The following is a 140,894-nucleotide window of genomic DNA, read 5'->3' on the forward strand; positions in this document are numbered from 1 at the left end:
TTTTTTGTTTCAGTAATCTGGACAGCACTTTTTTATTGGTGGATGAATTTATCCATCAATCAGCAAGGACAACCCAGGTTGTTCACCAAAAATGGGCCGGCATCTAAACTTACATTCTTGCATTTCAAATAAAGATACCAAGATAATGAAGAAAATTTGATAATAGGAGTAAATTCGAAATTTGCTTAAAATTTCATGCTCAATCTGAATCACAAAATTAAATTTTTGGGTACAGTGTCCCTTTAAGGTAACAATATATGAGCAAGCACGCACAGTTTTTCCATTATTTTTTTCAAATGTCTGCCCCTTTAAAAGTATCACTTCTTGCGATTAACCTGTCATTCCTTATTTGAGTCACTTTTATCTATACTGGCGGTTAGACTCTATGCATTAATAAGTATACCATTGTGGCTATTTATGACAGATGTATGTATATTGTAACCTCAAACACTCATTGTCAGCCCTGACATGCTCCTCTGACACGATACCTACGCAGATGTTCCCATACTGCTGAGCGGCACTGGAGAAAATCTAGGAGTTCAACTGATTTTCAACATTACAAATTTATCTTGAACTGCTACTACTCTGCCCTTAATTTCCATAATCAACACTACTTCTCTACTCTTATCTCTAATCTTTCTTCAAACCCAAAACGTTTGTTCTCCACTTTCAATACTCTTCTCCGCCCTCCCCCACCTCCTGATACAACTTCTCTGTCAGCTCAAGACTTTGCCAACCACTTCAATGACAAAATCGACTCCATCAGAAATGAAATCAGCTCTCAACATAATTCCATTCTCTCACCCCCTCAAATGCTCTCAATCAACCACAACCCACATAACCTTAAATTTAGCTCAATCTCCCCTGTTACTGAGGAAGAAGTTTTGGCACTTAGACTGCGCTCTCACCTCACAACCTGTCCCCTTGACCCTATCCCCTCACAGCTACTCCCCTCCCTCTCTGCCACCCTTACCCCTATTCTCACATACACTTTCAACATCTCCCTCAGCACCGGTATATTTCCCTCATCGCTGAAACATGCACTGGTCACACCTATCCTCAAAAAACCTTCCCTTGATCCTACCTCCCCATTAAACTACCGCCCTATTTCCCTCCTCCCTCTTGCATCAAAGCTTCTTGAAAAACTAGCTTATGCACGCCTATCCCATTTCCTTACAATAAACTCCCTCCTTGACCCATTGCAATCTGGATTTCGTCCCCATCACTCCACAGAGACAGAAATTGTTAAGGTTACCAACGACCTACTTACAGCAAAATCAAAAGGCCACTTCTCTCTGCTTATCCTTCTTGATCTGTCCGCAGCCTTTGACACTGTTGACCACCCTCTTTTGCTCCAAACCCTCCAATCCTTCGGCATCTGTGACACAGCCCTCTCGTGGCTCTCTTCCTACCTGTCAAACCGTACATTTAGTGTAGCCTTCTCTAGGGCCTCCTCTGCCCCATCACCACTTTCTGTTGGAGTAACGCAAGGCTCTGTCCTCGGTCCCTTTCTCGTCTCAATCTACACGTCATCACTAGGTTCCCTAATAAAGTCCCACGGTTTACAATATTATTTGTATGCCGACGACACCCAAATCTACTTCTCTGCATCGGACCTATCTCCTTCCTTGCTAACCCTTGTCACTAACTGTCTTTCTCACATCTCTAACTGGATGTCCTCTTACTACCTCAAGCTAAATCTCTCCAAAACTGAGCTCTTTATTTTCCCCCCTTCTTCTAAACTCTCCACCCCCAATCTCTCTATAACTGTCGACAACTACATCATTACCCCTACCCCGCATGCCCGATGTCTCGGGGTCACATTTGACTCAGATCTTTCTTTCACTCCTCACATTCAGTCATTGGCTAAAGCCTGCCGCTTCCACCTTAAAAACATCTCTAAAATTAGACACTTCCTTACACAAGATAAAACTAAGATTTTAATCCACTCTCTCATTCTTTCCCACCTCGATTACTGCAAATATGTCCTCTCTGGTCTCCCCACCTGCTGCCTAGCTCCTTTACAATCCATAATGAATGCCTCTGCCAGGCTCATCTTCCTTACACGTCGCTCTTCATCTGCTGCACCTCTCTGCCAATCCCTTCACTGGCTTCCTCTTGCCTCTAGGATCAAACACAAAATTCTCATTCTGACATACAAAGCCCTCAACTGCACTGCTCCCCCCTATATCTCAGACCTTGTCTCCAGATACTCTCCTTCCCATCCCCTTCGCTCTGCTCACGACCTCCTACTCTCCTCCTCTCTTGTCAACTCATCACACTCCCATTTACAGGACTTCTCCAGACTGGCTCCCATCTTGTGGAACTCTTTCCTCGCTCCACAAGACTCTTCTAGTTTTAAAAGCTTCAAGTGCTCCCTAAAGACTCTACTGTTCAGGGATGCATACAACCTACGCTAACCTTTCTTTATACCAGTTCCTCTCCTCCATTGCTATCCCCTGAACCTCCTTAGCATGTAAGCCTAAGAGTCCAGCTGTTTGTAGATCACCTTCTTAAGAGCTGACTACAACAGTGCAACTCTTGGCAGGGCCCTCTACCCATTTGATCCCTATAATTGTTTTGTTGTACTCCGCCTTTGTTTATAGCGCTGCGGAATCTGTTGGCGCTCTACAAATAACCGATAATAATAATAATAATAATAATAATAATAATAATAACCTGCATAGCTTTTTACAGTACTGATGTTTGAGCAGGAATGCACAGTTTCTGCATGAATTTTTATTCACGTCTGTCCATTTTAAAATCGCTACTTGCGATCAACCTGTCAAAGTGGATGCTTATGTTATGTACAGTTTCTTGCATACAACATTGTAACTAAAGATTTTGCTATTTTGCGGTCATGCTATTTGAATAGTTGATAACCAGATACACGGCAGGTGATGGAATACCTGACAGGTAACTATAAGAGGCGCCAAAATAAAACAATTATGAAATAAATAATAATATGCAGGTAATATAAAATAATGTAAAATCTATAAAAGAAAATGAATAATGATATGTTTGTAACAGGTGTGGTATAAATAAATAACAAAAATTAGGTATCAAAACCAGGAACACATATAATAACAATTATAATAAATGTCAAAATATAATAAGAAAAAGTAAAGTCCTGGTAAGGAAATGTGCTAAGGAAAAGAAAGTCCAAATAAATCTTCAGGCAGCTCCACTGGTGTATCACGCCACAACATGGGATCAAAACATCTATAATCCAAAAGGTAGAGAGACATGAATAAGGACATGGGTCCGAAACGTTGTCTGTTTTAAAGTGGCTAAATAAAAACATGATGTTTTAATACAATTGTTGGTGCAGCTATACTATTATTTTTGGACTGTTTTCTTGGGACCTTGGTGCAGGTCCAATAGTTGGCACACCTGCAAACAAGTTTTGCTACACCCTTGGTGCTTGGGCAATTTCTGACTTTTCTATAATACAAAAGGTAGAGGGCGCCACATAGTGCAGATCAGACGAGCAAGGAGTGGAACAAAAGAGTAAGCAAAACCTACTCACGTGATAGAATGCACCAATGTGCAGTGCAGGCAGGCCGAGACCAAAGAGTCGCCCGGCAGACTCCTAGGCAGCTGGAACTAGTGAGGTCCGTGACCCACCGTAGGATGACCAGGGATGCTGGGTGGTTCCCACAGAGTGTATCACACACCGGTCAGAGGAAGATGCCAAATAGCTCCTGGGCACAATGGCATTTGTGTAGAAACCCACTGAGTTGGCAACAGTCTTGTAAATCCGGTGAGTGAAAAAAGTGCAGCAGCAAAGTCACAAATGTTTAAAAATTTAATAAAAAGTTAAAAACATCAGCAATGTGTTTCTCCGTGTCACAGCACAGTTTCATCAGGCTTATACACACATTCACAAAGCTGCTGCACTTATAACTAATGGTATCCAACCAGCATATGGGAGTACTCCACACCCACAAGTTACACAGCTGTTCAAAGTGTAATTCATCACAAAAACCCGGTTTATCTTAGTATGCAAGGAGAGTCCCAATTATTCAGGGGTTAAAAAATCTTGCAGGATAACAGAAAAATATCACTCATAGTTATGTAGCACATATAGTAACAAAATTAATAGCATTAGTAATAAGAGCACTATTGTTTAAAAATTAAAGGGGTGGTGATGATAAACGTCATAGCTTAGAATGTCCAATCATATGCCGTAAATGTAGACAGAATAGTAGGGTACAATCTGTTGTAAATGAATAAAAACTGTTCCTATCCATTGAATGGAACTTTAAGCTAGTGTTTTGGCTGTTACGTGTATTAAATTATAAAATAAACTTGGCAAACCATATAAGCACAACACTAGAGATCATGCGTACCAAGATAAAATACCCGAGCAATAATAATAATAAAACCTTAAGTTTAACCTAAAGTGCATCACGTGAAGGTATGATAATAACTAAATGAGAGGGTTGTTTACGATCGTATGTGTTAGGATGTGGGTGTAGCATAACAGATGGTGTGAGTGGACAGTGAAAAGTAGGAGTGACAGAGGGCGTGTTCATAGAGGTAAACTAGCATGCTCACTGTTGTAATAGAAAAACAGGGGCAGTCTAATAAGTGTCAAGTATCTACAGCGTCTCTATACCTATGACACCTAAATCAAAATTACGTTATAACTAGATGACAGGGTTGTATACGATCATATGTGTTAGAATGTGAGTAAAGCATGACAGATTACCTAAATGAACGTTAAGAAGTAGGTGTGGCAGAGGGCATGTTCATAGGAGTGGACTAGCATGCTAACTGATGAAATAGATAGAAGGGGCAGTCTAATAAGTGTCAAGTATCCGAAATGTCTCTATATATATAACACCTAAATCAGGATTAAGTACAAAAAGGATAATCATCCAGTATAATATATAATATAAAATATAAATTATACAAAATGTAAACTAAGTGTCACAATAATAGTAGACCAAGTGATAAGAAGTATAGAAGAGGCAAAAAGGCTTGGAAAAATACACCGTCCAATCAGAGAATGATAAGGGGTCGTGGATAGCAGTTAATAAATAATACACATGATCTTGTGGCCATGTTAAAATAACATTGCAGCCATAATAATAAATAGAGATTGAAAAGTCAATGCCAATTGCAAATATAAATGACAGATATAAAAGAAGCCGACAAGTGATGGTGAACGTATATATATATACAGGGGATAATACATAATGCTTAAACGGATAAAAAAGAGTAATATAAGTGACAATCTAAATATAATGAGGGGTGTGAAAAAATAAAATGAGATGAAAAATATTAAGGTATTCATTAACTCTTCCACCAGTCCCATATCGATACACTGTTAGGTATTCACTAACTCCATTCCACCATCACTACTCTGTATCCCACTCATGAATATTAAGGTAGAATAACACTAGTCAAACATGATATTTTTGTCACTGATACTCCTATATATTATTATTAATCTATTTGTGTTCTATTAACATTTTTTCATCTCAGTTTATTTATTCACACCCCTCATTATATTTAGATTGTCACTTATATTACTCTCTTTTATCCGTTTAAGCATTATGTATTATCCCCTGTATATATATACGTTCACCATCACGTGTCGGCTTCTTTTATATCTGTCATTTATATTTCCAATTGGCATTGACTTTTCAAACTCTATTTATTATTATGGCTGCAATGTTATTTTAACATGGCCACAAGATCATGTTGTAAAGGTGTATTATTTATTAACTGCTATCCACGCCCCCTTGTCATTCTCTCATTGGACGATGTATTTTTCCAAGCCTTTTTGCCTCTTCTATACTTCTTATCACTTGGTCTACTATTATTGTGACACTTAGTTTACATTTTGTATAATTTATATTTTATATTATATATTATACTGGATGATTATCCTTTTGTACTTAATCCTGATTTAGGTGTTATATATATAGAGACATTTTGGATACTTGACACTTATTAGACTGCCCCTTCTATCTATTTCATCAGTTAGCATGCTAGTCCACTCCTATGAACACGCCCTCTGCCACACCTACTTCTAAACTTTCATTTAGGTCATCTGTTATGCTTTACTCACATTCTAACACATATGATCGTATACAACCCTGTCATCTAGTTATAACGTAATTTTGATTTAGGTGTTATAGGTATAGAGACGCTGTAGATACTTGACACTTATTAGACTGCCCCTGTTTTCCTATTGCAACAGTGAGCATGCTAGTTTACCTCTATGAACACGCCCTCTGTCACTCCTACTTTTCACTGTCCACTCACGCCATCTGTTATGCTACACTCACATCCTAACACATATGATCATAAACAACCCTCTCATTTAGTTATTATCATACCTTCACGTGATGCACTTTAGGTTAAACTTAAGGTTTTATTATTATTATTGTTGTGCATATATGGTTCGCCATGTTTATTTTATAATTTAATACACGTAACAGCCAAAACATTAACTTATAGTTCCATTCAATGACTAGGAACAGTTCATCCTCTCATTTACAAGAGATTGTACCCTACAATTTACCCCCATTAACCCCCCGGGCCGACCAATTGTTTCCGGCATGGAATCAATTTCCAGTAATCTATCTACTTATATAGATCATTACATGCAACCAATGGTTAGAAATATCAAATCTTATATTAAAGATACACCAGATGTAATAATAACACTAGAAGGGTTAAAATGGGAGGAAGACTATAGGTGGATCACATGCGATGTAACCGCATTATACACCAATATACCGCATGAGAAGGGGCTGGAAGCATTTACAAACATAGGGGCAAAGAGCGGAATGTCAGACAAACATTTAAAATTCCTAAAAGATAGTGCAAAATATATACTGTGTAACAACTACTTTAGCTTCAATGGGAAATTTTATAAGCAAATCCAGGGGACAGCCATGGGTACCCCAATGGCACCATCATATGCAAATATTTATATGTCCCATTTTGAAGACCTTATGATTTGGGAGAATAACCCCTTCCTAGAGAGGGTAATTAAATATTTAAGGTATATTGACGATATAATAATCATCTGGCAAGGGGACGACATAACAGCACATGACTTCATTAGACACATGAACAATAATCAATATAATTTGAAATTCACAAGCAAAATGTCCCAAGAAAAGATTGAGTTTCTGGACGTAGAATTTTTTGTTGATCAGGTGTCTAAATTAGTGAAGGTGAGAAATTACAGGAAACCCATGGACAGTAATGGTTTCCTAAACGCAAAAAGTGGCCATAAGAGCATGTGGATAAAAAATATACCACAGGGCCAATTCCGTAGAATTCGCAGGAATTGTACGAATTTAGAGGATTACAATCTTGAAGCAGAAGTGTTAGAAAACAAATTTATTGAGAAGGACTATGATAGAGAGATCATTAGGGTAGCTAGAGATAAGAATGCCACATGCATGAGGGAGGAATTGTTACAAACGAAAGCCAATCTATCGCAGGAGCAAAATATAACAGATAAAAAGGTAAGATTTATCATGACATATAATGAAGGGGCAGGGTTTCTTCAAAAAGTACTGCATAAACATTGGGGGATATTAAGAGCTGACCCCATCCTAAAAGAGGTAATAGAAGACAAACCAAATATAGTCTTTAAAAAAAATAAGAATTTAAAGAATATCTTAGCCCCGTCCAAATTAAGAAGCCCAGAAATAGGGATAAGTAGTAAGCCAGGAACCTTGCAACAGTGGGTCTCTAGAAAACCGGGGACATTCAGATGTGGCAGGAAAAATTGCTGCATGTGTCCCATTATCAGTAACAGAGAATCTATAGATAATTGGAATCACACCAAGTCAATACCAATAAACTCAAGGGGTACCTGTCAATCCACATTTGTAATTTATGGGCTCACGTGTAAATGTGGGCGGATCTATGTGGGAAGGACAAAACGCAAAATCAAGAGGAGATGTTATGAACATATTCATAATATTGAAATAGGGTTGAAAACACACAGTGTGTCTGAACACTTTAAATACCACCATAAGCAAGATCCCTCCAGCCTACGAATCAGTATTTTAGAAGTTGTACCATCAGGGTCTAATCCACATCAGAGACTCATAACTTTGAGAAAGAAGGAAACAAAATGGATACAACAATTAGAAAGTTTAGCACCCAAAGGGTTAAATATTGACCTCGATCTCCAGGCGTTCATGCTCTGAATTATAATGTGTAAATAAACACTGAGAGTGATAGTATAATCTCAATTACAAATAGAGCCGGGACAAGCATTTATAAGTATAACAATAGGAAGAGTAGACAACATGATCCCTAGGCATTCAGACGGGGAATGGTTACACATTAACAACTACGTATAGAGTAGGGAGAGATATCTGTGAATAGAAATATATGAGGATTAGGTAATATGGAGGACAGCCAGTCTCTAAAAATAAGAAGAATCAACTTTGATTTGGTAGCATCCTAAAAATAAGTAACACAATAGAATTTTTAACATTATGTATATACATCAATAAATAGAGTTATGATAGTATAACATTTTTAACGTACGAAATATAAGTATAGGAACATATACAGGAGTACACGGTACTGCAAGTATTTTAATGATGTGTTTTGATTATGAGACTTTTTATAAATTTTGAGTAGAAAGAATATATGGATGTTAGTTAATATAATGTAATGAAATGTATATTGAATGTATCAAACAGCTTTAACTTTGCAATTTTGTATTCTTATTACGGCATACCAATCTGTATTTGGTCAGAGGGGTGTGTGAGAAATCTGGACATGTGATTGGCCTACAAGATAGCAATAGGGTGGAGCTACCACTTTTAAACTACGGACCCCCGCGAAAAACTTCATACCTTGTTTGCAAGTCTTGAGAAAGTTCGCAGAGGTCGGACGAAACGCGTAGAAGAAAAAGGCACAAGGCAGCAGTCACTAAAAGAACAAAGTCCGTCTGCTGGATGATCAATAACTTACGGTGTATACCGGAGACAGCTCAATTATAAAGAAGACGTAAAAATCACAGCTGAACCGGGACTGAATAATCCTATATGATCTGCCACATTGAGGCGCCTGTTTTTATCTAAGCTCTTGTAAGTGCAATATGTATGTATGCGCAATTTGGAGGCATTAAAACTTTTACCTTGAGTCGTGGCTGCGCTCGTTTTTCTTTTTGTCTCTATAGTGATTCCGTAGTCTGACACACTCCTTAGTGGTCAGTGAATTGTGCAGCAGCGCCACGCTCAGAACATAACGGAGTACATCGGCATCGAAGAAAGAATCACAGGAATTCAAAGACAACGTTTTATCATACTCCGGGAGGCATAAAGGTACAGGTAAATCGGTATTGTCACATAGAGTATGTACTATTTTTAAGATCAGAAACGATTGGTTAATCAGTGTGACAGTCTCATCTCAGGTATATACAAATTTTAATCAGTGTTTTTCTTTTATAAACAAAGTTATTTGGGCATTAATACTATATAATTTACACTGAAGTAAATAGAGATACAAAGGTTTAAGTAAGCGCTGTATTTTTATGAATTAGTGTTTGGTTTTGAAGTTAAGGTAATAAACAGCAGCATGACCGAAGATCTTAATGAGATATATACTGATGTACCAGAAATGCCTACCACAATCACGGGCCCTAGACGCAATAGAGCAATTAATTTGTTAGAATCTGTGACTGTGAATGAAGGGGAAGGGGACCCACACGAGTTGTTTAAAACATTGGAAAAATTATTAAATATGGATGCGAAAGACTGGCATGACCTCATATTACTCGACAATTATGTAATGCACAATGTGATCCCAAGAGGACTGCGGATAAAGAAATTTCCCGCATTCCAATTAGATGAGGTAGAGTTTGCTACAGAGTGGGAGACAGCATTACATAATTGTTCGATTACACTAATCAAAATATTGATCAAATACAGGGAGAGTAAACTCACCAAATTAGAAAAAGAAATAAGTGAAGTTAATAAAAAATTAACAACATATGATACCATAGAGAAATGGGTCAAAATCAGAAATGACATTAATCAAAGAATTACTAAAACGGAACAGGAGTTAGTTGTATCTAAAACTTCCAAACTCAAACGTGATTTGGAAGATTATAAGAATGATAGAGTGTACAATTATAGCAAACCTAGATTTAATAATAGGAATCATAATAAAGTAGGTAGTTATGTTAATGTGAACCATTCCCAACAAAGGAATGAAAATAGGATGCAGGAAAATGTTAATGTTAACATTAGGGGGAATACACACGAATATCGGGAAAATAGATATGAAGAGGAATCTATTACACATGGCAATAAAGGTACCAATCAGATGGTACCCCACAATCAGAGCCATAATAGAGATAATAAAGGAGCAAGACCCAAAGAGCAGCAATATGGGCATAACAATAATTTACAACATAATAATTACAAGTTAAAAAATTCGAACCCTTCACAAAGAACAGACAAAGTTAGACCACATTATCAGGAAGAGAGACAAAGAGAAATTTATGGGCAACATAATAGATTCATTCATCACAATCAGCAGAATACAAATAGGACAAATAATAGTCCCAGAATACAGTATGAGTCTAGATCCAATGAGAGAAATGAAAGTCATTTTTTAGATCAAGGGGCAGGACCCCAGCCCCCTTGGAAATCGATGGGGGGATGGGAGGAACCAGCATTAGTAAACAGGGAGAACAGAAAGAGACAGAGGGAAGGGAAAGACTGGGAACAAAACGAGGAAAGAGAGGTGGCCAACGAGCCAAAGAAACAGAGAGAAAGAAGCAATTGGTAGAGAAGGCTAAGGGAAATATAATTAATCTCTCAGATGTTGAATTGACAGATTCGGATATTCTATTATTGAATAAGGGATTAAAGTTTGCCCCAAAAAAGTTACCTAATAAATTTGAGATGTACATTGATTTGCAAAAATTCGTACGGAAACTTAATTTAAAAAGATACTATGCGAAAAATGCAAATCACTATAAAATAGTAGAAATGAAAGATGTAGAGTCCAACAAATGGAATAAAGAGGATGTAGACGCCCTGAAAACTCTAAAACAGCTAGATACAGAAAGAATAGAATTAAGTAATTCAAGTGCAAGAATAGAAGATCTCATGGATCTGAGTTTACATGAAGAGGAGGAGGAAATTGTACACAGTAAATTCAAACGTCCCTCTTCCTTTAACCCCACCCATGCCCAAGGGGAGCATATTCCAGTATTTAATACACTATTAACAGAAGAGATAAATAGTTATTTCGACTCAGGAAATCACAAGAAAAAATTTAAATTTAAAGACAATTTAAGGAAAGATGAAAGAGAATCCCTTAATAAACTGAAAAATAACCATCAAGTGATCATAAAGCAGGCGGATAAGGGAGGAGGGATCATAGTACAAAAGAGAGAGGATTACTTGAGTGAAGCTAATCGACTTTTGCAAGATGACAGTACATATATGGAACTTAGAAAGGATCCAACGATAGAATATAATAAAAACTTGTTTAATATGTTGGTAGAGGCCAAGAAAGAGGGGATATTAAACAATGACGAGTTCAGTTATATCTATAATCCGCACCCTAAAATACCAATCTTCTATCATATCCCTAAGATCCACAAAGACCCCATTAACCCCCCGGGCCGACCAATTGTTTCCGGCATGGAATCAATTTCCAGTAATCTATCTACTTATATAGATCATTACATGCAACCAATGGTTAGAAATATCAAATCTTATATTAAAGATACACCAGATGTAATAATAACACTAGAAGGGTTAAAATGGGAGGAAGACTATAGGTGGATCACATGCGATGTAACCGCATTATACACCAATATACCGCATGAGAAGGGGCTGGAAGCATTTACAAACATAGGGGCAAAGAGCGGAATGTCAGACAAACATTTAAAATTCCTAAAAGATAGTGCAAAATATATACTGTGTAACAACTACTTTAGCTTCAATGGGAAATTTTATAAGCAAATCCAGGGGACAGCCATGGGTACCCCAATGGCACCATCATATGCAAATATTTATATGTCCCATTTTGAAGACCTTATGATTTGGGAGAATAACCCCTTCCTAGAGAGGGTAATTAAATATTTAAGGTATATTGACGATATAATAATCATCTGGCAAGGGGACGACATAACAGCACATGACTTCATTAGACACATGAACAATAATCAATATAATTTGAAATTCACAAGCAAAATGTCCCAAGAAAAGATTGAGTTTCTGGACGTAGAATTTTTTGTTGATCAGGTGTCTAAATTAGTGAAGGTGAGAAATTACAGGAAACCCATGGACAGTAATGGTTTCCTAAACGCAAAAAGTGGCCATAAGAGCATGTGGATAAAAAATATACCACAGGGCCAATTCCGTAGAATTCGCAGGAATTGTACGAATTTAGAGGATTACAATCTTGAAGCAGAAGTGTTAGAAAACAAATTTATTGAGAAGGACTATGATAGAGAGATCATTAGGGTAGCTAGAGATAAGAATGCCACATGCATGAGGGAGGAATTGTTACAAACGAAAGCCAATCTATCGCAGGAGCAAAATATAACAGATAAAAAGGTAAGATTTATCACGACATATAATGAAGGGGCAGGGTTTCTTCAAAAAGTACTGCATAAACATTGGGGGATATTAAGAGCTGACCCCATCCTAAAAGAGGTAATAGAAGACAAACCAAATATAGTCTTTAAAAAAAAATAAGAATTTAAAGAATATCTTAGCCCCGTCCAAATTAAGAAGCCCAGAAATAGGGATAAGTAGTAAGCCAGGAACCTTGCAACAGTGGGTCTCTAGAAAACCGGGGACATTCAGATGTGGCAGGAAAAATTGCTGCATGTGTCCCATTATCAGTAACAGAGAATCTATAGATAATTGGAATCACACCAAGTCAATACCAATAAACTCAAGGGGTACCTGTCAATCCACATTTGTAATTTATGGGCTCACGTGTAAATGTGGGCGGATCTATGTGGGAAGGACAAAACGCAAAATCAAGAGGAGATGTTATGAACATATTCATAATATTGAAATAGGGTTGAAAACACACAGTGTGTCTGAACACTTTAAATACCACCATAAGCAAGATCCCTCCAGCCTACGAATCAGTATTTTAGAAGTTGTACCATCAGGGTCTAATCCACATCAGAGACTCATAACTTTGAGAAAGAAGGAAACAAAATGGATACAACAATTAGAAAGTTTAGCACCCAAAGGGTTAAATATTGACCTCGATCTCCAGGCGTTCATGCTCTGAATTATAATGTGTAAATAAACACTGAGAGTGATAGTATAATCTCAATTACAAATAGAGCCGGGACAAGCATTTATAAGTATAACAATAGGAAGAGTAGACAACATGATCCCTAGGCATTCAGACGGGGAATGGTTACACATTAACAACTACGTATAGAGTAGGGAGAGATATCTGTGAATAGAAATATATGAGGATTAGGTAATATGGAGGACAGCCAGTCTCTAAAAATAAGAAGAATCAACTTTGATTTGGTAGCATCCTAAAAATAAGTAACACAATAGAATTTTTAACATTATGTATATACATCAATAAATAGAGTTATGATAGTATAACATTTTTAACGTACGAAATATAAGTATAGGAACATATACAGGAGTACACGGTACTGCAAGTATTTTAATGATGTGTTTTGATTATGAGACTTTTTATAAATTTTGAGTAGAAAGAATATATGGATGTTAGTTAATATAATGTAATGAAATGTATATTGAATGTATCAAACAGCTTTAACTTTGCAATTTTGTATTCTTATTACGGCATACCAATCTGTATTTGGTCAGAGGGGTGTGTGAGAAATCTGGACATGTGATTGGCCTACAAGATAGCAATAGGGTGGAGCTACCACTTTTAAACTACGGACCCCCGCGAAAAACTTCATACCTTGTTTGCAAGTCTTGAGAAAGTTCGCAGAGGTCGGACGAAACGCGTAGAAGAAAAAGGCACAAGGCAGCAGTCACTAAAAGAACAAAGTCCGTCTGCTGGATGATCAATAACTTACGGTGTATACCGGAGACAGCTCAATTATAAAGAAGACGTAAAAATCACAGCTGAACCGGGACTGAATAATCCTATATGATCTGCCACATTGAGGCGCCTGTTTTTATCTAAGCTCTTGTAAGTGCAATATGTATGTATGCGCAATTTGGAGGCATTAAAACTTTTACCTTGAGTCGTGGCTGCGCTCGTTTTTCTTTTTGTCTCTATAGTTTGTCTACATTTACTGCATATGATTGGACATTCTATGATATGACATTTATCGTCACCACCCCTTTAATTTTTAAACAATAGTGCTCATTACTATTGCTATTAATTTTGATACTATATGGGCTACATAACTATGAGTGATATTATTCTGTTATCCTGCAGGATTTTTTAACCCCTGAATAATTGGAACACTCCTTGCATACTAAGATAAACTGTTTTTTTTTTTTATGAATTACACTTTGAACAGCTGTGTAACTTGTGGGTGTGGAGTACTACCATATGCTGATTGGATACCATTAGTTATAAGTGCAGCAGCTTTGTGAATGTGTGTATAAGCCTGATGAAACCGTGCTGTGACACGGACGGAGAAACGCGTTGCTGATGTTTTTAACTTTTTATTAAATTTTTAAACATTTGTGACTTTGCTGCTGCACTTTTTTCACTTGCTGGATTTACAAGACTGTTGGCAACTCTGTGGGTTTCTACACATCCACCATTGTGCCCAGTAGCTATTTGGCATCTTCCTCTGATGCTGTGGGAACCATCCAGCATCCCTGGTCATTCTTTGGTGGGTCACGGACCCCACTAGTTCCAGCTGCCTAGGAGTCTGCCGGGCGACTCTTTGGTCTCGGCCTGCCTGCACTGCACATTGGTGCATTCTATCACGTGAGTAGGTTTTGCTTACTCTTTTGTTCCACTCCTTGCTCGTCTGATCTGCACTATTTGGTGCCCTCTACCTTTTGTATTAAAGACTATTTGAATAGTATTGCTCTTGTCTTATATCTTTGTAATATGTGTATATACATTTTCACTATTCTGGATTAGACAAATATTTTTTTAGCCGGGTTACTATAACTATGGCACTCATGGAGTGTATCACGTGATACACTCAGCCATAATTGTTTCTTGCCACAGCGTGGGTAGATGGCGTCAGTTTATTCTGATATTTTCAACGTTTTTTCCACTGTTTTCACTAATATAAATCTAATGAGTGTGACCTACCACACAGTGCCTTACAAATTTGGTACTTTTGGAAATATTGATATTTAGCTCGTCACCCTGATAACTGTAACTGGTAGTAAGAGTGCCCCTTCTGCTGTAAAGATAAATATATATATATGGTCTGCAATAAACTGTAACACATTACATTTGATATACAAAGACTGAACCATAAGCACATTACCAAAAGCATTTAGAGTTCATATCAGAGCTTATGGAAACATATAAAACTTGTTTTCACTGTAATTTCAATTCTATTTATACCTGTTGATTACAAATTTCCACAAAGACATAACAATTGTTTTACCACCTGTTGTGAGAGTTGTATATGTTTCAGTTGGCTTATATTTTCCAGTCATAAAGGAAAATCAATCCATACAAATCATTTCACAATATTAAACTTGTGTAGGAAATATGCAATAGATTAATCTTTTACTACTGATGTGGAAAGAAGTTATTAACAAACAAAAAATAAATAATACCAAAAACACCATTTACACTCTTCATTGATGTCTAAGGGGGAATGCGTTAACCTGGTCGCAATTTTCTACAAGTTCCACTTTTTGTGCACGTTGAGTTTTCACTTGTTACTTTCAATTCATAATACAAGCGCAAACCTGACATGAGTAACAAGCCAACTTCTAGCAATGTGTGAGTGGGACACTAAAAAAAGGGAGCCACTCGGAATCCAGCTCTTTACTGTAATGGGACAATACACACAAGCCAGCCAAAAAATAAAAGCAAATATAAGCCTTTGCCTTGCCACTCCAGGACACCGTGCACTTCCCATAACTTGCAGAATAACTTTCACTTTTATACAACATGCGCACATTGTAGTACTTTGTGTGTTGTAAAAGCGTGTGCACACTTTATTTATTTTTGAGCATGTTGAGAATTAAGCAAACATTCTCACCTGTAAATAAATCATCTGCAATATTTCTCTAATAGTGCAAACATTTTCTTAAAGGGACAGTCTAGTCCAAAATAAACTTTCATGATTCAGATAGGGCATGCAATTTTAAACAACTTACCAATTTATTTTTATCACCAATTTGGCTTTGTTCTGTTGGTATTCATAGTTGAAAGCTAAACCTAGGTAGGCTCATATGCTAATTTGTAAGCCCTTGAAGGCCACCACTTATCTGAATGCATTTTGACAGTTTTTCAGCACTAGAGGGCATTAGTTCATGTGTGTCATATGATAACATTGTGCTCGTGGAGTTACCTAGGAGTCAGCACTGATTGGCTAAAATGTAAGTCTGTCAAAAGAACTGAAATAAGGGGGCAGTTTGCAAAGGCTTTGATACAAGGTAATCACAGAGGTAAAAAGTATAATAATATATCTGTGTTGGTTATGCAAAACTAGGGAATTGGAAATAAAGGGATTATCTATCTTTTAAAGCAATAAAAATTCTGTTGTAGACTGTCCCTTTATTCAATTAAGAAATTGTGGACGCGTTTTGCTAAATTTTATGCACAATTCACTTAAGGACTTCGTAAATATTGCTTAATATTGCATTTTAATATCCATAGTGTAACATTATGTTACTATTAGTGTAAAATTACTTCCCATGTATTCAATTAAAAAAACTATAATTTAATATAAATACATAACAGGGTTTTTTTCTGATAAATTGCCAAAGAAATATGTGGTGATTTTTTTATAAAAGTCAGTTAAACGTGAAACTAAACAACAATGCAGAATTAGTAAGATTCTATTTAATAGAGTTCCGTCATTTCAGCTTGCAATTAATGATTTTTTTTCATTATCTAGGCAACAGTATCAAATTGGTGCCTGTCTGTGAGATTATGTTGGGCGTGCAATAGGTAAATGCTATTAAGTATTTCACTTCAAAAAGACCATTTATCTATTTTCGTTGTATTAATTGCTGAAAGCTATGACATGTTTATATTATCTAACAGTGAGAGGAATTATGCTGATCTTTATTTGGAAAATACTTAGTTTATCTGACATTATTCAAAGTTAAATATAAATAATGTGCTTGCATTGAATCAAGGCCCAGATTACAAGTGGCACGCTATTTGATTTTTATTTATTTATTTGCGCTTGAGCACTAACTGTGATTAAGTTAAAAATGAGTGTGGCCAGACTGGTGCTGGTATCACAAGTTAAAAGTAAAAAGTTAGCACAAGAGCAAAAGACTAAATTCAGGACTTAGGATATTGCAACCTCTCGAACTGCCTCTCCAAGAGGACTTCTATGAGGAGAGCAAAAGAAAGCCTTTTCCATTTATCACTGTGCTAGATAAACTGCGCTAAAGTCGAAGGTGCATTAGGAATACTTCAAATTCTTAAATTCCTCCCTTAAAAGAAAATGTTCTTTTTATTTTAAAATATATAAAATATATATATATGTGAATATTTTTTTGGTAAAATATATATCTATACCTATATATCTGTATGTATGTATGTATATATATATATATATATATATATATATATATATATATATATATATATGTATATATAGTTCCAAAGAAGATGGCAGAGACAGCATCTTTTAAAATCTTCAATGTTTATTCCAAACTTAATTAAAAATCCATGGGGTACATCATAAAGCAAGTAAAACACAGAGACATAGCATGTGCACAGCATGTGCACCAAAAGGAGCTGTACTATATGGAAGCATCACAGCCGGAATCAGACATCCTATTGAACAAGCGGCACACATGACTGGATTCACACAGCGCTTTTGAGAGCCAGAGGTATTCAAGAGGGCAGTTTGTTTGTCAGCCTGCGTTCAGCCAGCAGATATCAGGACTTATCAAGTTATGATTCCGGTGGGCACCAGGACCAGTAAGTGTGTTTGGCCGCATAGCAGTGCATGAATAGGCACGGATAGCTTGTTAACACTTGCCAGTAGTGCTCTTGAATATTTGATACTTGTTTTTGACAGGACTAGCCCAAAGGGGTTTATGTGACTCTAACTTGCTTGACTGAATATCCCTTGTACAGCGGTCTACTTTATTATATAATAATACTGTGGCTGTGAGGTTTATGGGCTAAAGCTTGGGGCTACCTTAGACTATATAGTCTGGACTAATTGTCCCAACAGTATACACTATTGTATTAATGCAATGTTTTGTGGTCCCAGGATATACTTGAAAATTAGAGAAATCTCAATGTATCCTTCCTGGTAAAATATTTTATAAATAAATAATAAATAAATAAATAAATAAATACAGTTTCTTTACTCTTTTGGTTATATATATATATATATATATATATTTTTTTTTTATTATTATTTTCTTTTACTATATATATTTATATTTAAAAGAAGTACTGACTGACTGACTGACTCATCAACGCCCAGCTCAAACCGTTTAACCTAGGAACGTGAAATTTGGAAGGTATGTTGTTTTTATGACGTAGGCACCCACTAATGAAGGATTTTTTGAAATTATGTCCCTAAGGGGGTGAAAAAGGGGGGGTGAATTTTATTATGAGGAAACCTATATCTCAAAAACCAAAGATGTTACAGGAGTGAAAAATTGTATTTAGATTCTCTTTTAAAAATAAAGAAACAGGTGTTTAACCATTTTCCGAAAATCCACTTAATGGGGGCGAAAAGGGGAGGAGTTATTTATGAGGATCCCTATATCTAAAAAACTAAAATGGGGGGCGGAGCCTGACCACGCTGGAAGATGGTCGCACACTAGTAGGGCTCCAGCAACCATCACTGACATAATCACTTTTATTTAGCACCAAATCCTTTATAAAGATTGCAAAGACCGGAATAAGTGACTGGGAGACATACACCCTAAACACAGACCGCATCTATCAAGGGTTCACTGCAGAGAGGAGGTGACGCTACTGTGAGCTTGCTTTGGAGAGGCCGACACTCCACTAGCTATCCGGACCTGGTAATCATTTGGGCAAATACAGCTCTCAAAGGGAGCGACTGGGCTTAACTTAAACTAATAGCCTGTCGAAGTGAACTGAGCCTACATTTGCCCACCTCAACATTAGTGACCTGACAACAGCAAGAGGCGTCTTGATCTAGCAACAGGTTGCGGCGGGTGAGGTGCTGGGCTTTACACCGCTACTCCACATGGGCTACTAACTCCGGAGCTCAGAAGGGAACCTGGCCTGAGAAGGAGGGTTAGCGGTTCTCTACCGTTGACACCTCAGAGACAAAGGTACGATCAACGAAGCAGTGGTATAATCTGTGAACATTTACAGCTGGTAAGATAATAAGGGCTCTTAAATTTTTTTATAGGAAGCGGTGAGCTGGCATAGTACTTCAGTTATCTGCCAATCACACTGCAAGGGCATTATCCTAATAAAGCTGCTCTATTTGTCTCACTCACCACACATAATAAGTGGAGTCTTACTGCACTCATAGCGCCATATGAAGTAAGCCCTTACACGTGAACCTAAATTGTATAATAAATAGAAGCTCATTTAACTGCTGTGTAGGAGGTGTAATAGATTGAAAAGCCACGTAGAAAGACATCTCATTTGTAGCCTGGTCTCTACTTCTTATCTCATAAGGAACGTTGACATCTGATATAGCACAGTTTATTTTAGAGACCGCTTTCCCTAAGCCCACATAAGCTCACTCCGGCTATACTGTCACAGGGTCAGCATACAAGCTTACACAGCTGCGAGCTGTACTCACTGCACATGCTGGCTCCCCTTTTTTAACTTTTGTACCATTATAAATATAGGGGTATGCCTAACAAAAAAGTGAATAAGGCAGAGAAGTCTAGTAACACTAAGCCTATGAATCAATATTTAAAACCTTTAGAATCTACCAAGGAAACTATCGGTGGTGAAATGGCGGGAGCACATAGCAATCACAAGCCTGTCACTAAGGAGGACATTCTTCATTTGTCCTCTAAAGAGGATATTAAAGGTGTCTTGAATGAAATGAGAAGTCGGTTCGGCGATCTTAGAAAAGATATTTCAGCACTTGAGACGAGAATTCTAACAGTGGTAAAGTCCTCCAAAGCTAATACATCTTCAGTTCGCCAGCACACTGCAGACATACAAAACCACGCAGACAATCTGCAATACTTAAATGATAGACTGGAAGATATTGACAACAGAGGTCGCAGAAACAATCTGCGCTTCCATGGAGTCTCAGAAGCGGTTGCTCCGCAGAACATTGAGGGCTATCTCCAAGCTCTATTTAGAATCATTAAAGAGTCTCCCTCATCACTTGATATACCTTTGGAAAGGGCACACAGGGCTCTTAGGCCCAAACCACCAAACAAGGCACCTCCAAGAGACATCATTGTTAGGTTCCTCAGTTTTAAGGATAAGGAGGAAATACTCCAAGGAGCCCGAAGAAAACATCCTCTTACACATGCAGGGGAAGAGATACAGATTTTCGCCGATTTATCTCCAACAACTCTCCAAAAGAGAAGAGACCTGGGCCACATCACATCCATCTTACGGAACTACAAAATTCAGTACAGGTGGGGTTTTCCGGTTTCTATCATAACCAACCATAATAACAAAACTACCATCTTCAGACCCGGAATGGATGAAAAAGCCTTTTTTGAACAGTTATCCATCCAGACCCCTGCCCCTAATGACATGAGGCAGGATGTTCCAGCCCCCTCTTCACGCCCTTCAGAAGATCATCCACCTGGGGAGATTAATGGGTAACGTACTATAATGCTTAGTTTCTGTGTGATATGTTACAACATAGACTGAGTTTTATGCCACAGACTTTTCTTTGTTAAGTTCTACCATGCTGAAACCTGGCTGGGTTAACATATAAGATGTTGACGAGACTGGGAGCCACTGCATTTATATCACAATATGTTGGTTTTATACTTGCTTAGACAGAATGCTAATTACTTGGCCTAAAGGGTCGGATAGTGATCAATACCCCTAACAATGTGGGAGCCTTAGAATATAATGATCATAAAGTACAGGCATTTAAATGCTGTATATTGGGATCAGGATAATATATGTAGCTCTCATGCCTTAATAACCGTAGAAGCTATTTATTAAGAAGTCTCTAATTGATAAATTGGGTTTAATATTAAGTCTTAGATTTCACAATTGTCTCTTCTACTGTAAGACACTATAAATGTCTTTGTAGATGCAATGATTAATATCGCCTGTAGCTCCAAGGATAATAACATAATTTGCCAACCTCTCTCTCATGAGATTCGTGAGATCAAAGAAAATCTTTTTAATATCTTCAAAACAGAGGTGGGTGGGTTTGCGAGGAGAATAAGGTACACAGATATGAGAGACAAATTTCACATTACTATCTCTCCTGGGCTATACGAATGTTGTTGCTTTATGTAGATGAGTATTCATATAGGGCATGAAAGCTACTTTTGACGACCCCTCCCTTCCAATGGGTCTTTAAATTTTTCAGCCCTGGTCCATTTCAGGTCGCTCTACTAATTTTAATGTGCTATATGTATATAATGGTTTATATAACTTACGTCAGTTGTGGGGCTTTTCCCCTATTTTTTGTACCTATTTCTTTGTTTGTTAAATACTGTTATCAATAAGAGATATTAAGTTTCTTGCACTGCTCTTGATTGTCCTTTAACTGTCTAACTTCTTAATTAGGTCTCTATTGGGATCTTCTTCTTCACCCCATTCTCTCTTTCTTTTCCCCTTCCATTTCTAGACACCCTTCCTTACCCTTACCTCTACTTACTAGCCTCCCCTCCCCCCCCCTTTTTTTTGTGTCTTTGAGATGGCTACCCAAACTAAACCTAGTAAATTTAAAGATCATTCTATTAACCTCACCACCATTAATGCTAAGGGCCTGAATAATCCGGGCAAACGTTCTATTACCTTCAAAGAACTAAACAAATTACACAGCCATATAATTCTTGTTCAAGAAACACACTATAAAAGAGGGAGGGAACCTAAATGGCACAATTCCAGATTTCCTCTGACATACTTTGCGTCAGGGCAGAGTAAGAGGGGGGGTGTTGGTGTATTATTCCACAGAACACTTCCATTCCAACTTTCACACATTGAGAAGGATTCAGGGGGACTTTACATAATACTAGTGGGAACACTATTCGGCAACCACATCACATTAGCTTCAATATACTCCCCTAGCCAGGGCCAAGAGACCTTTATGAAAAAAATATTGGACCTTTTACTAGAACACTCTAGGGGAATAACATACCTAGCGGGCGACTTCAACTTAGTCTCTGACCCAGCATTAGATTCCTCACTGGGAGTCTCTTGCTCACCTATTTCTACGATTAGACAGGTTAATAATACTCTCAAGGACACAGCCCTACATGACGTCTGGCAATCGCTTTACCCTAACTCAAGAGACTACTCCTTCTACTCCATCCCACACAATAGTTATTCCAGGATTGACTATATTTACACTGACTCATGCGGCCTTACAATCACACACCAATGCACTATAGGTCATATTACCTGGTCTGACCATGCCCCGGTCACATGTTCGATTTTGTGGCCGGATATTCCGATTACAATACAAAACTGGAAACTAGATGACACCATTTTGGACAACCCTTTAATTTCGGATGACATACAAAAGACCCTACAAGAATACTTTGAGATAAACACATACCCCTCGTTGTCTAAAGCTATCATTTAGGAGGCACATAAAAGTGTGATCCGCGGAGCATTAATCAAACACAAGTAAACACTAGTTAACAAGCAATACAGGGAAAAATATAGCAGCTTACTGACTAGAATTGGATCCCTAGAAATTAAACATAAGTTAGATCCCGCTTGTAATGATACTAAGACCCAACTTAGAGAGGTTAGACTGGAACTCCGTAAGCACCTCGCTGAATCACACCAAAGAAAAGCCCTCCTCCTGAAACAATACTACTACCAAGGGGGAAACAAACCAAGTAAAATCTTGGCTAGATCACTCAAAAAAAGACAAATTTGATCCCACATACATTCAATTAAATCTAAAGCAGGGCACACTTTACATAGTAGTGCTCAAATAGCCTCGAAATTCCATAAATTTTATCACTCTTTATATAATATCCACAACAACACAGATGCATCCTCCCAGAGGGGCACAATGGCCCAGCTAGAGTTAATGGTTGACTCTTACTTACAGGTTACTAAGCTTCCATCACTACCACAGGAAGCCTCTGACTTATTAGACTCCCCGATAACAACTGAAGAACTGCATAACGCAATTAAAAAATGCCCGAGTGGCAAAAGTCCGGGCCCGGACAGGTTCACCCCAGCTTACTATAAAAAATTTCAAGATACTATAATGGGGCCATTATTGGCTCTATTTAACGATCTTAGAGATAACCCCAATTTATCAGACATTCTTTTAGAAGCTCATATCACGGTAATCACCAAACCGGGAAAGGTTGCAGATACTCCTGGTCATAACAGGCCCATTTCCTTAATTAACGCAGATATGAAGATATTAGCGAAAATCCTAGTGACTAGACTAAACAAGTATCTGCCAGATCTGATTAGCAACGATCAGGTGGGTTTCGTTCCCTAACGAGAAGCCAGGGATAATACCAACAAAATAATCCACTTAATTGATCATGCCAGGGCCTCGGGTACTCCCCTAGTGCTCTTCTCCACTGACACAGAGAAGGCCTTTGACAGAGTGGGCTGGCTTTTCCTGCATCGGGTCATGGAGAGAATGGGGTTTGGGAAGGTTTTCCTGAACTCAGTCTTCGCTCTGTATTCAAAGCCCAACGCTAGAATTAGAATCAATGGGACATTGTCAGAGACATTTTGCATTAGCAATGGTACAAGACAGGGCTGCCCCCTGTCTCCATTGCTCTTTGCTATATCCATAGAGGTCCTGGCCCATAAGGTCAGAACAAACCTCAACATAACAGGCCTGCTTGTGGATAATACAGAATACAAACAGGCACTATACGCTGACAATGTTTTATACACCTTAACTAATGTGGATATATCTATCCCAGAGTTACTTAGGGAACTTCAGGCGTACGGTAAGGCTTCAAACTTCCACCTCAATTTATCTAAGTCTGAGCTACTGAATATCAATACTTTTCAAAAAATAATACAATCCCTACAAGAACAACTTAATATCACAATTGCAAAAAACAAATTAAAATACCTTGGTATTTATTTGACTCCTGATCCCTCTGACCTCTTTAAACATAATTATGCCCCCCTAAAAAGAGACATCGCCGCAGATCTTTCATCATGGAAAAACAAATATATATCTTGGCTAGGGAAAAGAGGCATTATTAAAATGAACATCATGCCCCGAATTTTGTACGTTCTCCAGACTTTACCTATTGCTCTCCCTAGAGGATATATCACTCAACTACAGAAATTGATTGAGCAATTTGTTTGGGCCGGTATCAAACCCAGGTTACCAAAATGCACTATGTATCTCCCGAGAAATAGAGAAGGGCTGGGCCTACCTGACATCACCTCGTACAAGAGAGCAATAGGGTTGCAAAGGATTGTTGAATGGGCACAAAATTCAGAGCATAAAGCGTGGATCCTTTTAGACAGACAGATTCTTAAAGTCAGCAACACAGGTTCACTAGCGTGGATACACCCTTCCACTCGCCCTAAGGAAGTTTCTAAATACCACATACTAGAGGAAACATTACGTAATTGGGACGCAACTATGGCTACCTCTACACATATCTCTACAAAACACTCTCCTTTAACACCAATTCTGGAGAACCCAGATCTCCCCTACTATAAGCTGGGCAGTCGTAAGATCAAACATTATAATCTAAAAGAAGGCTCCATCATCGGAGTGATAGAGAACGGGAGGGTTATCTCACAGGACAGGCTGGCGAATCTCCATCCTGTGATTTTTGCCTCATGGTTGCATTACAACCAACTAATAAATTACATATCTAGATACAAACATAAACCAGATTTAGGAAGGGACCTCACCCCATTTGAGAAAATATGTGTAGTCGAGACAGTCCCAAGACATTTGACCTCTATACTATACAATCTGAAAAATGCACAGAGCACAGACTTGCTACCGACCTACAAAACCCACTGGCTGGAGGAGTTGGGTTACGAGATAGAATTTGAGTCTTGGCTGAGGGCTTTCAGTTTGATAAAGAAATCCTCAGTATCTTCTAGAATCCAGGAGGCACATATAAAATTTATGGGTAGATTGTATTTAACACCAACTAGACTACACAAGATCTACCCAGCCCTTAGCCCCACATGTTGGAGGGGATGCGGTGAACATAGCAATCTTTTACATATTTGGTGGTTCTGCCCTAAATTATCAAACTATTGGGAGGAAGTACTAAAGAAAATTTCCGAGACCCTAAACCTTACACTTCCGAACTCACCCGAATGTTTGCTTTTCACCTCACTTCCGAAAACGCAGAGCAAGGCACATCTAGCCCTTCTGTTAATATTGATCACGAGTGCAAAGAAGCTAATTCCCAAAAATTGGAAGTCACAGCACCCCCCTCCCTGGAGGACTGGCACAATCAGGTTGATGAGGTCCTTCTACTGGAGAGATATCACTACCTGAAAACCCACAAAATGGCTATATACGAATTGATACTGGCATTATGGCACAACACTATTTGACTACCACAGGTTCTTGGACCCAACCTCACACAATCCTTTTTTTTGTTTTTTTTTGTTACCACCCCACCCTATCGTGTGCATCCCATTCTTCTTTCTCTCCCCTCGATCCTTCTATCCCCTTTCCCCCACCTATATCAAGAAACAGATCACCACTTTGAAATATATGTTTGTTCTAAAATGGAAAAACTTCTATCTTCTGAGTCTCATTCAAGACTTAGGTCATGAAAAATGTGACAATATTGCTTCGATGTGAATGTTAACTATCCTAACACCGTTGTTAAAGGAAATTTTGTTTGAAATTGTTTACAGCACCCTAACGGGTTTATGTATCTTGTTTTTACATCAATAAAGCTTTTTGAAAAAAAAACAACAAAAACAAAACTAAAATGTTACAGACGAGAAAATTGGTATTTAGCTTCTCCTTTAAAAATAAAGAAACAGGTGTTTTACCATTTTCCAAAAATGCACTTAAGGGGGGTGAAAAGGGAAAGGGTTATTTATAAGGATACCTATGTCTCAAAATCCAAAGATGTTACAGACATGAACATTTGTATTTATATATTCCTTTAAAAAGAAAGAAACACGTGTTTTACCATTTCCCAAAAATCCACTTAATGGGGGTGAAAAAAACTAACTAGCGAAACGCGTCAGTAGGGAGAGAGGGACAGTTGGGACCCTTGTTTTAATCAAAGTTCACCTATTATAGTTAATAATAATGGTGACAAATGCTGCAACTATAATATAGCCTTAAACACATAATGGCGGATTAGCCAGAGTGGGGACAGTTTTAAACTGGCTGCATACTTTAAACTACCAGAAGATTCACAGGGTCAATTGCATAAAGCTGATTAGTTTGAAGCTGGGTATCTTGTTATATGTTGTGTCTATACAACAGTCTATGATAAGCAAACAATAATCAATACATACTACTACACTTTAATGGACAATCTAATTCTACGGTGCAAGTATTTTAAATCTATAAGGCTGTTCCGATTTACATATGAACAATCAGACTTTAGGCAAATAGAAATGGATGGCGCTGGTCTTGATATGATGTTAAATTTTCTAATGATAGATAGAAATGGACTTGATGTGCAAGTTTAAATCCAACAAAATAATGTGCAGTATACTCACTCCTTCAATAATGTGAGTTCAGCTTCTAAGTTGTGCCTTTCTCCAGAGAATAGGAAATAAATCCCAAAGAGGATGTCAGCTGGGCTGGAAATGGATTGAAAACCCCATCAGCAGTAAAATAGTAACTTTAATTACAAATCAAGTAGTAACTTACTTATCAAATATAATAAGTCCGTCTCGTCACAGGAAAGAATGATTCCAAGTGTATGAAAAATAAAAAATGTTTATTTAGCTCTACGCGTTTCAACGCTCAAGCGTCTTTTTCAAGAGCAGTAAAAACAAATACAAAGTTTTTTAGCACATTGTGTTGAGCATATTTGTTTGTTAACATCTGACTTGTTTGCTATACACACATTATCTGTACGAACAATCAGACTTGAGATTAAAATATACTAAGACTGTTAATAAGTATAAAGTGTTAACAGTACAAGAGGCTGAGCTCCAAAATAACTGACAAGCTCTCACATGATTGCTGCAAACTTAATCCAATGTTTTCCCACACATAACTAATTAAAGTTGATGCCCAATTACAGACACCATACCTCATCAAATTGTATATGATTATATTCTTATATATTGATTTCTACACTATAAGTTGAATAGAATGTTTCAATACGACATAGCCACATTTTAGCAATGTAGTAGTACAATAATGTATAAATACCGCTATGTATTGGCACACTAAAAGCTAATATGGCAGTCAGCCACATAATAGAATAAGATACAGCTACATTTTAGTAACACAGTTACATAAATATAATAATAGTTCACTGTATATTACCATATTGGAGGATAGAGGGCCAATATAGTAACCATTCAAATGGCTGTGTATTGAGGTATGGAAATAAAGCGCCTGTAATAAATTAATGCGGTATAACTTGCACTAAAAACTGTAGTCACCATTGTAGAACATGTACTATAAATATATATCTATATATATATATATATATATATATATATATATATATAAATACAGGACAAGCGCACTCCAAGGGACTTTTCAAAAATCACTTTAATCACTGATTAAAGTGATTTTTGAAAAGTCCCTTGGAGTGCGCTTGTCCTGTATTTCTATCTATTTTGTTTGCTGCACCCAGGGCATAAGGACTTTGGTCATTGGGAGTGCAATTTCCTGCTTGTCTATATATATATATATACATATATATATATATATATATATATATATATATATATATATATATATATAAAGGATTTCTCCTTAAAGTGAACGTACATTTTATGCTAAAGTGCCCCTGTTTTTAAAAGAAGGGGCACTTTAATTCAACAAAATTTACATTTCACTCCTGTTGTGAAAAAAACCTTACCTTTTAAACTTGACAGCAGCTCTAGCTTCCTCCACTCATCGCAAAGCCTTTTCCTGGGTCTAAAAAGAGAAATCCGGCTACCTCCAATCACAGCGTTAGAAATGGTTTGCGACGACCGGAGGAAGCTGGAGCTGCTGTCAAGTTTAAAAGGTAAGTATTTTTTCACAACACTAGTGAAATGTAAATTTTTATAAATTAAAGTGCCCCTGTTTTTAATTGAATTTTTAAAAACCGGGCACTTTAGCATCAAAATTTACATTCACTTTAAACAAATATATTTCAATTACTCTAATACGTATAACCCTTTCTCATTTTAAACCCATTTTTAATTTTAATAATTATCTTGGAATAAAGTTAAATTTTAAAACACTCCCTGAACTTGGGATAACCGACCCTTACCTCAGGTTTTTTCAATACAAAATCTGCATATTAGACTTTAACTTAATTAGGGAGAGTGCTAGAATGTGTATACTGGTGTCAGTGTCTATACTTACAATTTTGTAGAAATAATACTAATATACACAGCATCAGTCTAAGTTTAACCCCATAATAACTAGTGTGTGCTAGTCTATACACACACATAACCAACAAATGTGCATGTATACAAACATGGAAATATGGGTATATGTGTGTATATACAGACCATAAACACACACCAATAGTTTGAAGAGGAAAACTAAGAGATACCCTAACATAATAAAGTGCAACTTTGGTTTTTCCTATAGTTATTTATGAGGATACCAAAGATGTTACAGACCTGAAAATTGGTATTTAGATTTAAAAGTAAAGAAACACGTGTTTTACCATTTCTTGAAAATCCACTTAAGGGGGGTGAAAAGGGGAAGGGTTATTTTTGAGGATCCATATATCTCAAAAATCAAAGATGTTAGAAAAGTAACAATTATAATTTAAAATCGTCATTATAAAGTAAGTTTACATGCCAAATTTCTTGCTCCTATTGTCAGGAATTCTCAAGATATGGATAGCACTAAAAAAATGAATACTCTTTTTTTCACATCTGACAGTTGAGTCATAATATTTAATTAAAATGTAATATTAAGGTAATTGTAAACAGAATAATAACAACATATTTTTGATAAGCCGGACAGACACCCCACCCAAAACTTAGCTGATTGGTGCTCATGTACGAGAAACACTGAGAATTAATGAAAACTCACACAGTTCATGTCAGAGTGTGCAACCCGAACGTGAACAAACACGTGAGGGAACACGTCATTGCAGGTGGTAGCGTTTTTCGCTATTTTTTACATATCACAAAATCCACGTGAGTAAAGTCACGAGCAACAGCTCGGTGGAAGTTTATTCCATGAACTGTACTCAGTGCATTTATAAACTATAACCTCTTCACCCACTTTTCTTTGTATTTATGATACCCAGAGCACTTTATAAGCTGTTTTGATATATTTTCCAAATAAATGTTTATTATAAAATTGAATAGTCGTTTGACCTCATACTCATCATAGATCGTTCACAGTTAAAGGGATATGAAACCCAATTTTTTTAAATTTTATGATTCAGATAGAGCATGCTAGTTTAAGCAACTTTAATATCTCTTTAATATTTTTTACATAGTGTCTCTGTGATGGAAATTTTTTTGCCATCAGGAAATCACTACAGAATCTTCCCTTAAAGAAACAGAAAAAACAACATAGAGGAATGTTTTTTTTTTCTTGTACGTTGGGTGTTCTTTTATAATCTTACTTATGACTGATGTAGTGTTATATTGGTTTAAAGATTTTTATCAAAAATAAAAGTAAATAAGTCTGTGGGTCCAGATAATATTCATCCAAGGGTTTTAAGAGAATGTTGATCCGTGATAGCTACTCCAATTATTTAATCAATCACTTCTAACAGGAGTTGTTCCAAAAGACTGGAAAATTGCCAATGTAGTCCCTCTTCATAAAAAGGGTAGTAGGGAAGATTCTGCTAACTATAGGCCAGTCAGTTTGACCCCAATTGCAGGGAACTTAATGGAAACTCTTTTAAAGAAAAGACTTTTATCTTTCCTTCCAGGGCCGGACTGGCCATAGGGCAAGCCGGGCAAATGCTGGGTAGGCCGACCAGGTATCAAGCCCCGCCCACAAGCACAAAGTTGTGCAGCAAAATTCCTTGCACTTCTTACAAGGGAGAGAAATTGGGTCAGTAAGGACAGTTAGTGGGCACAAGTGTTTGGGTTTTCAACATAATTACGTAGCAATGCAGTGCACAGCCGCAGCCTTACAGATCCTGGGCTGGGAGTGGCAGCACAGTGCTTCTTATACAAGTGATGTGCTGGCCGGGGCTGGACTACACAGACTGAGATCTCCTCTGTGGCGGCAAGTAACATGTGGATCATGCAGGTCCATGCCATGGGTGAGTGACTGCAGCAGGAGCAGAATGGTACAGCTCAAGCCTCGTATTTATCCCACTTAATACATAACTGTAAGTTTTTGTTTTTCCATTTGTCTGCAACTTATTTAAGTTCTGTGATCTGCGGGGCCCCAGCTGACACTTCCCCTGCAACGGACTTAAAAAAAAAAAAACACATTGTAACAGGCAGATCACAGTTTAACTCATTAGCTACCAGAAAGGGCTGTAGTTTATTCCCAAGAAGTGCATTGCAGCCCTTTTTGGTAGCCATGGGGTTAAATTGTACTCTGAAAGCTATCCTGTTGTTTTATGTACAGGGCAGGAGGTTATTTTAGAGGGGCTGATCAGTGTTTAGTTTTGCCTGTGAGAAGCTGCCAATTAAGATTTACAACTCTCAGCATGGCACTTCAACAATCTGATAAGTTAATCTTTGAGTATATGTCACTAAAATTCTCTAGAAAATACTAAATAAAATGTGTAGTGTGTGCCTGTGTATGTATATATACTGTATATATATATATATATATATATATATATATATATATATATATATTATTTATTTTTGCAGTCTTTTTTCTCTATCTTCTCTGTTGTAAAAAATAAATACATTATATATATATATATATATATATATATGTATATATATATATATATATGTATATATATATATATATATATATACTGTATAATGTATATGTATATATAATGTGTGTGTCTGTGTGTGTATATATACTGTAGACGTACAAAATTATATAATGGTGAAATTGTATTAGTGGTATTTGTTTTAATGCTCTTGCTGGGGACATGTACATTGCTGCTTTGCTGTGTATTTTCTGGGTCCCATAGTGTTACTCTGCCAGAGCACTTGCTAGTGTGCTACATTGCTTGCCATTTTCCACAGCTGACCAGTGAAACATTTCTGTTTACCACCCTATAATATGAGTCTGTATAACTAACCTCTTGAATGCTATTAATAAGCACATTATAAGCTCACAGAACTTCTATTTACAGATTTATGTAGATGAGATAGATAGATAATGTGTGTGTGTGTGTATATATATATATTATAATAATGGTAGATTAATAATAATAATGTGCTCTCATGTTCTGTAATAATTTCCTGCATATATAATATAAAGGTAAATATTCTCTAAAAATGGGGTACTGTGTAGAAGGGTGTTCCAAACATTGTTTTTGTCAATCATTCATATTAGTATATTATACTTGTCATTTTTTGGTTAATGATCAAATATTACAATTGCGGGGGAGGCTTGGGGTGATAGGGGGGCTATGGCTGCTCTGCCTTAAAATGCCGGGGCCTAATTTTGGTCCCAATCTGGCCCTGTTTCCTTCAGACAAACAACTTATAAGACAAAGGACAGCATGGTTTCATGTCAGACTAATCTAATTGATTTCTTTGACAATGTAACTAAATGAATAGACCAGGGAGGAGCCGTAGATGTTGCATATCTAGACTTTAGCAAAGCATTTGACACCGTTCCACACAACAAACTCATTCACAAAATGTATTGCTTTGGAGTAAATGCTAAGATTAATAAGTGGGTAGAATGCTGGCTTAAAGATAGATGACAGAGGGTTTCAATTAATTGAACACATTCAAATGAGGCGTCAGCTACTAGTGGTGTTCCTCAAGGGTCAGTTCTTAGGCCTGTTTTGTTTAACATGTTCATAAGTGATGGAAGTGGATTAAAGGGGAAGGTTTGCTTGTATGCTGATGATACAAAAATTGGTAACAGAGTTGATGTTCCAGAAGGGGTTGATCAAATGAACAGTGATTTTAAAAAAACTAGAGGACTGGTCAACTAAATGGGATCTGAAATGTAATATAACCAAGAACAAAATAATGCATATAGGATCTAAAAACCCAAAGGCCAATTATAGTCTCAATGGTACATTACTGACTGAAACTAAAGAAGAAAGGGACTTGGGAATTATTATTTCAGATGATTTAAAATTTGGTACACAATGCAGTAGTGCAGCCAGTAAGGACAGTTGAATACTTGGTTGCATTGGGAGAGGTATTAGTAGCAGAAATAGCAAGGTTCTTATGCCATTTAACAGATAATTAGTTAGGCCAAATATGGCATACTGTGTACAGTTCTAGAGACCATGAGGCCTATTTATCAAGCCGGCAACCACAAATACGCTGGAATTCCGTAGCGTAATTGTGGTGAGCTTTATTCAACCTAGTTATCAAAGCCTACAGAGTGGCATAAGTTGAAATTTGTGACATAACATACGATCCGCCGGTCTCAATCCGACACAGATCGATGCTTACGTCATTACAGATGTTCTGAATACAAATTCGGCACTATCTGACACCTTTTGCAAGTTATAAAATTTCTAACAGGTACGCGCGCCATTATTCCGGCCCAGCATACCTGGTTTTCAATCCGCCATCCTGGAGGCCGCGAATGCCATAGGAATTAATGAGAGTCTGAAAGCAGCGAAAGCTCATGTTCGATGCTGCCAGATATCCCATTTATTTATATGGAAGAAAACCAGTAACTTTTACACCTAACACCCTAACATATATCCGGAGTCTAAACACCCCTAATCTGCCGCCCCGACACCGCCGCCACTAAATAAATGTATTGACCCCTATTCCACCGTTCCCGGACCCCGCCGCAACTGTAATAAAATTATTAACCCCTAAACCACTGGCCTCCCACATCACTACCATTAACTAATCCTATTAACCCCTAAATCGCCAGCCCCCCCACATCGCCATAAACTAAATTAAGCTATTAAACCCTAAACCTAACTTTACATTAAAATTACCTCATCCCTATCTTATAATAAATTAAAACTTACCTGTAGAATTAAATTAAACTATATTAACCAATTAATTAACCTACCCTAACTATTAGACTAAAATTACATTAAACTATATTAAACTATTAATTAACCTACCCTAACTATTATACTAAAAATACATTAAATTATATCAAACTATTAATTAACATACCCTAACTATTATACTAAAATTACATTAAACTATATTAAACTATTAATTAACCTACCCTAACTATTATACTAAAATTACATTAAACTACCAATTAAATTAACTATATTACATATTTAAAAACCTAACCCTACTCAAATTATTTAAATCTACAATTAAAAAACACTAAGTTACAAAAAATAAAAAACACTAAGCTACAAAAAATTAAAAAAAACCACAGTATCAAAAAAAAAGAATTACACCTAATATAAAAGCCCTATCAAAATAAAAAAGCCCCCCCAAAATAAAAAGCCCTAGCCTACAATAAACTACCAATGGCCCTTAAAAGGGCCTTTTGCTGGGCATTGCCCCAAAGAAATCAGCTCTTTAACCTGTAAAAAAAAATACAAATACCCCCGCAACAGTAAAAGCAACCACCCAACCAACCCCCCCAAATAAAAAGCCTATCTAAAAAAAGTTCCCCATTGCCCAGAAAGGGTATGGGCATTGCCCTTAAAAGGTTATTTTTTAAATTTGTATGGGCATTGCCCTTAAAAGGGTATTTAGCTCTTTTACTGCCCAGACCCTACTCTAAAAATTAACCCACCCAATAAGCCCTTAAAAAAACCTAACACTTTCCCCCGACGATCCACTTACAGTTTTCGAAGACCAGACATCCATCCTCATCCAAGCGTCAGAAGTCCTCATCGAAGCCAGAAGAAGTCTTCATCCAAGCGTTCCAAAGTCCTCATAGAAGCCGGCAGAAGTCTTCATTTACACAGCATCTTCTATCTTCATCCATCCGGCGCGGAGCGGGACCATCTTCAAGACATCCGGCGCAGAAGCTCCTCTTCTTACGATGGTCGCTGTAGAATGAAGTTTCCATTTAAGGTACGTCATCCAAGATGGCGTCCATTACATTCTGTTTGGCTGATAGAATTCTATCAGCCAATAGGAATTAAAGGGGAAAAAATCATATTGGGTGTTGCAATCAGTCAATAGGATTGAGCTTGCATTCTATTGGCTATTCCAATCAGCCAATAGAATGCAAGCTCAATCCTATTGGCTGATTGGATCAGCCAATAGGATGAAAGCTCAATCCTACTGGCTGATTGCAACAACCAATAGGATTTTTTCCCCTTTAATTCCTATTGGCTGATTAGCCAATCGGAATGTAAAGGACGCCATCTTGGATGACGTACCTTAAAGGGAAACTTCATTCTACTTTGACCATCGTAAGAAGAGGAGCTCCGCGCCAGATGTCTTGAAGATGGACCCACTCCACACCGGATGGATGAAGATAGAAGATGCCGTCTGGATGAAGATTTCTGCCCGCTTGGATGAGGACTTCTGCCCGCTTGGATGAAGACTTCTGCCGCTTGAATGAGGATGGATGTCCGGTCTTCGAAAACTGTAAGTGGATCGTCAGAGGTTAGTGTTAGGTTTTTTTAAGGGTTTATTGGGTGGGTTTTATTTTTAGAGTATGGTCTGGGCAGTAAAAGCGCTAAATGCCCTTTTACAGGTTAAAGAGATGATTTCTTTTGGACAATGCCCTGCAAAAGGCCCTTTTAAGGGCCATTGGTAGTTTATTGTAGGCTAGGGTTTTTTTTATTTAGGGGGGTCTTTTCTATTTTGATAGGGCTATTAGATTAGGTGTAATTCTTTTTTATTTTTGATACTGTGTTTTTTTTATTTTTTGTAACTTAGTGTTTTTTATTTTTTGTAACTTAGTGTTTTTTATTTTTTGTAATTTAGTGTTTATTTTTTTGTAACTTAGTGTTTATTTTTTTGTAATTTAGAAATGTTTAATTGTAGATTTTAATAATTTGAGTAGGGTTAGGTTTTTAAATATGTAATATAGTTAATTTAATTGGTAGTTTAATGTATTTTTAGTATAATAGTTAGGGTAGGTTAATTAATAGTTTAATATAGTTTAATGTAATTTTAGTATAATAGTTAGGGTAGGTTAATTAATAGTTTAATATAGTTTAATTTAATTCTACAGGTAAGTTTTAATTTATTATAAGATAGGGATAGCGGGATGTTAGGTTTAGGGTTTAATAGCTTAATTTAGTTTATGGAGATGTGGGGGGCTGGCAGTTTAGGGGTTAATAGGTTTAATAAGTGGTAGTGATGTGGGAGGCCAGGGGTTTAGGGGTTAATACATTTATTTAGTGGCGGTGGGGTCCGGGAGCGGCGGGATAGGGGTTAATACATTTATTTAGTTGTGGTGGGGTCCGGGAGTGGCGGGATAGGGGTTAATACATTTATTTAGTTGCAGCGGGGTCCAGGAGCGGCGGGATAGGGGTTAATAACTTTATTTAGGTTGTGGTGGGGTCTGGGAGCAGTGGGATAGGTGTTAACTTTATACAAGGCAAAAAAGAGAGCGAGGAGCACCGAGCCGGTAGGATTAAAATATATTAACTTTATTGTATTGGTAAAAACATAAGGGTTACATATACCCTAGGTAAAACCTTTAATGTAGGATACAGAAAATGAAAACATAGGCTGACATGTTTCGGCTCCTAGCCGTACTCGTAGCCCCTGTGTAAAAACTTTTCACACCCTAAGTTTTATAAACACTTCCTGTTTATTGATTGGATAAGAGGTACACACCTTCTGACATTGTATCCAATCCAAACATCCCTATAAGTTCTGTTCCCTCCTATTTCCCTGCTACACTGTGTATGGGCGTAAATGTATAGACACGCCCCCTCTAAGCTTGCTAACAGTAGTGATGGAATATTCTATTAAATGCCACTAGTTCATTAAGCTCTGTTAAGCTGGGGGTGTATTTAAGATGATATTTAAAACACGCCTGATTAACCCTACATTCCTAAACACTACTATATTGAGTGCGCCGTAACTTTCCAAAACTTGTGTGTCCTTACGCTTGGAAACTTGCTCGACCTTTACTTTCACTATCCTGTTACTACCTTCTTTTGCCTATAAAGTAGTGAAGGACTTCTAACATAGTTAATTAAAAACTGAAACCCCGAACTCCATACGATCTACCTACATAGTGGCCAAATACTATAACACTAATTAAATCTTATGGGTGATCGAGAGGCCCCAAATATAGATAAAGTTCAGACTTATGAGTCATAATGTGTGATCTCATCCTGTGCCCTTCCTACCCCTTTGGGTTGTGAGATATCTATTGGATAACATAAAGTTAGTCCATATAGAATATATTGGCACCTAAATCCTGGATGCAATTGGAACTAAATACTGTTGTTCACCCTAAAAATCTAGGGGGGAGGATTATGTGTATGTAGGGGAGGGGGTGGAGGGGGGGTTATTGGTTTATTTTATTTTATTTTAAGAGGGAGGGAGAGATTATTACCAAATGTTGATAAGGTCAAATTCAGAGTTGAGGCCCTCTGGAACCATGGTTCTCAGCCTGAATATCCAGAAGGCCTCCCTTTATACCAATTTCCTTGACCTATTGACCCCTGATTTAACTTTAAGGACCCTCTCAATAAGGTTCCACTTGAAGTTCGTCACATCTTTGTCATGAAACCTAGCAAAATGATTAATAAGTGGTGTAGTAAGGGTGCCTGCTCTGATATCCGCCAGGTGCTCCTTTATTCTGACCCGTGCCTCTCTGGTAGAGAGACCCACATATTGAAGTCCACATTGTATACAGAACTGAAGCTGTTGCCAGTTGATACCTTGGCACATGATACGCAAGTAATATGGTATCGTTAGGAAACATTTTCCTCTAATTGCAGCGGATGATGACCTCCAAAAAACAGTGGAAAGAGGAGTTAGATTTGCTTATAGGAGGGGGATGACCGTTGGTAATATTGTGGCACCCACTAGGTTAAAAACCACAGTTGAGGACAACTCCTCCTGGCTCAGAATCAATGGGATGCATTGCTGTAACCATATGACTTGCATAGCATGTGCCAAGGTATCAGCTTCAGTTCTCTGGTTACTGGGTAGACATTCCAAATAAAAACTTGCCTTAACTATCGTTCTATGTATATAGTATATGTGATCTCCTGTATACAATGTGGACTTCAATATGTGGGTCTCTCTACCAGAGAAGCACGGGTCAGAATAAAGGAGCACCCGGTGGATATCAGAGCAGGCACCCTTACTACACCACTTATTAATCATTTTGCTAGGTTCCATGACAAAGATGTGACGAACTTCAAGTGGAACCTTATTGAGAGGGTCCTTAAAGTTAAATCAGGGGTCAATAGGTCAAGGAAATTGGTAGAAAGGGAGGCCTTCTGGATATTCAAGCTGAGAACCAGGGTTCCAGAGGGCCTTAATTTCGAATTTGACCTTATCAATGCTTGGTAATAATCTCTCCCTCCCTATTAAAATAAAATAAAATAAACCAATAACCTGTCCCTTCCCCTACATACGCATAATCCCCCACCCCTAGATATTTAGGGTGAACAGTATTTAGTTCCAATTGCATCCAGGATTTAGGTGCCAATATATTCTATATGGACTAACTTTATGTTATCCAATAGATATCTCACAACCCCGAAGGGGTAGCAAGGGCACAGGATGAGATCACATATTATAACTCATAAGTCTGAGCTTTATCTATATTTGGGGCCTCTTGATCACCCATAAGATTTAATTAGTGTTATAGTATTTGGCCAATATTTAGGAAGATCGTATGGAGTTCGGGGTTTCAGTTTTTAGCTAACTATGTTAGAAGTCCATCACTACTTTATAGGCAAAAGAAGGTAGTAACAGGATAGTGAAAGTAAAGGTCGAGCAAGTTTTCAAGCGTAAGGACACACAAATTAGTTTTGGCAAGTTGCGGCGCACTCAATATAGTAGTCTTTAGGAATGTAGGGTTAATCAGGCATGTTTTGAATATCAGCTTAATTACACCCCCCCCCATCTTAACAGAGCTTAATGAACTAGTTACATTTAATAGAATATTCCATCACTGCTGTTAGCAATCTTAGAGGGGGCATGTCTATACATTTACGCCCATACACAGTGTCGCAGGGAGATAGGAGGGAACAGAACTTATAGGGATGTTTGGATTGGATACAATGTCAGAAGGTGTGTACCTCTTATCCAATCAGTGAACAGGAAGTGTTTTAAAGGTTAGGGTGTGAAAAGTTTTTACACAGGGGCTACGGGTACGGCTAGGAGCCTAAACATGTTAGCCTATATTTTCATTTTCTGTATCCTGCATTAAAGGTTTTACCTAGGGTATATGTAACCCTTATGTTTTTACCAATTCAATAAAGATAATATATTTTAACCCTACCGGCTTGATGCTCCTCGCTCTCTTTTTTGCCTTGTATACATTTTTGTGGCCATACAGTGAGCATGGGCTAGGTTAAAGGGTCCTACAGGGGAACGTTCAATAAAGCCTGTCTGACGGACCGAAGGTTCTGTGTGGACACGGCAGTCTGGGGAAATCATTGGAGGTCAGCTGATTGTGATTGCAAGTTACGGAGCATTACAATCCCATCACAGCATACAAAGCTACACTGGCTTGGGGATATGTTTGCTAGAGGAAGCTGAATCGAACCCTGTGTGCATCCCAGCCGCAGCATACCGGACCCAGGAACTGTGAATAAATAATCAATAACATTACAGCTGTAGTTTTCTGTTGACAGCTTTCAACATAACAAGACAGCAATTTGTTTAACTTATCCGATTACCAAACATAAAGACCAAAGAATCTATCACAAGGGAAGGTGTACTAGATTTGCTTGTTTGGTTCCGTACGGACAGGCCACCTAAGTGGAGCATGATTTGTTGCATTCTTTATATCCAAAACCCCAAGTGCATAATTATTAGCGCAATATTGCTGAATATAATTGATTACAAGAACATTGAAGGTTCATTGGAGTGACTTTGCATACTGTTATATGCTCAATATAAGAGGCGTACTATGTTTCTATTTTTCTTTTCTCTTTGAACGATATAAGTGTGTGCTCTTATTCCCACATCATTTTTCACGGTTAATAACTTTACTTAGGTTGCGGCTTGGTCCGGGAGTGGTGGGATAGGGGTTAAACATTTTAGTATAGTGGTGGTGTTTAGTGACAGGGTATAAATAAAGTTGGTAAAAAGCCGAATAACAGCGAGATTGATGACTGTTAGTTAACAACAGTCCACTGCTCATCGCTCTGTACTTGGTGCGTGGCTTTTTGCCGGCTTTTTTAATAAATATGGAGATCGTATTCAGGTCTGCGGCCGTGATGTTAGGTGAGCGTATTGGTGCCGACGAATGCAAGAAAGTTGAAGACTTGATAGATAGGCCTCCATATCCTTAGAAAGATATTAATAAACTAGAAGCTGTCCAAAAGAGGTCTACTAAAATGGTACATGGTCTAAAAATATAAAACGTACAAAGAAAGACTCTATGATCTAAACATGTATAGTTTAGAGGATAGAAGGGAAAGAGGTGACATGATAGGGACCTTCATATATATGAAGGGACTTAATAGAGTAGAAGATTAAATAATTTTTCACAAAAAAATAAATGCCAAAACAAGGGGGTCACAATCTAAAGTTAGAGGGTAGCAGATTCAGGAGAATTTTGAGGAAGCATTTTTTTACAGAAAGGGTGATAGATTCATGGAATAAACTTCCGTCTGAGGTGGTAAACACAAAGACTGTAAATAAATTAAAAAAAATGCCTGGGACATGCATAAGGCTAACCTAAGAAAAAATAACATGTAATATGGGTAGACTTGATGGGCCTTTTTGGTTCTTATCTACTGTCAAATTCTATGTTTCTATGTTTAATTCCTTCTATTAATGAATATAAAAATACAGTTTCAAATTTAGTAACACTTAATAGTTGTTAATATGGCCATATTGTCTTGTGTGTTTGCCCATCTTTCTTTTTTCTACCACTAGAAACTGAGTTCATTCTTAAAGGCACAGTCTACACCAGAATTTGTATTGTTTAAAAAGATAGATGATCCCTTTATTACCCATTCCCTAGTTTTGCACAACCAACACAGTTATATAAATACATTTTTTACCTCTGTGATTACCTTGTATCTAAGCCTCTGCAAACTGCCCCATTTTTTCAGTTCTTTTGACAGACATCCATTTTAGCCAATCAGAGCTGGCTCACCTGAACTCCACGTGCGTGAGCACAGTGCTGTCTATATGACACACATGAACTAACACCCTCTAGTTGTGAAAAACTGTCAAAATGCCCTGAGAGAAGAGTCAGCCTTCAAGGGCTTAGAAATTATCAGAGGAACCTCCTAGGTTTAGCTTTCAACTAAGAATAGCAAGAGAATAAAGCAAAATTGGTTATAAAAGTAAATTGGAAAATTGTTTAAAATGACTTTCTCTATCTGAATCATGAAAGTATATTTTGGACTAGACTGTCCCTTTAAGTTACTCAGAGTTTTAACATTTTCCACTGAACAAATCTACACAAAAAAGGTTAATTAGGTTGCTTCTATTTTACTTTCTGTAATATATATTTGATTACATAAGTTATATTTATATATTCTGTAATTCCCTTTGTGTGTACAAATCAGCCAATTATCTTAGATTCTATGTAAACAGATTATATATCAGTCAGTTGATGGAAATATTACCTGGAATCTGATGTGAAAAATCCAAGTGGACATCTTTAAGATTTCATAAGCTATTTGCACTGTAAAATGTAAATTATAGTGCAAACATTATATGCTGTCATTCATTAGAGCATGTCATTTTAGTACTAGTGAGATTCTGCCTTTGCAGGGGTTAAACACATAGCTAAAGTACTACTTGTGAGCTGCTGAGAACTGCTGGTCCCAAGCACAAACTGCCATTGACCTAATCAACTGCAGCAAGCGCACTGCTGGGTCATGTGAATACCGCAGCAGTTTTCGTTTAAGGACCAGCAGTTTCTTTACGGCTCCCAAGCAGTACTTTGATTTTATATTTAACCCCTTTTTCTAGGTCACTAGTGCTAAAATGGCACTCTTAAAAATTAGCGCATGTCGTTTTTGCACTATAATGACATTTTAAGCATTTCTGACTTTAATTTCACCAGGAAAAATAATAGTAAGTTCGTAATGTTAAAGGTATTGTTAAGAAGTCCATGTTTATAGTGCTCATTGGCTCATAATACATTTTTATTTCTTTTTTTCTTTTTTTTTTTTACTTTTGATGCAATAATTTGTTAAAATAAAGCACATTGCATATTCATTTTACCTTTGGTAAACTCTTAAGTTTATTGGCAAGTTTAGAGGCAACTATTTGAAACATGCCATTTTCATACAAACATGAGTTAATACTTGTAACCTGGTGAACGCTCTCTTATAATTCTTCCTAAAAACAAAAGAGAACGTTTGAACTTTTGTACTTACAGCAGTCAGCTCCAAATCTTACAATGACATGCCAGAAATATAATTTCAGTTCTCTCTAAAAAGAAATCAATAGTCCTAGAATAACCTTTTAAAAAGTTTAAGAGCTAGAAAACACTGTTGGGTTTTTTTTGCTTTGTTTTTTTTTGTCAAATATAAATTTCCTTTGCACAACCTGCTCATGGAATACGGTTTTGTTTACCCAGCTCACATTCTGTGTATTTAGCATTCACACTTAAAGTAAGGCTATTATACCCCAGTGGTAAATTCAAATACAACATTCCAGAAAATTAACAAATCTTTCCATTCCCTTATTTAAACACAATATATTGTGACATCAATGGCAAGTTAATTATTACATACACATTTAAGTTCAAACGCACAAAAAACACTTTTGTAGGAACAAAATTTCAGCAATTATTTGAGTCATATTCAGAAAGCAATCCTAATGTATTTTTTATATACTATACATATATTAAAGGGACAGTCTAGGCCAAAATAAACTTTCATGATTCAGATAGAGCATGCAATTTTAAACAATTTTGCAATTTACTTTTATCACCAATTTTGCTTTGTTCTTTTGGTATTCTTAGTTGAAAGCTTAACCTGGGAGGTTCATATGCTAATTGCTTAGACCTTGAAGGCCACCTCTTTTCAGAATGCATTTTAACAGTTTTTCACCACTAAAGGGTGCTAGTTCATGTATTTCATATAGATAACACTGTCTGTGCTCATGCACGTGAAGTTATCTGGGAGCAGGCACTGATTGGCTAAACTGCAAGTCTGTCAAAAGAACTGAAATAAAGGGGCAGTTTGCAGAGGCTTAGATACAAGATAATCACAGAGGTTAAAAGTATATTATTATAACTGTGTTGGTTATGCAAAACTGGGGAATGAGTAATAAAGGGATTATCTATCTTTTAAAACAATAAAAATTCTGGTGTAGACTGTCCCTTTAAAGGGCTAGCCTGAAAAAAAAGGCAGTGCTATGAATTGCTGCACTTCTTTTCATTCAATTTGTTTTTTAGTTGTGTTTTTTTTTTTAATTGGACATTATTTACAACTTTACCTTCCAAGAATATTTTCAAACACTATTAACATGTTGAATATTTATTTTTGTATTTATTTATTTGGTCTGAGCAAAGCTGAGGCAATAACTATATGACTTGTATTTATTATCTGCTAGTTTTTAACAGATTTCACTCACAAAGGATACATTTTTAATGTATTTTTTTTTTTTTGAAGCTTGATCAAACAGCTGTGGATTGATTAAGGCCTAGCGACACATTTTTTACTATTGTATACACATTGTTTCTATTGTATTTTAATAAGATATATTTGGATTTGGAAGATAACTTGTAAGTTTATATAAGAAGATGTTGTTTACAGGGAGAGAATTACCAGAGGAGCTCAGAAGACTCAATCTGCATATTTGTTTAGTGTTATGCCTGTACTTAACGTGAGTACAATACCATTTGGGCTCATGTGGGAATTTCATTATACAGAGTACACTATGTGGCCCTCAACTTGTGTTTTTCAGTGAAAATATATCTTCATTTTGTGCCATGGCCAGGGTGGAAGTAGAGAGACGACCAGCATTTTGGAATTCTGAAGCCCATCAATTATACAGTTCAAAGGGCTTTTCTTTTATTCTTGCTACCCCTACCTGATTCCTGGCTGCAAGTCAGCGCAAGGTGGAGAGACACTCAGGTAATGAATTAACACTAACAGGCTAGTAAAATAGTAGTACCAAATACCCAGGAACAGGGCAAAATTTTATCCAAAGGAGTAGTCAGACAGTACAAGGTCAAAATCTAGAGCTGGCAGAATAAATGCAGAATTAGTAGGCACTAGGCAAACACGGGTCATAAGCAAGGGTCCAAATCCAGATCTGGCAGACCAAATACAAAAGCAGCAGGCAAGCAGATAATTAGGAAAACATGCAATAAGGTCATACACCGGAGCATAAAAAAAATAAGCTCACCAAGAAACTAGTTCAATAAACGAGCAAAGGTAATAGGAAAGGGCTGGGTTTAGATATGCTGATGACAATTACAAATGACCCACAGCTGCAGGTTGGTGGAGCTAAAGAGAACAAAAACCATGAAACTGATAAGAAAAAACTAGGTAGTAGCCAATGTCCACAAGTGGCACAACAGCAAGGAAACAATCCAGCACGCTGAAGACCCCAGTTCAACTCCAGGCAAGACATTTTATTTGGGTGACTCTTTCCCTTCTACCATATTCTAAGACTGCTTATACAGATATTTGTCTTATCTCTAAAGTTTTTACTTATAAGGCTTTTTATAATGAGTTACATCTATGCTCAGTATAATGATATGTACCCAGAATTTTATTATAGTGTCCACTGTCACTCATGCTATCAACAGCATCTCTGCTGCATTTACCACTCACCGCAATCCACTCCAGCTAATTAACCCCCACATCTGGATTTCCCCAGTGCAGTACACCCTATATAATTGCCCTATTAGCCTCACAATCCTACACCAGAAAACTCAACCAATTAACAGCTGTTTCCCACTGTAAATAATTTTTGATTTTTCAATAGCCCTGAAGCACCCATCAACCAATTCTCAGCACCCATGAGTACATGAAAGACATTGTACTATTAAATGTTCTTCCTTCTAATGACCAATTTTACCTGCTGGAGTGTATTACATTTTTACAAATTGCTCAATCACTTTGAAATAGCTGATTTTGCCTAATGAAAAGTACACCTACACTGAAAATATGAATACTGTAGTATTATCTATAGTAAAGCTATTTTAACATCCAGTGGGGGGTTGAGAAAGAGATCCCACCCTATAAAATCTATACAAAAAATATTTTATATGCCTCTATGCATTACAAATATGGCCCTAGAAGAAGAAACACTGTGCATTTTCTATTATATGTGTTCCAGACAGCTATGGGGTTGTTAAATAATTACTGTGTGCGTGTGCTCCTGGAAGTCAAGGGGGTCAAATCACTACTTCGTATGTGTCTCACTGGCAACCAAGGAGATAAAATGACTACTCAGTTGTAAAAAATATACAGGTTCATGGTATTAAGGATGGGGTTTTGGGAAGACATTATGTGACCCCACCTACAAGCAATGCTCAGTCACCTATAGCTTGCTATGTATTTTTATGGAGCATGTGCAGTATTAACAGTTTTATTACAATTTTTATTACAAATCTGTATTAAACAGATTTGTTCCTGTTAAATTTCAAAACAAATTTTAATTTTTCCATAAAATGTTTGTAGTACTATTTTGCTACAAATTTAAATGTGATTAATCTCTACTGTTTTTTTACTGCATCTTTTTTTTTCACTTTACTTATTCCTTTCAAACTAATTTATGCATCTCCTTCATACTTAAAGGGACACTAAACTCAACATTTTTCTTTCATGATTCAGGTAGAGAATACAATTTTAAATAACATCCCATTTTACTTCTATTATCTAATTTGCTTCATTCTTTAAATATCATTTGTTGAAGAAATAGTACTGCACATTGGTGAGCCAATCATACAAGGCATCAATGTGCAGCCACCAATCAGCAGCTGCTGAGCATATCTAGATATGCTTTTCAGCAAAGAATATCAAGAGAATGAAGCAAGTTAGATAATAGAAGTAAATTGTTTAAAATTGCATGCTCTTTCTCATTCATGAAAGAAAAAATGTGGGTTTCATGTCCCTTTAAATTTAGGGGACATTTGCAATAGAGATTGGCAAAAGTTTAAATCATGCACTTAAATGGTTATGAAAGTCAAAATTAAACTTTAATGATTCAAATAGAGCATGCAATTAAAAAATAATAATAATAATTTTCTTCTATTATCAAATTTACTTTGTTCTCATGCTAATCTTTGTTGAAAAGCATATCTGGCTATGATTGCATATAATTACTTGATATCAGTCAAAAGCAAAAACTCCAATGCTACATTATCAAATATAAGACTGGTAAAAATGATTTGGCCATTTAAATCCTGTAATTACAGCAATTTAAGTGTTTTTTTTTTTTTGTTTTGGTTTTATTTTGACAGTTAAAAACATAAAAACTGTAGTGTACACATGTATGCATAGTTGCCAGCTATCCCATTTTTGCGATGTCCTATTGGAAAGAGCTACCTTGTCGAAATTTGCTACCTCAACCTGCGCATGCTCAAAATTATATAATTGCACGCCACATATGTTTGAAAGAAATGTGTGAACTGCGATTATGTTATTGTGAGCATGCGCAGATTACAGGTAGCAAATTTCAAGGACCGCTTCTTCTGTCAAAAAGAGCTACCTTGTCTGCAACTGCTTAGTGTATTAAGTCACACTAAACCCGGTCTATGTATTGCTAATCAGACACATATACATGCTTCACTATAATGTCACTATCTTCACTATTTTTTTGTCTCTGTCTGGGGGGTTCCTTTCAAACATATGTGGAGTAGTTGTGAGCTTGTGCATGTAGAGGTAGCAAATCTCAACAAGGTAGCTCTTTTCGACAGAACACCGGAGAAGTGCCATTTTTTGGCTTCCTGTCTTTTAAGCTTGTTCCTTGTTTAATGCAGTCTGTAGTTTAGTAATATTGTGTGCAGTGAAGTACTCCCACCACAGAGGGCGCTGTGGCATTAGTCTCATTGCTTACAGCAGGGCTATAAAGCTGATTGTATCCGGGGGCCACTGACCAGGTGTTCTTCTCTAATTGAGGCCACTTGAACAGAGTAAGTGCTCTGGAACTGGATATACTAGAAACTGGAAGTTACTCAAGTAGTAGTGCACGGTAGGCACTACAGTCCACAATAGACATACACAGTGTATATTTATCTTGTGAGTGCCAAGTGAAGTGATCATTCTGGAACTGAATAAAAAGTGACATTTATCCAAGCAGTGCATAATGGGAGTCTACACCGGACAATGCATGTTTATATTTATCTTGTGAAGGCCTATATAGAACATTAACTTGGTACACCTCATAGAACCCTAAAAAATGTATGGGCCAAATTAATAATTTACCTAATAAATAAAGGAGGAACATATTAAACTATCTTGAAGGCCGCATATGGCCCCAGGGACGGTACTTTGAGACCACTTGCTTACAGTATATATCTGATTCTATTTTGAGCAGTGTGAGGTCAGACGTGGAAATTTGCAAAAGTACCTTTCTTTGTCTCTAAACTTTCTATCCCAGCTTCTCTTCTATCTTCCACTCTCTTCCTTTCTCTTATATATAATGTAGTATATACGTTGCCAGCAAAAAAGGCTTGGTAACCTGATCTAACCACACAATTTAAAAAGAATTCTATTTGAAAGATAATAAATTTAACTTTGTGTAAACTACTGTGAACAAAATTAGAAATATTTTTTAGTGTTTTGTAATTGTTTGCCTTATTAAAGGGACAGTACATTGTAAAATAGTTTTTATATTAATGTATTTTCAATGACTTGTTATACCAGCAGCAGAGTATAAAATGTATGAGAAATTGCATTTTCAGGTTTATTTGTGTATATGAAGTAGCTGGTTTTGTGCTTTTAAACCACAGCCTATTACAATGGGTTGAGCTTCCGGTAATATAATATCTCATTAGGTTATCACTTTGCGTACACACACTTGCTTCCTTATCTTATATTTGTGTGGAAAACTAAAGCTCAATAAATAGAGAGAACAATGGAAAATTATCATGTTATTACTTAACTATCTTGTACCCCACTGGGAGTGTCATTTCTTCTGTTGTCTGTGTTTACTTAGGCTATTCAATAGCTGAGACTCCAGTATCAAAACTTTCAGTATAGGTTGGGATATCACAGGCTAAATCAGCTATTTCAAAGGCCAAAATAGGGGTAAAGGAGCTACTTGTAAACAATTTAATACACTCAAGCAGGTAAAATTGATAATCGGGAACAATTTAAATGGGAGAACATTTTTGAGTAAACTGTCCCTTTAAATACATGAACATAACAATAATGGGCATTATAGTGCAACATGTTTTTGTCTTTATCATTATACAGTAACAATCTCTTATGAACACCTTATACAGATATTTGGCATTTGGACACGGTAATTAATAAGATAAGAGCAAAATGAATCAGCTCTAATGAGCTTTCTTTTTCTAATATACAACTGCTATACTGTATCACCTAGATTACACGTTTTGCATTCGTGTTTTAACGCTGAAAAAATAGTCATTTCAGCGTTAAAACAGCACTTCAGAGATTACAAGTCTCGTCGGTATAGCTGTACCGCAAGCCTGTTAGCCTGTAACACAAAGTCAGTCCCGCACACGTAAAAAATAATTTTTTTATGGGACTTCCATAGCGCCGGTATTACAAGTTTTGCAGTAAAGCTAAAAAGCTTGCGTTGCAGCCTATACCGACAAGATCTGTTTCGCAATCTGAGAGCAGTAGTTATGAGTTTTACGCTACAAAACTGTTACATAAAACTCATAACTAAACTGTCACAAAGTACACTAAACACCCATAAACTACCTATTAACCCCTAAACCAAGGCCCTCCTGCATCGCAAATACTATATTAAAATTATTAACCCCTAATCTGCCATTTCAGACATCGCCACCACTAATAAAATTTATTAACCCCTATACTGCCGCTCCCCGACATTGTTGCCACTATAATAAAGTTATTAACCCCTAAACCGCCGCCCTCCCACATCACAGATACTATTTAAATATAATTAACCACTAATCTGCCGCTTGCCCACATCGCCCCCACTATATTAAAGTTATTAACTCCTAATTTCGCCGCCACTATAATAAACCTATTAACCCCTAAACCACAAGCCCCCCAACAAAATATTCTAAATAAACCTACTAATCTAAATAAACCTACTAACCCCTAAACCAAAAGCCCACACTACTATACAAATTACAAAAATTACAAACTATCTAATTACAAAAAATAACAAACGAAATTATCAAAAATAAAAAAGAATTACCCCTAATCTAATAGCCCTATAAAAATAAAAAAGCCCACCCAAACTTAAACCCTAGCCTACAATAAACTACCAATAGCCCTTAAAAGGGCCTTTTGTAGGGCATTGCCCTAAGTTAAACTGCTCTTTTACCTGTAAAAAATATACAAAGACCCCCCAACAGTAAAACCCACCACCCAACCAACCCCCCAAAATAAAAAAATCTAACTCTAACAAAAACCTAAGCTACCTATTGCACTGAAAAAGGCATTTGTATGGGCATTGATCTTCAAAGTACATTTAGCTCTTTTGCATTGCCCTGAAAAGGGCATTTAGCTTTTTAACGAAAAGCTCAAACCCTAAACTAAAAAAAAAAAAACACCCAAAAAACCTTAAAAATTCCTGACACTAACCCCCAATATCCACTTACAGTTGTTGAAGACCCGCTTGAAGGATCTTCATCCTTAACAAAAGATATAAGGAGGGTGGTGCATATAGAACATACACCACACTCCTAGGGGGCGCTAACAATAAGCAGCAAACAGGAAAGTAAATATATACAGATAATTAAGAGAATATACAATAAACCTAGCACACTTATATCAGATTATTAGAGATGATATGCTCACAGATGATATTGGTGTAATCAAATAATAAAATGTCCGCACAAAGAATAGTCCAAAAGAAAGAAGGCGGCTGAGAGGTCCCAGTACTGCTGATATTGCACCTGGTGGTGCTTTGTTTCCTGTAAGTACAACCTTGAATCCTTTTTTATCTGGTGTACAAACGTTACTGGGCTATGTGTGTGCCTTTTTTGCCCTTATAGGCATCATAGGATAGGCCCTCGCCAAGGATCATCTCTATCTGGCTGGAGACACCAGTGAGCTGGACCACTGTTTGATGTTCCAGGCTGCCACAATAGCACCATTTGGGTGCGCTACGCTTGTGAGTATATTTCCTATCCTGCTGATGTTTTGTATCCGACTGCCGTGACATTACTAGGCCATGTTGGCGCCTCTGTGCTTCTTTTTCTTATGGATCTTCATCCTTGCAGTTCCATCTTCATCCAGGCGGCTCAAATTTCATCCAGGCGGCAGGCGGCTCCATCTTCATCCAGGCGGCAGGCAGTTCCATTTTTATCCAGGCGGTATCTTCTATCTTCATCCCGGCGGCGTCTTCTATCTTCATCCCGGCGGCGCGGAGCGGGTCCACCCTAAAGACATCCGGGATGGAGCATCCTCTTCATACGGTCGCCGCCGTACACTGAATCTTCAATCAGCCAAAATAATATCAGCAGCTCTCATCCTATTGACTGATTTGAACAGCCACTAGGATTTAAGTAGCTCTCATCCTATTGGCTGATTTGAATTTCCAAAATCAAATCAGCCAATAGGAATGCAAGGGACGTTATTTTGAATTGCGTACCTTTCATTGAAGATTCAGTGTACGGCGGCGACCGTATGAAGAGGATGCTCCACGCCAAATGTCTTCAGGATGGGCCCGCTCTGTGCCGCCGGGATGAAGATAGAAGACGCCACCAGGATGAAGATAGAAGATGCAGTTTGGATGAAGATGGAGCCACCTGCCGCCTGGATGAAGATGTAGCCGCCTGCCGAAGGATGAAGATGGAGCTACCAGGATGAAGTTCCTTCAAGCGGGACTTCAACAACTGTGAATCTTCAGGGGTTAGTGTTAGGATTTTTTTAAGGTTTTTTTTAGTTTAGGGTTTGGGCTATTCGTAAAAGAGCTTAATGCCCTTTTCAGGGTAATGCAAAAGAGCTAAATGCCCTTTTAAGGGCAATGCCTATACAAATGCTCTTTTCAGGGCAATGGTTAGCTTAGGTTTTTTAAGATTTTTTTTTATTTTGTGGGTTTGGGGGGTGGGGGTTTGTAATGTTAGTGGGACTTTGTATTTATTTATTTTCTTCAGGTAAAAGAGCTGTTTAACTTAGGGCAATGCCCTACAAAAAGCCCTTTTAAGGGCTATTGGTAGATTATTTTTGGGTGTGTTTTTTTTTTTTTAAATGGGTATTAGAATAGGAATATTTTTTATTATTTTTGATAATAGTTTGTTATTTTGTATAAAGTTTTTTTTTTTCGATTTGGGGTGGGTTTTTATTTTTAGATTTGGAGGTTGGGCGTTTCATAAAAGAGCTGAATGCCCTTTTAAAGGCAGGAAAAAGTGCTGAATGCCCTTTTATGGGCAAGGCCCATACAAATGTACTTTTCAGGGCAATGGGTAGATTAGGTTTTTATTTTGGGGGTGGGGGTTTGTATACTGTTATGTTGTGTTTTGTAGCAAAAGAGCTGTTAACTTTAGGGCAATGCCCTACAAAAGGCCCTTTTAAGGGCACACAAAAAGCGCCATTGGTAGTTTATTATAGATTAGGCTTTTTTATTTTTTTAAAAGAGTATTAGAATAGAAATATTTTTTAATTATTTTGGATACTTTCGTTTGTTATTTTTTGTCATTTTAGTGTTTTTTATTTTTTGTAATGGTAGTTTTAATTTTTGTAATGTTAGGTTTTAATGTAAGGCAGCTTATGTTTTATTTCACAGGTAAGTATGTATTTATTTTAACTAGTTAGTTATTAAATAGTAAATAACTATTTACTAACTAGTCTACCTAGTTAAAATAAATACAAACTTACCTGTGAAATAAAAATAAAACCTAAGCTAGATACAATGTTACTATTAGTTATATTGTAGCTAGCTTAGGTTTTATTTCACAGGTAAGTATGTATTTAGTTTTAAATAGGTAGTTAGTTAATAATTGTAACTTTAATGTAGCTCTATTTTAATTATGTTAAAGTTAGGGTATGTTAGGGCAGTGCTTTCCAAACTGTGTGTCGTGACACATTAGTGTGTCGGCAGCAGTGTGTAGGTGTGTCCCTGCTTCAGCACAATTTTTTTTTTTTTAATTTACATTTTTTTTTGGTTTTTCCCACTTTCCGTCTGCCTGCTACGCATATCACATGGTTGACACATAATTGATACCTGGTGGGTCACAGATCATCTTAACCTAATGGCGCAGCTCAGCGGGAACTGAAACAATTCCCATTGGCGGCTTTGATGGCACATTGGTTCCTGACTGCACGTGTAGTCTCCTTAATCGGCTCATGACTACATGTGTAGTCAGTGAGTGGGACAGTTGCTTGATGATTAAATGCGAGTAAATTAGAAACTGTGTTCATTCCACCAACCTCATACATCCCATTAAACTAGTAATAGCAATTGGTGTTATTAAACTTTTTTTAATTCTTGCACATACATACTGTTACTTATAAATACATTTTGTTATTATATAATTTATGTATGTGTCCATATCTCTTAAAACAACTTAGTTTAACCTCCTGTTTGCTAGTACAACTTAATTACTGTGTCACAAAATTATGTAGGTCTAAAAAGTGTGTCACCAACATGAAAAGTTTGGAAAGCTCGGCGTTAGGGTAAGGTTTAGGGTTAGGGGATTATAGTTTAATTTAGGTTGTTGCGATGTGGGGGGCTGGCGGTTTAGGGGTTAATAGATTTATTTAGTGGTAATGATGTGGGAGGCCAGAGGTTTAGGGGTTAATAGCTTTATTTAGTTGCGCAATGTCGGAGCATCAGAATAGGGGTTAATAGATTTATTGAAGTGTGGACGATGTTGGGGTGCAGGGGAATAGAGGTTAATAACTTGAGTATAGTGGTGGCGATATTGGGAGCGGCAGATTAGGGGTTAGATTTATTTCGGTGGCGGTGATATCGGGAGCGGCAGATTAGGCGTTAATAACATTAAGTAGGTGTCGCCGATGTCGGGGGCGGCAGATTAGGGGTGTTTAGGCGTGGGCTTTATGCTAGGGTTTTAGGTTTAAACGTATCCTTTTTTCCCCATAAACATCAATGGGGCTGCGTTACAGAGCTTTTCATTCCGCGCTTCAGGTGTTTTTTTCTGACACCTTCTCCCCATTGATGTCTATGGGGAAAGCGTGCACAAGCACGTCAAAACAGTGCTTGAATTGTGTGCGGTATGGAGCTCAACGCAACCATATTGCACGCACAAGGCGGCTGTTTGAAAACTTGTAATGGCTGCTCTATAGGGGGTGAAATAACGCAACTTTTGTTGTGTTCGTTAAATTCCCTATAGCCAGCATAACTTGTAATCTAGCTGTATGTGTTTAACCCTTTGAGTGCTAATGACGGCTCTGAGCCGTCACAGAGTTTCCCACTCTGGTGCTAATGATGGCTCAGAGCCGTCACTAGCACTCTCCCACCCGCTCCTACCCCGGCAATCGTGCTTGTAGAGTGACAGGCATCGTCGGGGTTTTCCGTTTTGCATAGTGACGTCACGCGCAATAACGAGATGATGTCACAGCGCAACTTTATTTATACTTAACAATGTTAAGTATAGGAGCATGGGGGCATGCTGCTTAGAAGCCTGTATCTAAGCAGCTACAGACCCCCAAGACCCACCATTGGAAAGGTAATCGCCTAACCTTTCCACCAACAGTGTAAGTCTTGGGGGTCTGAAAAAAAAGGTAAAAACATTGTTCAAAAAGTAAAAAAAAAATTAAAGAATCTTAGCACCCAGATGGGAAAGTGCTTAGCACTCAAAGGGTTAAATCACAGAAAATAAGTTAAAGGGACATACAATTGAAAACAGAAAATAATTGAATGTATTAGAGGATTTTAACATTGCACTGTTTATTGCATCTATTTAACCCTTGCAGATGGGGTTAAAAAAAAACTCAAAAGTAATCTCCAGAGCAGCAATGCACACCTGGAAGCTAGCTGGTAATTGGTAGCTACATACATATGCCTCTTTTATTGACTCACCAGATGTGTTCAGCTTGATCTCAATTGTGCATTGCTGATTTGAAGCTGACTTTAACTATGTGCTTAACATCAGAAAGGGGGTTATATGCAATAATAAAATGCTCAAACACTCTAGAACATTTTCAGTTTGGACTGCTATGTGCTTTTAAAATATACACAAATTTCAATATCCACTCCAAATAAGGTCATTTATTTTAGTTATGTAATCATGATTCATCTAAAAGGACTAATAGGAATTGAAGCCCTAATCAGAGATATGTGAGTAGTTTTAGCATTTTTACCATAATTCAGTCTCACGCTATAATTTCTTCCAGTATTATGTTTCATCTGAATACCTACAACATTCATAGCAATGACTTATATGCAACATCTGGTTGTGAGCTCTTTCCACCAATCTGATTCTGAAATTTATGTTTTGAAACAATCTGAGCAGCCTCTATTGGTAATTGAACAGCAATAAAATAATTATGTAAAGGAACACATCAATGAATCTAATATTTTATATAGCATTATACATTGACTAAATTACAAAAGTATATGTAAAACTGAGTTAGAGACATAAAAATGTATTAATATATATATATTGCCCTTTATATTCAATCAACATGTATATTTGATGAGTTATTTAACAAACTCAAAGTAATGATATCACATCACATGTACCTTTTATGTAAATATAGTTGTTAGTTTAGAAAATAAATTATACATGAAACTCAATTTACATGGTGCTGGCAATCTAGGTAGCAATAGCAGACTCTTAACAATGTTTATTTATTCTAAAAGACACGCAACAGGAAGCCAGCATAGCATTCTCTGTAAGCAAGGGTTGTCATGAGACTGCAGAATTCCCTTCTATTCCTGAATTTACGGTAGGAGGGATGTCTCAGATCAGGTCGTTTTGCCACTAGGGTTTAAGGTTTCAGCAGATCTGAAAAGGAACGTCTGTAAAATAAGCCAGCCCTGCTATTATCAGACCTGAATTGCCTTTACCATTCCATATTAGCAGTTGTGTGGGCTCCTTCTACCTGCTCTGATCAAGGCAGGTTTTAAGAAACTAAATTAAAGAAAAAGCGCTGGAGGGGATGTACATGGGTGTATAAAATAATAACTAAGGAGTTTTGCAACTTAATTGTACAGGAAGAGTGCACACCCAAATGAAGAAGTTGCAACTTGTCATTCAGGAATCAAAGAGCTATTTGTCTCTTGTATTTTTTTCATCCCCTGTGAAAGTTTAAGCCCCAGCATTAAAATCATATCGGCTCATGCTGGCATTTGGCTCATTGTGTCACTGTCAGCTAAACATACGTTTGCTGTTCTATGAAAACACTGGCTTAGACGTCAGATCCTATTCAACGCTTCTGTACTGAAGTATTATAGACAGACCGGTTAGCAGTGCTCTGTGTAGGATGGCTGCTGAGTCTTCCCTCATAGATCTACGGGACATAGAAATTAAGCTGGGGCGCAAAGTACCTGAGAGTTTAGCAAAATCCCTGAAAGAGGAGCATTGTGACTGGATGAAGGATGCCAGAGATGGCCACGCTAAATACAGAGAAACACCAGACAGCCTTTCCCAGTCCAACTCACTGGAAAGACTGGAACGCAAGCTTCAGCTTCTAAAGCAGGATATGGTGAGTATAGCCAGTGACAGGTATGGGTCCCAGCAGGTAACAATGACAGGTCTGTCCAGGAAAAAAATAATAAATTTAAGGTGCCTGACATGCCTTTTTCGGTCTGTTTTATTCTTAAAGGGACATTAAACCCACATTTTTTCTTTAATGATTCAGATAGAGAATACCATTTTTAACAACTTTCTAATTTACCTCTATTATCTAATTTGCTTCATTCTCTTGATAATCTGTCCTGAAAAGCATATCTAGATAGGTTCAGTAGCTTCTGAGTGGTGGCTGCACATATTTGCCTTATGTGATTGGCTCATTCATGTTCATTGCTATTTCTTTAACAAAGGATATCTAAAGAATGAAGCAAATTAGATAATAGAAGTAAATTTGAATGTTGTTTAAAACTGTATTCTCTGTCTGAATCATGAAAGAAAATGTTTGGGTTTAATGTCCCTTTAAGTTAAATACTTTTTTTTTTTACTGGAAAGTTAAGTCTCTACTTTACTTGAGTTGCACCTTGCTTTAATTCCAATTCTTTATTGATAGCTAACTCACTAAATTTAAAGGGACACTGAACCCAAATTTTTTTCTTTCGTGATTCATATAGAGCATGCATTTTTAAGCAACTTTCTAATTTACTCCTATTATCAAATTCTCTTAATTCTCTTGGTATCTTTATTTAAAAAGCAAGAATGTAAGTTTAGATGCTGGCCCATTTTTGGTGAACAACCTGGGTTGTCCTTGCTGATTGGACAGCACCAATAAACAAGTGCTGTCCATGGTGCTGAACCAAAAATTGGCTGGCTCCTTAGTTCAGATTCCTTCTTTTTCAAATAAAGATAGCAAGAGAACGAAGACAAATTGATACTAGGAGTAAATTAGAAAGTTGCTTAAAATTGCATGCTCTATCTGAATCACAAAAGAAAAAATTGGGTTCAGTGTCCCTTTAACTAAACAGCTCCATATAATACGAGCTGTTGAGATGTTTTTGTACTGCATTGACTATTGTCACTAAACTGCATAAAATGCACTTTGGATACTTTTTTGCTTTTCAGATTGTAAAACAATAACAATTGTTTGCTTTAAATGCAAATAACTATTAGAATGGATTCTAATGCAGCAAAATATAGTTATCATTTTTTCAGCAGAAATGTTTAGGTGATAATTTTAGAACAAATTTCAAGGACAAAAAATACATTTTTGATATTTATTCACAGTAATTCTTTGCTTTTATTTAAATGATATTTCAACTACTGCAAGAATGAAAAAAACACACATCAGGAACATATTATTCAACGTTAAATTAAAGATTGAATGCCTCATAGTAAAATGACAGTAATACTATGTAAATGCAATTTGTATATTATTGAGTTACTGGCAAACAAAGAAGCAAAATACTTCTAAACTTTTGCTTTCAGAACTTTCTTTGATATTAAGTAGAAAGCTTGCTTCTTAGTTTTTCCTCACATCATTTGTTCTCTTTTGCAATATGCTTGGGGCTATGATGTAGAGCAGGAATGTCCAACCTTCTTACATCAGGGGACACTCCAAACTTTTTATTTATTTTATTTATTTATTTATTAACAGGTTATTCCCAAAAAGCAAAATGTTTCTGCTTAAAGTGGGGCCAATATATGTTTGGCAATATGGTTCAGTGATGCACCTGTATTATTTTGCAGATACTGAATACTGTACATACAGAATTTTTATTGCACTGCATCTCCACTAACATACACTGGTTCTTTGACAAACATCATACATTGTATAGCATAAAGGTTCTGAACATCCCTCCTCTCTAGTTAAGACAAAAATGTTTTATTGTGTCACTTGTATCTAGAGGATATTGCATGCAGAGTGGTCCTAAAATGACAAATATCTTAGAGTTTATGGCATATGCAGTAAATGTAAACACCTGTTGTGTAAGTGATATTTTTCTTTAAACTCATCACACAATTAAGCCCCTGAGTACAGTAAGAGGGCTAGTCTAATCAGTAGTGAAACTTAATGCTGTAAGAATCAGTTTGCTAACTAATAAAAGTCTCACATATGTTATTGTTATAGCACAGAGTTCAGTAGAATAGACCTGCTTTTTCATCTCTTTAATTGAGCCACATCAGTAACTTCTATAGTAGGTTAACATCCCATAAAAAAATATCTCATTGCTTTCTCTGTACTTCGATCACTTAATATGTTTTGTTTTACTGTCCCATCCTTATTTTCAAATTATAGCTGCAGAGCCAGTGTAGACATGTGTCAATAGTACAGTGCACCTGTCCAGTCAATTTACTAGCCCTATGTCTAGGTTTATGATCCCAGCTGTTACTGACATCTGTAATTTCTGGCACAGCTGACAGACTCAACAATGGTAGCATGGTCAGTTGTGTTATATATACTGAATTCTATAGCAAGGAAAATCTCCGGGGACTGTGTTGCTGTGTCTAACAGAGAGGGAAACTATAACAGGACGCATGAATTTGTGAGCAATGGGAAGACATAGATGGGGCAGGGTGGTGGGAGATATTGGAAACAAAAGTGTATCACTTGCAAAAGACACAGTTTCCACTATTTGTTACAAATAATCTTAGGTAAGTCACATCTAAATATTTTATACTACCAGGTAGCATATCATGAACATTGCAGCAGAGTTGTATTTATTTAAATGCTATAATAATGTAGGTTAAAGCTGCCTCGCATGCATCACAAAGGTTAATACAGAGTTTAACAGGTTAATTAGACAGGAAGCCAGATAAGGATCATTCACACAGATCCCCTACAATATGGCACAGTTGTCAGTTAAAGAAATGGGAAACAAAGAACCAGTAATGTCAGCTTCATTTCCTTATCAAGCTGGACAGAACAGGGATCCAAAAAGTATAAAAACTAACAAAAGAGAGTAGGTGACAGACATAAAAAAAGTACTTCTAGGAGGCTGGCATGGGATAAGTGATCTGTGACTGTGCTATGCTTTATTTGTAAATCGTTACCTTTAGTGACTATATACTGAAATCTGTGTCTGCTGTATATATATATATATATATATATATATATATATATATATATATATATATATATATATATATATACACATATACTTCTTACATGCAAACATTATATAGCCCTATCAATCTATTTGTCATTCCGTCTGTCAATAAATATGTCTGCCTGTCTATCTGAATAATGGTATGATCATTTCAAATAGAAAGAATGAAAAACAAGGTCATCTTTTCTTTATGTACAGTGTGGGTTTGAGGTGTGCTGTCTTAGACAATAAGAGGGTGTGTGATAATATAGTGGGTGTGTGATCTTGTAAGTATCGGGGACACTTTTGTAAATAGCAGATGTTAATATTTGTTCAATAGAAGGTAGAAGTATTTTAATGGCAGAATAGATTTAAAATTAGCATTAATTCTGCTCTTTGTGTGTAATGACGAATTATCTCAACTCTGTCTTGTCCGTTTTCCTGTGATTAAAGGAACACTAGAGTGAAAATTCAACTTTTATGATTCAGATAGAGCAAGTTTCCAATTCACTTCCATTATCATGTCCACAATCATTTTTATGCCCACTTCCTGAGGCACCAGCTCCTAGTGAGCATTCAGAAGAATTCACAGTATGTATGTAAAGAATATGCTTTTTGTGATTGGCTGACTGCTGTCTCATGATGCAGGGTTTGTGGAAAATGGAACTAACTTTAAAATTATTCAGACAAAAATCTGCTATTCATTTTGAAAATCAGACTAAGTGCTTTTGCATTGTCTTTTTATTATGCATTTATTGGTTATTCTATTTTACTGTGTTTAATGGTCCTTAAACATAAACTATAGTGTTATTTTATGACCTGTATGTAAAAAAAAACCGCAATACAACATTTGTATAATAGGAATCCAGTTGCAAGAGTTGTACAGTAGGAATAAAAGTCTAGAAGTTCTGTCCTGATTATTTCTAGCATTTCTCTCTATGTGGTTGAGTTTTTGGCATTATAGCTATGGTTTATAGCAATAGTATGTTTATATTAGCAGGCTGTCTTCACATGTAGCATAACTTCACACTGTGCACAGATAGTAGAAATGCTTTTATGTGCATTTTATTTCCTTCTTTTTATAGCTCAGTTTATAATATTGTTGTTCTATTTTTTTTCTTTGAGGTTTTTCTTGCAACTACTTACTAACCATGAAAGAGAAAGAAAGGTTTGTTTATATTAAATATGTCTGGTGAGAAAACTGATATTTTGTTTTGTTTTTAATGGATATTGTAGTGCAGAAATGACATACTCTAATGTGTTCTTTTTTGGACTGCTCTCCGTGACATGCCATGTGTTACTTTAACCCTTTGCAAAGGGATTAACCAAATACATAAAGTCTGGCTTGGAAGCCACAGAGAGATACCGGTTCAGAACAGAAAACTGCCAGTGATTCACGATACCGCAAAAGTCACATGACCCTACCAATCACTTGCTGTGTTTAGATCACTTGCTACAGGGAATGCAGATCTTAAAAGAGGCTTTACTTATGCGTTTAACCACTTGTGCATAGAGTTCCACAACAAATAGTGCAAAAATAACATGCTGTAATTAATTAGTGGCATTTTAAAGTGTTTAACCTATTTGCTGCGGGAAAACACATAGACAAAGCAGGGCTGCTAGTGATAAATTTACACACTTTAACCATTTAGAACATGTAATATTTTCACTTTAATGGCATTTTAATGTAATAAAAAGTAAATCAATCACTCCCCAAGTGATACTGCCAAGACAAGTATATTGTTATATTGGCCAACAACAACTACCGAGGGGAAAAGAGGCACATATTTGGTTATAACCTCATATGAACAAACTAAAACTAAAAAGTACAAATTAGGGAAAAGTAAATGTTGCCAGTCAGATTTGACATTCAGAGACCCAAATTGTTTAGCCAATCAGAAATAGACCAGTGTATGTCAAAGGTCCATTTGTCAAGGCAGCAACCAACCAAAGGAGAGGAAAGAATAGGCTAGTGATGCAAAAGAATATAAATAGTACAGTCATACCTCAGAGACATTGCGGGTTCGGTTCCAGACCACAGCAATAAAGTGAATATTGCAATAAAGTGAGTCACACAAATCTTTTGGTTTACCAGTGCATATAAAAGTTTTGTTTTCACTATACTCAAGTCTATTAAGTATGCTATAGCATTATGCATATAAAAAAATCTACATACCTTAATTAAAAAATTCTGTTTTGCTAAAATGCTAACAGTTATCTGAGCCGTCAGCGAGTCATTTTGTTTGCTGGTGGTGTGTGTGTGTGTGAATATATCTATATATCTATCTCTATCTATCTATCTATCTATCTAGAGAGAGAGAGAGTAAATCAAGAAGGGTTACCAGCGCTCAATTGAAAATCTACTATCAATAATAAGTAGAAGTTTGGACAGTCTGTATGGAACTGTGTGCCTTAGTATGTGTTTGTGTCAGAACTGTTTGTAGGTCAGAACTGTTTGAGATTCTTATTGTACAAAAGGTCAGAACTGTTTATGGTTCTTCGTGTATGAAGTACAAGTATTGTGCAGCATGAACAAATGATTCAGTGTACCCCTAACACTGACGGAATGATTGTATAAAAGAGAGTCTTGATCAAATGTAATTCAGCGCTATCAATACAAAGTGAAGGTGGATATATCAAATTCTCCTTTAGGCAATTAAACAAACATACATATAGAACAATTTGCACTTTGTTTAAAAGTTCATATGTTAAGTTCGTATGGTGGTCACATCAAGTAACAAAGATTTCCAAAGTAAAGAATGGGTGTCTCCTTATCGGAGATTACCGTAATGTATGGACGTCTACCAGATATCTGTTTGGCCCTTGATTTGGACCTGTCCTGAGGAAGGGCATGACCTTTTCCTCCAGTAATATCAGCAATAATCTCCTTCAAACCAGGCCCGAATAGGGTCTGCCCCTTGAAGGGAAAGTTAAGCAGCTTAGATTTTGAAGTCACGTCAGCTGACCATGATTTTTAATATTGTTTAAGCAATCATTTATTTTAAACAACACAGTGATAAGTAATACACTCACATGTATGAATCTCAATCAATGTATGAGGTAAGATAAAAACGTATGCATATATTTATACACCTTGGGAAGGTGTGCAGATAAGGTTGCTGTGAAGTCGTATATGATGACAAATTGCTGAAAGTTATGTGTTTATTTCCAGCTTGTCTTATAACTGTATATACCTCTGGGTTGCAGCCAAACAATTAATCACGTATAAACACTAATCAAGTGTTAGCAACTGCACCCTTAGAAGCTGTACATAAGTGTCACTTGTATGGGAGAAGTTAAAAAACCGTTGGCCAATCACAGTATAATAAAATACTTCTAGTAGGAGGCTAATGTAACATGTAACGAAAGTAAAGTCAATTAAAACATGTTACAATAAAAATATTATTTGCTGAGTGCAACTCCGTTTGAGAAATCACATATTTAAAGGTGAAAAAGCAAATTCCTAATAAAATGCTGCTGTGGTATCTAACATAAGGTAATGGGTGCTTTACAGGATTGCTAGATGCGACTCTGTGTGAGAACAGGTTGCAGTTATAAACGTACTTGGCTGTTAGTACAACAATACAAGTCCCAAATGGTCAGCCTAACCTGTAGACAAATAGATTAAAGAAGGCCCCCAAAGGACGCCAATCACACTCGTGAGCGATTGCTAAACAGCACTGCCACAATTGTATATCCTTACGCGTTTCGAAGTGTGAATATACTTCTTCGTCAGAGGAAGACCGCATCCTCTGACGAAGAAGAATATTCACACTTCGAAACGCGTAAGGATATACAATTGTGGCAGTGCTGTTTAGCAATCGCTCACGAGTGTGATTGGCGTCCTTTGGGGGCCTTCTTTAATCTATTTGTCTACAGGTTAGGCTGACCATTTGGGACTTATGTGCATACATGTGTATGTATGTATGTATTATGGTGCTGATAGACTTGCTCAACACAGGGTTGCCACAAAAATCTTCAATTTGTAAAAAACGCAATATTTGCAAAGTGCAATAAAATGAGGTACATCTGTACTAGAACATTAAAGTAATTGTAAACTTAAGAGATCTGGAAAGCAGCATGTAAAAAGGCATTTAAAATAAACAGGACTTTCATTCATGGTTTTTTTTCTTCTTCCTAATTCTAACGTTATTACCACTGTTCCGTGTAAATCTTTGTCACTGTTAATTTCCCTGGTCCGTATCAGCATTTTTTTTCATTACTAAATTTTTGCTCCAAACCTATTCAAATACAGGCTGTTAGGCACCCAGGAGTGGAGCTAATATCCCCCCTCGATCAGTAGCGCATTGTAGCATGCTCTACGTCACAGAAAGTCGAAACTCAGAACTAGAAGGGGGGGGGAGGAAGAAATTCTGATAAATAGTGAGATATAAAATATAACTTTTGAATTTGGGGATAAATTTAAAAAAAAAAAATCATCGACTTTAAAATACATACCATATAAACCAAAGTGAGCTTTGATGTTTCCCAAGAGCAACCTTTCATGGATCAAGTCCCTTATTATATTTGCCATAAAGAGCATAGTGGAAGTAGCAAACTTTGACTTCACACTATGAAAATTATCAGCACTGACATAGTTTCCATGAAGTTGAAGGATGATGTTTAAAACATTTTTGCTTCTTGATAAAGTCTTTGTTTAGATGGCAGAAATATTTAGCAATGTTATCTGCTTCTTGCATCACATATTGACAGCTTAGTAATTATAGTAAATTCAGTGAGTAGTTTATATTGTGATACACACCTCACAGTGAGTATCAGCTCCTAATTAACTTCCAGAGTTTGTCCATGTTCATCTTCACTGTAGCCATAATTTTAATTGACCATTGATCCCACGGGGAGGGACTTAACAGGTATTTTGCAACTATAGCAATTAATGAGGAGAAGTAATCTAATGTACTTTAAGAGGCATGGAACCCAATATTTTTCTTTCAGGATTCAGATTCAGAGAATTGTAAACAACATTCCAATTTACTTCTATTATCTAATTTGCTTCTTTTTTTAGATATCTTTTGTTGAAGAAAGCAATGCGCATGGGTGAGCAAATCACATCATGTATCTATGTGCAGCCACCAGTTAGAAGCTACTGAGCCTTTTTAGATATGCTTTTCAACAAAGGATATCAAGAGAATGAAGCAAATTAGACAATAGAAGTAGATTAGAAAGCTGTTTAAAATTGTTTGCTCTTTTTAAATCATGAAAGAAAAATTTGGATTTTGTGATGAGTTTCGTGTTTCTAAAGAAGAGCAAATCAGAGACAGAATAGTCATAGGAATTGCAGATGCTGAGGTCTCACTGAAGCTACAGTTGGAGGCTGAATTAACGTTAGATGGGGCTATTAGGATGGCCCGCCAGAGTGAACTGGTGAAAAAGCAAAGTGCTGATCTGAGGTCTGAGAGTATTGTGGATGGAGTGCAGCAGTTCAGGAGAGCTGTAAGTGAAAGGCACAGTGTAAGCGGTAGAACAAGGGTAACAGATAGGCCCAGAAGCGGATGGGTACAGCAGGCTCGCTGCACATGGTGTAACCATACCCATGATCAAAATCTCATATGCCCCTCTAAAGATAAAAGATGTAGAAAGTATAAGTGATTGGGCCATTTTAAGTGGCATGTAAAACTGAATACATTAAGGAGATGCAGGTGATAGTGACGAGGAGGGTCAAGAAGTGTCCTTTTTAGGGTCTGTTGTTGAACGGTCTGGTTCAGACAAAGATTAGCGGGTCACCCTTACTGTAATGGGAGCCAAGGTTGCCTTCAAAATTGACACGGGAGCAGACATCACTGTAATGTTACTTGCAGCATTTATAAAACTGCCTTGATAGCTTCAGCTGGCAAAAGTTACAACAAAAGTTCATAGTCCTGGGGCCACATCGATTGTGTGGGGAAATTTCTTGTCAGCTGCGAGTACAAGCAGAGGAAATTCAGCATGTGGGTACATGTAATTAGAGGTCAGTGTGTTAACAACTTATTGAGTAGGAAAGCAGCCTGTGGTTTGGGCCTTGTCGCCAAAGTGATTGAGATTTCGGAAGACATGTTTGGTGAATTGGGCCTACTGAATTGCAACCCAGTCCAAATATCACTTAAAAGTGATGCAGTCCCATACAGCATTACCACTCCTTGTAGAATTCCGTTCCCGCTCATGCCTCAAGTGGAGAAGGACCTTCTGCATATGAAGAATATGGGAGTTATTGAAGAGGTTGTTGAAGCAACCAACTGGTGTGCCCCTATTGTGCCTGTTGCGGAGTAAAATGAAGGTACGCATCTGCATAGATTTGAAAAGGATGAATGAGGCAGTAAAGAGAGAGCGATATGTGCTGCCGACGCTTGAAGACATAGCTCTGAAACTGGTTGGGGCGAAGTTCTTCTCTACACTGGATTTTTTCAGCGGGTTCTGGCAGATACCTCTAGATCCATAGTGCCGCAAACTGACTACCTTCATTACACCAGTAGGTCGGGTTTGCTTCTGCAGACTCCCCTTTGGGATATCCTCTGCTTCTGAAATCTTTCAAAGATAGATTAGTTCCCTCCTAAGGGGCCACAAGGGCACGACAGTCGTGATGGATGACATTTTAGTGTATGGGTCTACATTGGAAGAACGTGATCATCAATTGAGCTGTGTGCTGCAGACCATTAGAGAGTCAGGGCTGAAATTGAATAAAGAGAAATGCCATTTTAGAAAATCTGAGTTATGTTACTTTGGGCATATCATCAATGGAGATGGCATCAAGCTGGACCCTGATAAAATCCTTGCTATTGAACAGATGAAAAGTCCTTCTAATGTACACAAGGTGAGACAAATATTGGGCCTTGTGAATTATGTGGGCAGGTTCCTTCCAGATTTATCCACAGTACTACACCCTATCACAGAGTTGTTAAAGAAAGATGTTGCCTGGGTCTGGGTTCCTCCCCAGGAAGAAGCTTTTGTACAGGTCAAGTCCTTGCTGAGGTCTGCCCCAGTGTTAGGGTTCTACGACCCTTCTAAAAAACTGTGGTTAGTGCTGATGCAAGCAGTTATAGACTAGGGGCCACCCTCCTGCAGCTGAATGAGAACAAACTACAGCCCAGCGCCTACTGTTCCCGTACACTGACTGCTGAGTCGAAATACGCCCAAATTTAGAAAGAGTGCCTGGCTGCAGTTTGGGCCTGTGAGCGCTTCCAGCGTTACCAAGTGGGTTTAGAGAAATTTAGTATGGATACTGACCATAAACCGCTAGTCCCTAATCAACTCCTATGATATTGACAAAACACCCCTAAGATGCCAGAGACTTCTGATGACGCTGCTCAGGTTCAACGTTCAAGCAGTGCATGTGCCGGGGAAACAACTGGTAATGGCAGATACCCTTTCCAGGCTCCCAATAACTGCTGCTAAAGAATCTTCAATGGAATCAGATGTGAAGGTGTATGTGGATTTAGTTCTGGCATCCAAATCCATTTAGTCAGGAAAGCTAGAGCAAATAAGAAAGGAGACACGTTTAGATACAGACCTTCAAGAAGTTATTAAGTACATAAAAGAAGGTTGGCCTAAGAGCCGGGCAGCCTGGATGTCTTTAAGTTCTTACCAGTCAGAGAGGTCCCAGCTCACGGAGCTAGATGGGTTAGTGCTGTTCCAAGACTGCATTGTCATTCCTGTTAGCATGCGGCAGGAGATGTTAAGCAGGATTCATGATGGCCACTTGGGCATTACAAAGTGCAGAGTAAGGGCAGCTAGGGTAGAATGGTAACCTCGGATCAGTTCTGACTTTGCTAGCCACGTGTCAAAATGTGCCTTTTGCCGGAAATGCCGGCCTACTCAGAGAAGGGAGCCCATGGCAGAAAATAGTTGAAGATTTGTACGAACTGCTTGGGAAAAGTACCTAGTCGTGATTGACTACTATTCCAGGTATTTGGAGATTGCACCCTTGAATGAGATCACCAGTCAAGCTGTTATTACTCGTCTCAAGAGCTTGTTCACCCGGTGGGGCATAACAATGGGGTTAGTGAGTGATAATGCAGTTTACTTCCATGTAGTTCAGTCCTTTCAGCAGTAAATATGATTTTGTCCATTCTCAAGTTAATTTTGTAGCAATCCTAGCATTACCTAGCTCTCTTGGCCTATAGGGCGACTCCCATCAAAGCCACAGGCTTTAGCCTGGCACAGTTGATGCTAGGACGACAGATCCGCACTACACTATCTTCTGTGGGTGTTTTCCAGCCAGCCCGCTCTGTTCCTCGGGACGAGGTCCTTAGGAGGGATGAAGAGGCAAAAAGGAGCTACCAATTCTTCTATGATAGAAAACACTCTGTGAGGCCCTTGCAGGAACTGAATGTGGGCCAAAATGTCAGAGTTAACCTGGATGATAAGAAATTGAAAACACCTGCTACGGTAATAGGATGCTTTCCAGAACCAAGGTCTAATGTAGTCCTTACTGAAGGAGGGACAATCACACGTCGAAATGGAAGCAATCTTCACCCAGTACCTGAGAGTTTGGGACTGGATGCCTAAGAGCCACAGCCGGTGGGATCCCCTGTTTTAAAACAGTGGGGATACTTCTTTACTTCCAGCAGACTCTCAATCACCTTCTTCTGTATCGAAGGACAGTTCATGTAAAATTTTGTCAAATGGAAGAGTTGTGAAACTTCCAGCCCACTACCGGGATTAGCACTGTAGTTTGAGCAGTGACCAAAAGAATGGGCAGAATAATCCCGTGGTCACTTTGGACTAGGGTAGTCTACTCCGATGTTCAAGTCAGGATTGTATTTCTTGTTGTATATGTATATATATATGTGTATATATATATATATATATATATGTATATGTGTGTGTGTGTATATATATATATATATATATATATATATATATATATATATATATATATATATATTCTCTTTAACTTGTTATTTGTTGTACACTAAACAAAACTATTTTTGTATGCTTCTTGTATACCTTGTTATTTGTTGTACTCTAAACAAAAAATGTATGCTTTGTCCCTTGAAAAAGGGGAAGATGTGACGAGAGTGGGAGGTGATGTCACCGGATGGTCTATGTCGCATTTACTAAGTTAGATGTGTTGTACAAGCTGTTTACTTCTATGTTCTGCAATAAAATAGGGTTGTTTCTACTATGCTGTGTCCTGCATCTCATGACAGATTTCATGTTACTTTAAGTTCTGAATTAAATATTTCTTAACATGGAAGACATTAAAGTAATTTAAATGGACATAAAACTTTTTTTTTTTTTTTTTTTCTTTCATTATTCCGACAGAGTATACCATTTTAACCCCTTAATGACCGCGACGTACCCTGTGCATTGCTGGTCATTAAGGGTTTTTCAGGTCATAGTAGTGTGGGTCTCGCCGTGAGCGAGAATAAAGCAATTTTAATATAGAAATAAATTGGAAACTTAATAATTTGTATGCTCTGTCTGAATCATGACAGAAAAACTTTGGATTTTATTCCCCTTTAAAAGCTCTGCATACAATAGATATGTTTTAAAGGGATGTAAAACTGATATTTATAATAGCGTTGCGTAACTTTAAAGAGAAACAATGGTTCATGAGTATTGTATATCTATAAATAAGGTAACAGTGTCCCATATAGTCATAAGATCGCCTTTCTCTGGGTATCCTTTCATATGGACATATTCTTCCTGTGCTTTTTTTATTGCCATGCAAGGATATTGAATTGTTCTAATAAATGATGTCAAGAAAGTGAACTGAATACTGCTGATTTAGGCCACCAGAGAATCTCCATAATGCCCCATGAAGTGATGTAATAGGATATGAGGGTCATACTGAAAACTGTCCTTCCTTATTTGCTTTTCTCTTGCTATCTTTGATTCAGATATTGAATTGTCATTATACATGGAACGTATTTATACCATCTTTTAATGATTATTATCACTAAATGGAAAATTCACTGTATAGAATAATTTATGTTTATTGTCCCCTGTGCTTTTGAATGATAAAACTATACTACCTTTTGTTAGCATTGTTGCTTGTATTGTGCTGTATTATCAGCATACATAGCACCTGCTTTTAAAAACAAAAATGATGGAAAAGTAATATGATACGATCATGGCAGGAATTAACTGAAACGTTTAACACAGGAATAGAAAACAGGAAATTGATCATACCTCTCCCTCCTGTACTAATTATCCTAGTTTTGTTCCTATAACATTAATACAACCATGGGAAATTAGTTTACTAGTTAAGCTTCGTATAATTACTGACAGCAAATTATGAATCAATAAAAAAGAAATGTACTCATCAGATCTCTCAATAGCACTAATTAATAATTTTAAGAAAATGCTTATTGGTAAACATAAATTAAACCCATCAAAAATGAAACTGCTCATATGTGTGTGAATTATTTATCAAATTCCCTTGATTAATATAATATCAGTAGTAAGATATGCTCAAGGCAGAAATACTAAACGGATATTAAACTAAAAAATGAATTCCCCATAAAGGCTTAAACTACAAGTGGAGCGCTACTGATAGCGCAGGGTGTGTTGTCAATATCACAGGACCGCACTAAGATTAGCGCTAAATCTGGTATAACAAGTCCATGGTAAAATAGAGTAACCAGAAAATGTCTAGTGTTGCCAATATTGCATGTCCAATGTTTTGAGTAATGTATTGCATTCAAATGCAACACCATAACAGCGCTAAAGAAAGAGGTAGAATAACAGTGTAACAAAATCATTGTGAAACATATTAAAATAAACAATTACATACTAATTTATACATATTAAATTAAAAAATGTTTATTATTGAAATAAATGTGTAAAAGTGTTGTATGGTATATGTCAAGGTGTTTGAAATGAAGGGCTCAAAGGTGTCTATATATATATATATATATATATATATGTGTGTGTGAATGTATATGTATGGAATATGTATCATATAATTGTGTACATATGTGCACCTATATATGCATACACACATACAAATATACACACACATACAGTATATATGTGCACCCATATATGCATACACACATACAAATATACACGCATACAGTATATATGAGTACACCTTTGAGCCCTTCCATGGCAAACACCTTGACATATACCATAAAACACTTTTTATCCTTTTTTTGTTTTTAAAAGGGAAATATTTCAAACAGCATTGTTCTTCACTTAGAAGAAAATGTTTATATATACATATATATGGATCACGCAACCGTTATTCAAACACTGGAATCTATCTAGTAATGACTATTGAGGTTGTCGGGACCTCACTTAAAACAGCAATCTTAAACCGGCAATAAATATATAAATAGACATATTTAGACATGTGTGTGTATGTATCTCTGTTAAAGCTTATGCATGCCTTTTTTTCACCTGAGACCTAATATCTTTGAGTACTTTTTAATGCAATTTAATAAAACAAAATTATCACAGTGTTATTTTGAGTGTAACTGTTAAATGTATTTTTGTTTTTTGTGCAAATTTATTTGTCTCGCGTAACAGTTAACCAGAGCTCTCAAGTCACAATAACCCGACGCTCGCTAAATTAATTTGCATTCAAGCAAAGACATTTACTTTTTACTTGTAAATGTGCCCAAAATGTGCTTTCTTGCCTGTCTAGGGAGTGTGGGCAAGCAGTAATTTTACTTATTTTGTTGACTGTATTCTAATAAACTGCCCAATACACACATATCAGTCATAACATTTCATTAATTTGCTAAAGAAGCCCTTGTTCACAGAATTAAAAAAAAAAAAAGTGTTTTCATAATTGTTATACAAACTTTTATTACTAAAAAAAATCTTTTTTTAAATGGGTAACAGAAAATGCTGACAGCTCAACATTCATTTAACATTATGACTCCCGCTGATACATTCATCTTGGGGAAATGATTAACTTTAAAATAGACTAGTGATTGTTAAAATTGTGTACTCTTACATAGATACATTGTAGTTGTGGTTAAAAAGATCATCAAGTGTAATCTGTTAGATCTCATATGATCAATGAGTACTAAAATATTCTCAGTTCTTCTCATAAGGACACAATTATCCCCTTGCAGTCATCTACAGAAAATGGCAAATAGTTTTCTTTGAATTCTTTAGTGTTTATAAAAAATGTTAAAGTAACTAAAAAATGTATTTAGTCCCCTTTTTAATGTTACTGTTTGAATCTGAATTTACAGACACCACAACCACCCCCTGTAGTATCGCAGCTTGATAACCCTATTTACCACTAAAACTAGTTTATTCTTAAAGGGACAGTACATTTTAAAAAAAGTAAGATCTTAAAATATTGCCCTGAATGATGCATAATCATGATCTTAAGAGTTGCCAAAGCTTTGTTTAAATATATATTACACACACATGTAAGTCTTATTTTACTTATCTCCCCTTAGTTGCAAACCTTGGGTCAGGAGGGACAGCCAATCACAGGACATGTCACCTGTTGTATTGCCAGAAAGGAGTGCAAGCTCCCAGCACATCTGTTTCTATCATATAACAGCTGCACCAGGCTATGGAATTAGTTACATGCCTTGTGATTGGCTGTACGGCTTTGCTTGTTACTTTTAAAAAAGAAAAATCCCCACAGATGGGTTAACCTTAACCACATAGCATGCAGTTCCAAATGCCTCTCCTAATTAGTTCACCGCCAGTTTTTAAACAAGCATGTATTTAAAGGGACATGAAACCTCAAATGTTTCTTTCATGATTCAGATAGAGCATTCACTTTTAATCAACTATCCAACTTCTATTATCTGATTTGCTTAGTTCTCTTGGTATTTTTTAGTTGAAAAGAATACCTAGGTAGGCTTAGAAACTGGGAGCTAGCTGCTGATTGGTGACTGCACATGTATTCCTCTTGCCATTGGCTTATCAAAGTGTTCAGCCAGCTTCCAGTACTGCATTACTGCTCCTTCATGAAAGATTCAGAATACCAAGAGAATGAATTAAAATTAATAGAAATAAAATGGAAAGTTGTTTAAAAGAGACGCTCTATCTGAATTGTACAATAAATATTTTGGTTGTATACCCATTTATTTGATTACATTTTAAATATTCCACCTTTGTCCTTGCATAAAACATGATTGATGAAATTAGTTAAATGGCATTTTAATCTCTGAACAGGGTAGTTTCTGGCAACTATGAAAACCTTTTCTGTGTAGTAGGTAGGGTTTCCATGTTTTCCTGGACACTTATGAGTTACGCATGATGCAGGGTTTTCTGGGAGGAACATGTGTATTCATGTGATGTCCAGAGGCATAATACATGTTCCGCCCTCCTTACCCTGCAACATGTGTAACTCATAAGTGTCCAGAAAACATGCCAAGCATAGTACTAAGGTAGACTGTCCTACCCAAGTCATTTTCTACACCATAATCATCATCAGCTTGGCTTTGCTATCCTCACACATCCATATTTGAGTCATTAAAAGGCATTTAATGATAAATTAATTCTAGACATAATGATGTATTCAAAGTAAAAATTGGCCTGAGAATAGTATGCGGATATATTTTGAAAAGTTATATTAGTTATTTAAATATTGAAGCTATAAGTGTAAAGGTTTAAGTTCTATAAAGTAATGTTCCCACCATGTTTAATCCATATCTATATTTTCTACTGAGGACAATTAGAAACAAATTTAAAACAGGTGACAAAAGAGAGTGTGTATTCAATAGCTGTAGAAAGTGTTTTTTTTTTAATATATTGCAAGCTTTATATGAATCATGAAAGTTACATTTTTATTTTAATGTAAAGTATCTAACAATGGTTTTTACACATCCTTGTTTTACACACTCTCTTTTATTGACTCTGCTATATTGGTCCTTAATTATCCTCAGCAGAAGAGATAGATAAAGGCAAAACCTAGGTTTTAACAGGGCAGTATAAATTACTTTAGAGAAACTCAGTGGAATTGTCAAAACCAACCATTTTTAGAGATCAATTACAGGAAAGGGAGTCAAAATAAGGAAAGTATTTGCAATATTTTTTTAATTACACATAATTAACATTTTATATTAAAATATAATATAACGGTTTAATGACTCATTAAGTCACACTATTGTTTACTAAGTAAGTGATTAAAAAAAAATCTGCTGGTGCTGTTTTCTGAGAAGCTTTGCATATAACCTGAAGGTATTGAAATAATTCATTTAGAAATGTCACAAGTGTTAAATGTGACATTGAAATGTCTCTATATACACAGATTTGCAATCTCATCATTATTAAAAACTTGCTAAAAATAGAGATAATGAGGAGATTCCTAAAAAAAAATGGGAGTATTTTATGTGTCCATCCTCATAATGTTCAAAAACAGATATTAAGACTATTCTGAAACTCAGAAATATACAGGGAAGATTGATGTGCGGCCAGAGAGAGAGGGAATTTTTTTTTTATTTTTTTTTTTGGCCATAGATTTTTTTTGGCTCAACTTAAAAAAAAAAAAAGATGTATATATAAAAAGGGATATATATGGGAATGAATATAAAATAATTTTAAAACTGAATTAGAATAATTAATAATTAACATATTTCTTTCATCAAATGTTAGAAAAGAGATTAGACTTGTGTTTTCTGTATCAGCTATATTATCTGTTTATTATTATACTCTTTCTTTTTTCTTTTTCTTTCTTGTTTGTAGAAAAAAAAATGGATTTCAATTTGTATTGCAACCTGCTATGCTCAATAAAAATTATGTTTAAAAATGAAAGTGATAATGCAAACAATTGCCCTCTCTGGCAGCTAGTGGTCAAATAAATTATGCCACAATGCACTATTGTAACAGCTGCAGTTTAAATTATTGACAGTTAATTACCAATTATGTTGTAACTATGCAACATCATCAATACAGTATTGCGCTTTAGTCTCCATTCTATATTATTTCTTTAATGTTGCAACATTTTAAGAATTTTGAACTGGTAAGGAACATTAGTATGAATTAGATAGTCTATCAGTAGTCTTTGTATAGGACTATCAATGAGAGGAGAAATTCCATACCCTATTGTGAAGTTTGTCCACCAGGGTGCTAAGAGTTAAACCAGAGAAACACTCTGTCCTTGAAGAGGAAACTGTAGGTTAACAAGATTTGGCCAAGCTTTTAACAAGCATTTTATTTTTACTTTATTTTAGGTCCAGTTTTAATGTTTTGCTTTTCTGATAAAACAAGTATTTCCTTATTTTAATATGCAGCAGCTTTGTTTCTGCTACATAACAAGAGTGGAATTTCAGAAATATTAAACAAGCTATAGTTTTCAGGTCATTTGGTCACTATAAAAAGATGTCTGTGTTTGTTCTGTTAAATATTAGTGATGATTTATTTGAGCCACCCTACTAGAATTCCAGACCTTTAAAGGGACAGCAGTAAAGTCTTGGATTGGTTAGAACATGACATTTTAAAAAACGTTCCAATTTACTTCTGTTATTAATTTTCTTAGATCTCTAGGTACCCTTTGGTAAAGAGTAATCTTAAGTGAGCTCAGGAGCGTGCACATGTCTTTAGCCATCTAACAGCAGTGTTTGCAATATTGTATATAGCAATGTTATACGTAGTCACAAACACTGCTTCTATAGACTGCTAAAGATGTGCACTTTCCTGAGCCTACCTAGCTTGACTCTTTAACAAAGGATAGCAACAAAACAAAGCAACTTTGATAAGAAAAGTAAATTGAAAAGTTGTTTAAAAATCGCCTGCGCTATTGGAATCATGAAAGTTTAACTGTCACTTTAATTCTGTAGCAAGAAAAAACTCATAAATTTGCTCACTTCCTTAGTTCCTCTTGGCCAGAAACAGATAATGTATTCTCTTCATATCAGCTGCACTCTGGGCTATATTAACAAAGCTACAGCTTAAGTAAACTGTCTGTGTTTTATGTATTTACTGTTCTACACATATATTTACTGTAGAGTTATAGACGACAACACAAGGAATAGATAAATATGTTTAGATGTTGTCAGGAATGTGTGTGGGAGAGGAATGTCCAATCACAACAGACTGCCTTTTCAAATGAAATATTCAAGTGGGCTGAGCAACATAGGGGATTTTCCCTTAAAGAGTGGCTGTCCTAAACAAAAGTGACATTTGCAGAAATAATTATGATAAAGAAAATCTGTTTTACATGTTTTGTTTATTTAGTTATTTTATTTTATACATGAAGTAGCTATCAATTTAGTGCTGGATTACAAGTGGAGCGGTATTTTGTGGTCCCGCTCGTTCATTAAGTGCACTAGAAGTAAGCTTTTTACGCACGTCAGGTAGCGTGCTTATTGCAAGTTGATTCTAAAATTTTATCGCACGATTGCTAACCCAATGCGTACAAAAAGCCAAAGTAACAATATCACGTTATTCATGTATTCCCTCATAGAAATCAATGGAGCAAGAAAGTGGGAAAAAACCCTACTTATACTCAAACCAGATCGCATTTTCTCAAGTGCGCTAATCCGACATGACAATATTAATATTTCACATTCCAATGTTCTTCACATAGCAGAATATGCTCTATTTATTCATAAATACATATATATATATATATATATATATATATATATATATATATATATAGATGATTATATATAGGTATAGATATATACAGATATATATATATATATATATATATATATATATATATATATATATATATATATATATATATATATAGGAATAGCTATTTAAAAATACATAGAACATATTCACTTATGTGAAGAACATTGGAATGGGGAATATTTATAGTAAATACACAGTTAAACACTTTATTAAATATGAATATTGCATAAATATGCTTTTTCATGTCTTCATCTACTTTCCTGCAAAGGGCTCCAATGCACTTATATATGTCTAGATATGTATTCATGTGTATTTATGTGTTTATATGTGTATATATCTCTGTAAATACATAAATACACATATACATGTACATATTTAGACATATATATGTATGCATCTCTATGTTAAAGCCCTTTGCAGTCCTTTTTTTTTCTTCTGACAAATGAAACATCATATCTTTGAGCCCTTATAACTTTTTTATGCAATATTTTTTAAATAATTGTTATCACATAGTGTTATTATTAGTGTAACTGTACTGTTTAATGTATTTTTTTTGTGTTTTGTGCCACTTTTGTGTCTCGTGTAACAGTTAACCAGAGCTCTGAGATCGCGGTAGTCATAGCGTAAATTGCAATTGCGTTCATGAGTTTGCATTTACTTTCAACTTGTAATACGTGATCTCCTTCTGACGCGCGCAAACAGCCATGAAAAACCCAATATCGCTTGTCCAAAACAGCACGCCACTCGTAATCTGGCCCTTAATCTTCAGAAGCTACTGAATTAAAAAATGAATTAAAGGATTGTGAAAGTCAAAATTAAATTTTTACGGTTCATATAGAGCAGAGCTTCTTAAACTATTTTCACCTGGGACCTCTTTTTACATTGGATAATTTTTCATGACCCCCATTATTATAATATAGTCCAAAATGGGTATACATTTATTTTTATACATTACTATACCAAACAAATGAGGGAATTATTAGTGAAAGATAAAAAAATCAACTTTCATGGCCATTACATAATGGACCAGACTCCATGTACATTTCATGTAAGCTTCTGCCTCATGTGTGGCAATGAGCAATGCCCACGCACGGTGTGCACTCTGCACCCAATGTTCCCTATAATGTTCTTCAGCAGTGTGTGGAAAAATTGTTCTTTACAAAATATGGAAAAAATAAACATGCACACTCATACATACTCATACACCCTCACTCATACATACACATTCACAACACACATACCCAATACATGCGCACACACACTCACAACACACATACCCAATACATGCACACATACATACAGGCACACACACACACATACCCAATACATGCACACATACATACAGGCACACACACACACACACATACCCAATACATGCACACATACATACAGGCACACACACACACATACCCAATACATGCACACATACATACAGACACACACATACACATATACACACATAAACATACATACAGACACGCACACACATACACATACATACACTCACATATACACACATAAACATACATACAGACACACACTCACTCACATATACACACACAAACATACATACAGACACACCCACATACAGACACACACACATACACTCACTCACATATACACACATAAACATACATACAGACACACACATACAGACACGCACACACATACAGACACACACACATACACATACATACACACACTCACTCACTCACATATACACACACACACATACAGACAGACACACATACACACACACTCACATATACTCACATATATACACATAAACATACATACAGACACACACACACACACACATACAGCTAGGTTGTTCCATGACATAACATCAAATAATTTTATCTGCATTAATTTTCCTATATGAACAAAGTTGTGTGAAGAGTTGAAGACATTTAGACAAACAAAACATGCATCTGAAGAATAAGTGGAGATCATCAGCAAGCTCCTATTCATTTCTGACTAAATGTTTCACATCTGTTTGGTTAGCAATTTAAAGCTTAGCCCCTACATGTGCATTTTTAAGTAACTCCTTGGGGGTCCTGACACCCAGTTTAAGAAAAATGAAAAGCATACCTAGGTAGACTGAGAAGCAGCAATGCACTTCAGGGAGCTTACTTGTGATTGGTGGCTAACCACACATTACTTGTCATTGGCTCTACATATGTGCTCAGCTAGCTTCCAGTAGTGAATTGCTGTTCCAGAGCTGATTTAACTCTGTTTAGCCACTTTGTAAGGGTTAAACACATAATTATATGAAAACAGTGCAATAATAAAATGCTGTATCACACTGGGACTTTTTTTTTTTTTTAATCTAATGCCCTTTTAATTGGTCTATGCCAATACAAATGGTACTTAATTTATATAATTATTGTATATTAAAAAAAAACATAATTAGCGTAAAGGTTGGTAGAATTTGTACTTTATCTGTCTATATATGAATGAGGTAGGTAAAATCCATAGTGATACAGGAAGGCATGGGATGACAAAATGTATTCTATGGTGATGCAAAACAGCAGATTCCCATTTCTCCCTACAAGTCTTTAATTATATATTTCTAATTAATATGATGCATAGATATTTTATTATAGGGGAAAAAAATGTTTAAGCATTCTATTGGCTGTTCCGATCAGCCAATAGAATGCTAGCTCAATCTCATTGGCTGATTGGATCAGCCAATCCGATTGAACTTGAATCTGATTTTTCCTACCTTAGTTCCGATTGGCTGATAGAATCCCATCAGCCAATCGGAATTCAAGGGTCGCCATCTTGGATGACATCACTTAAAGGAACCTTCATTCGTCATCTAGTCGTCGGGAGAAGAGGATGTTCCACGCCAGAGGTCTTGAAGATGGAGCCGCTCCTCGTCGGATGGATGAAGATAGAAGATGCCGCTTGGATGAAGATGTTTGCCGGTCCGGATGTCCTCTTCTGCCCGGATAGGATGAAGACTTCTGCCGCTCCGGATGTCTTCTTTTGGTCCATCGCTGCTCGGCTGAGTGAAGACAACTCAAGGTAGGGAGATCTTCAGGGGGGTAGTGTTAGGTTTATTTAAGTGGGGTTTGGGCTAGAGTAGGGGTATGTGGGTGGTGGGTTGTAATGTTGGGGGGTGGTATTGTGTTTTTTTTACAGGCAAAAGAGCTGATTTCTTTGGGGCATGACTGTCAAAAAGCCCTTTTAAGGGCTGGTAAGGTAATAGAGCTGTTAACTTTTTATTTTAGAATAGGGTAGGGCATTTTTTATTTCGGGGGGCTTTGTTATTTTTTTAGGGGGCTTAGAGTAGGTGTAATTAGCTTAAAATTCTTGTAATCTTTTTTTATTTTTTGTAATTTAGTGGGGTTTTTTTTGTAATTTAGTTTAGTTGATTTAATTGTAGGTAATTGTAAGTAGTTTAGTTAATTAATGTATTGATAGTGTAGTGTTAGGTTTAATTGTAACTTAGGTTAGGATTTATTTTACAGGTAATTTTGTAATTATTTTAACTAGGTAGCTATTAAATAGTAAATAACTATTTAATAGCTATTGTACCTAGTTAAAATAAATACAAAGTTGCCTGTAAAATTAATATAAATGCTAAAATAGCTACAGTATAATTATTCGTTATATTGTAGCTATATTAGGATTTATTTTACAGGTAAGTATTTAGCTTTAAATAGGATTCATTTATTTAATAAGATTTAATTTATTTCGTTAGATTTAAATTATATTTAATTTAGGGGGTGTTAGTGTTAGGGTTAGACTTAGCTTTAGGGGTTAATACATTTATTAGAGTAGCGGTGAGGTCCGGTCGGCAGATTAGGTTTTAATAAGTGAAGGTAAGGTAGCGGCGACGTTGGGGGGGCAGATTAGGGGTTAATAAATATAATATAGGGGTCGGCGATGTTAGGGGCAGCAGATTAGGGGTTCATAGGGATAATGTAGGTTGCGGCGGTGTCCGGACCAGCAGATTAGGGGTTAATAATATAATGCAGGGGTCAGCGATAGCGGGGGCAGCAGATTAGGGGTAAATAAGTGTAAGATTAGGGGTGTTTAGACTCAGGGTTCATGTTAGGGTGTTAGTTGCAGACTTAGGAAGTGTTTCCCCATAGGAAACAATGGGGCTGCGTTAGGAGCTGAACGCTGCTTTTTTGCAGGTGTTAGGTTTTTTTCAGCTCAAACTGCCCCATTGTTTCCTATGGGGAAATCGTGCACAAGCACGTTTTTCAAGCTGGCCGCTACCGTAAGCAACGCTGGTATTTAGAGTTGAAGTGGCGGAAAAGTATGCTCTATGCTCCCTTTTGGAGCCTAACGCAGCCATTCAGACAACTCTAAATACCAGCGTTATTTAAAAGGTGCGGGGGGAAAAAAACACGCATAGCTAACGCACCCCTTTGGCCGCAAAACTCTAAATCTAGGTGTGTGTGTTTAATCCCTGTAAAAAATAAAACACAGCTAGTTAACATTAGCTCTGGATCTTCAGTGTATTACTGGTCAGGAGCTGAACTTATCCACTAAGCTAATCTAGAGCGCTATATGTGCGTAGCCGACAATCACCAGCCATGTTCAGGTCAAAGTTGGCGTGTATTGCCGATCCAGAGCTGACTTTAAGTATTTCCCCTTTAAGGTGGTTAAACACATGTTTTTCTAAGCATTACTGATACCAAATCATTTTATTATTGATCCTTTAGGTCTTGTGCTTTAGTTATTAGAAATGCTTTGATTTTTACAAACGTGTAAACTTAGTCACCAGATAATTCTATTTACTGTTTTTAAAAAAAAGGTAAAATGCAGTATCATATGAATCATATGCACAAGCAATCATAAAATTCATATTGTCCCCTTAGGTGTTCGCAGAATACTGCATTAGAGCGTGCACCCACTGTATATACATTTACACATTCACACACACTAATTATAATTATATATACACTTACAAACTCACACACACTAATTATAAACACATATACACTTACACATGCATGTACACTAATTATAAACACATATATACACTCACACACATATACACTCACACACTCACTCACACTAATTATAAACACACATATACACTTACACACTCACACACACTAATTATAAACACATATATACACTTACACCTTCACGCACACTGATTATAAACACATAGATATATATACAGTATATACACATACACATTCACCCAACTCCTATACCTCTTCTCTCTCCCCCCTCCCATGCATATACCCCTTCCTACTCTCTCTCCTCTCTTGCCCATACCCCTTCTTCCTCTCCCTATGCCCATACCACTGCTCTCTACCTCTTCCATGACCCTTCTCTCTCCCCTCTCCCACGTCCCATCTCTCTCCCCCCCTTCCATGCCTCTTTTATTTCCCTCCTTCCATACCCCTTTTCTCACCAAACTTTGATTTCCATACCCAACGATCTCCTTCAATGAGGTGGCATTTGCACCTCTGAACTAATAGTGGTGCATGTCAACTGACAGGTTTCTGTATTCACACACCGCTATTGGTTCAGAGGTGCAAGCGGCTCCTCATTGGTAGAAGATCATTGTGCTGTGGGTGGCCAGAGCTGCTGAATTTAGCTCTGTGCAATGGCACAGAAAGGGTGAGTTTAGCACCTTTTTTACAAGGTTGATGAATGAAGCTCCCCTTGATTTTTAGTGATGGTAAATCCTAGTGATTGTTAAATGCTTGGATTTACCATCACTTTAATAGTAGACTTTACTTTGTCCATGCTAAGTTGTATGATGTTGCACTCCTGCCTGTTTTATATGTTATAAAGTGAGTATTATTGCTTGGGCTCATAGAGAAGGTAACTCTAGCATCAGATAGTAAAAATATTTAGATACATACAATCTTCATTGTGCCTTGATGGATAAGCCAAGTGTTCTTAAATATTTTCTTCAAAATACCAAAATGTTCTTTAAATGTGCTGATGATTATTATTGTCTCCATAATGTTTATGTACTTGGGTAACTATGGACAGATTTTTATATATATATATATATATATATATATATATATATATATATATATATATATATATATATATATATATATATATATATATATATATATTAGATGTGAATAGCCTCTACACCATCATCCCTCATGATGTTGGTGGAGAGGCTGTAAAATTGTAAAAATTATTTTTGTTTCCAGGACAAGGACTACTGTTGTCCTTCATTTCTTTTTGGAAACAATTATTTTAAATTTGAAAATTAGTATCTATCTATCAGACATCCTATAAATTTGTTGTGACGCAGTAGCTGAATTATTCGAGTGGTTCCAGATAGTCAACAACTCTATTCCTTATATGAAGTTTTAAATAGAATATAGTAATTGTAGGATACACTTTTTAGACCTTGAAATCTATAAGATACAGGATCAAATAAAAGTTACACTATATTCAAAACCTACTGATAGGGACCCCCTATTAGCAGCTGCCAGCTTTCATCCATCTCCTCTAAAACAGGGAATTATAAGATCACAGCTCCTGAGGGTTATTAGAAATAACTCAGATTTTTAAAAGATGCAGATGCAATTAAAACAAACAAAACAGAAATTCCTGTAGAGGGGCTACAAAGAGGAAGATATTGCTAAGGTGTGGAAGGAAATACATGAACTGACAAAAGAACAGTTTTTGGGTAAAAGGAAAAGAAAAAAGGTGGACACTAGATTTAACTATTTTTCTATTTATAAGCAAAGGGAAAAAAGAAACCATAGAGAGGAACTGGCACTTAATTAATGGTGATGCCACATTACCTTATTTTGTAAGTGCACCATCCAGGGAGGTATACTGTAAAGCAAAAAATCTCAAGGACCTATTGGTTAAAACTAATTTATCTAAAAGTAAACAAGGAGAGACTTGGATACCGAGACAAAGAAATGGCTGCTATAAATGTGGAAATTGCGTCACTTGTGACTCATTCATTATGGGAACAAAGTTCCATCATCCTCATACGGCAAAGACTTTTGACATAAGTTGCAGGGTGACTTCATCATATACATCATAGTTTGCCCATTTGGGCTTTACTATGTAGGGAAAACTATCACCATCTACAAAGATAGACTTGCTAACCATCAGAGTGCAATAAAGAGCAGCACAAAAAATGGTCCAAGTGACCAGCCAGTGGCGAGTCATTTTTTGTAACAGACGGTTGCCATGATAAAGAAAATGCTTATAGACCGTGTTGCACCCCTACCAAGGGGCAGTGATAGACACCTGGAACCCCTCAAAAGGGAGGCCAGGTGGATATACCTTTTAGATACCCTGATTCCAAGGGATCTAAACACAACTCTGGATTATTCTACGTTCTATTAAAGGGGGTGCTATGAAGTCTAAATAAAAAGTTGGAAGAGAGTACTTACAACTTGGTATATACCTAGTCTTATGACAGTCACTAGTTAACTGACCTTAGTACATCATTTGGGTATGTGGTGAATAGCCGGCTACTCCCAACCAAGTAATATAAATATTTGTAGTATGTGGTTTGTAACACTTTGTTGGTCTTGAAAAAGGCATGGTAATCATGCTGAAACATCAACCTTTTTAATGGCAATATGTCTTTGCATATGGATGTATTTTAAATTGAAGAATAAGCACCCAGACATATTAAACAACGGAGCAGGGAGTGCAGGAACAACGGTATATATATATATATATATATATATATATATATATATATATATATATATATATATATATATATATATATATATATATACACAGGGCTTTTTTGTGTGGGTAAAACCACCTTTGCCATCTCATAACAGGTAATATTTGTAATCATCGTGTAAATACTCTATTCTCTTTTTAAAGAGTGCTGCAAAATGTTTTAAGCATTTTAAATAACTTTGTCCTTTCCATTTTCTCAAAGTTGCTGAGCACAATATATCAATCATTAATCAATGAGTACAAATAAGCACTGTATATAAATAGATATAGATAGATTTCTCTTTGGTTCATTGCTACACAGGTATATTTGGCTTTTTGCATTATGTTCCAGAGCATTTAACTGAGGCTTTATTGTGGTTGTTCAGAGACATAGTATCATTTACACATATTTAGGCTAGGCCCTATTTGTGATAACACCCACCCTTAATATTGGTTTTGCAATAACAAACAAAAAAATGTTTTGTTTTCGGTTTACTAGATTCTTTGCGTGTTGTGTCATTTAAAAAAAAACAAAGCTATGCCTTTGATATTCATGTACAGTATATAAGCATAAGGTTTGCATCTAAAACAAAATATAATGAAAAATACATCTAAAGCAATATTCGAGCATTAGCATAGTCTATGCCACAGCACTGAGCCTCTTTTTGAGGAACAAGCCTTGTCTTAAAGGGACACTCAAGTCAAAATTAAACTTTCATTATTCCGATACAGCATGCAATTTTAAACAACTTTCCAATTTACTTCCATTAACAAAATGTGCAGTCTTTTTATATTCAAACTGTTTGAGTCACCAGCTCCTACTGAGCATGCTCACGAATTCACAGAATATACGTATATGTATTTGTGATTGGCTGATGGTTGTCACATGGTACATGAATGTATTTGTGATTGACTGATGGCTGTCACATGGTACAGGGGGAGTGGAAATAGACATAACTTTCAAAATTGTCAGAAAACAAATCTACTACTCATTTGAAGTTCAGACTAAGTGCTATTGCATTGTCTTGTTATCTTGCATTTGTTTATTATGCAAATCTACTGTGTTGACTGGTCCTTTAAGGTTAAAGGGACAGTCAACTCAAAAATGTTTATTGTTTAAAAAGATAAATAATCCCTTTATTACCCCTTCCACAGTTTTGCATAACAAACACAGTTATATTAATATACTTTTTAGCTCTGTGATTACCTTTTATCTAAGCCTTTTCAGACAGCCCCTGATCACATGACTTTTTATTTATTATCTATTGACTTGCATTTTATCCAATTAGTGCAGTGTCTGCCACAACCCACGGGCATGAGCACAATGTTATCTATATGGTGCACATGAACTAGCACTCCCCTGTTGTGAAAAGCTAATAAAAAAGCATGTGATAAGAGACTGTCTTTAGTGGCTTAGAAACAGGTAGAGATTTACATGTTTTAAAGTATATTAATATAACAATGTTGGTTGTGCAAAGCTGGGGAATGGGTAGTAAAGGTATTGTCTATCTTTTTAAACAATAACAATTTTAGTGTTGACTGTCCCTTTAAATCCCCTTGCATCACCAATTCTTCCAAACGTCCATCTTTTACATAGTCTATTTAGAATCTTTCTCACCACCATTGATAATATTCCTTTTTTTTTGTTTTCTTGGTTAAAAAGTAAATAGGTATGTTTAGAGCAGTATATGGGACAAGGGTATGTGTGCACATGCATGTTTGTGTGTGTCTGTAGCAGCAGAGTAAGCACTGATTTTACACAGCTGTTAAATAAATTAGCAAATCCAGGGTTTAATATAAACACATTGAATTCTAGTTGACTTCAGCTGGTTTCTTTACTGAGACCTAGATTTGGAGTTTGGCGTTAGCCGTGAAAACCAGCGTTAGAGGCTCCTAACACTGGTTTTAGGCTACTGCCGGTATTTGGAGTCACTCAAAATAGGGTCTAACGCTCACTTTTCAGCCGCGACTTTTCCATACCGCAGATCCCCTTACGTAAATTGCGTATCCTATCTTTTCAATGGGATCTTTCTAACTCCGGTATTTCGAGTCGTTTCTGAAGTGAGCGTTAGACAGCTAACGACAAAACTCCAGCCGCAGGAAAAAAGTCAGTAGTTAAGAGCTTTCTGGGCTAACGCCGGTTTATAAAGCTCTTAACTACTGTACTCTAAAGTACACTAACACCCATAAACTACCTATGTACCCCTAAACCGAGACCCCCCCACATCGCCGACACTCGAATAAATTTTTTTAACCCCTAATCTGCCGACCGCCACCTACGTTATCCTTATGTACCCCTAATCTGCTGCCCCTAACACCGCCGACCCCTGTATTATATTTATTAACCCCTAATCTGCCCCCCTTAACGTCGCCTCCACCTGCCTACACTTATTAACCCCTAATCTGCCGACCGCAAAGCGCCGCCACCTACGTTATCCTTATGTACCCTTAATCTGCTGCCCCTAACACCGCCGACCCCTGTATTATATTTATTAACCCCTAATCTGCCCCCCTCAACGTCGCCTCCACCTGCCTACACTTATTAACCCCTAATCTGCCGACCGCAAAGCGCCGCCACCTACGTTATCCTTATGTACCCCTAATCTGCCCCCCTCAACGTCGCCTCCACCTGCCTACACTTATTAACCCCTAATCTGCCGAGCGGACCTGAGCGCTACTATAATAAAGTTATTAACCCCTAATCTGCCGAGCGGACCTGAGCGCTACTATAATAAAGTTATTAACCCCTAATCTGCCGAGCGGACCTGAGCGCTACTATAATAAAGTTATTAACCCCTAATCCGCCTCACTAACCCTATAATAAATAGTATTAACCCCTAATCTGCCCTCCCTAACATCGCCGACACCTAACTTCAATTAATAACCCCTAATCTGCCGACCGGAGCTCACCACTATTCTAATAAATGTATTAACCCCTAAAGCTAAGTCTAACTCTAACACTAACACCCCCCTAAGTTAAATATAATTTAAATCTAACGAAATTAATTATCTCTTATTAAATAAATGATTCCTATTTAAAGCTAAATACTTACCTGTAAAATAAATCCTAATATAGCTACAATATAAATTATAATTATATTATAGCTATTTTAGGATTTATATTTATTTTACAGGTAACTTTGTATTTATTTTAACCAGGTACAATAGCTATTAAATAGTTAAGAACTATTTAATAGTTACCTAGTTAAAATAATTACAAAATTACCTGTAAAATAAATCCTAACCTAAGTTACAATTAAACCTAACACTATACTATCAATAAATTAATTAAATAAACTACCTACAATTACCTACAATTAACCTAACACTACACTATCAATAAATTAATTAAATACAATTCCTACAAATAAATACAATTAAATAAACTTGCTAAAGTACAAAAAATAAAAAAGAACTAAGTTACAAAAAATAAAAAAATATTTACAAACATAAGAAAAATATTACAACAATTTTAAACTAATTACACCTACTCTAAGCCCCCTAATAAAATAACAAAGCCCCCCAAAATAAAAAAAAATGCCCTACCCTATTCTAAATAACTAAAGTTCAAAGCTCTTTTACCTTACCAGCCCTGAACAGGGCCCTTTGCGGGGCATGCCCCAAGAAGTTCAGCTCTTTTGCCTGTAAAAGAAAAAAATACAATACCCAAGCCCCCCAACATTACAACCCACCACCCACATACCCCTAATCTAACCCAAACCCCCCTTAAATAAACCTAACACTAAGCCCCTGAAGATCTTCCTACCTTATCTTCACCTCACCGGGTTCAACGATCTGTCCAGAAGAGCTCCTCCGATGTCCTGATCCAAGCCCAAGCGGGGGGCTGAAGAGGTCCATGATCCGGATGAAGTCTTCATCCAAGCGGGAGCTGAAGAGGTCCATGATCCGGATGAAGTCTTCTATCAACGGCATCTTCAATCTTCTTTCTTCCGGATCCATCTTGCAGACCTCCGACGCGGAACATCCTGCTGGCCCGACGGACTAACGACGAATGACGGTTCCTTTAAGGGACGTCATCCAAGATGGCGTCCCTCGAATTCCGATTGGCTGATAGGATTCTATCAGCCAATCGGAATTAAGGTAGGAATATTCTGATTGGCTGATGGAATCAGCCAATCAGATTCAAGTTCAATCCGATTGGCTGATTCAATCAGCCAATCAGATTGAGCTCGCAATCTATTGGCTGTTCCAATCAGCCAATAGAATGCGAGCTCAATCTGATTGGCTGACATCAAATCCAAACATTTTCTTTCATGATTCAGATAGAGAATACAATTTTAAACCACATTCCAATTTACTTCTATTATTTAATTTGCTTCATTCTTAAGATATTCTTTGTTAAAGAAATAGCAATGCACATGGGCGAGCCAATCACACAAGGCATCTATGTACAGCCACCAATCAGCAGCTACTGATTCTATTTAGATTTTCTTTACAACGAATTATATCATGAGAATAAAGCAAAATAGATAATTGAAGTAAATTGGAAAGTTGTTTAAAATGTAATGCTCTTTCTAAATCATGAAAGAAAAAATGTATGTTTCATGTCGTTTTTAACCTCTAAAAAGATGTTACACTAAACATATAGTTAAATCAGCTCAAGAGCATTTCTATTGAGACAATGACAAGAGGCATATGTGTGTAGCCACAAATCATCAGCAATGAAGTTACAAAACTTTAAGCATATGACTAGAAAATAAAATAAGAGCATAAAAAATAAGTTTGAATAAGTTATATTTTTTTAGCAACAAGACAGAATAATGGTATTTGCATTGAATAATAATAAATGTTTGATATTTCAGCTCAAATAGCATTGTCCGTGTCAAGTTACTTGAAGAACAAGTCTAATAACCAGATTAGACCCAGACATAACTTTAAGCTGTGAAATATATGACATCTGAGATGTGTTTGTGTCAGCAGTAAATTAAACAAAGCAAAATATGCAGTTTGCAAGAGAACAAAATAAGAGTGTGAGATTTTTCTATAATCCGAGCTTCTTTTATATATATAGAACAATGCTGTCTCAAATTGGGATTTACTTTATTCACTGCAAATGCAAACATTATGAATTTCACTCAATCTCATGTATTTTTATTTGAAAAAAACACTTTGTAAAGGTAAGCAAAGGATCATTTCCATAGCTATTTTCTCTAATTTGCTTTATAAGAAATTAAACAGAAGTTAGATTAAGGTTATGTAATAGGAATAGGAAATTGGCCTTAATTCAAATCTTTCTACAAATCAAGGCTTCTCGGAAAAATATACGTGTTAATTAAACCAGCATTCCATTCCTGCTGCAAGCCGAGTCTATAAATACAAAAACCTGGGTTGGATGCCAGCATTATTTCCAGGAACATCTTTAACCTCTGTGAAATATTGTATAACTAATCTTCTGGTACTAGTCTTGACGTCACAATTGAATCACCCACCAGCAGCATTCCACCCACTAATTAATGAATTAACATTCCCATCCAACCATAATCTACCGTGTAACCCTCAATAATTTCTCGCTGTAATATCGACTATTGAGATATTCTAATGCAAAAATGGCGTGCTCTAAACATTAGATTGAGGACATGGACTGGGTCCTGCTCAGAAACTGCAATGCTTGCAACTCCCTGGCAAGATTTCTCAATTCTATGTGAGGGTTAAACACATAGAGGCCAATTTATCAAGCTCCGTATGGAGCTTGTGGGCCCGTGTTTCTGGCGAGTCTTCAGACTCGCCAGAAACAGCAGTTATGAAGCAGCGGTCTAAAGACCGCTGCTCCATAACCCTGTCTGCCTGCTCTGAGCAGACGGACAGAAATCACCACAATTCAACCCGATCGAATACGATCGGGTTGCTTGACACCCCCTGCTGGTGGCCGATTGGCTGCGAGTCTGCAGGGCGCGGCGTTGCACCAGCAGTTCTTGTGAGCTGCTTGTGCAATGCTGAATACGGAGAGCTTATTGCTCTCCGCTTTCAGCGTGGTCTTGCGGACCTGATCCGCACTGTCGGATCAGGTCCGCAAGACCTTTGATACATAGGCCTCATAGGGTAGATTATAAGTGGAGCAAAAATCAATAGTTCAGGGTGTGTTTTCTTGCGTATAGTTTTTTATTTTAAGATTGATTGCTTAGTTGCCATTACAAGTGGATGGTTTAAAAAATTTAACAGAGTGTCTTTATGTGACTGAAACTTTTTCAGCGCACCCATACTTTTAATAGATAGCGCAGGGAGAGCTATTCACTTGCTCATTACACTCGTATTACAAGTGGTAAGTTTAGCATCGCCCTTAAGTGCAATACAAAATATCGCTGTAAAATGTATCGCTTTTTGATACATGAAATTAACCATTAATATTTAAAATATAGCATAGAACTACATGGAGAACTCCACTACTTACGCACAATCGATTTAGAGCCGGACATTCATTTTGCAGCAGATCCCCATAGAGTCTGTTATGTAAGGGAATTAACACACTCGTGCTATGATGATAACATCTCCTAAACTAATGCTTGAGAGATTAAAATAAAAATGGACATGTAAAATGAACACAAAAACAAAAGTGATATTAATTGCTCTCGAGCAAAGTTAACACACAATAACTCCAATTTTATTTGCATTCTACTTGTAATGTAGGCCATATTGAGCTAGGGTCGGTAATGTAACAATCAAATGCTCTAAACTAATTTGAGCATGTAAATTCTCCATTACAATGTCCTTTAAATTATTAACCTTCTGTAAAATCCCAACCACAACCCATGACTGCCTTTTTATTATCTTTAAACAAAATGTCTTGCTCCAAAAAGTGCCTTAGTTCTCAAAATCAGAGTTTCCGTTCTTCTGTTTTAAAAAGCTACAAGACTGTCAGCCTTATAGAGACAATCTACATCATAGTCATCTTAAAGTCTTGCCTTAGATTAAGCTGCAAATAGCCTCTTGCACCTTTTCTAAATTATGATTCAGGAATGGTAAAAAAAGTTATTTTAATATTAATATTGTTTCTGGCCACTATGAAATGGCTGCCAAGCTCCACCCACTGATGACATAACAATCTGGGTTGCATATGGCATCCAATCACAAAAGGCTCACTAGTTGGATTCAACAGACAGTCAATGCTATTCAGCAGAGTGCCTAGATGTAGCCCAGATAGGGATGTCATCAGTGGACGGAGCTTGAAAGCCATTTCAAAGTGGCCAGAAACAATATTCATTTTAAAATAACTTTTTACCATTCCTGCTGCATGATATAGAAAGGGGAGCAGAAGGCTATTTTCAGCTTAACCTAAGGCTAGACTTTAAGATGAGTAAGGTGTAGACTGTCCCTTTAAATGTGTCCATAATTGTAACCATTCCTTCAGAAGAAGCTTGCAATATTTATATCATGCTACATTTTATTCCTTGATAATACCTCTGTATATTGTTGCTGAAAGTCAACTAAAAAGAAGCCACACACAATATTATCAATGCTACTTATGAATACCAAAATTGTGACATATGATATTTAGCATCTGCAATTTTACGAGCTTTGAGTTTTTTCAAGACCAAGCAAAAAAAAGTGTTTTGTATTTTTGCTGCAAATGCAAATAGGTGATATTTTAATTTAAACGAGTTGTACATTTTATGAGACAATTCACACTAAAAAATAAATTTGTATGTAGCAAGTATTTTTTAGATTGCTATCTAGAGGTTTCTGAGTAGTTTGGTCCATTAATTCCTGAGGGCTGACAAATATCTGTCATCAATGTACCAGCAAATATATTTTTCTGGTATACGTTTGTTTTTCATTATTTTATGAATATTTTGAATTGTAATTTGATTTTGGTGCCACGTGATTGTTTAATTGTCTACAACAAATTTGTACATATAGTAAAAGTTTAAGAAAATCCAAAATAATTGTTGGCATTTTTTAATGTGTTTATCAGTATTTAGAATTTAAGAAAATATGACATTTGGGAGTTCCATGGTCAAATCAATAGCATAATCTGATTTACATTTTTGCAGTAATTTTCCAATAATGCAGCAGTTATTATGAGTTTTCCAGTAAATTCAGGGGAAAACAATCATACCCACATTTCTGTAGTATGTTTGTGCAAAAATTTAGCTTTTGTCAAATGTTACCCAGTTAGAGAAAAAACCTGACCCACATTTCTGTGCCTTTTACATGCAAGATCACCCAGAGCCCCTTTCCAATCATCTTTACCAAAATCTTCTCATCCACAACGATCTGCTCACATGGTCTGTTGCCACATCACTTATTGCATATTGCCACAAGCTAGCACACAGAGAAAAAATATCCTGTAGCATATCAGCCTGATCCTGCCCAATGACAATCCAGCACCGAAATACCAGGCAATTCTTCTCTGAACAAGATAAATAAGAAACCCCAAACGTACATTTCGGCACTGGCCTTGGGGACAAGCATGGAAGTTTTTCTAGCTTTGGTTCTGCCTCAGTTGTGCGTCTCTCAATTTTCTTGTTTTTATGCAAATTTCTCTTAGGTCTCACTAAGAGTAAAAGGGGAAACCAGATATGGATTCCTTGCGCACATGCCCTAGAGATATACAACTGCACCTCACTGACGAGGCCCAAGGGAGGTCGAAACGTACGTTTGGGGTTTGTTGTTTTATCTCGTTCATAGAAGAATTGCCTGGTATTTTGGCGCTGGACTGTCATTGGGCAGGATCAGACTGAAATGCTACAGTATGTTTTTTTTTCTCTGTGAAAAGGCATGATGTGCAAAAAGAGACAGCACACTGAGTGGCACTGGCCTTGTGGACAAGCATGGAAGTTTTTCTAGCTTTTGTTCTGCCTCAGTGGTGCGTCTCTCAATTTTCTTGTTTTTATACTATTATGTTTTAAACACAATTTAGAATTGGTGCTTCCATTTAGCTAATGTTATTTTTGTTATGATTTTATGTTTAATAGATTATAGTTTGGTGCATAGTTTTTAAATAATCTTTAAGAAATCAAAGGTAGATTTGAGAACAGTCTAAAAAGCAAGGTGGGGAGTTCCTCACATTAGGGGCTAGATTTATCAATGCTGAGGCGTACAGGGGCGCGATACGCGCCCCTGTACGCCTCAGCTCTCCTGTGGCGGAGCGAAATTACCCGCAGGTAATTAACATTGCACACGAGCGTAATTTTGCGCTCGCGTGCAATCCCGCCCCCTGCCCGCGCACAGCCAATCACGCGCGGGCAGGATCTGTCAATCTCCTCGGTCGGACTCGACCGAGGAGATTTCATTTCGCCACAATAGAGGTGGCGAAGATGTTAGGGAAGCAGCGGTCTAATGACTACTGCTTGATAAATCGCGGCAAGCAAGTTCTTGTGAGAACTTGCTGCCGCAAGGGCTTGATAAATCTAGCCCTAGGTGTAGCACATGAAGTTGTAATGGTAATAGGTGGGCATAGGAGAAAGCATTTTTTGAACAGGGGATGTGTTATTTATGAAAAAGCATAGAGGAGTGGTGGGTATTTAGAAGCTAAGCAGATATTAATTTGTAAATAGACAGCAATTTCTACAGAGAACACTATTTAAGCATGTTACATATGTTTTGCATGTTTATTTTTATTTGGTATCTAACAAAGTGAATGTTTTCAGCTGGTATTTAAGGAATGCTTAGATCACTGGCTGATTTATAGAACTTCCACTGCTTTATTGATAGACAATGACAGGCCTTACAAGACAAAGCAATTTTTTTTAAAGAGGTGGGCACAGAAGAACAGCTAATAAATAATGTTGGGTGAGGAGGGCAAGCCTGGCAATTCATTTGAAATGGATGGGAAACCAACGTCTGTTACCTTAATTTAACACAATTCTGTTTATTTTTTTATTTAATTAATATGTTAATCGTATATCTGTTAGATAATAATTTAATTATATAATAATTTAATTATATAACCCTTAGAGCCAAGGAGACTTATTTAGAAAAAAAAGTTATAACACAAATTTCATGGAATATGTTGATACATGTCGTTGAGTTTTTGCTTTATACAAAATTAACCGTCTGAATTGTTGTGACATTTGGACTAAAGCCCAGGCAAGGTGCAGTTTGTATTCATTTTGTTTATACACCGTAGGGAAGTATGAATGTAAATAGTAGTATAAATGTAAATAGAACGGGATAGGATTTTGTCTTATTCATTGACAGGTGTAGGGAGAATGACCTTATGCGGTTAGGTTTTATGACAAAAGGATATAAAAATAGTTTTCTGTTCATCAACAAATTGGAAGTAATCCAGAGCTGTCATACTTGACCTTAACATATCATTTTAATAGCTTTATATATTTTACTCTGCAAAAGAGAATTTGTATTTTTTTGGATACAAAATATACCAGTTTGTTTTATTTTATAATATAATGCTGGTGTTATTAGTGGAAAAAAAAATATTTTATGTTCATGTGGTAATTCTGCTGCTATGAATCCATCCTTTATATACTCTTTAATCATGTTCCAATTAGATCACTGCAACTGATTAGATTTGACGTGCATAAAGTAATTTCAAGTCCATGTATACGCGTTGCTGAGCCCTGCGGTGATCTGGGCGCAATCAACTTATCTTACTGTAAAAGGAAAAGTATAAGGAGCCCAGCAATAAACAAAACCCTAATAAGTATGACAACCTGATAATGTCTAAATACAGTGTTTTACCACAGTAGACACAGCACAGTACTCGCCAAAGAACAAATATGCAATATTAAAAATAGATTTGAAAGTTGTATAAGTAATTAAGGGACATATCCTCTATTATGTTTAATCTTAAAGAAATATTGTAATAAATATATATATATATATATATATATATATATATATATATATATATATATATATATATATATATTGTCTATATGCAAGAGCAGCATTTCAATATGAAGACAAAAATTCTACTTATTGACTGGTAGATACTTCCTGCTAATGCTCATTGCCAATCTTCATTGAGTGAACGGCAAAGGCAATGAACATTAGTAAGAGATCAGTAACAATCAGCCTATGAATATTAGAGAGAAGTACACAACTGCTGGACTTTTTCTGTGTGTTTATATTATAAAATATTATTTTTTGTAATTTTCCTTGTTTGGGCCTTGCACCCAGGCCTGACTTGGGTTAACTGCCTGTGGCTCTGGTAACAGTGCAGCTTCCTGAGAGTGCTGGTTTGCACCCAGGGCTGTGCATAATGCAGGGTCATAGGATGTGTACCCGGTCCAGCCTTAGAGTTCTGACCCCACCCATGTTTGGGAAATTACATAAGCCTGTGCACCCTCCATTTTTTCACAGTTGTTTGATTGTGAGCCTGCATTGTGTGGCTGTTTAGGGACCCAGGTTTATTTGGAAGAAACCTTGACGAGGTACCTGGGCTTTTCCCATTTGGCCAGATGCGGTAACTAATTCTTCCATTGCTGCTTTTTATCTTAGTTGAGAGCTTGTGAGTTAGTGCTGGACTTTTTCTGTGTGTTTATATTATAAAATATTATTTTTTGTAATTTTCCTTGTTTGGGCCTTGCACCCAGGCCTGACTGGGGTTAACTGCCTGTGGCTCTGGTAACAGTGCAGCTTCCTGAGAGTGCTGGTTTGCACCCAGGGCTGTGCATGTTGCAGGGTCATAGGATGTGTACCCGGTCCAGCCTGAGAGTACTGACCCCACCCATGTTTTGTATATATATATATATATATATATTGTCTATATGCAAGAGCAGCATTTCAATATGAAGAAAAAAAATGAATACAGCTGTATAAGTTATTTACTTCTACTTATTGACTGGTAGATACTTCCTGCTAATGCTCATTGCCAATCTTCATTGAGTGAACGGCAAAGGCAATGAACATTAGTAAGAGATCAATCAGCCTATGAATATTAGAGAGAAGTACACAACTGATACTGCTGTATTTCTTTGTTTTTTATTCAATAACTTTATTGTAAAAAAAAAAAAACTTTTCAGTATGGGATATATGCATCATAATAACAATACAAGTGCGCCCTCAACAGGAGACCCTTTGTACAAAATAGACTTCCCTTAGTTAGATAAGCCTTAGGTGCATGCCTGGTTAGATACTTTGTAGTATTGTCATTTGTATGTCGTGGAGCCCATACCTGAAAAAAAAAAACAACAACATTTTTTTTGAATATCAATATGAATTGGTTTTTACTGTGTTTTACTGTAAATAGTTTACATTCCAATGTTCTTCACTTAGAATATTTTTTTTTATTATTTTTAAATATCTATTCCTATTTATATCAGTTTATACTGTATAACTATACCTGTAAATATTCATGTAGGCATCTATAGATGTGTGTGTGTGTGTATATATATATATATATATATATATATATATATATATATATATATATATATATATATATATATATATATATATATATATATATATATATATATATATATATAATTTTTTTTTTTTTTTTTTTTTTTACAAAAAAAAACCTATATATATGTAAGTAAGAGTAAGAGAGGGCTTATTGAATTAATTTGATACAGATCCTTCTAACTTCTTTCCGTTTATTAACAACATGTGCTGGAGCTTAATAATCTGTGTTAATCAACCTAAAATCCTCTAATATTCTGAGAAATGGCTAAATCCTTCACTGCTTTAAAGCTTTGATCTATAAACCCTTCACTGATTTCTACATCTAATTTATTATTCAAAAAAATCTGCTATATTGCTACATGTTACCTTTATATCATGTAATAATCATACCTTATAAATTGAAGATATGGAAATTTTATTTATTGATCTTTTTCAATATGACTATTTAAAGGGTGGACTTCCCAGATCTCAGGATATTTCCTAGTAATTTAGTTGATATATTTTGTTGTTTGGAGGAAGGCAAATGTATTACTCCCATGTAAAATAAACAATTTTTTTTTAATTGACTAAATTTAAAAACTGTCGCCTAGATTACGAGTTCTGCGCCTTAAAAAGCAGCGTTAAGGGGTCCTAACGCTGCTTTTTAACGCCCGCTGGTATTACGAGTATGGCAGGTACAGGTGTACCGCTCACTTTTCTTCCGCGACTTTTGGCTACCGCAAATCCCCTTACATCAATTGCATATCCTATCTTTTTAATGGGATTTGCCTAACACCGGTATTACGAGTCTTGGAAGAAGTCAGCGGTACAGCCTCTACCTCCAAGACTCCTACCGCATAAAAAAGTCAATAGTTAAGAGCTTTATGTTCCGGCGTTAGCCCATAAAACTCTTAACTACAGTGCTACAAAGTACATTAACACCCATAAACTACCTATGAACCCCTAAACCGAGGCCCCCCACATCGCAAACCCTATAATAAAATTATTTAACCCCTAATCTGCCGACCGGATACCGCCGCCACCTACATTATAGCTATGAACCCCTAATCTGCTGTCCCTAACATCGCCGACACCTATATTTATTAACCCCTAATCTGCCCCCCCCCCCCAACGTCGCTGCCACCTACCTACACTTATTAACCCCTAATCTGCTGACCGGACATCACTGCCACTATAATAAATGTATTAACCCCTAAACCACCGCAATCCCTCCTCGCAAACACTAATACATTTTATTAACCCCTAATCTGCCCCCCCCAACTTTGCCACAACCTATCTACAATTATTAACCCCTAATCTGCCGCCTCCAAAGTCGCCGCTACTATAATAAAGTTATTAACCCCTAAACCTAAGTCTAACCCTAACCCTAACACCCCCCTAAGTTAAATATAATTTAAATAAATCTAAATAAATTTACTATAATTAAATACATTTTTTCCTATTTAAAAATAAATACTTACCTATAAAATAAACCATAAGATAGCTACAATATAACTAATAGTTACATTGTAGCTATTTTAGGATTTATATTTATTTTACAGGCAACTTTGTATTTATTTTAACTAGGTACAATAGCTATTAAATAGTTAATAACTATTTAATATCTACCTAGTTAAAAGAATTACCAAATTACCTGTAAAATAAATCCTAACCTAAGTTACAAATAAACCTAACACTACACTATCAATAAATTAATTAAATAAATTACCTACAATGATCTAAACTAAAATGCAATTAAATAAACTAAACTATATTACAAAAAAAACAAACACTAAATTACAAAAAATAAAAAAATATTACAAGAATTTTAATCTAATTACACCTAATCTAAGCCCCCTAATAAAATAAAAAAGCCCCCCAAAATAATAAAATTCCCTACCCTATAATAAATTACAAAAGTAATCAGCTCTTTTACCAGCCCTTAAAAGGGCTTTTTGCGGGGCATTGCCCCAAAGTAATCAGCTCTTTTACCTGTAAAATAAAATACAAGACCCCCCAACATTACAACCCACCACCCACACACCCCTACTATAAAACCTACCTGATCCCCCCTTAAAAAAAGCTAACACTACCCCATTGAAGATCACCCTACCTTGAGCCGTGTTCACCCAGCCGGGCACCGATGGGCCAGAAGAGGACATCCGGAGCGGCAGAAGTCTTCATCTGATCGGGGCAGAAGAGGTCCTCCATCCAGCAGAAGTCTTCATCTGATCGGGGCAGAAGAGGTCCTCCATCAAGCAGAAGTCTTCATCCGATCGGGGCAGAAGAGGTCCTCCATCCAGCAGAAGTCTTCATCCAAGCGGCATCTTCTATCTTTATCCATCCAGCGCGGAGCGGGTCCATCTTCAAGACATCCGACGCGGAGCATCCTCTTCTTCCCGATGACTAAAGACGAATGAAGATTCCTTTAAATGACGTCATCCAAGATGGCGTCCCTCGAATTCCCATTGGCTGATAGGATTCTATCAGCCAATCGGAATTAAGGTATGAAAAATCAGATTGGCTGATGTAATCAGCCAATCGGATTGAAGTTCAATCTGATTGGCTGATTGGATCAGCTAATAGAATTGACCTTGCATTCTATTGGCTTATCCAATCAGCCAATCGGATTGAACTTCACTCCGATTGGCTGATTACATCAGCCAATCCGATTTTTCCTACCCTAATTCCGATTAGCTGATTGAATCCTATCAGCCAATCGGAATTCGAGGGACGCCATCTTGGATGACATCATTTAAAGGAACCTTCATTCATCGTTAGTCATTGGGAAGAAGAGGATGCTACGCGTCGGATATCTTGAAGATGGACCCGCTCCGTGCCAGATGGATGAAGATGCCGCTTGGATGAAGACTTCTGCTGGATGGAGGACCTCTTCTGCCCCTATCCGATGAAGACTTCTGCCAAGACAGAAGATGCCGCTTGGATGAAGACTTCTGCTGGATGGAGGACCTCTTCTGCCCCTATCGGATGAAGACTTCTGCCGCTCCGGATGTCCTCTTCTGGCCCATCGGTGCCCGGCTGGGTGAACACGGCTCAAGGTAGGGGGATCTTCAATGGGGTAGTGTTAGGTTTTTTTAAGGGGGGATCGGTTGGGTTTTAGAGTAGGGGTGTGTGGGTGGTGGGTTGTAAATGTTGGGAGGGGTCTTGTATTTTTTTTTACAGGTAAAAGAGCTGATTACTTTGGGGCAATGCCCCGCAAAAAGCCCTTTTAAGGGCTGGTAAAAGAGCTGATTACTTTTGTAATTTAGTATTGGGTAGGGAATTTTATTATTTTGTGGGGCTTTTTTATTTTATTAGGGGCTTAGATTAGGTGTAATTAGTTTAAAATTCTTGTAATATTTTTTTATTTTTTGTAATTTAGTGGGGGTTTTTATGTAATATAGTTTAGTTTATTTAATTGTTTAGATAATTGTATTTAATTTATTTAATTCATTTATTGATAGTGTAGTGTTAGGTGTATTTGTAACTTAGGTTAGGATTTATTTTACAGGTAATTTTGTAATTATTTTAACTAGGTAGCTATTAAATAGTTGTTAACTATTTAATAGCTATTGTACCTAGTTAAAATAAATACAAAGTTGCCTGTAGAATAAATATAAATCCTAAAATAGCTACAATGTAATTATTAATTATATTGTAGCTATTTTAGGGTTTAATTTATAGGTAAGTATTTATTTTTAAATAGGAATAATTTATTTAATTATAGTAAATTTATTTAGATTTCTTTAAATTATATTTAACTTAGGGGGATGTAAGGGTTAGGGTTAGACTTAGGTTTAGGGGTTAATAACTATTATAGTAGCGGCGACGTTGGGGGCAGCAGATTAGGGGTTAATAATTGTAGGTAGGTGGCGGCGATGTTAGGGAGGGCAGATTAGGGGTTAATAAAATTTATGTTTGTGAGGTGGGAGTGCGGCGGTTTAGGGATTAATACATTTATTATAGTGGCGGCGATGTCGGGTGGCAGATTAGGGGTTAATAAGTGTAAGGTTAGGGGTGTTTAGACTCGGGGTTCATGTTAGGGTGTTAGGTGTAGACTTAGAAAGTGTTTTCCCATAGGAAACAATGGGGCTGCATTTTTTGCAGGTTTTAGGGTTTTTTCAGCCATCTCAGCCCCATTGTATCCTATGGGGAAATCGTGCACAAGCACGTTTTTCCAGCTTACTGCTACCGTAAGCAACGCTGGTATTGAGGTTAGAAGTGGAGTTAAATTTTGCTCAACGCTCACTTTTCTGAGGCTAACGCAGCCATTCAGAAAACTCGTAATACCAGCGTTGGCTTAAGGGAGCGCTGGAAAAAAAAGGTTTTTACAGACAAATCTCGTAATTTAGGCGTGTGTTTTTCAAAATTTTAGCGATTATTTATATTCAATATTGATTTATTCTTCCAAATCTCAAACACTTTATATATATCTTAAGCAGGAAAATTAGGATTTCCAGTCAAAGGGAGAACATTTACTAAAATCATAGGCATATTTCATTCTGTTATTTATCCTTCTAAAAGCCAATAAGATGTCCCCTATACATTGGGTGTTCTTGAATGTTCTAACACTTTGAGAAAACTATGAGAAAGAAGTAAAAGTATAAGGCTCTATATGGTGGTATTCCATATCTTTGTAAGAATATAACTGATAATTTGACAACCAATCTAAAACAAATCTTATTAAGGAGGCTAAATTATAAAGTTGTAAATCTTGTAAACCTAGTCCCCATATTATTTTCGGAAGAAATAGTTTACATACTTAAATCCTAGGCTTCTTGCCCTGCCAAATATACTTTCTCAAGGCTTTATTAAAATTATTCAGATCTCTTTTTATAATCAATTTGGGTAATATTTGCATATAATACATGATTTTAGGTCAAATAAACATCTTTATCATTTGAACCATACCAAACCAACTATTCAATTTGGCAATTAGTTGCTATATAAGTTTTTGGAAAAAGAATAATGCTTGCTAATTAATCTTACATTTTCAGGGATTACTCTAACACTTCAAAACAATTTTGATATAATAACTTTAGAGGAGTTATAAAATGTTTTGGGACACCAAGCAAATTAATTAAATAGTTAAATCATCACCAGGTGCTTTCCCAATTTTCATAAAATGTATTGTTTTTAGTTTTTTGGATCTTGTGATCTATAAAAGTTCTCAAAATAAGACAAAAAATGTCTTTATAATTGGACTAGGGTCTCTACAAATTCCATTCTAATAATAATAAGTAATAAATAATTTTCCTAAGTTTTCTTTCTTAAACAGTGCGGCCAATAGTTTTCCTCATTTGTAACCTTATCTAAAAAAATCTTGTTGCTCTTCTTATATCTGTTTCTCCTGCCTGTTGCATTAATAAACTTCTCTTTTTCCTAGGAGTGGAAAAACAAAATTGCATCTAGATGGAAATTGTCTATATCTAGCATATGCATCTGTTAACTGGTCTGCCAAGACTCTGTTTTCCTTATTGGCTAAGAACCTACATTTAATTATATAAGAAGTCATATGAACTTTCAAGACTGATTTTGCGGTTTCACAAAACATCTATAGCTGATTAACATGACATAAGTTATTTTGTTTATATTGTTCACATTTTTCCTCCAAGAAATCTTTAAAATCTGTAGAATTCAATAAATGAGTTGGGGGGAAAAAATATTATATTTAGGTGTAAGCATCTCATCCAACATAAGAATTACTGGTGCATGATCGGAAAAAGTCCCTTTCTCAATACAACAATTTAACATTTTTCAGATTAATGATTCAGATATATCTAAAAAAAAATCTTGAAGGTGTATTGTGGGATTTTTAAATTCAGGTGTAGTTGAACTCCTCAAGATTTCTTAATCTCCAGATGTCTACAAGTGAGAGAGTAGATGACAGAGCCTCAAAAACATATTTTTCATACTTTAGAAGAGATTTCTTAATATTTCTAATAAAGCCAGAGGGTTTTAACATATTTAACATATTTATTTTCTGATCTTTCATTTGCCTAATTGAACGTTTGTGTTAAATGCCCCCGTAACAGTACCTCCGTTGTTTTCTTGTGTTCTGCTTTTTACAACTCAAAACATCCTTTATATAGAAACATGACTATGGTTAGCATGAACTAACATTTTATGTTGCTTAACAACTTGTGTATATTTTTACACTCATAGCAACAGTATCTGAAAATAATCATCTGTTGGTATTATGCAATAAAGACAAAAATACTGAAAAGTAAACCCTGCTCCATTTGACAATATTAAAAAGCAACCAAGGAACTGAAATGTTTTGTTTTTTTGTTTTTTTTTGTTATTATTACAAGACATTGGCCCCTATTTATCAAAGGTTTTGCTGACCTGATCCGACAGTGCGGATCAGGTCCGCAAGACCTCCCTAAATGCGGAGAGCAATACTCTCTCCGCATTTAACATTGCAGCAACAGCTCACAAGAGCTGCTGGTGCAACGCCGCCCCCTGCTGACTCACGGCCAATCGGCTGCCAGCAGGGAGGTGTCAATCAACCCGATCGTACTCAATCGGGTTGAATTGCGGCGATGTCTGTCCGCCTGCTCAGAGCAGGCGGACAGGTTATGGAGCAGCGGTCTTTAGACCGCTGCTTCATAACTGGTGTTTCTGGCGAGCCTGCAGGCTCGCCAGAAACACGGGGCCTCAAGCTCTATCCGGAGCTTGATAAATATGACCCATTTTCTTTAAGGGACATGAAACACAAATTTTTTCTTTAGTGATGCAGATATAGAATGTCATTTTAAACAATTTTCCTTTTTACTTCTATTAATACATTTGCTTTTTTTTCTTTGTATCCTTTGTTGAAGGAGCAGCAATGTACTACTGGGATCTGGCTAAACACATAAATTGAGCCAATCTCAAGATGTATATAAGTACAGCCACCAATCAGCAAGTAGATCCCTGTGTGCTTTGCTGCTCATAAGATTACCTAGGTATGATTTTTCAACAAAGAATATCAAAATATAATTTATTTCATGATTCAGATAGATCATGCAATTTTAAGCAACTTTCTTATTTAATCCTATTATCAATTTTTCTTCGTTCTCTTGCTATTTTTATTTAAAAAGCAGGAATGTAAAACCTTTTGGTTCAGAACCTGGGTTACACTTGCTTATTGGTGGCTAAATGTAGCCCCAATAAGCAAACGCTATCCAGGGTGCTGAACCTAAAATGGGCCGGCTCCTAAGCTTTCATTCCTGCTTTTTAAATAAAGATAGCAAGAGAACGAAGAAAATGTGATAATAGGAGTAAATTAGAAAGTTTCTTAAAATTGCATGCTCTGTCTGAAACATAAAAAAAACTGGGTTTAGTATCCCTTTAAAAACAGATTGTCTGTCTTATACTATCATTAGTTTATTAAAATGACTAAATATAATGTTAAAGTTATTTAGTGTTTTGATTGTGTGTTTATCTCTTCACTTAAACAATTTTTTTTCTTTTTCTCTCAGATTTATCTTCGAGCTACTGATGTTAAGCTAATGAGACAACTGCTAATTATCAATGAGAGTATTGAATCTATTAAGTGGATGATGGAGGAAAAGGATGTTATCATGAGTCAAGGAAGCAGCCTAAGTGGCAGTCTTTGCAGCCTGCTAGAGAGCCAGGACTCATCACTACATGGGAGCTGCAACAGTCTACATATCTACAGTGATGGAATGGATGACATATCAGTAGGAAGTTATCTGGACACTCTAGCAGATATAGTTCCAGGACATTGTACCCCATCCGATTTTGATCAATATAGTGACACACAAGAGAACGATAGCACTCACCAAGCCATGTGCAATAACTCCAACAGTGGGTCAGATGAATACTATTGCTTTAGATAAATGATGGCGCTACCATAACTTAGAATGGATAATCTATGCAATTTTTATATCAATTTTACCATTGATATTAAAACAGAAAAGAAGTAAATGCAAAAGATATAGGCTTTATATTTTTTACAATAATACCAAGAATATTGTTTGTAAGTTCTGTATCATATTGACGTGTTTGCTTTGAAATATTTATTGTAATATTACATTGGTTGATTCAATAACTGACTGTCTATGGGCCAGATTACAAGTGGCGTGCTAGAAGTAAATATTTACAAGTTGAAAGTGAAATGTTTGCGTGCAAGCGAAACCCGACGCATGCTAACTTTGGATATCGTGACCACGCTAACGCATTTGCCTAGACTTCAAGGGAGTACGTTATTAAAAAAACCTAACACTTATCCCTCATGTGCTAATCCAACACCGTGTTAGACTTAGTGCTCTCAACCCATCATGAGTTATTCATATTTCACATTCCAATGTTCTTCACATAGAAGATAATGTTAATTTTATTTTTAAATGTGTATATATATATGTATATATGATTCATTTAAATCTATACACATATATATGTTTAAAAATACAAAGAACATATTCTATTATTTGAAAAACATTTGAATGTAAAATATTTATAGTAAATTACACATTATATAATATCAAAATTGAATTATATATATATATATATATATATATATATATATATATATATATATATTTATATGTGAATATGCTTATGTGTGTGTGTGTATATATATATATATATATATATATATATATATCACACACACACATAAGCATATTCACATATAAATATATATATATATATATATATATATATATATATATATATATATATATATATATATATATATATATATATATATATATATATATATATATATATATATATATATATATATATATGTATGTATATACACACCCATACACATATTTAGACATATATGTATACAACTTAGCCCTTTCCATTCAAATACCTTGTCATATAGCATATACCTTTTAACCCTTATTAAAAATGTTGTTAATATTTATATGAATAATTGTTATCAGATAGTATGTGTGTATATATATATATATATATATATATATATATATATATATATATATATATATATATATATGAGCAACCATTTAATTTAATGTATTTGTTGTGTTTGGTGCACATTTTTTTTAACACTAAGGTCTCCATTTATCAAGCAGCAGTTGCTGCTCCTTAACCAGGCTCCCTGCTCCTTAACCTGTCAACTTCGTCAAAGGTGGCAGATTAAAATCATCCTCGCGTAAAGGTTAAGGGCTTTGTTTATCAATTGTCAAGCAGACATTGCTTCAGGCATTTATCATTGCACAAGTATTTTACCAAAAATGCTTGTGCGATGCCGCCAGTGAGCAGGGGGCAGCATTGCACAAGCATTTTTTGTAAAATACTTGTGCAACGATAAATGCCTACAGCAATGTCCGCTTGACAATTTATAAACAAAGCCCTTAACCTTTATGCGAGGTCTTCAGTCACGAAAAAACATGCCAATTTAGTTTTCTTTTAACTTGTAATGTGCCCACAAGTTAGCACAGTCACAATATTGCTTATCGTGACTCGTGCAAACAATAGCGCACCACTTGTAACCTGGCCCTATGTATGATGCTGTAATTAGAGAGATATCTTTAAATCAGGGACATTTCTTCTTTTGACTAATAAACTGCCTTTTTTTTAAAAAATGTTGGGTTCATTTCTTTTTATCAATGTGTGCTATAATCAGTTTGGTTTTACTAGTATTATAGGGAAATTGCTTATTTTTGGAGTCTTTTACACATGTAACTCCCAGCATTCTCTATTTCTTTCTTAAGATGATGAGATTCCACAGAAAATTCCCACCACTAGGAGGAGGCAAATAACTCACAACAAGAGCTTTCACCCTCTCCCACCGCCAGCACTACCCAGTATGGTTCTTTGCCTCTCAGTAGTGAGGTTGATGATAGAGGTGAGACCCATTAACCTTGGATATATCATTTAAGAAGACAGGGGTACAGAAAAACAAGTTATGGGTGCAATATCTACCTATGGGATTTCAGCCATAACTACCCTCAGGTGTTGCAGTTACATGTCCCGTAGCCTCCTCCTGTGGGATATAAGATTTTCTTCTCATATCATCTGCTGTTATCTGTACAGCACTACATGGGCTCTCTACTTCATACAGCTACAGATCTTGCTAGTAAGTTCAGGGGAGGGGTGCTTCTCTAAGGTAAGTGGTTTTACAGCACTCACACAGCTCACAGGCTATTTGTAGATACTTTTAACAGGTATAGCATAACCTAGGGGACTAAGCCTACCTACATGCAGACACTACACTTAATATTTTTGGACTGAAGGAACCTACTACTATATTATTGGTCCCTAATGGAACTTTTAGCCTTTCTACAACCTCCAGCAGCTTTTCCCCTCAATTTGGGAACAATTTTTATTTTAAGGTGTGTGGCCCCTTTAAGAAAGCCCTTACTGCTGAATTCAGTCACCAGTTGCGATCGGTTCATGTTTTGTGAACTCTGAAGCCATTATTTTTTATTCTTGTGAATGTTTGTAGTTCTTTAGTTGTAAGTGCTTGTGTAACACTAAAGCATCTCTGGGAGCGCAGTGTGCCATTTTCCAGCCCACATTTTGGTTCTCGTTTTCACTGCTCCTCAGCTTCAGAAGCCATTATAGCTAGAAGGCTTCTCCTCTGTTTCTTATTGTTTTATTCATCACTTTTTGAGCCCTGGAGAGGGTAAGTTCCCTATACGAGAGCTGCTGGAGGGAGTTTTAGCGGACTTCTTTTGCAAAAAAATATATTTGTGTATATATATATATATATATATATATATATATATATATATATATATATATATATATATATATATATATATATATATATATATATATATATATATATATATATATATTTCTCACTATATTTATATATCTTTCCTTCAGTCTTTCTTGTGTGGGTTCTGAGGTGCAAATTTGGGCTTCTTAATAGTAGAATATTTTTCTCTACTTTATTCCACATTTTGGTAACTATCTTCCAATTGTTAATAGTTTAAATATTTATCCTACTGTTATTTATTATATGCTATTTAGCACTCATGGAGTCTAACGTTAATCATTCTAGCGTAAGTCATGATTGTGGTCACTCGTTTGCATTTACTTTCAACTTGTAATATTGGCAGAATTTAACTTGCATGCAAACAGCCTTGAAAACCCGATAGCACTCCACTCGTATTCTAGTCCTTTGTGTTTTATCCTAGAACACCACTAATGGGTACTTTAATATGCACACTATTTTTTAATTTATTTTTTTGTTTGTATTAATGATATTGACAAATAGTCAACTGTCCAATAAAATAAAAAAAAGTAAAAAGGTCAGTGAGACTTGGCCAAACATAGCCACGTGCGGTTGGTTTAGATCTAACTTACTCTCAGAAAATCGACTTGTTTAAAAATTAAACCAGTTTTTAGGTTAAACTAGTGCCTGTGCTCTTATGGCAAAAAGACGGGAAACCTACGCAAGTCCCTTCTCTTTCAGACTGGATTCATAAACCGGCAGATCTTTTGACACTTGAAGAATTTTCCTATTTCAGGAGAGGGAAACTGCCTCAATACCACAATATTACATATTATTGTGACACCCTGACTAGGACAATGCTAAATTGTGGGGCATAATTGGGTCTATTGAGCTGAAGGGTTTTATAATTTTTTGGCCTTATCATAGGGGCCCTTTGATTCTTACCTGTCTTCTTTTGTTCTCTGTCTCGGGGATCACATTGAGGCCTGTTTTATACTTCGATCCTTCAGCTGCGGTAGACCTGGAGTTAAGTCTTCTTTTTCCCACAGCATCTCCTTCCTTTCCTGCTTTCTGTCTGAGGCCTATTGCTTTATGATCTGTCACATTCTGATACTTATGATTAAAGGGTGATACTGTCACTTTAACATGATTACATTTTAGAAAACACTCATATGCTTCTTAAGACATTCCCTGTACATTAAAGGGACAGTATACTATAAAACTGTTTTTCCCTTAATGTGTTTCCAATTACTTTTTTTTACCAGCTGCAAAGTATAAAATGTATGAGATTTGCGAAGTTTATTTGTGAAAATTAATTAGCTGATTTTGTGTTTTGAAGCCACAACCGATCTCATTACTTTATCACATTGTGTACATATATCTGCTTCTTTATCTTAGTGATGTGCACTCATAGGAGGCAGGTGAGGCACTGCCGAACCTGCCATTTAGGGCAACTTGAAATTAAAAATAAAACTTTATAAAACAAATAAATAATAATTTTCAAAATGTTCTAATATTGCCCAATAGAGGCAGCAGGTTCTGCTTTCTCTCTATTGCACAATATTATGGTGGTTATTTGTAGCTGCAGCGTGGCTGAAAACCCTATTATAGAGGCATCTCTAGTGAGGCCTCCTATTTTGTTGGGACTGGGAGCCTCAGCCAATCAACTCCGGCTTAGTATGTTCTCCTGGTGATTGACAGCACAAGGAGAACGTACTGGCCGGATTTGTTTGACTGCCTGCTGTGCATGCACAAATCGAGGACCACTATCTGGCGGTAACAGAAACTGCTGTTGTGCGTGACATTCAGACCTGTTGGGACTCCACCTGAGCAGCCCATCATCCAGTAGCCTAGGCTCTTCAAATTGAAGAAAGTGAGACAGACAGAGGTGGATCTGGACTCCAGAGGACTTCTAGAGTGACTGACAAGTTACATCCTCAGCTGATGCCCTGGCCCCTGCCTGAGGAACGGACCATTAGTGACAGCACAAGCACAACATACTGGTAGGCCGGGTAGGCTGGGTAGGGGGTAAAAAACGTAACTGTTACTGGTGCCGGACTGACAGTGTAGTGTGCCACTGATTGCCTGCTCACTGCTGAATGAAATAATTATTAACCGGACCGGTCCTCATGTGATCTCTGTCATTCATGATAAGTTATGTAATGTACACCCGGTCGTTGTACATTACATAACTTATCATGACTGACACAGATCATCATGGGCGGACTGACAAGCACTAAATAATATATATATTTTTTAATTTTTAATTTGATTTTTTTTTTGCGGGGGGTCGTGGGTGCAGGGGTAGGGAGAGGGAGGGGCCAGTTTCCGCTCAATTGTGCAGTGGAGGTCTGGAGGCATGAGCGTTCTGTCGGTACATGCAGGGAGGAGTCATCACAATGAAGTGGAACTTAGGAAGGAGGTAAGGAGGTAAACACTAACTAAGGTAAGGAGGTAAACACTAACTAAGCCCGGTCGTTGTACATTACATAACTTATCATGACTGACACAGATCATCACATGAGGACCGTTCCAGTTAATAATTATTTAATTCAGCAGTGAGCAGTGGCACTACAGGCTGTGGGGTAGGGGGTAAAAAAGTTAGCCGTTACTGGTGCCGGAACGGCCGCTGTACTGGTGTAGTGTGCCACTGACTGCTCACTGCTGAATGAAATAATTATTAACCAGACCGGTCCTCATGTGATCTCTGTCAGTCATGATAAGTTATGTAATGTACACCCGGTCGTTGTACATTACATAACTTATCATAACTGACACAGATCATCAGGGGCGGACTGACAAGCACTAAATAATATATATATTTTTTAATTTTTAATTTGATTTTTTTTTTTGCGGGGGGTCGTGGGGGCAGGAGAGGGAGGGGCCAGTTTCCGCTCAATTGTGCAGTGGAGGTCTGGAGGCATGAGCGTTCTGTCAGTACATGCAGGGAGCAGTCAGCACAATGAAGTGGAACTTAGGAAGGAGGTAAACACTAACTAAGCCCTCTAGCAATATCTACATTTTGTTGAGCTACCTACCCCACCACTCATAAGAGAAAACTGCACTCGTAATTTTATGCTTTACTTTCCAAACTGGTCTTGTTAGCAATGCTGTTTAACATTTTGCTTAAAAATGATTTATGAATGCCTCTCTCTCCCTCCCTCTGTCTCTCCCTCCTTCTGTTTCTCCCTCCCTCTGTCTCCCCCCATCTGTCCCTCCCTCCCTCCCTCCCTCTGTCTCTCCCCCCATCTGTCTCTCCCCCCATTTGTCTCTCCTTCCCCCTCTGTCTCTCCCTCCCTATCTCCCTCCCTCTCTATCCCTCCCTCCCTCTGTTGCTCTCTCCCTCCCTGTTCCTCTCTCCCTTCCACTGTCTAACTCTCCCTCCCTCTTTTTCTCTCTCCCTCCCCCTCCTCTGTCTCTCTCCCTCCCTCCCCCTCCTCTGTCTCTCTACCTACCTCCCTTCCTCTGTCTCCCTAACTCCCTGTGTCTCTCTCCCTCCCTCCGTCTATCTCTGTCTCTCTCCCTCCCTCTCCATCCCTCTGTCTCTCCCTCCCTCTCCATCCCTCTGTCTCTCCCTTCCTCCCTCCCTCCCTCTGTCTCTCCCTCCCTCTGTCTCTCCCTCCCTCCCTCTGTCTCACCCTCCCTCCCTCTGTCTCACCCTCTTTGTCTCCCTCCCTACCTCCCTCTGTCTCTCCCTCCCTCTTTCACTCCCTACCCCCCATCCCCCCCCACTGTCTCTCCCCATCTCTCCCTCCCACCCTCTGTTTCTCCCACCCTCTCCCTCTTCCTCCCTCTATCTCTCCCTCCATTTGTGTGTCTCTATCTCTCCCTCCTGCTGTCTATCTCTCCCTCTCTCCCACTGTCTCTCCCTCCCTCTCTCTCACTGTCTCTCCCTCCCTCCCCTCTCTGTCTCTCTCCCCTCCCCATCTGTCTCTCTCCCTTCCTCCCCCCTCTGTCTCTCTCCCTTCCTCCCCCCTCTGTCTCTCTCCCTCCCCCCATCTCCCTCCCTGTCTCTCTCCCTCCCTGTCTCTCTCCCTCCCTGTCTCTCTCCCTCCCTGTCTCTCTCCCTCCTTGTCTCTCTCCCTCCCTGTCTCCCTCTCCCTCCCTCTGTCTATCTACCTCCCTTCCTTCCTTTGTCTCCCTCCCTCTGTCTCTCTCCCTCACCCCTCTGTCTCTCTCCCCCACCCCTCTGTCTCTCTCCCTCCCTCCCTCTGACTTTCTCCCTCCCTCCCCTCTGTCTCTCTCCGTCCCTCACTTCCTCTGTCTCCTTCCCCCTCTGTCTGTCTCCCTCCCCCTCTGTCTCTCTCCCTCCCCCCCTCTGTCTCTCTCCCCCACCCCTCTGTCTCTCTCCCTCCCTCCCTCTGACTTTCTCCCTCCCTCCCCTCTGTCTCTCTCCGTCCCTCACTTCCTCTGTCTCCTTCCTTCTGTCTCCCTCCCTCCCTCCCTCTGTCTCTCTCTCCCTCCCCCTCTCTCTCTCTCTCCCTCTCTATCCCTTGGTCTCTCTCTCTCCCTCCCTCTGTCTTTCTCTCCCTCCCTCTGTCTTTCTCTCCCTCCCTCTGTCTCTCGCTCTTCCTCTGTCTCTCACTCCTTCTGTCTCTCCCTCCCTTTCTTCCTCTCCCTCTCTCTCTCCCTCCCTCTGTCTCTCTCTCCCTCCCTCTGTCTCTCTCTCCCTCCCTCTGTCTCTCTCTCCCTCCCTCCCTCTGTCTCTCTCTCCCTCCCTCCCTCTGTCTCTCTCTCCCTCCCTCCCTCTGTCTCTCTCTCCCTCCCTTCCTCTGTCTCTCTCTCCCTCCCTTCCTCTGTCTCTCTCTCCCTCCCTCTGTCTCTCTAACATGCTCAGGCACTTGTCAGATGTCTTTAGCTCAGTGTTTCTTGCAGCAAGAAAGCCAGAGGAGTGCCGTCAAATTTTTGACAGTAACAGTAACAAATATTTTTGTTCAAATGACAGTGCACCTTTGCTTATTTATATAATTATATTTATTTATAATCTTTTGCCAGCCTAATATGTACTCTGTTTGCATTCTCTGGCCCATTTCTCCTCTGCCGTGCCTGATCCACTCTACCTGTCAGATTTAGGAGATGGGAAACAACTATAATCAGTTTGATGTTTTGCACCTAATAGCTACCTGGCAGCCTGAAAGTTCTATGAGTTTCTCATACCACTACTCTAGCTGCCTTCTGTGCCCAGCACTTCTAAACTTTCCTCTTCAGCCAATGCCCATGCACACAAGCCTAAATGCAGTGTTGCTGAAGGTGATAAAGTAAGAAATAAAAAATGAAGAAGTCATGGTGTCTGCTGGGTTCTAAACCAAGGCATTAACTACAGGTGTATGTGTCACGGGTATCTCAGGGGTTAACTGAAGAGGGCTATGTGTGTTAATGGCATCCCAGGGATAAACTGCCCAGGTGTGTGTTTTAATGGCATCCCAGGGATAAATTGCCCAGGTGTGTGTGTTATTGGTATCCCAGGGATAAATTACCCAGTGTGTGACTATTAGGTTCAAATATTGGCTTCTATGGCATATAATAGCCAGTGCCTCACTTGCCTCTGACCTCACCGCACGTCACTGATCTGTCCATAAACCAGTCACCAATACTTGGAGAGAACAATGGAAAATTGAAATGTTATTACCTTATCTCTTCTATACCCCACTGGGAGTGTAATTTCTTCTACTGGCTGTGTTTACAGAGCTTGGCCTTAAGGTCAAAAACTTTCAGGATAACTGGGGATACCACAAGCTAAATCAGCTATTTAAAATACCAATATAAGGGTAATAGAAATACTTGTAAACAATTCAATACACTCCAGCAGATAAAGTGGATTATTGGGAACAAATTAAAGGGGAGAAAATATTTGAGTAAACTGTCCATTTAACAGATGCTGTGTTAATTAATTGTTTGCTGAAAATACAAAAGGATATAGGAGGCGCTATAGAGCCGTAGGATATATAGATAGATATATAGATATAAAATTGGCTGTATTAAACCAGCCATAGAAAATCTAAAATTCACGTGCCAAATCCCTTCATATATTTAGTAATCAGTTAAAGTGTAATTGAGTGGCAATAAATCCTTACAGCATAGACTTAATGGGTGTAAAATAAAACAGAAGGGCAGAGAACCAGGAGTCCTTACTGCATATCAAATACAATTTATTGTCAGAATAAAATTGTCAGAATAAAATTAAATAATAAAATGCAATATTCAGTTAAAACATATTCAGTTAAAACATATGCAATATTCAGTGAAACATAACCTGTATTGTTCAATAAATTCACAGCTAAAATAAATGTAAAATCCAATACCATTCATACATACAAAAATCAGAACCGGTTAAGCCATTCAAACTATTTCAAACCTCTCAGATACTCGTTAATGAGGAAAAAAGATAGCTAGTGGAGAACACCTAAATAAGCTTGTGTTCAAATCCTAATGTTAATGTCCCATGGGGATCCCCAGAAATTAATGTCCAGAATGACAATATGGGTTTAAGTTACTATTCCAACTCTGAGATATTCGGGTAAGCGTCCCCAATAGGACCGTTATATCTCCAGTCTCTCTTAATTCAAAACTTTATTCTGACAATAAATTGTATTTGATATGCAGTAAGGACTCCTGGTTCTCTGCCCTTCTGTTTTATTTTACACCCATTAAGTCTATGCTGTAAGGATTTATTGCCACTCAATTACACTTTAACTGATTACTAAATATATGAAGGGATTTGGCACGTGAATTTTAGATTTTCTAAGGCTGGTTTAATACAGCCAATTTTATATCTATATATCTATCTATATATCCTACGGCTCTATAGCTCCTCCTATATCCTTTTGTATTTTCATTTAAATTCGATATTGTCTAGGGAGGAGGCAATAACTTTAGTGAGGCATAGTAGGTGTTTGGTCTAGCGCTATACCCATCCGTGTTTGTATAATTAATTGTTTGCTGCCTTGTGTTAGAAAGAAATCTGTCTTTCTCTGCTGAAAACCATCTGCATATTAAAACTGTATCTATTGACAGATTTTCATAACAGGACTTTTAATAATATTTCCAACCTATCTTGAATGTTAGATTACCTCCTAAGTGTGAATCTATCCTATCTTTGGGATTAGAGTCTTATTATGCATGCTGAAAACATCAAGGCTACTGTTTGGTATCTGGATCTGCTCTTTGGTTTTAAATATACTTTTCATTTACTTAAAGTATCAAGTCTACTGTCTGTAATCTGATTTGCAAACTGGGACTACTCTTTTGGATTTAAAGGAACAGTCGAGTTCAAAAAAACTTTCATGATTTAAATAGGGAATGTAATTTTAAACAATTTTCCAATTTACTTTTATCACCAATTTTGCTTTGTTCTCTTGGTATTCTTAGTTGAAAGCTAAATCTAGGAGGTTTATATGCTAATTTCTCAGCCCTTGAAAATTGCCTCTAATCTGAATGCATTTTGACCACTAGAGGGCATTAGTTCATGTGTTTCATATAGATAACATTGAGCTCATGCACGTGAAGTTACCCTGGAGTGAGCACTGTTTGACTAAAATGTAAATCTGTCAAAACTGAACTAAGGGGGCAGTTTGCAGAGGCTTAGATACAAGGAAATCACAGAGGAAAAAAGTATATTTCTATAACAGTGTTGGTTATGCAAAACTGGGGGGATGGGTAATAAAGGGATTATCTTTCTTTTTAAACAACAAAAAGTTTGGTGTTGTCTGTCCCTTTTAAAGATACTTTTCAGAAGAGTGACTCTTTTAAAGGGACAGTGTATCACATGATCTGTGGCTTATTTAACATGCTTATGAATTGCCATGGTTGCCTTTTACATTTACTTGTGTGTGTGCTATACAATTTTTGATTATTTTTTTTTTAGTTTGTTATAATAGTTTCAAACATGGGATTTATCACAAAGGAGACCTGAGGCATTTATTACATAGAAGTCTACTTTCCACATATTAAGATCTTTTGGGACTCACAGGACTCCTTGCCTGCAGACTGCCCATCATTATTCTGTATAATTGTATCAAATTATAGTTTCACTGCTCATATTCCATGTTGTGTTTATTATGCTGAATCATTTGAGTAAATGCGTTTGTTTCTGTCATGGTTTTATTTGTTTTGTTTTGTTTTGTATATGGCAGAAATACAATAAAGAACAATACATTTAAAACAAAATCAAACTGTTTTTGACTAACTAGGACGATAGCTAAGATTGGCTGACTTCTAAACAAACTTTACTAAAATGCTATTTTATTGACTGGATGTTTTTTTATTTTTTTATTTTGTCTTTAAATGGCATTGCAACAACTTCAAACATTGAACATTTAATACTGACTTCAAGCAGTATAAAGTTGGGTAAACCCACTATGTGCTTTTAAAGTAAAAGTACAGGAGTGTATTTAAATGTATACATACATTTAACTTTTAAAAATATAAATTTAAATAATTACAGGGTGATTGTTTCATTTTAACCCCTTCTGGACTGGGAGTTTTAGAGGGAAACTTTTTATCAAATCTATATATTTTTAGTAGACATCCCAAGGTATTGACAGCAAAAAACAAAAAAATAGCGGTGCACAGGAAAGCACTGTAGAATATAAACACATTTATTAGCAAATGGATAAAACAATTGTACGCCATAAAATGGCTTGCAAGCACAAGAAAAATACGGTATTGACTTAGGCCCGTTTTGGTATATTTCATGACACCTTTTTGCCGCCAAAAATAAATTTATTAAAAAAATCTTTTTCACAAATTTTGGGTTTCTCGTTGAAATTATTTACATACTGCTTGTGCAGTCATAACACAAATGGTTCTAAAAGCTTCTCTGGAATACACTATGTTCAGAAATTGCAGGCATGCATTGCTTTGCCATTGCTTTTTTGGTAATTAGAAGGCTGCTAATTGCAGCTGCACATACATACACAAATATAAAATGCATGCACCTCCCCCAAAAAAGAAGACTTAAAATCTATACACCAAATAAAGGATATCAAACAATATCAATGGAAATTAAAATTAAAAAAATCTGATTTTTTTATATAAATATTTTATCTCAGTTTTTCTATAAAAGATATAAAGGCATAAGATAGAAAAATGAAACTAGTATGCAGTTTTAGAGCATTTATTTTATTATTATTTTATCACTGCAGGTATCCCTCCCACCTTCCCGATCCCTCCCCCTCTCACTAGAAGCCATCAGCTTAAGTACTTTTAGTATTTCTCTTTTTTTTATTATTTATTTAAAAAAATCTGTAGTGCAGTGATTCCCCCCTCTCCCCCACCAAGTGATTGAAACTAGGGACTCCCTCGCCCCTCCCTCACCCATTTCTGTAGCATAGTGGCACATGCCTCACCAACCATTTCTTCTGTAGCATAGGGACCCCTCTCTCAATGCACTGCTCATCTCCCTCCTTCTCGTCCACACCACCCAAGGCATCACTGCAAGCTAATACAGAAAGTTGCACAGTGAGTGTATCCCTGTCTGTATTGGGGATTTGCCTTCATGGTAAAGGAGGGAACCATCAAGCAGGGGCTGCAGCATGAGCCAGAAGGTTGCCCGTAGATACTATGCCAACAGGGTACAGTGGGAAAAGTATTCTGTGATGCTGTACCTATGTCCAAATGGCTTAAGGGGTTAATATATCTTAATAAATGTATTTCAATGAAGTAGGGTGTGCTGCATTTGAATCATTTTATTTGTCTCTGTATAAATTGCCCTAATTAATGTCTTTCAGTTGCATGTGATAAACATTTTACACCTAGGGGCATATTAATCAATATGCAAGCGGACCACTGCTTCATAACTTCTGTTTCCGGAGCTTGATAAATATGCCCCATAGATTGGCACACAGGTTTAAAGACTAACATTTCACATATTTTGGAGAAACCATTCACAAAGCAGGTGCTTTAAAGAGAGAAAAAACAATGTTGGAAAATAAAAGTCAAAACTGAATCAGTAAAGTGAGTATGAAGTTGCAGCTGCAGAATACAAAAACTATAACAAGAATTTAAAATTAAAGTCACATGTATTTTGATCTGCTACAATGCATATCTTAAAGGGGCAGTGAACATTGATTTTTGTTCCTCCCTTTTTATATGATCCATGTACAGATAGCAAATTTACCTTTATTGTGTTGTTTGAAATAGATGTTTTTGATGGTTGCACCCCTAACCTATACCAGTTATATAATAAAAAAATCTATTGGCTAGATTTAGAGTTCTGCGGCCAAAGGGGTGCGTTAGCTATGCTGGCTTTTTTTCTCCCGCACCTTTTAAATACCGCTAGTATTTAGAGTTCACAGAATGGCTGCGTTAGGCTCCAAAAAGGGAGCGTATAGCATATTTACCGCCACTGCAACTCTAGATACCAGCGTTGCTTACGGACGCGGCCAGCTTCAAAAACGTGCTCGTGCACGATTTCCCCATAGAAAACAATGGGGCTGTTTGAGCTGAAAAAAAACCTAACACCTGTAAAAAAAAGCAGCGTTCAGCTCCTAACGCAGCTACATTGTTTCCTATGGGGAAACACTTCCTAAGTCTGGACCTAACACCCTAACATGAACCCCGAGTCTAAACACCCCTAACCTTACACTTATTAACCCCTAATCTGCCGCCCCCGCTATCGCTGACCCCTGCCGCTCCATACACCGCCGCAACTTACATTATCCCTATGTACCCCTAATCTGCTGCCCCTAACACCGCCGACCCCTATATTATATTTATTAACCCCTAATCTGCCCCCCACAACGTTGCCTCCACCTACCTACAATAATTAACCCCTAATCTGCTGACCGGATCTCACCGCTACTATAATAAATGTATTAACCCCTAAAGCTAAGTCTAACTCTAACACCCCCCTAACTTAAATATAATTTAAATCTAACGAAATAAATTAACTATTATTAAAAAGATTATTCCTATTTAAAGCTAAATACTTACCTGTAAAATAAACCCTAATATAGCTACAATATAACGAATAATTATATTGTAGCTATTTTAGGATTAATATTTATTTTACAGGCAACTTTGTAATTATATTAACCAGGTACAATAGCTATTAAATAGTTAATAACTATTTAATAGTTACCTAGTTAAAATAATTACAAAATTACCTGTAAAAAAAATCCTAACCTAAGTTACAATTAAACCTAACACTACACTATAAATAAATTAATTAAATATAATACCTACAATTATCTACAATTAAACCTAACACTACACTATCAATAAATTAATTAAATACAATACCTACAAATAAATTCAATGAAATAAACTAACTAAAGTACAAAAAATAAAAAAGAACTAAGTTACAAAAAATAATTTTTTTTACAAACATTAGAAAAATATTACAACAATTTTAAACTAATTACACCTACTCTAAGCCCCCTAATAAAATAACAAAGCCCCCCAAAATAAAAAAATGCCCTACCCTATTCTAAATTAAAAAAGTTCAAAGCTCTTTTACCTTACCAGCCCTGAAAAGGGCCCTTTGCGGGGCATGCCCCAAAGAATTCAGCTCTTTTGCCTGTAAAAAAAAAACATACAATACCCCCCCCAACATTACAACCCACCACTCACATACCCCTAATCTAACCCAAACCCCCCTTAAATAAACCTAACACTAAGCCCCTGAAGATCTCCCTACCTTGTCTTCACCACACTGGGTCCCGATCTGTCCAGAAGACCCTCCGAAATCTTCATCCAAGCCCAAGGGGGGGCTGAAGAGTGATGTCCATCCTCCGCCTGAAGTCTGGATCCAAGCGGCGGCTGAAGAAATCCATCATCGGGCTGAAGTCTTGATCCAAGCGGGCGCTGAAGAAGTCCATCATCGGGATGAAGTCTTCTATGAAACGGCATCTTCAATCTTCTTTCTTCCAGAGCCATCATCTTCCAGCCTACGCGGATCCATCCTCTTCTATGGACGCCTACTCGCCGAATGACGGTTCCTTTAAATGACGTCATCCAAGATGGCGTCCGTCGAATTCCGATTGGCTGATAGGATTCTATCAGACAATCGGAATTAAGGTAGGAAAATTCTGATTGGCTGATGGAATCAGCCAATCAGATTCAAGTTCAATCCGATTGGCTGATCCAATCAGCCAATCAGATTAAGATCGCATTCTATTGGCTGTTCCGATCAGCCAATAGAATGCGAGGTCAATCTGATTGGCTGATTGGATCAGCCAATCGGATTGAACTTGAATCTGATTGTCTGATTCCATCAGCCAATCAGAATATTCCTACCTTAATTCCGATTGGCTGATAGAATCCTATCAGCCAATCGGAATTCGACGGACGCCATCTTGGATGACGTCATTTAAAGGAACTATCATTCGGCAAGTAGGCGTCCATAGATGAGGATGGATCCGCGTCGGCTGGAAGATGATGGCTCCGGAAGAAAGAAGATTGAAGATGCCGTTTCATAGAAGACTTCATCCCGATGATGGACTTCTTCAGCGCCCGCTTGGATCAAGACTTCAGCCCGATGATGGATTTCTTCAGCCGCCGCTTGGATCCAGACTTCAGGCGGAGGATGAACGTCACTCTTCAGCCCCCCCTTGGGCTTGGATGAAGATTTCGGAGGGTCTTCTGGACAGATCGGGACACGGTGTGGTGAAGACAAGGTAGGGAGATCTTCAGGGGCTTAGTGTTAGGTTTATTTAAGGGGTGTTTGGGTTAGATTAGGGGTATGTGGGTGGTGGGTTGTAATGTTGGGGGGGGTATTGTATGTTTTTTTTTTTTTACAGGCAAAAGAGCTGAATTCTTTGGGGCATGCCCCGCAAAGGGCCCTTTTCAGGGCTGGTAAGGTAAAAGAGCTTTGAACTTTTTTAATTTAGAATAGGGTAGGGCATTTTTTTATTTTGGGGGGCTTTGTTATTTTATTAGGGGGCTTAGAGTAGGTGTAATTAGTTTAAAATTGTTGTAATATTTTTCTAATGTTTGTAAATATTTTTTTATCTTTTGTACTTTAGTTAGTTTATTCAAATGTATTTATTTATTTGTAGGTATTGTATTTAATTAATTTATTGATAGTGTAGTGTTAGGTTTAATTGTAACTTAGGTTAGGATTTATTTTACAGGTAATTTGTAATTATTTTAACTAGGTAACTATTAAATAGTTATTAACTATTTAATAGCTATTGTACCTGGTTAAAATAAATACAAAGTTGCCTGTAAAATAAATATTAATCTTAAAATAGCTACAATATGATTATAATTTATATTGTAGCTATATTAGAGTTTATTTTACAGGTAAGTATTTAGTTTTAAATAGGATTAATTTATTTAATAAGAGTTAATTTATTTTGTTAGATAAAAATTATATTTAACTTAGGGGGGTGTTAGTGTTAGGGTTAGACTTAGCTTTAGGGGTTAAAAAATTTATTAGAATAGCGGTGAGCTCTGGTCGGCAGATTAGGGGTTAATGTTTGAAGTTAGGTGTCGGCGATGTTAGGGAGGGCAGATTAGGGGTTAATACTATTTATTATAGGGTTATTGAGGTGGGAGTGAGGCGGATTAGGGGGTTAATACATTTATTATAGTAGCGGTGCGGTTTGGTCGGCAGATTAGGGGTTAATAAGTGTAGGTAGGTGGTGGCGACGTTGGGGGCGACAGATTAGGGGTTAATAAATATTATATAGGTGTCGGCGGTATTAGGGGCAGCAGATTAGGGGTACATAGGGATAATGTAGGTGGCAGCGGTGTACGGAGCGGCAGATTAGGGGTTAAAAAAATTTAATAGAGTGGCGGCGGTGTGGGGGGGCCTCGGTTTAGGGGTACATAGGTAGTTTATGGGTGTTAGTGTACTTTAGAGCACAGTAGTTAAGAGCTTTATAAACCGGCGTTAGCCCAGAAAGCTCTTAACTACTGACTTTTTTTCTGCGGCTGGAGTCTTGTTGTTAGATTTCTAACGCTCACTTCAGCCACGACTCTAAATACCGGAGTTAGAAAGATCCCATTGAAAAGATAGGATACGCAAATGGCGTAGGGGGATCTGCGGTATGGAAAAGTCGTGGCTGCAAAGTGAGCGTTAGACCCTTTCCTGACTGACTCCAAATACCAGTGGGCGGTAAAAACCAGCTTTAGGAGCCTCTAACGCTGGTTTTCACGGCTACCGCCCAACTCTAAATCTAGGCCTTAGTAAACAAGAATGTTTGGAACAACTTACATTCCCAAAGGCAGTGAGACAGAGAGACATAAATATCGAAGGTAAAACAACTGAATTGAAACCTGTAAATGAGCACAGCTTCCCATTTAAAGAAGGCTCAAACTGCTGTTTTGGGAGGAAATGGAGTCTCCACAACAAAAGTTAATCTTCTTTTTAGCACAGCACCCACGGAGGCTGATTTCCCATGGCCTGAATAGGGCCAAATTCATCTGTTTCTGCACGAGCCTTCAGGCATGCCGGAAACAGAAGTTAAGAAGCAGCGTTCTTAAGACTGCTGCTCCTTAACTCGTCCACCGCCTCTGAGACGGCGGACAGCAATCCGCCTGATCGCATATGATCGGGTTGATTGACAACCTCTGCTAGCGACCGATTGGCTGCGAATCTGCAGGGGGCAGCATTGCACAAGCAGTTCACCAGAACTGCTTGAGCAATGACAAATGCCGATAGCAGATCATGTCCGCCAGACACATGATAAATCAGCCCCAATGCTGTTCAGCCAGCCAAAATCTGTTTCACCTCCCAATCAGGACTCTTGGGGCTACTTCTGGGCTCAGGGGTGAGACAGAGGGATAATAAAGTGTTAATTTTCCACTGTTCTCTCTAAGGGCCTAATGATCAAAAGGTCTCTGGGCTGGAGAGATTATTAAAGAATACTTGCCAATAATTCTATTTGCTGGTGGAATGATCTAAAGACACTTTTTACTCTGAGAACAGGGTCTCTCGCTAAGGGGAGTATACTGCATTTTCGTATGGGAAGGCGATGTATACATTACAAAAGTGCACAATAAAATTTGTATTTTAAAAATCTTACAAAACGAATAATTGAACCATTCTCCTACAGATATGCAAGAAAAAATTGTATTGTTAAGGTGCATCAAAAATCGTAACAAAATTTTTCACCAAAAATGGTCTTTTATCAAAAACGTAAAATTTGTATGTAAATTACACAGGAATGAATCATATTAAATATGCACAGTGTAAATTCTAATTTAAGTATACTGGATGCACAGAATCATTTAGAAACGTGTACTTATATGTACACAATGCAAAGTGTAATTGTTGTTTTTTGTAAAATGGTCTGAACGTGGACATTCCGTGGGCGTATATAAAATTGTCTCTAAGCCCAGTGTAATTCTGTAAAGGTTTTTGCACTACAGATCTCAGTTTTTTTTCTCTGAAGCTAAAATGTATCAAGCTTTTCTCAACACACTCAGAATAAGTATAACCCTAATATAAAAACACATGCATATGAAAATATAGGCAATTTGTAAGATGCTAAGCACAGAAAGCAGTGTAATGTGATTTATGGTGGCTGCAGGATTTCATTTTTAAAGTTTGCCCCCTGCTCACTACTAACCCGTCCACACTGCGACATTTCCCTTTCCAGCTATCTCCATTACTTTTAGCAGGAGTCATCTTGCCATTTGTAGGGACTGTCACTTTTTCACAATAATCCCACCAGGGCAGCCCCTGCAATTGATATGGCAAAGTTTAGATCATGGGGCCCTATGTATAGGTCTCACTGTGTATAATGAGGAGTTTGTGTAAATATAGAGAGATAGCTAATAAGGTATGCTCTCCCTGGAAGCTACCCAATTAATTAAGTTGTGGTTTCAATTAGTAGAGGCAACTATTTAACCCCTTAATGACCACAGCACTTTTCCATTTTCTGTCCGTTTGGGACCAAGGCTATTTTTACATTTTTGCGGTGTTTGTGTTTAGCTGTAATTTTCCTCTTGCTCATTTACTGTACCCACACATATTATATACCGTTTTTCTCGCCATTAAATGGACTTTCTAAAGATACCATTATTTTCATCATATCTTATAATTTACTATAAAAAAAATTATAAAATATGAGGAAAAATGGAAAAAAACACACTTTTTCTAACTTTGACCCCCAAAATCTGTTACATATCTACAACCACCAAAAAACACCCATGCTAAATAGTTTCTAAATTTTGTCCTGAGTTTAGAAATACCCAATGTTTACATGTTCTTTACTTTTTTTGCAAGTTATAGGGCAATAAATACAAATAGCACTTTGCTATTTCCAAACCATTTTTTTTCAAAATTAGCGCTAGTTACATTAGAACACTAATATCTTTCAAGAATCTCTGAATATCTATTGACATATATATATTTTTTTTTAGTAGACATCCCAAAGTATTGATCTAGGCCCATTTTTGTATATTTCATGCCACCATTTCACCGCCAAATGCGATCAAATAAAAAAAATTGTTCACTTTTTCACAAATTTTTTCACAAACTTTAGGTTTCTCACTGAAATTATTTACAAACAGCTTGTGCAATTATGGCACAAATGGTTGTAAATTGTTCTCTGGGATCCCCTTTGTTCAGAAATAGCAGACTTATATGGCTTTGGTGTTGCTTTTTGGTAATTAGAATGCCACTAAATGCCACTGCGCACCACACGTGTATTATGCCCAGCAGTGAAGGGGTTAATTAGGGAGCATGTAGGGAGCTTTTTGGGGTAATTTTAGCTTTAGTGTAGTGTAGTAGACAACCCCAAGTATTGATCTAGGCCCATTTTGGTATATTTCATGCCACCATTTCACCGCCAAATGCGATCAAATTAAAAAAAACGTAACATTTTTCACAATTTTAGGTTTCTCACTGAAATCATTTACAAACAGCTTGTGCAGTTATGGCACAAATGGTTGTAAATGCTTCTCTGGGATCCCCTTTGTTCAGAAATAGCAGACATATATGGCTTTGGCGTTGCTTTTTGGTATTTAGAAGGCCGCTAAATGCCGCTGCGCATCACACGTGTATTATAGCTAGCAGTGAAGGGGTTAATTAGGTAGCTTGTAGGGAGCTTGCAGGGTTAATATCACATTTAGAGTAGAGCTCAGCCTCCCACCTGAAACATCAGACCCCCTGATCCCTCCCAAACAGCTCTCTTCCCTCCCCCACCCCACAATTGTCCCCGCCATCTTAAGTACTGGCAGAAAGTCTGCCAGTACTAAAATAAAAGCTATATTTGGTTTTTTTTGTGTGTTTTAAAAAAAGCATATTTACATATGCTGCTGTGTACTATCCCCCCTTAGCCCCTAACCTCACTGATCCCCCCCAAACAGCTCTATAACCCTCCCACTCTAACTTAATCTGCGCCATCTTGGGTACTGGCAGCTGTCTGCCAGTACCCAGTTTAGAAGAAAACATGCTTTTTTTTTTTATTTTTACTAATTTTTTCTGTAGTGTAGCTTCCCCCCACACCAAACCAACCCCCCACCCCTCCACGATCTCTTTTTGTGAGATTTGGGCATTTCTTATTAAAGATTTGGGCATTTCTTTGCCTTAGTGTAGCGGTTCCCACCCGCTCCCGCCCGTGCACGCGCCCGCCCGCCACCCTCCGTGCACGCGCGCGCGCCCGCGCGCGCCCCCTAACATTCCCGCCCCCGATCCCGCCCCCCTTGACTAAGCAGCACACACCGATGGCCGCCCACCCGCCTCCCAAGCCGGCTCCCACCCACCAACGATACCGGCCATCGATGTCCGGTGCAGAGAGGGCCACAGAGTGGCTCTCTCTGCACCGGAAGGCCATGTAAGGTTATTGCAGGATGCCTCCATATCGAGGCATCACTGCAATAACCGGAAAGCAGCTGGAAGCGATCAGGATCGCTTCCAGCTGCTTTCCACACAGAGGACGTGCAGGGTACGTCCTCAGGCATTAACTGCCTTTTTTTTGAGGACGTACCCTGCACGTCCTCGGTCATTAAGGGGTTAAATTACAAATATTTACAAACAAAAGCAATTTGCCATACATTTAATGCCCTGCAGCTTGTATAGCAAGTCAGTATATACACATTAAAGGGACAGTTCACCCAAAAACTTTCTCCCCTTTAAATTATTCCCAATGATCCTTTTTACCTGCTAGAGTGTATTAAATTGGTTGCAAGTAGCTCCTTTACTCATATTTCAGCATTTGAAATAGCTGATTTAGATTGTGGTTTCCCAACCTATACTGAAAGTTTTGATACTGGAGTATACGCTAATTGAATAGCCTAAGTAAACATAGCCAGCAGAAGAGATTACACCCTCAGTGGGGGGCATGATAGTTAAGTAATAAAATGATAATTTTCCATTGTTCTCTCTATGTATTGAGCTTTGGTACTCCAGACAAATATAAGATAAGGAAGCAAGTCTGTGTACATAAAAGTGATAACATAATGAGATCTGATATTACCTGAAGCTCAACCCATTGTAATAGGCTGTGGTTTCAATGCACAAAACTAGCTACTTCAGATACACAAATAAACCCGAAAATGCAATTTCTCAAATATTTTATACTCTGCAGTTGGTATAACAAGTCATTTAAAATACATTTATGGAAAAACAATTTTACAGTCTACTGTCCCTTTAAGGGGAAACATTAAAGGGTCATCAGAAACCTTCTACTTTTTTTTTTAAAATTATTATTTATTTTTATTAACCAGTTACAACAAGTATTAAAAAAAAAACAGAAAGTAAATAAAAAGCATCATATTACAATCATTCTATTATTGAGAATACTGGTTGATTTTTAAACTATCATAAGAAAATTAACTCACTAGCTAACATGATGATCAATAGACAGAGTGTATCATAGCTTTACAATACAATATAAAAAAGTAATATGAAGATACATTTTACTTTTATATAAACAATTGTGCATTTCACAGGCTCCTTATAAAGACCAAAAAGCATATTCTGTGACCTAGTTTTTCATAATAATGTAGCCATTTATCTAAACAAGATATTTCTAAAGAAAAACTAAAATTCTGCATTCTAGAAATAGCAACATTTTCACTATGTTTCTCTTTTTTTCTACTAGATAAATCCTTGTTCACCTCATAAATCCGATACCGTAAAATTACATTCATATTTTATTAACATTTATTCTTAACATGTATTGTCCTACTGTTGGATTCAAGTAAATTTGTAAATGTGATTCATATTTTATTTAATATATTCTATATACTATTTAGCACTTACTATGCACTCTCAGCGTGTTTGTTTATTATAGGAAAGGAAATATATGATTTTGACAAAAATACAAATAGAATGTAATTCTAAAGAAGTTCTGCACTTAATTTGATGGCAAATTCTAGCGTTTTGGAAACGCTAGGATTTACCAGGGCTATAAAGTGGACTTTTAGTCATGAATTATAAAAAAAACTTCATGCTGAAAGTTCCTTTATTTATAGCACTGGTAAATCCTAGTGTTTCAAAAACGGTAGAATTTATCTTGAAGTGCTGTACTAACATTTGTTAATTCATAATTATAATGGGAAATAACTAAGGATAGTAATTACTAGTATTTAGTGATTTTAATCATTCATCTGCTGTTCTGTAAAACTGATTCCCAAGAGTTTTAAAATGATCATGCACTAAGTTATGATTCTCACATGACATAAATGCACAATGTTATGAGTCTCACATGACATAAATGAGAGATTTTCATGTGTAAATCCCTTTGTTTTTTATTGGTCATAGTCAATAAGTAACGATCATACATTCCTTGTACTAGGCTATATTTGTTTAGCCAATTTCAATTACATTCAAGTATTCTGCAGCATAATAAAGAAATAAAAGGAATTTTACTACTTTCTTGAACTAAAATAGTTACGAAATATTGATTGTCGATCCTGAGTTTTATTCTTTGTAATCGTACTTATTCGACATTGGTAGAACACATTTTTGTAAGAAACTTAGGTTTAACTACATCTGTGTGTAATTAAAACTCTGTTTTAGAAAAGATTGCTTTGTAATCACATTCCTTTAGAGAGATTTCTTCCATGAAAGTTCTTGAGATTGAAAACAAAGAAAAAAAAAGAAAGAATTATAAATTGGAATCTATTCAGTGTTGCTATTTACATGAAGATTTCCTTCTGTTGAGTGAAGTATTTGAGTAAATGTTTGCCTATGTTGTAAAACAAAAAAGGCATAATCATATTTAATATTTTAATATGATAATAATACTGAACAAACAATACATATATTTCTTATGCCAAAAACTCTTATTTGGACTCTGATATGAGTACTAATGAAACAGACTATAACTGTTTTATTAATAAATAATCTAATATTGAATGTCTTTTCAATATGTTTTTTGTAGTAGGCCACAAGAATTAGATCTCAGATAGTTCAAGAACGAGAAGGAAAGGTGTATTAAGGTATAGGTCAACAAGACCTGGGCCTAAGATAGGAAAAGGGCAACAGAAACTCAATTATTCATATCTTCAATGTTGTAATAATGTTGCTTTATTTACAAAGTTCCAAATGCCAACTAAGTAAAAAAAAAATATCACATGGGTTCAATATGATTGCTTAAAGTCTGCCAAAATTAATTCGATCTTAAACAAAATTAAAATAAAAACAAAAAACAACCATTTTGGAACAGATATGACTTAAACTGACTTTAAACACTGACTGACCAGATTAGCACCACTTGCATGCAATAGTTTGCTTTAAAGGGAATATTAAACAGTGCTCCTTTAGTAAAAACAAATATGCTAAATCAAAGTAGAAATAAAAAGAAATTGTCTAAAAGACAGGAAACTATTTCCTTGTTTTCTTGCAAAATGAGCATTTCTCAGTTACTCTAGAAGATTTATGACATAAAGGAAAGTAAGCTTCATGTAGAGAACACAGCCCCTGTAAGGCTGTGCCAGGAAGTAATGGACACTGCACAAATTAACTTTTAAAGAAAAGGGACAACCGCAGTGGTAGGAATGACGGAGTGTCAGAGGTAATAAGAGCAATTAGCATGGGGTTGTACAAAAAACAGACACAATACTTTTTTAAATTTTCCATTCTTACTTTATTGCACCTGCATGTATATCATTATTAGACACTTATGATGTCCATTAAGCCATTTGTTGTTTTCAAATAATGTGGAAAATCTTGTTTTTAAGAGATTGGATACATAAAAACAAAATGGGGGGGAGGGTTAATGGGCCTTAAAACCAACTGTTAAAATGTTGGGTAGATTGGAATATATATTACATTTGGTATGCAAAACATAAAAACCTTTCTTATAGATCACAATAACTAGATAAATGAAAATGGAAAAGAAAGACAACTACATATAAATTGAATTCACTGTTGTCATTTTTGACCAAGTGTGTGGCTAGGTTGTTATAATATCTGCATATACTAGCAACATAAAATTTTACTTAGTATTTTTTTAGATTTCATGTATCTTTATCTGTGTTGTTCAAATGTTGAGTATTCAGAAATGTTAATAAGTAGACAAATGTCATTATTGCTTAACACTTCAGTTCCAGTAATTTGTGGGAAAACGTTTGCTATTACTTTGTTGGTCATGTAAGTAAACATAGCACAGAGATCCGAGATTTGGAAGAAACAAAGAGTCTTTTGTGAATACTGAAACTAAATGTTACTCTCCTTGTAAAGTGAATATTTCAAAATGCCTTTATCTTGCTGAGGTATGTTGATAGACAGGTCCCAAGTTTCAATAAAGTATATAACTAACGTAAGTATATTTCTATAACTTATCGTTCATGCGCTATGGGTTTAGGAAACCTTTACTATGTTTATGTCTTAGAAATAATAAAATTCAGTTAAATATCTGAAATGCCTAACAAATGTGCTAAAATATAATAAAAGCTTGATTAAACAGTTATGCTAAATTTGCTTCCACTTTTACAGTTTACTTACTTGTACACATGATTTATTACATCTCTCAAAAAATAATGTTTAACAATTGAAAAATTGTACTTTCAAAATAAAAAAACATATTGGGCCAGATCACGAGTGGATCAAGTCCAAAAAAAAATAATCATGTTTCAAATAGGGCATGTAATTTTAAACAACTTTCCAATTTACTTTCATCACCAATTTAGCTTTGTTCTCTTGATATTATTAGTTGAAAGCTAAACCTAGAAAGGCTCAAATGATAATTTCTAAGCCCTTCAAGGCTGCCTCTTATATCACATGCTTTTTTATTTGCTTTTCACAACAGGGGAGAGCTAGTTCATGTCAGCCATATAGATAACATTGTGATCACGCCCGTGGCTTGTGGCAGACACTGCACTAATTGGCTAAAAGGAAAGTCAATAGATAATAAATAAAATGTCATGTGATCAGGGGGCTGTCAGAAGATGCTTAGATACAAGTTAATCACAGAGGTAAAAAGTATATTAATATAACTGTGTTGGTTATGCAAAACTGGGGAATTGGTAATAAAGGGATTATCTATCTTTCAAAACAACAAAAATTCTGGTGTTGACTGTCGCTTTAATGCTCCCAATCAAGTGTTATTTGGGCTAGAAGTAAGTTTTTTGTGTTGGTCAGGTTGAGCTCATATTATGAGTTGAAATAAAGTGTTTTCGGTTGCGTGCTAACCTGATGAGCACAAAAAGACGAACTTTCAATATTGCATGTGCGTTCACGTATTCCACCATAGAAGTCAATGGAGCACAAAAAGTGGGGAAAACACTCTATTCATAAATAAATATTTCTACAAATATCTGATGTTTTTTTGGTACAATATATATATAAATCACGAAAGGGGACTGCCCTCTCAGACTGGACTGGGTACACATCCTATGACGCTGCAACATGCTCAGCCCTGGGTGCTCACTGGCACTCACAGGAAGCTGTGCTGTCCCCAGAGTCACAGGCAGTTAACCCCAGACCGGTCTGGGTGCAAGAACCATAGGGAAAATTACTAAACAAATTAATACAACACACAGAGAAAACCCAGCACTTACTTACAAGCTCTCAGCTAAGATTAATAGAAAAAATAGAAGGGTTAGTTACCGCATCTGGCCAAATGGGACAAGCTCAGGTACCACATCAAGGTCCCTTCCAAAACCTGGGACCCTAAAACAGCCACACAATGCAAGCTCTCAATCCAACAAACTGGGAAAAAGTGAAGGGTGCACAGGCTTATGTAATCACCCTAGACAAATACAAAACATGGAAGGGGACTGCACTCTCAGACTGGACTGGGTACACATCCATGACCCTGCAACATGCTCAGCCCTGGGTGCTCACTGGCACTCACAGGAAGCTATGCTGTCCCCAGGGTCACAGGCAGTTAACCTCAGACAGGCCTAGTCTGAGAGGCCCATTTATCAAGCTCCAAATGGAGCTTGAGGTCCCGTGTTTCTGGCGAGTCTCCAGACTCGCCAGAAACACAAGTTAAAGACCGCTGCTCCATAACCTGTCCGCCTGCTCTGATAAGGCAGACAGAGATCGCCACAATTCAACCCGATCGAGTACGATCGGGTTGATTGACACCCCCTCACAAGAGCTGCTGGTGCAATGCTGAATACGGAGAGCGTATTGCTCTCCGCATTCAGCGATGTCTGTCGGACCTGATCCGCACTGTTGGATCAGGTCCGATAGACATTTGATAAATAGGCCTCTGAGAGTGCAGCCCCCTTCCGTGTTTTGTATATGTCTAGGGTGATTACATAAGTCTTTGCACCCTTCACTTGTTCCCAGTTTGTTGGATTAAGAGCTGGCATTGTATGGCTGTTTTAGGGTCCCAGGTTTTGGAAGGGACCTTGATGTGGTACCTGGGATTGTCCCATTTGGCCAAATGCGGTAACTAACCCTTCTATTTTTGCTATTAATCTTAGCTGGGAGCTTGTAAGTGAGTGCTGAACTTTCTCTTCTGTGTGTTTTATATATATATATATATATATATATATATATATATATATATATATATATATATATATTTATTTACACACATGATTATATATAGGTATAGATATATACCGATATTAGTAGGAACATCTGTTTAGAAATACTTAGAACATATTCCCCTATGTGCAGAACATTGGAATGTGAAATATGTACAGTAAATACATAGTTAAAACCTTTATTAAAAATGAACATTGCATAAATATGCTTTAACACGTTATCATCTACTTAATGGCAAAGGGCTCCAATGCACATACAGTATGTGTGTGTATATATATATATATATATATATATATATATATATATATATATATATATATATATATATATATATATTATATGTCTATATGTGTATACATATGTATTTATGTGTATATTTGTCTGTAAATACATGTAGACACATATACATACATATGTGAACATGTATAGACATTTATAGATATACATACATACATACATATACATCTTTAGGCATTTATATGTTTGTATAGACCTTAATATATACATACATATACATCTTTAGGCATTTATATGTTTGTATAGACCTTAATATATACATACATATACATCTTTAGGCATTTATATGTTTGTATAGACCTTAATATATACATACATATACATCTTTAGGCATGTATGTATCTCAATGTTAAAGCCCTTTTGCTTTTTTTTTCTTACACCTGAGACCTCCTCTCTTTGAGTCCTTATAACTTTTGTGTGCAATATTTTTTTTATTTTTTTTTATAAAATAGTGTTATTTATTTAGTGTTGTTATGACTGTATGTATACTTGTAATGTATTTTGATGTGTTTTGTGCAACTTTTTTGTTTTGCGAAAACTGTTAACCAGAGCTCTAAAGTTGCAGTAATTATTCTAGTGTAAATCGCAATTGAGCTCAAGTGATCATGTTTACTTTTAACTCGTAATACCAGCGGTAAGCCTGATGAGCGTAAAACCCTGCGATAATCCCAGATCACAAAAGTTTGCGCTCCACTCATAATCTGGCTCTTAGTTTTTAATGTCCCTTTAAATAGAGGAACCAAATAATTGGAGAACACTTAAAAAATGACATACTGTCTGGGGCTTGGCTTTTGAAAAATGATTGCAGTAAAAAGGATGTTAATTTGTTTTACAAAAAAATTAGACTTGGCTCATGTTATACTATAGCAACACAACAGAAATGTCTTATAATTACAAAGTGTTTAACTATTGCACACATTCCAGGCAGTTTGAATTTGGTCAGAAAAAACCCTGTATAGCAGCAAATAATAATGTGCTATCATGTTCATCATGTTCAGAAGTGATAAAAATGTTCAATTTCATATGATGTTTATTTTTCTGTGGAGTTATTTTCTAATGTTATTTTGTTATTTTATTCTGAAGGTATTAACTCTTTCCCGCTGGGACTTATTTGTCTGCATCTGAACAAAGTTCCTATGTAAACAAATAAGTGAAATGAAATTTCAATGATGGGATCGGGTCAGGGGGGAGAGCCTATGATGCTAGGCACGCCCTCTAGCTAGCGATCCCTTTGCCAAGCCGCTATGGCTTCAGGACTAAAGTCCAGCGCATTTAGGAATGCCCTAACGGCAGGAAGGAGTTAACCTTGCATTAAACACATGTGCATTCAACGTATCTAAATATTTATAAATAAAATGCCTGTCTGCATGTTGTGGCTCATCCGGTCTGCATGTTGTGACTCACCCTGACTGCATATTGTGACTCACCCTATTCTTATTCTAATACTCTTAAAAAAAAAAAAAAAAACCCAAAATAAAAAAACGCCTTTTGTAGAGCTGCTAAAATCCTATTGGCTGTTCAAATCAGCCAATAGGATTTAAGCAGCTCTAATTCCTATTGGCTGATTCAAACTTTTCAGCCAATAGGAATGCAAGGGACGCCATCTTGGATCGCGTACCTTGCATTGAAGATTCAGTGTACGGCGGCGACCGTATGAAGAGGATGCTCCGCGCCGGATGTCTTCAGGATGGATCCTCTCCGCGCCGCCGGGATCAAGATAGAAGATGACGTCTGGATGAAGATTGAAGAGGCCGCCTGGATGAAGACTTCTCGATGCTTGGATGAGGACTTCGCCGTCGGGATGAAGATCGTTCAAGCGGGACTTCAAAAACTGTAAGTGGGTCGTCTTGGCATTAGTGGTTTTTTGGGTGGGTTTTATTTTTAGATTAGGGTTTGGGCAGTAAAAGAGCTAAATGCCCTTTTAAGGGCAATGCCCATCCAAATGCCCTTTTCAGGGCAATGGGTAGCTTAGGTTTTTTAGATAGTTTTTTTATTTTGTGGGTTTGGGGGGTGGGGGTTTGTAATGTTAGTGGGTGTTTGTAATTTTTTTTTCTTAAACAGAGATGATTTCTTTAGGGCAATGCCCTACAAAAGGCCCTTTTAAGGGCCATTGGTAGTTTATTCTAGATTAGGTTTTTTATTTTGGGGTGTTTTTTTTTTTTAATGGGTATTAGAATAGGAATAATTTTTATTATTTTTGATAATTTGTTTGTTATTTTGTGTAATGTATTTTTTTAGGGGGTGTTTGTTTTTTTTGTAGCAAAAGAGCTGTTTAACTTAGGGTAATGCCCTACAAAAGGCACTTTTAAGGGCCCCCAAAAGGCCCTTTTAAGGGCCCTTGGTAGTTTATTTTAGATCAGGCTTTTTTTTTTTTTTTAAAGGGTATTGGAATAGTAATAATTTAATTTTTTTTGGATAGGGGTTAATAACTGTAGGCAGGTGGCGGCGATGTCGGGGGCAGCAGACTAGGGGTGTATGAACTCGGGGTTTATGTTAGGGTGTTAGGTTTAAACTTAACTTTTCCCCCCATAGACATCAATTGGGCTGCGTTACGGAGCTTTTCTTTCACAGGTGTTAGACTTTTTTCTGACCCGCTCTCCCCATTGATGTCTATGGGGAAAGCGTGCACAAGCACATCTAAACAGCGCTTGTTTTTGGTGCGGTATGGAGCATAAAAACCCTATATCGCCCGCACAAGCCGGGTTTTTTAAAATTTGTAATGGCAGCGCTATAAGGAATTAAATAACGCCACTTTTGTTGCGTTCGATAATTTCCCTAGAGCGCTCAAAACTCGTAATCTAGGCGAGTTATTCTTAAAGCAAATTACAATAAAATATTTTTTTATTAGGTATGTTTAACTGTGAGGTACTGACTACATTGATTTTCGTTGTTGTTTTAAAGCAGAGATTGAGAGGTTTATTATTTTCTTCAGGGTGAAGAAGAAAGATTCAGTACCCTCTTTATAACAAATGACTACATGATAGTAGGTTGGCCCTTATAATTATTTTTTTTAAAAAACTTTATTTTTTTCTGTAGCTATAGAAACTTTAACTAACTTGTTAAACATCAGATGCTTTATGGCATAAAGGCTCAAAATGTTTGCTTTAAATGGGAGGAGGTTGAAAATGATGATATTTTAATGAGTAACACACAGGTCATAGGAACATTAGTTTGTTTAATGATTACTGTGTATACAGGCATTGCAATTTTATACATATAATGTATTACTGTGATCAGAGCTGTGATCAGAGCTTCATAAAAATACACACTGAACCTGCAGCACATGAACTGTAAATGTATATTACATATGTCCCAGCAGACTTTTTACTTTTTACTTCTGAATTAGTCTATATTAAATGAGGTGTATTAATAGAACTCATAACTATTTGTTTTATGTTGGGACGTTCTTCCCTCTGGTATGAGTGTAGTTAAATGTACAAATGTTTATGGCTCCTAGATTCTTCCACTTCATGATAGTAGCACTTACAGTTGACAGTCATAGTTAGACATACATTTTACAAATTGACTTGTGACAAGGGGGGCATCCTATTACCTTGCCATGTTTAAAGTCACTGAGCTCTCAATATGACCTATTGGACTGCTAATGTTTGTCTATAGGGATTTTATAGCTGTGTGCTATATTTTATGCACTTGTTAGCAATGGGTGTGACTGAGGTACCTGAACTCAATAATTAGTCGGTGTGCCCACTTACTTTTTGATCATCCTGTATTAATAATATCGCTATGCTATTATACACACTGAGACACATACATATTTCTGTTTCATATACCACCACCAACAAACATCTGTACCTTTAAGACACTGGTGCCCAAAACGTTGACTGCGGTCTACCTGTTGACTGCCTTGCCCCTTAAGGTTGACCACAGTCAATGTACGCTATTCCCAGTCAATGTTCGCTATTCATCACAGCCGATGCGCAACATTCATCACAGCCACACTTGCCAGCCATGCTATTATATCCTGTTAGTCGCACTCTATTGTAACAACAATTGTAGTGACTGTGATGAATAGTGGTAATATGATCTTGGCTTCCCAGACAAGTAGAGGAAAGATGGCTACTCTCCACCATTGTGTGCTGTTTCTTGTCGCTTTGGGGCCGATTTATCAAGTCAGGGGCGGACATGATTCTCTGTTGCGAATCATGTTTGCCCGGCATCACTAAATGCCGACAACATACGCTGTCCAGCTCTATGTTTCTACTGTGCTGCACCAGGGCTTACGCGGCTCCCGTACCCTGTTTTTTTGGGGGGATGTGTGTTGGAAATAATTTTATTTATCCAGAAACTACAGTTTAATCCCTCTATCAACATTTATTTACATTGGATAAAATAATCATTGAGAAAAAGTCTCTTGAAAAAAAAATGAGGTCATAGATTCAAGGGAACAGTTATAGTGTCCACGGATGAATTTAAACGTCAAACTGAAAAAAGTCTCCTTTGAAACTGGTTTTACTGGAAAATATCAACCTGAGGGAGACACAATCGCTTTTCTTCCCTAGCTAGTAAGGAGAGTGATGGGAGGCCTGGGAGTGACATTTTGGGGGTTCTAAGCTGGGTGTGAGATGGTGAGGGGAGCTTGGCCTGGGAAGCTTAGACTTTTTGATTTGCACCCCAGATGCACAACGTACAGTTATTAGTTGTGAAGTGTCAACAAGCAATTTAAAATAAAAAAGGGTTGGTAAACATAAAGCATAATATGTGTTTTGTCCATTCCTTTGGACTTCGTAACTTCTAATGTAGGAAATCATTAACCCTGTGTACTATTTATGTGAAAAACACAAGAACACCCTGATTTTTCTTAACATTTGGAGCATGCTACATGCACAATTTTCTTAAATCTGGCATAAGTAGATGTCATCAAAATTTTTTACAAAAAAGTAGATCACGGCTTACTAGTCCTAGCACTGCTTTACGAAAAATTGTATATTCCTAGTATAAGATTAGGATAATGTTAAAAAAAATCCCTTTTTTATATATTCCCTCTCTTGCAATCAAATGTAAATCTATTGTCGATAACCAATTATTTTTATTTGCATTAATTAATTATATTAATAATATTATATTAATGTATACCTGCATTTTAGGGGTTAATGTAATTTGACTTTGCTTTTTAGTTGCAGCAATTTATGTAAGTTTTCTTGCAACTCTGCACACATGTCAAGTGCAAATTTGTGTGTGTGTTGGTTTTTATGGTTTGCGGGGACCTTTCACCTGAATACAAGGCAACACTTTGGGGACATTTTTTATTATGAGGACGGGCACTGTAGATACATTCCTTTTACTCTAAATAACACCCTCTTAATTTTTTCTCTTGACGTCCTCATATACCATACAAAACCTGAAGTCTGTGTGTTAATGTGTGTGTGTGTTTATGCCCCTGAAGTCTGGTTTTTGTACTGCATCTGTGTGTGTGTGTTTACATAGGTTTCTCTAGTGAGAGAAGTTTCTATTTATTTTACAATAAAGAAATCATCAATGGTTTAAACAAACATACTGTCATTTTCAATCTGCAGACTGGCAAATTAGTATTGTGACCGTCAAGCCTGGCATAAAGACAAACCAAAGTATATGATGTTAAGGGGTTTGTGACATCCACATGACACTTTTTAAAGATGGTAAGTAGAGAAAACAGAAACACAATAAGTAATACTTTTGAAAAGTAGCAAAAATTACAGTAAACATTAAAGCAACAACCACATCAACTTTAGAATATGGGGAACAAAACCTTTTATAAATCCCAGTTTAACAGAAATAAGCTCACGTTGGTTCAACTTTGAATGGGAAATAAATATCCCAGAGTAAGTAAGCATGATTGTATGGTTATATGTTAAGATGTTAAACTCCAAATGTAATACTTCTGCAATGCACTTTCATTATATATTTTTACTTTTTTTGCTTTTTGTTTTTATTGTAATCAGAACTTTTGCATTTTTTCCTTTGTTTCATAAGATAATAAAGAAAATTCCATAGAATACAGAACCTTAAGTCTCCTATATGTGGTGATGTATCTTAAAGATTTTATCCCTGGAATATTCACATAGCCACTTTTAAAGCAAACTGTTCAAGACATCAGGCTTATTTCATGTATGTAAAGTTTAGACAAGGCTTTGGACCTAGTAAAAAATGATACATCCATACAGCCTTTGAATGGCATATAATAGGCCACATCCTCATGAATTGGGCATAAAGGGGTAAATCAGTGACTAGTTCTCTCTCATCTCTTCTCCCTCTGCTGAAGATGGCTGACTATGGACAAAGAGAAATATTAGAGAATTTGTCTAAGTATTTTACTTTCTTTTCTTGGGGTTATCTGTGATATTTATATTTAATTATTGGTGTTGCACAAATTGGGGTCATAATTGCTAGAGTTGCCCTGTAGAAATTGGACTGATTTGCTGTAATATATATGTTTATACAGGGAGTGCAGAATTATTAGGCAAGTTGTATTTTTGAGGATTAATTTTATTATTGAACAACAACCATGTTCTCAATGAACCCAAAAAACTCATTAATATCAAAGCTGAATAGTTTTGGAAGTAGTTTTTAGTTTGTTTTTAGTTATAGCTATTTTAGGGGGATATCTGTGTGTGCAGGTGACTATTACTGTGCATAATTATTAGGCAACTTAACAAAAAACAAATATCTACCCATTTCAATTATTTATTTTTACCAGTGAAACCAATATAACATCTCAACATTCACAAATATACATTTCTGACATTCAAAAACAAAACAAAAACAAATCAGTGACCAATATAGCCACCTTTCTTTGCAAGGACACTCAAAAGCCTGCCATCCATGGATTCTGTCAGTGTTTTGATCTGTTCACCATCAACATTGCGTGCAGCAGCAACCACAGCCTCCCAGTTACTGTTCAGAGAGGTGTACTGTTTTCCCTCCTTGTAAATCTCACATTTGATGATGGACCACAGGTTCTCAATGGGGTTCAGATCAGGTGAACAAGGAGGCCATGTCATTAGATTTTCTTCTTTTATACCCTTTCTTGCCAGCCACGCTGTGGAGTACTTGGACGCGTGTGATGGAGCATTGTCCTGCATGAAAATCATGTTTTTCTTGAAGGATGCAGACTTCTTCCTGTACCACTGCTTGAAGAAGGTGTCTTCCAGAAACTGGCAGTAGGACTGGGAGTTGAGCTTGACTCCATCCTCAACCTGAAAAGGCCCCACAAGCTCATCTTTGATGATACCAGCCCAAACCAGTATTCCACCTCCACCTTGCTGGCGTCTGAGTCGGACTGGAGCTCTCTGCCCTTTACCAATCCAGCCACGGGCCCATCCATCTGGCCCATCAAGACTCACTCTCATTTCATCAGTCCATAAAACCTTAGAAAAATCAGTCTTGAGATATTTCTTGGCCCAGTCTTGACGTTTCAGCTTGTGTGTCTTGTTCAGTGGTGGTCGTCTTTCAGCCTTTCTTACCTTGGCCATGTCTCTGAGTATTGCACACCTTGTGCTTTTGGGCACTCCAGTGATGTTGCAGCTCTGAAATATGGCCAAACTGGTGGCAAGTGGCATCTTGGCAGCTGCACGCTTGACTTTTCTCAGTTCATGGGCAGTTATTTTGCGCCTTGGTTTTTCCACACGCTTCTTGCGACCCTGTTGACTATTTTGAATGAAACGCTTGATTGTTCGATGATCACGCTTCAGAAGCTTTGCAATTTTAAGAGTGCTGCATCCCTCTGCAAGATATCTCACTATTTTTGACTTTTCTGAGCCTGTCAAGTCCTTCTTTTGACCCATTTTGCCAAAGGAAAGGAAGTTGCCTAATAATTATGCACACCTGATATAGGGTGTTGATGTCATTAGACCACACCCCTTCTCATTACAGAGATGCACATCACCTAATATGCTTAATTGGTAGTAGGCTTTTGAGCCTATACAGCTTGGAATAAGACAACATGCATAAAGAGGATGATGTGGTCAAAATACTCATTTGCCTAATAATTCTGCACACAGTGTATACCTGTAAATATTCATCTTATCACAACATATATAACTTGATTCCTAATAAATTATTTGAAAACAATGAAGACCCCTTCAGTGTTTTCACTTAAATTAAGTTGTAATGGCTTAGTCGTTTGTTTGTTTTTTACTATAGAATTATGTATTTATTTAGTTGATTAAATAAAAATCCAACACACTGAAAGGAAGAGCTCCCAACAAAACACCACTTGTGACTGCTCAATGGTTCACTCCACAATGATGTAGTGATTAAATGTCCAGTATTACACAACACCGCTACCATACAGGACATGCTGCCTTGACAAACAAAGTAGCCGTAACAGTCCTTGTTAATGGTATATATGTACATCCATGTATTCAAGCGAGACAAGTCCAGGAACCAACTATCACTGTTATAGTATAAAGGATAGATCAACGCTCTACACAAGCTGTATATTTACCACAAATCGAAGTTCTCACTCACACCGGCAAACGCTTGCTCCTACTGGATCCTCGTCCGTCCACCAAATGCGAATGAGCACGTTCTGTGATTACATGATAACGGTGACATCACCGGACCAATGAACTTGCCTCCTGATTGCGGTTGTGGTAACTGTCCAATAAGGGCTTCTTGAATCCAGGGTTCTCATGACAAGGACGGTCAGCGTACCATTGGAGTGGTAAGCAGTAAGCGGTTAAGGCAAATAGCCAAAATTGCAAAATGGTAAAGTTAGATCTATTGCGGGTGGCAGTGCAGCTACAGCATTACTGGCAGGCTGGCAAAAATAATGTCCAAAAAACAAAAGAAGAGTTGCCAGCAAAGTTAAAAATTAACTTTTATTTATCTCAAATGGTAAAACATAGAGGGAATAGTCCTATTTGCTTACGGGGTACTGTCCCTCTATGTAATCCCCGTCTCAATTTCTTAAGCTAGTCTGAGGTCCAGGAGTGACCATTTTTTTACAAATACAGGGTAACCATCCACTGCTAAGATTTATTATTAAAATAGATATAATCTAATCTGATATTATACTAACAAATAGGATCTTTAAAAGTGCATTAGAGTTACATAGTATACGACTACATGATAATCTTGTCTATGTAATATAACTTTGACTTGTTCTAACTTGTATTTGATTATGTAAATTTTCAACTACATGAAGATTATATATGTCACATTCAATCCTCAATATATATATATATATATATATATATATATATATATATATATATATATATATATATATATATATATATATATATATATATATATATATATATATATATATATATATATATAAAAAGGCTCCCCTGCATTAGGACTGTAAACTCTCTGCACATGCCTGTATATATACTGGCTTCTATGCCCCCCCCCCAAGCACTTGGGACCCTGGTTCACTTGCTGCACCAATAGTGGTCCCGTCCTTGGTATAGGAGATAAGATAAACACTCAAGATGCTTTTCAAGAGGAGTATCCTTTGACTACAGAACAATGCAAATTGTTGAAAAGAAAATAATGGATTTGCAAGAGTTATTACAACTGTCTGGTTTTCATATATACAGAAGGCTAAAAGCTGTCATACAATTAAACAGACATTATTAGTGTAACCTAGGGCTGCTAAAATACTTGTATATGCCACATCAGTTATTGTCACCTAGGATATCCAGGCACTCTGGAGGAATGCAGAATTAGGAGCCTGTTGCAGGAGCGAGGTTAGGCAAATGCATGACATTTGTATCCCTAATTCCAAATCACCTTTATATCTCCTTTCTAAGCTTAAAGGGACAGTGCACTGCAAAACCTGATTCCTCTTAATGGGTTTCCAATGACCAGCTGAAAATTTTAAAATCAATTAGAAAATGGTCCTTTTTGGTTTATTTTTCAATAGGAACTAGATAGTTTTGGTCTTTGAAACCATAACTTATTAAAATGGGTTGAAATTGCAGGGATATCAGTTCTTCATACATTATTACTCTTTATACACACACAGCCATGCTATCTCCATGGGTGAAGCAAGTGCACCAGGGTCCAAGTGCTGGGGGGGGCATAGCACCCATTCTGTACATAGGCATTTGCAGAAAGTGTACAGTCCTAATGCAGGGGAGCCTTTTATTAACAATTCAGGACTTATCTCTATGACTTCCCACTGAAAGTGTAATTTGCTTTTCTGGTTAAATTTACACAGTCAAAAACGAGAGAGGTTTTGATGGGATTTTAGATTAGAAGAGAAAACTAAGCTAATTCAGGGTTAAAATATCTGAGAATAACATTCAAAACGTTTATCCTCTCTGGGGTGATAGTCCTGGTTCTTTGCATTCATTTATTTGAGGAATATACTCTCTGGAATGAATGCGTCATTATGAAGGTATAGGGAATTATATATTAAATGTTATAAGATAAAGCTATCAGAAGGATAACGCTAATGCTTATTTACTTAAAACTGGAATGCCAGAGATTTAATAGCTACCAACCATAAAGTGTAAACTTGACTGGCTACTGATCCCCCCACATTGCTTAGAAATGATTCATTGATTCATTCTCATTCATTTGAGATAAAACCACTAAACATTTTTTTCTATTCCTTAATCAAAGAATTTATGATTTGTCACTTAGACTAAAACATGATATATTTAATATAATTTATAGGATATAAAATTTCATATTTTAATATTGGTTTTATGATATTATGATACATGCATGCACATGCATACACATATACATACACACATATAAATCCACACACACACACACACACACACACACATATATATATATATATATATATATATATATATATACACCTATGTGTAAATATGTTTGTAAATATGTTTGTGTGCACATACATATTTACATACACATGCATACACATATACATACACCCACATATAAATCCACACACATAAATATACACCTACTTGTACATATATTTGTGGGCACATGCATACATACATAAATACATATAAATCCACACACATATACTGTATATACAGCTTTGATCCCTTCCCAATCCACCTTGTCCTATATTATATCCCTTTAAAAACATTCTTAAATATTTATTTGAATGAAAAACATATATTTTAATATTTAGAAATATACTTAAAATCTTTTATTGTATTACACACATTATATATGTGTTTTTAAATACTTGTATTGCAGCCCTAACACTATACTTTAGGTCTAACTTTTTAGCACTGTTATGTGTTGCACTCAAGTATATATATATATATATATATATATATATATATATATATATATATATATATATATATATATATATATATATATATATATATATATATATATATATAATGTTTAAATAATGTTTTACCAATTATAACTAAATTTAATTTATATATAGGTAAGTCTAATACCTTTTTT

The 140,894-nt window shown here is 36.7% G+C and overlaps 1 protein-coding gene across 1 annotated transcript; it reads left to right on the top strand.

Annotated features, from left to right (window-relative positions):
- Positions 1 to 54,570: 54,570 nt before the first annotated feature.
- On the top strand, positions 54,571 to 103,247 carry LURAP1L (leucine rich adaptor protein 1 like). The gene is made up of 2 exons (XM_053700615.1): positions 54,571 to 55,259; positions 102,192 to 103,247. The coding sequence occupies exons 1-2, from the start codon at positions 55,038 to 55,040 to the stop codon at positions 102,570 to 102,572; spliced, it is 603 nt and encodes a 200-aa protein (XP_053556590.1). The 5' UTR covers positions 54,571 to 55,037; the 3' UTR covers positions 102,573 to 103,247.
- Positions 103,248 to 140,894: the final 37,647 nt, after the last annotated feature.

Source organism: Bombina bombina, chromosome 2 (genome assembly GCF_027579735.1).
Source record: "Bombina bombina isolate aBomBom1 chromosome 2, aBomBom1.pri, whole genome shotgun sequence".
Taxonomy (NCBI): domain Eukaryota; kingdom Metazoa; phylum Chordata; class Amphibia; order Anura; family Bombinatoridae; genus Bombina; species Bombina bombina.

What these genes read in the sequence shown, in the direction of transcription:
- LURAP1L (XM_053700615.1), top strand. Translation starts at nt 55,038, where the DNA reads ATGGCTGCTGAGTCTTCCCTCATAGATCTACGGGACATAGAAATTAAG. An exon ending in AGCTTCTAAAGCAGGATATG is followed by an intron (nt 55,260 to 102,191) that starts GTGAGTATAGCC and finishes TTTTTCTCTCAG; the next exon opens with ATTTATCTTCGAGCTACTGA.